This window comes from Centroberyx gerrardi, chromosome 11 (genome assembly GCF_048128805.1).
Source record: "Centroberyx gerrardi isolate f3 chromosome 11, fCenGer3.hap1.cur.20231027, whole genome shotgun sequence".
NCBI classification, from domain to species: Eukaryota; Metazoa; Chordata; class Actinopteri; order Beryciformes; family Berycidae; genus Centroberyx; species Centroberyx gerrardi.
The window spans coordinates 19,922,210-20,049,280 of record NC_136007.1 but is presented as its reverse complement, the minus strand read 5'-3'; the positions used below and the strand labels follow the sequence as shown (position 1 = coordinate 20,049,280).

The 127,071-nt window shown below is 41.2% G+C and overlaps 10 protein-coding genes across 15 annotated transcripts; 4 read left to right on the top strand and 6 right to left on the bottom strand.

Moving 5' to 3' along the window:
* Positions 1-11,774: 11,774 nt before the first annotated feature.
* rtn2b (reticulon 2b) lies at positions 11,775-16,702 on the bottom strand. The gene is made up of 7 exons (XM_071919132.2): positions 16,690-16,702; positions 13,993-14,200; positions 13,013-13,151; positions 12,758-12,827; positions 12,572-12,618; positions 12,061-12,119; positions 11,775-11,874 (listed from the first exon to the last, which is right to left on the bottom strand). Exons 1-7 carry the CDS (start codon positions 16,700-16,702, stop codon positions 11,775-11,777), a joined length of 636 nt encoding a protein of 211 aa, XP_071775233.2.
* A 3,569-nt stretch (positions 16,703-20,271) lies between these two features.
* Positions 20,272-25,096, top strand: ppm1nb (protein phosphatase, Mg2+/Mn2+ dependent, 1Nb (putative)). The gene is made up of 6 exons (XM_071919129.2): positions 20,272-20,747; positions 21,129-21,700; positions 24,015-24,132; positions 24,537-24,651; positions 24,776-24,839; positions 24,980-25,096. Exons 1-6 carry the CDS (start codon positions 20,342-20,344, stop codon positions 25,028-25,030), a joined length of 1,326 nt encoding a protein of 441 aa, XP_071775230.1. The 5' UTR covers positions 20,272-20,341; the 3' UTR covers positions 25,031-25,096.
* A 2,344-nt stretch (positions 25,097-27,440) lies between these two features.
* On the bottom strand, positions 27,441-29,119 carry kcnk12l (potassium channel, subfamily K, member 12 like). Its single transcript, XM_071919134.2, has 2 exons — positions 28,735-29,119; positions 27,441-28,444 (listed from the first exon to the last, which is right to left on the bottom strand). Exons 1-2 carry the CDS (start codon positions 29,117-29,119, stop codon positions 27,441-27,443), a joined length of 1,389 nt encoding a protein of 462 aa, XP_071775235.1.
* Positions 29,120-31,514: 2,395 nt separating this feature from the next.
* itpkca (inositol-trisphosphate 3-kinase Ca) lies at positions 31,515-36,361 on the bottom strand. The gene is made up of 7 exons (XM_071919130.2): positions 36,298-36,361; positions 34,613-34,712; positions 34,238-34,451; positions 33,453-33,657; positions 33,181-33,282; positions 33,022-33,093; positions 31,515-32,282 (listed from the first exon to the last, which is right to left on the bottom strand). The coding sequence occupies exons 1-7, from the start codon at positions 36,307-36,309 to the stop codon at positions 32,076-32,078; spliced, it is 912 nt and encodes a 303-aa protein (XP_071775231.1). The 5' UTR covers positions 36,310-36,361; the 3' UTR covers positions 31,515-32,075.
* On the top strand, positions 35,582-41,247 carry ccdc61 (coiled-coil domain containing 61). 3 transcript variants are annotated; one of them, XM_078286743.1, is made up of 13 exons: positions 35,582-35,836; positions 37,306-37,463; positions 37,545-37,627; positions 38,153-38,313; positions 38,515-38,667; positions 38,770-38,977; positions 39,078-39,160; positions 39,295-39,515; positions 39,966-40,044; positions 40,145-40,342; positions 40,448-40,481; positions 40,578-40,647; positions 40,748-41,247. In XM_078286743.1, the coding sequence occupies exons 2-13, from the start codon at positions 37,316-37,318 to the stop codon at positions 40,840-40,842; spliced, it is 1,533 nt and encodes a 510-aa protein (XP_078142869.1). In that variant the 5' UTR covers positions 35,582-35,836; positions 37,306-37,315; the 3' UTR covers positions 40,843-41,247. The 3 variants fall into 3 exon arrangements, with proteins under 3 accessions (XP_078142869.1, XP_071775229.2, XP_071775228.2); XM_071919128.2 differs by having other exon boundaries at positions 39,292-39,515; XM_071919127.2 differs by having other exon boundaries at positions 39,078-39,178; positions 39,292-39,515.
* Positions 41,248-44,047: 2,800 nt separating this feature from the next.
* On the bottom strand, positions 44,048-77,223 carry LOC139931805 (transcriptional regulator ATRX-like). 3 transcript variants are annotated; one of them, XM_078286550.1, is made up of 35 exons: positions 77,103-77,223; positions 74,064-74,170; positions 73,888-73,943; positions 71,612-71,655; positions 71,019-71,143; positions 70,802-70,918; positions 67,301-67,410; positions 66,224-66,291; positions 64,334-66,126; positions 62,602-62,662; positions 57,374-57,528; positions 56,920-57,102; positions 56,730-56,835; positions 56,421-56,523; positions 56,072-56,257; positions 55,192-55,336; positions 54,835-54,944; positions 51,396-51,539; positions 51,081-51,255; positions 50,820-50,957; positions 50,179-50,354; positions 49,711-49,828; positions 48,686-48,816; positions 48,489-48,562; positions 48,254-48,354; positions 48,004-48,160; positions 47,807-47,907; positions 47,593-47,701; positions 47,268-47,445; positions 46,414-46,605; positions 46,174-46,317; positions 45,961-46,035; positions 45,764-45,859; positions 45,266-45,394; positions 44,048-44,910 (listed from the first exon to the last, which is right to left on the bottom strand). In XM_078286550.1, the coding sequence occupies exons 1-35, from the start codon at positions 77,120-77,122 to the stop codon at positions 44,797-44,799; spliced, it is 5,841 nt and encodes a 1,946-aa protein (XP_078142676.1). In that variant the 5' UTR covers positions 77,123-77,223; the 3' UTR covers positions 44,048-44,796. The 3 variants fall into 3 exon arrangements, with proteins under 3 accessions (XP_078142676.1, XP_071781507.2, XP_071781509.2); XM_071925406.2 differs by having other exon boundaries at positions 56,929-57,102; XM_071925408.2 differs by having other exon boundaries at positions 45,961-46,032; positions 56,929-57,102.
* A 3,077-nt stretch (positions 77,224-80,300) lies between these two features.
* Positions 80,301-100,386, top strand: LOC139931802 (plastin-3). The gene is made up of 16 exons (XM_071925403.2): positions 80,301-80,368; positions 86,797-86,901; positions 87,577-87,728; positions 91,606-91,735; positions 91,961-92,093; positions 92,715-92,796; positions 92,887-93,052; positions 93,184-93,326; positions 95,850-95,945; positions 96,034-96,229; positions 96,933-97,011; positions 97,137-97,254; positions 97,346-97,479; positions 98,659-98,782; positions 98,982-99,106; positions 99,226-100,386. The coding sequence occupies exons 2-16, from the start codon at positions 86,841-86,843 to the stop codon at positions 99,356-99,358; spliced, it is 1,872 nt and encodes a 623-aa protein (XP_071781504.1). The 5' UTR covers positions 80,301-80,368; positions 86,797-86,840; the 3' UTR covers positions 99,359-100,386.
* Positions 100,387-103,805: 3,419 nt separating this feature from the next.
* Positions 103,806-107,719, top strand: cnga2b (cyclic nucleotide gated channel subunit alpha 2b). Its single transcript, XM_071925395.2, has 6 exons — positions 103,806-103,906; positions 104,125-104,235; positions 105,414-105,590; positions 105,783-105,890; positions 106,030-106,136; positions 106,245-107,719. The coding sequence occupies exons 1-6, from the start codon at positions 103,806-103,808 to the stop codon at positions 107,717-107,719; spliced, it is 2,079 nt and encodes a 692-aa protein (XP_071781496.1).
* A 2,825-nt stretch (positions 107,720-110,544) lies between these two features.
* On the bottom strand, positions 110,545-114,776 carry rraga (Ras-related GTP binding A). 2 transcript variants are annotated; one of them, XM_071925412.2, is made up of 10 exons: positions 114,663-114,776; positions 114,056-114,211; positions 113,854-113,953; positions 113,675-113,741; positions 113,336-113,558; positions 111,823-111,918; positions 111,615-111,737; positions 111,433-111,524; positions 111,216-111,331; positions 110,545-111,101 (listed from the first exon to the last, which is right to left on the bottom strand). In XM_071925412.2, exons 2-10 carry the CDS (start codon positions 114,080-114,082, stop codon positions 110,998-111,000), a joined length of 948 nt encoding a protein of 315 aa, XP_071781513.1. In that variant the 5' UTR covers positions 114,083-114,211; positions 114,663-114,776; the 3' UTR covers positions 110,545-110,997. The 2 variants fall into 2 exon arrangements, with proteins under 2 accessions (XP_071781513.1, XP_078142983.1); XM_078286857.1 differs by lacking the exon at positions 114,663-114,776 and having other exon boundaries at positions 113,854-113,956; positions 114,058-114,208.
* Positions 114,777-119,201: 4,425 nt separating this feature from the next.
* LOC139931795 (charged multivesicular body protein 1b) lies at positions 119,202-123,474 on the bottom strand. Its single transcript, XM_071925396.2, has 8 exons — positions 123,295-123,474; positions 121,951-122,048; positions 121,687-121,833; positions 121,121-121,189; positions 120,852-120,959; positions 120,714-120,757; positions 120,403-120,475; positions 119,202-119,957 (listed from the first exon to the last, which is right to left on the bottom strand). Exons 1-8 carry the CDS (start codon positions 123,308-123,310, stop codon positions 119,913-119,915), a joined length of 600 nt encoding a protein of 199 aa, XP_071781497.1. The 5' UTR covers positions 123,311-123,474; the 3' UTR covers positions 119,202-119,912.
* Between the last annotated feature and the right edge of the window lie 3,597 nt (positions 123,475-127,071).

The window sequence follows — 127,071 nt, the reverse complement described above, 5'->3', positions numbered from 1 at the left end:
GGTCAGTGAGGTGTGTGTTGTGTTTACTTCATGAAAAAGCCCCTTCTCTTCTCTGACCTAGTTGGGCATCGGCATGTACTTCTCGTGGCTTTGTGGTTTTGCTTTGTGTCTGTCAGTGCTGTTGTGAAAGTGCTGAACCAGGAGAGTGACGCTGGTGAAAAAGCCCTGCATTTGAACCAGATTCCAGCTTGGGGACAGCAGATCCACCGCTAACCGCTAATCCAAACCCCTCCAGAATGGATGTCATTTGAGCTAATGAAATGTTTGAAGGAAAGAAACGGGGTTGAGTCACAAAAGCACTTTATATTCAAAATGGAAAACATGCTTGCAAATGTATTGCAAATGGCCCCACATAGTCTTGTTTGTAGCTGAATGACTTCTAGTAACATATAAGCAAACACTGTGTAATGATATATTTTGCCCATGCTGCATACTTTAATTTTGCCCATTCAGGAGACTCTTCTGTTCGGATGTCTTAAGTTTATTAAATGAGATTCTATTGTGCATTTTTCAGATCAAGCTCTACTCCTGTATGCTTAAACTTTCTGAACGTCTGGTTGCTGCATGCTTAAATCGCAATATGAGTGTGAAAATCTTTCTCATCAGGCATTAAAGTGGGCAGCAAGATAAACAGCATTTTTTAAAGTCATTTTGGTTAAGTCGAGGCTGTCGTAGTTCAACGGCCAACAAAGGTTATCGAGGTTATTTGTAGGTCTTGAAGGACTGCATGAAGGGAGTAGAGTGGAGAAAAAAGGAGTAAGAAATGGTATTCAAGGCCGAGTCCAAAGTCCCCGGTTGTTTAATCTGCATCATAATTGAACTGTTATTTAGGATTCTCATCTCAGCACATTATTGATTTTTTTCCACCTCAACAGCTAAATCAACTGGAATTGACCATCACACACTGTTCCATTTTTTTTCTTCCTTCCCTCTCACCTTTTGTCCTCTAATTCTTCCAATACTCCCGCAATCACAGTTTTACACACTACCTGGCCCAAAAGGATTATACATGCGCCACTGAGTTGTGTAATGGCTGCTGATTGGCCAAAGCCCACTGTTCTGTGAGTTTAATGCATCTTAATCATGATTAACCCTAATCCCTTCTCTGGACAACATGGAGCGGAACAAGCATATGGTCTAACAAAGCCCGTTCGACAGAGATATTACAGCAGCATCTTGAGCTCCAGATACAGAGGGAAGGAGGGAGGAAAACTACATGGATGCAGGGAGATTGAGGTGTTAAGTGGGCGATGCTTAGAGAATAGCAGAGAGTTTAAAGCTGCAGGACCCCCCACCCCCCCCACCCCACCCCACCTCATTGCACTCAGTTAGAGCTGCCAGGAAAAGCAGTCGACCTGCCACGGCTAATATACATTAGTCACAGCTCAACACTATAAAACACACACTCTTTTGTTATGTCAGCTGCGTTGTGTTTCTGTGATAGTGAACACACTCCCCTCTCTGCTCTGTCCCAGACCAGTCTCAGGAGGAGAGGTCCAACTCCATCGCCGTGGCAGGAGCTGTGATGGGTGCAGCCCTCGCTCTCTTCCTCATCGCAGTCTTCACCATCGTCATCCTCACGGCCCGCAAGGCCCCGGCGCCGGCCTTCACCGACAAAGTGTGAGTCCTGACTAATAATTCATGCTGCAGAATGAAGCCCGACTGATGAATTAATGACATGCGACCTGGTGACGTCGAGTGAAGCCCGTCAGTATGGAGCGTGGAGTCTGTGCAGAGTGCTGCAGCGGGACACACACACTACAGTGCAGGGAGGTTATGGGATAGGGTGGAGGGGCGGTAGGTAATTGCTGTCTTGGCAGCAAGCCCTTGTCCTATTTTGCTGGGTGTGTTTCTGTGGTAGACCTGCAATCATCGTTAATGTTAATGTTGGAGCAAAGACAAATAACTTTTAGATTAACTTTAAGACTAAATTATTTATAAAAGGAGCTGGGTCATGCTCTGCCAAAGAGTCCTGTGGCTGACATTAGTGTGTGTGTGCGTGTGCGTGTGTGTGTGTGTGTGTGTGTGTGTGAGTGACTGTGTCTATTCTCTGTCCAAAGAAACTAATTATACTTCCTGTAATATTCTGACTCGCGCTAAATCCTCCCAAAATTCAAATTTAATATATTTTGCAAGCAAGAAGTCGATGTAAAGTTGTAATGAAAAAGGTGTAAAAATTTGATTGGCTGTACCAGTTGCAGCTTATAATTCACAAAAAAATTGGGGAGTGCAGACAGAACCAAACGATGTTGATACACAGATTAGGATTGCATTTCCATCGATGCGGTTTGTGTCACTGCACTCTGTCCCAACTACAGTATCAGTGTCTCGCTCACCTCCATGTCACAGCCTCTCCCTGCATCACCATTTTCCCTCCATCACTCTCATGAGAGCCGTCAGTCAACTCGTGAGGAAAAACAATACTCACCCTCCTTGACATTTGCCCGTTTTGTTGTGCATAAATTCGACCATATAGCGTCTTCTTCGGGGACATATTTGCATGAAATTTGCTTCAAGTTGAGTTGCTCGCTTGGCTGCCAAGTTTCAAAGTGAGTGTGTGAAACCAATTATGTGATAGCGGAAGTGGTGATAACTCAAGGTACACGCACCTCCTCAGACATAATTGTTCGAAAACGAGTAGAAAATAACAGCATGAAAGGAGAATACGGAACATGTGTTTTCGTGGGTGTGTGCACCGTATCGCTGCAGTGACACTCGTGCACGCAGGTCCAGAGGCGTGTTCCTAGTGGTCTGCTGGTCTGCGGTCAATGCCAAGACAAACTCAGCATCTTAAGTGTGACCGTGGCCGGACGTCCCTCTGGGATGACAGGATGGGCGCAGGCTTCATCCCTCTCTGTCAGCACACGCACATGAAAGCCCGTTTCCTGGTGGATGTGGGACAGCAGGTCACCGAGAATACATCAACTGTAAATAATCCCTCACCGCTTCTCGTCCCCGGCCCAGAGAGAAGCACACCATCAAGGAAAACACGATAGTAGAAAATCAATGCCTTTCATGACATCATTTTATGAATGGCCGAGGTCAACATCTAGGTTTCGGCTTAGTGGTGAACGGGGATTTCATTAAATTCGAAAATGACTCTGACTTCAGCGTCTTACTATGGCGAAAAGGAACTCCCACAGTGAGGGATTTTAGAGCAGCCGTCAATACTCTTCCAATTTACTATTATGTATGTAAGTTTATCACCCATAAAGCCCTGACACACCAAACCGACATCAAAGAACACACCCATCTTGTCAGACCATTTAAACCCTGACGTCATTAGTATCGCAGGATTAATACCAGGACTTGGCAGTTTAAAATGCTAATTATCTGCACAAAATCATTCAACCGAGCTCTAGAATACACCACAGGACATGCAGTGTGTTTGAGCATTTTACTTAAAAAGTGTTCCTTTAAATTTGATCCTGTAATTGATTTCGCTCACAGCAGAAACCATTACCACAACTGTAATTATTATATTCACCCTCTTTCCAATAACATGGCTTGCTCTTCCAGACGTCAGAAAACTAAAATCTCTCTTCTCGTCTCTCTGCAGGATTGATCTTCCTCCAACACACAAACCTCCTCCTCCCTACACTGAGAGACCCACAGCCATTCCTCTGGGTGTCCATGCCACACAGGTGGCCTGGCTGTGCCAGGTGAACAGCCCACACACACACTCAGTCACACACACACTCTGTCATGACCCTTACACAGATGTAAAGTGTACAGTACACTTTGGTATGGCCAGCAGGGACATGTAGTGGCCAACCCTTTGGAAAATAACGCCTCAAATAATTTTAATTAATCTGAATGATCATTAACTTTTTTCCAATATGTCTTATATATGACCACAAAGAGTTAAATCTCTTTAAAATCCTGTCTTTCCCCCATAAAAAAAACACAACTTTGCTTGGCTAAGGCTAGAGGATGGAGTCACATCACATAATAGCAATGAGAAATAACAACAATAATAATAATAATGCATATTTATAGCTCTCTCCCTAATGATGGCAAGAGGCATTTCTGTAGTCATTTAATATGTAGTATGGTTTAAATTTTAATTGGTGTTCTCAACAAGGTCTCATAAGCCCGTTCTTTTTTTAACCTTACCCAGAACTGGAGGTGAAGCAGAAAACAGGCCGACCCGTGACAAAGCTCTTCTTAATATTGCAGAATCTGTTCTTCATTGCTCTTAAGATGAGTTTCTGATCAAACATAACATGAGAACATCAAAGTAGTCACAGATCTAAGTTTTGTCTTTGTCTTTACTAGAGATGTAAAATTGTGTGTCATCTAAATAACAAAGAAATTGTACACCATCATTGCAAATGATATTTCCTTGAGGTATGATGTACACTGAAAAGATCAATGGGCCCAGAATAGAGCCTTGCAGAATACCATAAGGGACTTTGGAAAGTGTTGAGGGTTTATCACTGATTTACACAAATTGTAATCTGTCTGTAAATTATAATTTGAGCCACGCTGCCACTGCATGATGACCTACAGTTTCTCAGTTTCCTGTCTGCCAAGTAAAATAGAGTAAGCAACCATGTCAAAGGCAGCACTTCAACACAGAAGCAAGAGTAAAGAAACAGAGCCTAAATGTGGTTTCAGAGGCCATTTCACCCCTAAAATCCATCTCTCCTCCATGCATTATTATTCACACTCCTCTCCAATTGGCTGGGTATGAATGTCCTGACATGTCGTCTCTGCAGGCGCGCAGGGCGGAGCGCAGGTACGACCCGGCGGAGAGAGCACCCATGAGGCCCGGGCCGCCGGGGACCCAGAGCCCCACCCAGCACCCGTCCTATCAGGGGTGGGTGTGTCATCAGAGCGGGACGGAGCGCGTCTACATCAATCACCGTGAACACTATGTGTGACAGACGCATCCTGACCGCAGTCGACCAGGGACCAACGTCAAGTTTACTAAATCCACTTGGTTCACTGTGCAGAACGCAGACGAGGAAACAGTCTTTCTTCACCACAGTTGCAAGCAGTTCTCACCCGTTTTTATTGTCTTTTACTCCTCGTTATTTACAGTTTACGTCTCTTTTATTCTGTTTTACAAATACCCTGTTACTGCCAAGTATTTATTGCTGTATCTTATCACTAAAGATACAAAGACGATGCACAGAAATCAGATGATCAAGAGAGAAAAACTCACAATATTGTCAACTTGTGCATCATACATGAGTGGGTGTGGATAGAAAACAGCTGAGGTTCTGAGCTATCCACCAAAGACAAACCCCACTCTTCATCTATTCCCTGCCAGAGACGGTACCTAGATGAATAAATGTGACAAGTTGTGCTCTGGGTCACAGACCAGACCGCACCTAGCCTGAACCACCAAGGTCAACAGAGACCAAGAGTGCTAACTGGAAGACAGGCCATGAAGGGATTAATCAAGGCATTTCAAGATCTGTGTGTGGCTGTTTTATATTGTGACAATATGCTTTTGGCAATAGAATTTGTAGATTTGTAATTGTATAGCCAGTAGCCAAAATGCACGATTTCAGTATAATTATGTAGAGTCCTAACCTCCTAGGGATCAGAGATGGTAACATTGTCAAAAGCCTGAAGCGTTTGTGATTTCAATCATTTCTATAGATATGAGATAGGAATATACATGTGCTTGTTATGACATGTAAATTGACTGAAACATTCAGAAAAGTTGGCTGAACACTGAGTCAGAGAACAGGGTTACATTCACAATTTTATTTTGATGTGAATTACTCTCTTCCATGGTGTAAATATACTGTCTGGCCTTTTGTTGTGAATATCTGGAGAGTTTCTCCAACTATTTTCAAGTGCCATATTGACATCTTGGGGGAATTCTCTCTGAGTAAATAGTCTGCTTCTCCATTGTGAGTAGATGATTATGAGGTGTGTTCTTGCTTGATTTATGTATTAAAATTACTCATTAACATGCATATTGTTGCCACAATTTGCCCCAGTGACATGCTAATAATCCAACAACTACAACGACAGCTGAATTAGTCATCATGGAGCTGGTTAACAAAATTCGCATCGTATGAAAAGGTAAGATGTTGAACTTATCAAAATTAAACATAGAAACAATGACAAATCTCCAATTTAGGGTCCAGTATTGAGACTGTTCTGCCTATAAGAATCTTTCTTTTATTAGACAAACATTATGCAGCATGACATTCTTATCCTGGGACAGAGACATTGTACATTTAAAAAACAAAATCATAAACACTGAATAACTTGGTGACTTTAATCGAACTTTGATGTGAGTTTAAAACATATGTACTGTGTATAAGTGAAGGTAAGTTGTTGGGGGGGGGGGGCGGATCCTGGGCACACAAGTAGCTTCCATCATTTTCAGACACCGAAAGAAAGAAAAACAGGAAAACCAATCTGTTAAACTGCCGTGTGAAATCAGCTGGGTTTGCACAATGTTCAGCGTCTCTCCTGAAGGTAAACAATGCCTTCAAGAGACACAAGCTCTGAGTCATTAGACAGGGAAACAATCCTCAAGAGGACGAGTCCTTGAAGATGCGTTGCGGGAGCAGAGCGTCAGTAGTTTGATAACACCTTCTGCTATTGATCAGAGTTTTATCTGATGTGTTTGCAAAGACATTCATCTCAAGGTCACCGTCACATTGCCGTCCACTCTGCTTCTCAAAACAGAAGGGAAAGCAGTTTTTAATAGCTGTAACTTTTTGGCTTTTTGCACCAGACTGTGTTGATGATGTAATGTTTGTGGCTGAAAAGCAGACAGCCGCACTTCACAGCACCGTGACAAGGAAAATGCCTGTCTAGATTAATTTATTTATTTATTTACCAGTTAAAGGTGCACTGGGTCCCTCTGCTTCACAGCCACAGATTTCCTGAGTCCTCTTGTGTAGGCGAGCAGTTGACGCTTTCCAAGAGCAACACCTAGTGGTCAAACCTGTCAGCGCAGCCCCTGCTTGCTGTGTGGACCATCATCACTAAATGTAGTCAAACCAAATATACAGACAGAAGTCAAGGGGAACTTTAGTTTATTCAATAATAGCTTTGTAACATTAGACATTGCAGCTCTTTGATGTTTTTATATTCTCAGGTCAGTGGCACACAATGTATGGGTGCAGATTGTTCTGTGGGTGTCACAACAATAGACCTGGCATTATTATTGCCATGCTATCCATTAAGCCACATGCAATCTTTCTACCTATACTGAAACATACTTAAATATGTTTTGTATTGGGGGGAGTTTGTTTTATATTGGACACCAGGCTCTGGATGGCAGACAGCACCAGCTGTTTGGGAAGGGCTGCCAATCAAGACCGAACCCATAGGTGATGCATTAACTGGAGCTAATCTGCGAAAATGGATAGATTTTTGTGAAAATACAAAACTGTAAATTTATTTGATGCTTTCTTTGTTAAACATCTTTGATAACATTCCTCTATAAGTATGAGAGACAAATCACTTGTACCTGCAGCGTTTCCTCAGCAAGTTGTATAAAACTGTTCATCGTGTTGCACTCATTTGTCATTCATGTAGAGTCTAATATACTTACAGGAGCACACTGGCATTTTCCCCCCTCATGTTATCATATTTGTCTCCTTACATGAACCTCTGCTGTTTGCTGATTCAACCCATTTATATGTGAGTACTTTGGTGTCGGCTTTGCTCACCCTGGGGCTCCCAGTGACTTTGTCTTCAGCTGGTGTCTGTGTTGTTGTTCCATCACTGCACAACTTTACTGGTTGTCAGTAAAGCATGGTGGAGCTGGAGCAAGAAAACAACTTCCTCCAGGAGGGGACGGCATTACCAGCAGCTATAGCTGACTTAGGATCACCTGCTACTGGCATGCAAAGCCTAGGTAGAAATGGGAAAACTGATCTCATATCAGCATATCGGTGTTTTATGTCCAAATTTTAAATTATGGAACAATTTCCCAATGAGTATGCAACACAAGAGCAATAACATCATTGTTAGGATGATAGATAAGTGTTAGGTGATGCAGTTGGAGGCACTGGACACTGTGAGCAAGGTCAGTTTCTTTTTATTTTTAAATAACTTTTTATTGGGGAGCAACAGAGTACATAACAATAAAAAAATAATAAATACCTATAGAAAGAAAAAGTAAAACTAAAACAAAAGATAAAAGTGACAACCAAGACAAAAAAAATTGCTAATATGGATGAAAGTAAGAAAAGTTGTTTGATTGTCATGGAGGTGATACAAATACATGTGACCAGTGATATTTCAATTCACATAGTCTTCTCTGAATTTGATAATTTCACATAAGATTTGAATGAAACAGTACTGATTTGATATGAACAGAGCCACATTTACTGTAGTCATTACTAGGGATGGGACGATATGTATAATGTGACAATAAGTATCGTGGGGCAGAAAAATGAATCACGATATTAGCTACTTTTTTATTCTGCTGTAGGAATCACAAATGAGACGACTTGCTCATCGCAGTTTCAAAAGCTCTCCATCCAAATTATATTATTTTGTAATGACATTTTTAAATTGCTGTTTACATTCTAGCAAGCCAATGCCATTGCTAGAAAGATTTGTGGCTCAGAAATAAACATAATTCTGCATTCGAATCGTGAACTCCATATCGCAGACCGAATCGTATCTTGAGATAAGCATATCGTCCCATCGCTAGTTATTACTCACTGCTATCTACCATTCATCATTTCTCACATACCAACTGCCATTTGTCATTCAAGGTAAACAGCCTCTATAAGCAATCTATTGCTGAATGCCTGCAGGCAGCTCAATCAAAAGTCTGCTACTCTTTATTTGTGAGTCAATTTGTGATTTCATACAAATTTGATTTTGACACATGGTGGTTAGGCGCTCTGCAGAACAAATTCATTGACCTTGAGTCAACTTTACTGCCACCTCTGGAGGCTGAGTGTGACTTTATTTATTCAGGTAAGAGTTTTGTTATACATGCTATTTTTCAGAATTGGCCTGCTTCACATTCACACACATTCACACCTGAGAGCTGCCCAAAACAACCACAGTCTTGTGTTATTCAGCACTCAACAGCTGTGCTGGAGGAACTGGGGGTTACAGCCTTGCTCAAGGGCACTGTGGCAGCAGCTGTCTAGGTACTTGCACATTGTCTTCAGGTGAATTATGATTGGACTGCAGACAGAAAATCCCACAAATGAAGAGCAAAAGACTTTTATGCACATCAGTAAGTGGATTTTGAATAATATTCAGCTGCCTGCTCTCATCGACATATAAATAGCATGAACCCATTACTCTTAAATGATAAATGGTTGCTTGAGAGCATAAATGATTAACGATATTTTAACTTTGATTTTATTTCTCATACTCTTGACAATCTTACAGCTTCAAGTAAATGTTTATTTCACACTTTATTATTCATGTGGCGAAATGCCTGTCCTTGAGGACATTTTAGGTCGATTTATGCCTGGATTTTTACCTCTATTTGAATGCAATCTGAACACCCAGGATGCATGATAAAACTAGGTCATAAAGTGATCACAGTCAAGGTTTTCATTGAGTGCAAATCTAACTTTAGTTATGAGAAAGAGAGCCCAGAAATAGAGAGAAATAGGGCTAATCTGCAGCCTGCAAATTAGGTTAGCATAACTTTGTCGCTCCATGTCTGAGCTGTTTGACAGTATGCTACCACAGATCTTGTGTATACTGTGGCATCAGTAAACAGAGTGCGACAGTCTTGCGTATTCTCACACTATATGGTACATATTTACTTCTTTTGATAGTGAAACGTCAGAAAGTCTCATTTGCCGCCCCTATCTTCAGGGGTTGTAACGCTATTTAAAAATTACATAATGTAATGTAAGCCTGGGATCGTAATGTGAAATTAAATGTCTTCATCTGATTTCTAGGCTCATTAAGACTTGTTACTATGTGAAGAGCGATGTCTTAGTTCCCAAAACACGGACCACTAGAATGCCATAAGAGAGAGCGCCACATGGCCAAAAAACATCACACCTGGCATGCTAACATTAGCCTGTTGGCTAAGCAGCTAACTTGAAACGACTACTTGTTATGGCTCAGGTTTGGCAAATAAAACAGCCATTTAGTTAGGATCAGGTTAACTTTAGGCAAGGAACCAGAGTGGTTAAGGTTTGGGGTAATTTAGGTAATGGAAGGTTAAAGGAAAAATCTGTTCTTGGATACTCTTACCATGCGTTCAGACTGCAAACAACACGATCAACAAGTCACTGGAACTGAATATGAGACTAAATGCTATGATGGACATTTTTTTCAGTGTTTGCCACCCCTCCCCTAAAGGACTTTGCTCTTCACAAACCTTCACTAGCCCTCCGTGATGCTACTCCTCATGATGCTGGTGGGTGTGTTACTGAACCTGAGACACGGCTCCATAACATGTAGGCCCAGGACCCATTTTTGGATCTCAATCCATAGTTAAAAAAAAAAAAAACAGCTTTCAGCTTTTCATTGTTTGAAGATGACATATTACTTAAAAAAGGTATAAAATCTATAGATAGGAGTTTTATTTACTGAAATGCCTTCTAAAGGCAGTATATAACTGGTTCACACAATTATCCAATCAAAACAGGGCAGAGGTGGTATGCCCTGATTAAGTTGCCCTGAGAACAGTAAGGTGAAGCTAGCAATGAGACTCAAACCAGAAAGGTTCCCTGAGAACATATTTAGGCATAAATGGCAATAGCTTAAAGGTGCTACGTGTAGCATTTTGTGTTTCTCAAAATGAAGACTCCATTTCCCATAAACCCCGTCACTTCCTGTTGGAAAGAGGATTGCCACTTGTGTATGTTTTGAAGATCAAGAAGTACGGTAAGAGTCAACAGCAAATATCCACTCCAACAAGGTAAGCTAATGTAAAGTTGAAACTATGTATTTAGAATAGTGGAACAAGAATAAAGTTATGTATTGCTTGCAAAGTAAAAATGTTGACTATAATTTATACTTAAGTCACAAAATTAATGTGGTAACGATTAATTGATGTTGAAATGCTACATGTGGCACCTCTAACCAGCAAGCTGCCCTGAGATCAGATGAGGCAGCTGGCAACGTTGGCTTCAAAATAACAAGCTGGCCTGAGAGCAGAAGATGTCGCTGGCTGTGACAGGTTATCTGAAAGCAGCAACTTTAATTAAGGACAACTAATGAGTGCACTGAGAACAGTGCGCTCATTATTAAGAAAGTTAAAGATGGGTTTTGCATCGGGGTGTCACTTGTTAGAAAGCTTTTGCTAATGTTTAGCTCACGGGTTTAGCTCATTCTGTAGCATGGCAAGAACAAAACCTTAATGTTAGCTAATGGTTGGTGATGTGCATGAATTTTGATATTCTATCCATCTTACATTAAATAACATTAAATAATACATGCAGCAATAATGCTTAATTATGAATAATGTTACAACTAAACAGGGAACACATAACATTAGCTAGTTATGCTAAAATAGACCTTCTGCTAAAGAGCTTCTATAAGAAAACATGGTGTAAACTGTAAAAACAAGCTTCCGTCTCTGCCCTGTTTTGAACCAGTGTGAACCAGTTATATCAAACACTGCCCCCAGAAAACATCTCAATAAATAAAATTCCTCTCTGCATACAGTTCCCCTCCCTCTCCTTGACTGAATGGCAACATTGTATCAGCTGTCAGGATGGATTAAATCTTGCTCCCATTAACAAACATCGTGGTGGGAAAAAAGGAAAAGAGCTGCCCCTCCAGCATCATTCCAACCTTTTCCAAATCCTGTTCCTGGGGGCGTTTATATGCGAGTGAGTACACCATCACACTCATTACTTTGACTTCACTTTCGGTTTGGGTGCAGGTGCAGGAGGTGTCGGGGTGGGTGCAGAGGCAGGAGACGGTTTCACCTTATTATACATATTAACACACCTGCAAAACAAAAAAGACATTACATTACATCACACAATGTAAAAAACATCAAGATTTTCATTGTTTGGTTGGAGTAACATTGAATTATATTAACCTGAGTTTTAAACAATAGATTACTGGAGCATAGAGCTAAAAATAACTCTGAGGTCAATTTGAATTGTTTATTACTGTCTGTGCGTCACTTACATGTTTCTGATTTTCCTTACGAAAGCCTTCACCGCTCTAACCGTCCTCCTTATCCGTGCCTGTCAACAAAATGACGTATGGGTTTGTCATCTGCTTGCTGCGGTGCATTCAAAACATCTCCTTATCTAGCTTCTCCCCTTTTTCTGCCTTTTATAGAGGTTTTTAATAAAACATTTTTTTATTCTTATGAGAAAAAACGAATGTTATTGTCGATCGAATGTTATTCTGAATCGTCATGAACTTCTTTATGTTGTATGGTGTTTTTTTATTCATAAATGCAAATATTCTGAATCTCAACCAGAGATCGGCCGTTCTTGATAAACTCCTTGAGAACAAATGATAATAAGAAATACGCATTATTTTGAAATCACTTTGACAAATATTATTTTATTCCTTTTTTCACCATTACTATTTTATCTTTTCTCTGTCCTCTCCTTGCATAAATATATGAAGGTTTTGAGTCACTGACCAAATTTTGATTGTAAGAAAAAAAAACCTAATCTAATCTCACCTGCTGCTTTTTGTACAATAGAGGAAGGGAGAAAAGAGCGATCACAGCTGAAAAAAAAGGACAAAGGAGAAACAACTCAACATTATAATCACAATGGTATTCATCTTCTTAAAGGGAAGGAGAAAGTATAGGAATGAGAAACACAGAGGGAAGAAAACGTTTGAATAAGCATCGAGTGCAACTCACCTGCTATCACCAGGGTCAGTCCGTTGGTTAGCAGGCCCACATAGGTCAACAGATACAGGAGCACAACAAACTGAGAAAGAGCAGAGAAAAGAAACTTTACTTGACTTGAGCCCTGTAACAATTACAGACTGGCTTGGTCTTCTAAAATATGATTCATTTCAACATTTAGCTTTCAGGTTTTCTGGTTCAGTTGCTGTTGATACTTGAGCTTTGCTTGCCTCACATGGTGATTTCACGCTAACAGAGAGCTCAGACCTTAATAGAGTCGATCAGGCTGTCGATGAAAAGCAGCCGTTTGATCTCTGTGACAGCAAAGGCGATCAGCAGCACCACCTCTTCTACCAGCATCACTGTCTCCTTATCTGTCAGAGAGCTGTCTTCGTCCAGGTATGACCTGAGGAGACACACACACACACACACACACACTATTTAGTGTGTAGTCCAGAATCCCTATGGAACATATGAATGAGCTTTTTGATAAATGTCAAAAATAATGGCATTGTGTGTTGAACGGATACCCACAAGATATACTATGTTTTGTTCCAGGGGTTAAAATACATCCACTAATGATTTTTGCTAACGACATGCTAATCAAAAGCAGACTACAATAGCACAAAGGAAGTCATGAGCAACTTTCTTTACCTCTTGTCTCGTCCTGACTGTGTTGTAGGCTATATTCAAATTATTAATAGCAATGCATTGAATAGGTATTATAGTTGTTATTGTTCATATATAGTTGAACTTGTCTTGTTCTTGTTAGTTGTTTGTTAGTTTTGTTCCAGTTGTTCTGTTTTCCAGTTGTTGCTAGCTACAGGCTAACGACTGTTGTAGTCCCCTTTCCCAATCAATTAGCATTTCGCCAGCAACAATCGATACAACAAGTAATTAAAGGGTGAAAATTCCCAAAGGTGATGTTAATTGATCTATTTTATCTCATGGAACAAAGCATAGTTATAGCTAGTATTTTATTTATTTTATTTTTAGCGTTTCTTGCAAATCCCATTCATATTTTCCTAAGGGATTTCGGACTACACACCAAATGGCAGAAATGCTAACTTTACAGCCTACAAAATCCCATCAGACTTCACCTCTCTAAAGCACACACTTATTTTTTAAAGAGGTACATGTACCACAATGCACTGAAGTGATATGAAACAGCAGAGGCCTGACATATAAAGTATAAACTATACTAACTATAAACTATCTGGACCTGGACGGACATGGAGAAGACTCACTGGAAGGGATGGGTGCCGGCGTTCCAGCGCAGCAGCTCCAGCAGCTTGTAGTAGAGGCGGAGGGGGACGGTCACGCACATGACACCCAGGCAGAGGTGGGACAGCACAGTGATGGCACTGAGCTGGAACAGACTGGCCAGGCCCACCACCAGCCCAGTGAACACCACACCAGTTTTCCCCACATTACGCCAGTACACCAGATCCACAACTGCAAAGAAAGACGCGTTAGAAACAGGAGGCGGTCTGTCTGTGGTGGGTAATAAAATGAGTCTGAGAGAGAAAGAATGTGTCAGTGTAAATGTGTGCCAGAGATATTCAGTTTGTAGTCGTAGTTACTACAGGATGCATCCCTACTCATTTAGGCTGCCATCAGTCAGATAGACAGTATTTCATGTTTCGTAGATGTCAACATGATAATCAGTGAGATCCCTTCTTCTTTGTTGCTAAGCATAATTGCTGTGGTGTTTCTGCACTGCACTTCCCAGAAATCACCTGTCAATCAAACAGTGTGTCCAGTACTGTGAAATGTCTTTTTCCTTGGATTTTCTATTGATGAAGTTTGAGTCTCTGTAGGTAACCACCCAGTTCTTCTTCTATTTATTCCAAACAAACCGCTGTTGTTGCTGCCAGAACCATAAAACACATCACCTCCTGCACACCAGAGGGTTTCTCCTGGGAAAGACCTACCAGACACCGCATGTATAGCCGGTTTCATGAATTGACTTTAGGTTGAATCACTATTATGTTGTACCAATTAATGATAGAGAGAAGCAAAATGAACATTTATTTTTAAGAAATGATGTCATGGATTTTTGCGTAACAGTGTCAAATCAGTATCAACTTTGTGACCTTAGTGATACGAGTAAAATTAGGCAGCAACTAAATCACTAAATATGCTAACTACCCACATGACAAAATACGCATCATTGTTTTTGCAGTATGTTACAGTAAATATGAAACCAGCTTACAGAATTAATTTTTAAGTAAAAATATATGTGGGATGAAAAAAATAAAAAGGCTAATAGAGATTTATTGGAGAAGGAACGGAATAGAAAGAGAAGAAAGCTCTGTATGTTAAGGAGAGGAAAAGACCAAAAACAGTCAACAAGCTTTCTTTGTCTTGGCAAGGCTGGCAAGACTTTAAATGTACGATCAGTTCCTCAAACAGTGTCCAACCACACAGAGATCACACTGATCCTGCCTCAACTCCCAGCTCACCAGTAGCCCACGATGTGCAGCCTGCTGTGCACTCTGACAGCACAGACGTAAACACAGTTACTGGTGACCTGAATGGTTCCATTTGTAAAGTCATTGGAGTTTTACATTTCCACTATAGAGGCAGATACAGATTCACTCTCACAGAGGAAAACATGGACACATACCATATCATACTACATACCTATTCAAATGAATGGTGAAACCACACACTGTAGGGCTGCACATTTAATCCAAAGCAGAAAGACAAAACAACAAAATCACGCTACTGACTGCTGCAATTTCCCATTTGCAAGAAGCTGAGCTTTTGCTTTTTCTTAGTAGGGAGTAAAGTGTTCCAGCAGCCTCCTGAACAAGGTTGCACTTTAAAAGAAAATCTCCCATTATATTGAAACCAAGGAAATCTTGAATATGAGCATCTTTTCTTTGCTCATATCTTTTGTTGAAATTGGTCTGAAAAAGCTGCATGTATTGCAATTGATAATGCAGTTGCAACATTCAACAAATAAATTAATAAATAAATAAAGCAAACTATGACTTTTGTATATAGTGTAGTCTTGTCTCGTACACGTACACACACACACACACACGAGTAGTGCACAGCAAGTCTGCACTGTTGAAGTTACTAGTCCTGTCTGCAACAACAGAAGCCACAAATGAGAAACCTAACTCCAGTGTAAATCTAGAGGTAATTATCTGATTAAAACAAACATCCAGGAATCTTACACACACAAACACACACACACACACACACACACACACACACACACACACAAACACAAACCAGTTGTGTTCCAACAGACCACTTACAAGCAACAGATTCACAACAGTATGGTGAAGCATAAATCATAAATAAAACCCTTGAGCTGTTAGTCCTAAATCATTCTACTGATTTACTTTTATTCCTAACTCCTAACCTTAACCTAATCCTGACTCTAACAGCAATGCTTTTGTAAATGAAGTCTCAAAAATGGCCCTGACAAGTGATCAAGTGAATTGAAAATTTCCTTTCCTTGCAGGGGCATTTGGACCCTGAACAAACTGTTAAAACACAGATCACACACACACACACACTCACACACACACTTTTGAGTTCCTTCCTCTCTATTATAAGCCCTTCACCTGAAACACAATCCTACTGTACATTCATCCGTCAAGAGTAAGCCATATTAAATCTCAGTGGAGTCATCGGTCCAGTCAGCCAGAATGAAACAAGCAACAATATTCTATCAGCAGCAGCTTCTCATTTAGTTTGGTCTCATTCTGTCCCATCTGTCTCCCGGCTGAAAGACGAGTGTGAGTCAGGCTCAGTATTTGACCGGTCACCCTATCTCTAATCAAGGCACCTGCCCAGTAGAAAATGTACACTTCCTCTCCCACCTCTCACCGCCTTCCCAGCCAGCTTCACGCTCCCTACTTCACGCTCCCTCCATGTCTGTTTTGATTCACTTCACTTAAAGCTGTCACCATTTATTTTCTTACCTTTGGTGGCCATTTCAGCGGTGATCCTGCTGCTCTCCTGCCTTCGACTCCCCTGCACTTCCACTGTTGGCTGCCACGCCAGGCTTTTTTTGGCCACCCCAGCTCCGTCAGCAATATAAGGCCCGGCTGGCCTAATTTTATCCTGTATTGGATACCCCCTGTTTGAATTCACACACACACACACACACGCACACACACACAAATTGGGAACTTGAGACGTCAGCATGTACTTAAGTGAAGACGGTCCCTCAGCTTGCAGAGAGACCCATGGTTCCTCAGCCAGTTGGTGGCCTACATGCGCCCACAAGCCTTCCCTGCCAAGTGTGAGTGAGAAACAGGCTTTTAATGCAATATTCATTTGCAAGTAGGCATGATAACAAGCACATAACCAGCATTAGCAGGGTGAAATAAAGAGGATAAATTCTCCACTAGTTAAAGTACAGAACACTCAGCATTCATGACAAATCAATCAGTTTATGACAGGGCTTGAATGATCATTTGAAACAGAGTAGTAGACTAGTTTTAGTGAGGGAAAATGATCAAGGCGTTGCATGTATCACAGCTTGAATGCGTGCAAGAGATACATTTCCTGAGACACAAGGCAACTTCCCTCTGCAGAGTTAATTATCTCAAAGAAACAAAGGCATGCCATCAAAACAAGCATAATTTTAGTAAAATTGTGTATCATTTCAGCACATTTCAACTTTTTGCAAGCAATATCTTTTTCTCTGGTGACTCTTTACACAAGCCACACATCACATCTTGAAAATAATCTAGTGGAAACATTAATTCATTACTTAAACAAATGACTCACTCCTCATCATGACCCAGCAATTGTTTAGTCCTCTAGTTTTATTATAGCAATGAGCTCACAAGCTAAGATTCCAATACCAAGCCTTTCGGTTACTAATGTTGCTGCCAAGTGGCTATAAATGAATATAATCTGACTGAATGTTTCTTAATCAGCTCCCTGTGTAATCAAACATAATTATGTAATTCAAACTGTTGAATGAAAATTGTAGAATTCTCGCTTGGCATTTCATTGTCTCCAAAACAATGTCTAGGTGATATCCAGATTATCAACACCCATTCATACTGAATGAATGTCGGTATGAATGATTCATACTGAATGAATGAATGTTGATGTGCTGAAACTGAATCACAGCACAGCTTTTGTTTTGTTTGTTTTGTTTGATGAAGCTAAAAAGCTTTGCAACAACTTGCTAATTTAGCTTGTCTTGCTATCCATCGTTGAGAGATTATATGTTAGATGGTGACATTTGTAATACCCATTTTGGACTTTGTCTCACCACTTGGCCAATCAGTAGGTTAACTATAATGCTAGGGAAGATGATATTTGGAGATGTTGGGACAAAATTAATTCCAAAACCATGAAAACACTGGGGTCTGATAGCTGCATATTCACATGAATTGTCTTTTCAGTTATGTAGCTCACACCCACACCTAGTAATTTTTTACTCAGTTACACTTATTGTGCCAGGGGGCGCTCATTATCCAGCGGTAACACTGAAAATATACAGAGAGGCGAATCTCCTCTCCATTTTAGTATATTTCTGACCTAAGCTGCTCGCTGCCATGGCAACATTTTGGCAAGAAAGGGGATGAAGACTTTTAGTTTTCCCCAGATTCTGCAAATCTCAGATACAAAGAGTCTCGGGGGAATTTTTAGCTCCACTTCCTTGGAGTTACCATGTACTGACTGGAACGACACTGAATATATAAAGATTTTTTTCGTACCATGCTGTGGAACGTTTTGGGCATCTGGATCATACCCCAACTCATAAAGCTCCAGAGGTTTGGTCTCTGCTGGGTTTACCTCCTATGGCAAGCTGTTTCAACCTAATAGTGACAAGTGAGCTTTAGTGATTAAACGTTAAATCAGCTCACCATACACCTGGAGTCCAATCACATTACTATAGCATGATGGGCAGACAGTGTCAGGCCCTCATTCAAATGATGTAATGAATTACAGAGGGCAGTGATGCAATCCTGGCTGTCTGGACAGATTTAAGCAGTTGTTAAGGGAAGGGTGCCAAACAAGAGCAAGTCATGTTGTAATGCAGATCATCTGATAATGCTTGCAAAATGGAGGCTTTTAAAAAAAATAATAATAATTGAATAGCTATATATCAAACAAAAACAAAATTCAAATGTCCACTGATTTTGACCCTTTATTGCTTTAGAATTGATTGTATACCAAATTAATTAAATTAGTTAAAATGTAGGCTAACCCTAACACTAGTGTCTTTTATACATAGAACATATAAATATATAGTATTGTTCCTTTGTTTCTTTCTACAGATTTGATACAGAGTTTAGGGGTACAGTAGTATTTCATCCTCAAGACAAATTTCCAAATATTCATATCACTTTAAGCACGATAAAGAGAAGCCTAATGTATGTCAGGACATATAAAAGCACATATAAAAAAACCTGAAAAAAAGACTGATATTTAACCCCCTAATTAACAACCCTGACTTTGCTTTATTGCCACATAAATTACCAATACAAAGGATCAGATGAAGACTGGCTGAGACCACACACACACAGTAAATGTGTTGTTGAACTTTTTCACCCTTCAGCATTCACTCCTAACCTGAACCCTAAATATTCAGGTCAAACAGTCAAACTCCAACGTCATCTACCTACATTGTTTTGCTCATCATTGATAGTTGTAGACTGGAAAACATACTCCCTGAAAAGGTTGATCAAAGACACAGAATGAAAAAGTATTATGCAGGACTTTTTTGTTTGTTTTTTAAGTAGGGTTTTCATTCAGAGTACTAATGCAGCGCTGCAGGTCTCCAGGGCTGCCAGTGTTGGTGGGCAATCACTCATGAATTCCTATGGAGGAATGTGCACTAACCATTTTTAATGTACTAAAGTGAAATATCAGTTTACAGGGAGCATCTGAGTGCACAATGAGATTAACCTTTTTTCTTCCCCCCACTTCTTGCTGTCTGTTTCTCTCCTCTTCCCTCAGCCAGCCGCACATGTAGCACTGCATGCTAAATGGCTGACAGTCCTGTAATCCACAGCAGTGGAAGCCCAGTAATCCAGGCCGATCAAAGGTTGAGATTAGCAAAGATGTGGGAGGGGCGGAATGAAAAACACAGTCGCAGATAAGAGGAGAGCGAGGGAGAGTGGTGGAGCGGGGCAGCTCAGACATGACAGCGGTGATGTATGCTGCGCAGGGATTGGTGCACACAAATAGCCAGCCAATCACAGAGGAGGCAGGGAAAATAACAAGGCAAGGGGAGAGCTGGTAAAAGAGAGAAGAGCTATGAAAAAAAGGGAGGGAGAAGGTGAAATAAAACAGCAGCACGACAGAGGAGAGACAAAACAAAGAGGAGAGGGAAGGATGAGCAGAGGAGAGAGTGCAGATCAGTGAGAGCGAGAGGAGAGAGAGAGGAGAGAGGAAGGAGATGAGCAGGAAGAGGGGGGTGAGCAGCAGCCAGAACAGAGAACATCCATCAGCTTAGGCAGCCATGCTTTGAGCCCTGGAGCGGCAGGGCTACGCAGACACGGCACAGGCCCAGCATCAGGCCCAGCTCAGCCCTCCGTCCCCGGCCACACACATCCGGCAGGGACCAAAAAGAAGATTCCCACGCACCGGCTGTGCACACGAGCCATGAGAACAGCCAGGAAGGGGAGCGTGGAGATGCCCGCGTTCGTGCGGCAGCTGGTGAAAGAGACGGAGAAGAGGGTCAGCTCCTTCTTCAAGGGGGGCCGCGGAGGAGCAGGGGAAGGAGAGCAGCCGGGCGAGGGGGAGGGGGAGGAGGTCATGCCCAGCCCCTACCTGGACCGTCCCGTCCTGGACAAGCTGACGGAGGAGGGCTGCTCCCGCTGGGGCCTCACCTACGCCCTGGGCAGCATGCAGGGCTGGAGGGCCAACATGGAGGACTTCCACAACTGTGTGCCACAGCTGGGCGGCGAGCTGGCCGACTGGAGCTTCTTCGCCGTGTTCGATGGGCACGCCGGCAGCAGCGTGGCACAGTACTGCTCCCAGCAGCTTCTGAGTCAGATCCTGGCTACAGGTGAAACACATGGAATTGAAATGAATGAATGAAAGTGTTTTATACTGCAGTCATTCAGGCTCGCTAAGATATGATCAAATATGCTGGAATAGAGACATTTTGTAAGAGAACAGGAATCAATGATTCATTGCAGTGATGCTCAGCTGTGTTTGAGATATGTTATTCTTGCAGCTAGTAAGTTTTTCTGCTTACAATGTTAGACAGGGGAGAGAGAGAAGAGGGAGGAAAGCTTCCTTTTATTAGTCATCAACATCATGATTGATCATTTGTCGTTTTATTCTGTGAAGATGTGCTGTTATATATTGCTATGATTCAGTATATTCATGGGACTCTTGGCTTTAGACAACACTAAGTGTTTCAGCACTGTATTTGTGCCCCCAGGTGGCATGGGCCCAGAGGACGACCCTGAGAGGGTGAGGGGAGGCATTATAGAGGGCTTCCTGCAAACAGACAAGCACCTGCACACTGTGGCACGCCGGGAAGGCTGGGAGAGGGGCGGCACCACCGTGGTGGCCACTCTCATCTCGCCGTGTTACATCTACTTTGCCAACTGTGGCGACTCGAGGGCCATGCTGTGCCGGTCTGGGCAGGTCTGCTTCTCCACCGAGGACCACAAGCCCTACTGCCCTCTGGAGAGAGAGCGCATCGAGAGCGCCGGCGGCTCGGTGTCCCTCCAGCGGATCAACGGCTCCCTGGCTGTGTCCCGCGCCTTGGGGGACTTCAGCTACAAGGGAGCGGAGAACCGGTCGGCCGGCCAGCAGATGGTCTCCCCGGAGCCAGAGGTGTGCGTGGTGGAGCGCTCGCCAGCGGACGAGTTCCTGGTGCTGGCCTGCGATGGAGTGTGGGACACGATCACCAACGAGGAGCTGTGTGCCTTCATCCACAGCCGGCTGCGCGTCTGCACCGACCTGAGGGACGTCTGCGCTCAGGTCATTGACCTCTGTCTCTATAAGGTCAGAACCTCTTCCTGACGTTAGCTGAAGATAGGTGGACATTCACAAGAATCAATGTAAATATTATTTCAGCCCCTTTTAATTGGACAGTGGACTTAGACCCTGGTAAATTCTACATAGAGTTGAATAATCCTTTTAACTTTTGATGAAAACAGAAAAGCCTCTTAGTTTAAAAATGGATTATATCATTTTACTGGGCTGTGGATTCTACTATATAATAATGTAATCCATTAAACTATAACTGTGTTGAGTTGGTTGGCTTGATCTGAAGTCTGCCAGGGTCATTCCACTTTTTAAGAAAGGAAGTAAGCTTGATCAAAGTAAATACGGACTGTTTCTATTTAGTGCAGTATGTCTAAGGTCATTGAAAATATAGTTTTTTAACAAACTAATACCTGACTAATACCTGATCACCTGATCATCTGAATTTTCAGACGGGCTTTTGACAAACTTACTCCACTGACACCTGCCTTTTATATCTAATGGATTTTATTAGAAAGGAAGTAGATAAGGGAAAAATCTGTGAGATGGTGCTGTCAGTACAGCGAGTCATAGTATCTCACTGTCTAAATTCAAAGCTATTGGTCTTAACAATGCTGTGGTCAGTGATAGGACACAAGTTCTGAATATTGGGAGGATTGTCTCAGCCTGGACAGAATGGGGTCCCACAAGGGAGTGTATTGGGTCCACTGTTTTTTCTCTTGTATATAAGTGATCTGAAGGCTGCTTGTCCTTGTGATCTCTTTTTATATACAGATGACTCGGCATGACTGGTTTCTCATGAAGATAAAAGTAAAGTTGAAAGTATATGTAGTGCAGATCTACAGAATATCAGCAGATGGATGTCAGATAATTGGAAAAAACAGAATCAGTAGTGTTTGGCACCAGGATGAAATTGAGAATGTCAGCTGGTTTGGAAGTTAAAGTGAATCTGTGCAAAGATTCAGTCAAAGGACTCAGTCAAATACTCAGGATGTATGCTGGATAGCCATATGTCAGGAGCGGGTCAGGCCCAAACACTACTCACAAAAAAGAACCAAAGAACAACCCAAGTATTTTTTAGCCAGAATATCACATTTTTTAAGATAGAAAAGTGATGGTGACTCTAGCTGGAGTTTTGTTTCAGCCTCACTCTGACTTGCCTGCTGGTCATGGTACAATACTCTGACAAACTACCTTAAAAGTAAAATGCAGACCCGTCAGCACAGGTTAGTAAGGACTCTTCTGGGTGTTACTATGACGACTCATCTTGACCGCTCTCACTTTGAGAGTCTCGGACAGTTGAGAGTTGATGTTCGAGTCTCTCAGGTTGAACTAATGGTACACAGGCTATTGTTCACTGTGCTGTCCCTAAATACTTAATGAATTATTCCAGACCAGTGAGGGAGGTTCACAATTATTCCACTAGGAGCAGCTCCATTGATTTTATTCCTCCTAGATTAAAGAGCGGTTCGGGAAGGACACGTTTCAGTTTACAGCTGTGGAATAGCTTGCCAGGTAGCTTCAAGACTATCAACAGTTGAAATAGCTTTATATTTAAGCTCACAGATAGTAGTTGGGAAAAGAAAGTTAAACAAAATTCAAAATGAAATTCATGATCATAAGTCAGTTATTTTGTTACTGGTGTTTATTACTGATGTGAATTAACGCATTTTCGATCTATTGTTGTTTGTATTGATATGAGCCTATAATGTATGTTCATCTGTGTGCCATTCTAGCCATTGCAGATCTGCTGCCCCATTCCCTCCACCTTTCCATCTTATCCAAAAGGACCACAATGGAAATAAGCTCTTGAGCTTTATTGTGTTATCCTCACCCTTTTTGTTTTAACTTATGTATATCTTCTATGTGAAGAACTGTACATGTGTTATTAAGTGAAATTTGTCAAATAAATTCCATCAGTCAATCGACCATCTTCACAGAACATCTTGAGGTCCTCAAGGAAATGAATATTAGAAATTGGGTTTTATTGCCCATCTTATATTCTCTCTAGAGACGAAGCAAACGAGCACATCAGGATAAATATGGGCCCCATGTGTGCAGTCTGTCAAGCTGCACTCGATTTGTCCGTCATGTCTGTCGTGTCACACTGTTATGCAACAGGGCTTCAGCCAATGGCCTGAAAATGTCACTGTTTCTTCCACACTTCATTTACAGTCTCTAGGAAATGGGACACTGGCGTTCACATCCTTGAGGGGAAAATGATCTTATTATTTCTAGGACGGTTGGTTCACCCAGACTTAAATAGTGTTTCAAATGCTGACGTGTGTGAGGTCGGCCATCAGCTCTCACCTCCACTGTCTCTGCTCCACAGGGAAGTCTGGACAACATCAGCATCATCCTGCTGTGCTTCCCTGGCGCCCCCCAGCTGTCAGCAGAGGCTTTACACCAGGAGGCCGAGCTGGAGGACCTGCTGGAGTCCAAAGTAGCAGGTGCAGATTTATGTGGCGGTCACTCTTGGACACTCCCATACTGTCATGAGTGAATCATTTTAGCATCATCATTCACCGTGATGCCAATTACGCATTCAAGAAACTTGTTTTTGTCAGGGTTTAATATTGAAATACTGAAATCCTGTTGTTTTCTTGTGGTTTATTTTTTGTGGTTCAAGCACATAGAGCTGAAACCCTTTTGTACTTGTCCTGGTTTATTAGATCATGAAAACCTGTAACGATTATTCTCATACAAAGATGACTGTTTGTAGACCATCAAAACCTATTCTCCATCTTCATCATTTACAGTCTTGTAATCCTGGATCTTGAATCCTGGATTTGCTACTAACCGAATGGGCTCATATATTTGCTTCTGTGTTTTTGTTTTGTGTGACATTTGATAGAGATTTATGAAGAGCTGTGTGCCAGAGGGGAGGAGCCTGACCTGCTGTCTGTCCTCACAGTCCTGGCATCCACTGTCATCCCTGGATTACCTCCAGGTGGAGGCATACAGAGCAAGTAAGAGACTGAAAATATGCATGCGTGTGTGTGTGTGTGTGTGTGTGCACATGTGTGTGTGTGTGTGTGTGTGTGTGTGCATGCGTATAGGAAAATGACATCATGTTATGTCTGTGTGTTACAGGAGAAACTGCATCATTTCTGCTTACTATCAACAAAGAGAGATGCACAAGCCCACACTACCCAATGTAAGTAAACATATATATAAATACATTAATACCATTGTATACATTTGTACCATTATATACATTTGAAGGCATGTTATCTCAGTATTAGGCAGTATGCACACTGTTTTCACCATTATTTCCTCTGTTACCTGTATTTCCAGGATTTGGGAGCGTCCAGAGAAGCCCAGCTAGGATCCATGGACAGATTATAATTAATGTCAATACTAAAAGTTTTCTTCATGTGTCGAATTTGACAAAAAGGGAGACAATGAAGAGACTGTCTGGGAGTTTGTCTCCCATCATGCTAGTAAGCAACATCTTGACATAACAAATACAATGCAAAAATAAGTGTAATAAAGCCTGATATGTTTTATATTTATACAAGGATATTTTGTAAAACTTGCTCAGAAATATTGACCCAGCAACAACCCTCTGCCTCAAATTCAATGAACAAGATATAGATGATAATTTTAATTGATATACTGTAAAATTGACCATCGATCAACCTATTGTGAAATTGTACATTTTCATAGGTATTCTGTTGTATAAAGATCGGAGATAAAATAAGGAATGTTACTATGTGGGGTTGTATTTCAAGTTAATGTTTTAAGATTAGAATTTAACAGTAAAAGTTAGATTTTTAATCTGTTACCTTTCCTCACGAGGGAGGGAAAGTTTCCTTCTTCCTTACTGACTGAAAACAGCTTGTTAGCATTGTCTGTGTTCTGCGAGCCACAAGCTAGCTTGTTAGCTTGCAGCTAACAATATCCATTTGTTTCAACAGAGAATGCTAACAATGCTATTTGGGCCAGCGGATAGGAATGTAGAAACTTTTCTTTTATCCCATAAGGGAGTGCAACAGACTAAATTTTTAATTGTTAAGAAACTTGTTAAAGAGCAATCAAAATGCAATATATAGCCTACTATTCACACATACTTTAATATGTTTAGAGATATGTTTAAAAGTATTTAAAAAAAAAAAAAAATACCCCAAAAATATATGTGTACTTGTAGATGACATTCATTCAAAATATATTTTGGACAGTGAAAATACATACCTGAATGAAAACATATATATACATATATACAAGTATATCCAAAATTTGTTTTGACCAATCAAATGTGTTATCTACATACACATTTGTTGCCATTTTTTCTATATTTGAAACATATCTCTAAACATATTCTGAAGTCTATGTGAAATGTATTTTTTCCGTAGGAGTTGGATGGTATGTACAGTGCTGCCTTACTTATCTTTTTCAAAGTAGATTGGACATGTTGTGACCAGACTATAGGAAGAAAATGGAATGAAAGGGACAGAAAGTTTATCCACATCTTACTGCATTGTTGTATGATTTAAATTAGTAATTTCCTTACATTCTGTGTATAGACATTACATGTTAAGAGTCATGATTGTTTCCAGCCTAAATAAAGATTATTTGACTGACTAACTGCCGCCTTTTGAATACTCACATAACTCACTAAAGCATCACGTTATATTTTTGACATTGTTTTGATAGCAGCAACAACGAAGACATTTTTTCAAGCATGCCCACTAGAAGAAGTCTCCCTATTAAAACTGGTGATTTTGCCTAGACTCTCCAAACACTTTGATGTTATGTTCAATGCACACATGCGGCATAGAGGATACAGAATGACACTGAATGAATTAAAAAGGATTATCTTTGCATAGGAAAGGATCTCCTCCAGACAGCCGGGCCGGACCGACATGAGAGCCTGCACGGTGCTCTCCAGACTGCTGATGTGAGTGTATGACTATCTCTACAGCACTTATTAACATAAGGACCTCCTCCACGGGCCCCATGCTCTCTATTCAAACTCCCTTGTATCTCAATGATTTCATGATTACTATGAATTTCAATGACATACATTGATTAAACAAGAAGGGCGCCTTGCAAGCAATCAACAAATTAAGATGTCTCGTTCGCAGACCTCATGAGCCCCTACAGTGTGTTCGAGAAGCTCCATTCAATTATGAAACATGGTTCAAATGTTATACATATTCAGCGAGTTGTCTAAGAGGACTATGAGACGTTATGGCATGATGCTTATGTGTGTATGTTCGCTAACACTGACGACCACCTCACTCGCATACAGTCATATCGTCGAGGGGCTCGGGGGACATCTGCCGCACTCTTAAATCAGCCATTCTCTCTAAGTGGTCCTTCACTGCTTTCTCTATCTGATTGCCTACCGTATGCGCCAATCACTTCAGTATATAAAACCCCTCTTCACAATGATGTTCTTTAAATGATATGCGTCTCTCCACTCCCTCTCCCCACAGAACAAAATATGAGCAATTATTTGAATGTCCATGTTGAATCCATGTTGGAGGTCTGGTACTATCTGCATGGACTTCCTCTGTAATTGCTCTAGGAAAGAGGCGGTGAGCAAAGGGCACTCGCAAGGAAGTCGTTCTTTTCTCGTAATTTGATTTTGTCATACTGAGGAGACAAATGATTGACTGATTGACTGACCAATGATTGATAAAATCAGTCAATAAGAGCATAAGTTGTTTTGGAGCTCCAATATACAGAATCCAAAGTACTGTACAGAACAATATCAGTGTCTCGCCAATGTGCTGTATGAGTCTCTGTGGCGCTACCTGTCCACACTGGTTTCCTGCAGGCGATTATTCATGATGCCCAAGGCGCCCACACCCCCAGAGAATCCATTTTGGTGGCTGTAGCTCTGCTGCTGGTGAGCGGTTTCACTCAATTGCTTCTGCAACAGAGCCAGAGACACCTTATTGGACACCATGAATTCATTGACAGAGATCATCTCTCCTGACAGACGCCGGCCCACGTACACCCCATCAGCCACCGGCCCGGCGTCCGTCTCGCTGTCACACACCGTCTCCACCGACCCGTCCGTGTAGCGGTGTCTCCCGGCGGGGCAGTGGGACGAGAGCGGCTGCACCTTGTTGCATTTGAAGCGCTGCCGGCCGAGCTGCGCGGGCGGAAGCCTCCGGTTGGGGCGTTTGTTGTGGAGGCAGGGGCAGCACAGCCACCAGCAGCCTGTCGCGCAGCAGGAGCAGGGCTGGTGCCGCCCAGGGCAGGCCAGCTTACCCAGGATCCAGTTGAGAGTTTGCTTGATGATAATAGAGATGACGTTGAACAGCGAATAGATGCAGCATACTCCCATGAGGATGAAGAGGCAGTTCCCGAAGCGGTAGGCCCCCTGAGCCTCGTACTGCTGTCTCTGGCTGCTCACCAGGTCCCCGAAGCCGATAGTGCTGAAGGCCACGAAGCAGAAGTAGAGGGAGTCCACGTAGCTCCAGCCCTCCATGGAGCAGTAGAGGGTGGAGGCGCTGCATGCGATCACCACCGACGCCACTCCCAGGATCAGCATCACGTAGTAGACGGAGGGCTTCCACCCTTCCAGGCTATCGTCCTCGTCGCGGGGATCCTCCCGGCCCGACATCTCCCCCTCCCCGGCGCACCTCAGCCGGCGCTCGTGACACCAGCGCATGATGTAAGCCAGCATGGTGATGATCCTCTCCAGGAAGAGGTTGAAGAAGAGGATGGTGGCGGCGCAGCCAATGAGACCGTAGAAGATTAAGAAGATCTTTCCAGCTATGGTGGCTGGAGTAGTCATGCCGAAGCCTGGTGAAGAGAAGTACAAAATAGAAGGTCAAGTCTGGATCTTCAAAAATGAAGGGTCTGTATGAGTAATACACACCCGAGCTGAGAGAGGGGGATAATTTCTCTCTGAAATTAGGATGGAGTCACTGATTCAAGAGTAATGATTACACTACACACACTTGAGAAAGTTTCTCACTCAACCTCTGACTCACACACTCGTTATTCATCACTACCCCAGCTGACATCTATTTAAAACAATGCTCTGGAGTTTGTACCCATAAGTGACATTTGAGAACTTTTTTAAGGCTTACCAATAGTGGAGACCACTGTGCCCACAAAGTAGAAAGCTCCAGAGAAGTCCCAGCGGGGCCTCAGAGCGTCCACTCTGATCCCGGCTCCGTTCGCCTCCTCATACTGGCGCAGCAGGGTGTGCAGGGCACCCAGGTTGACCCTGTATCTCTGGGTGAAGTTGTCCAGCTGCTGTTTCCAGAGGCGACGGGCTCGGAGCTCAAACGGGTGCTCCAGGGCTGAGAAGATAGCCGCTCCGCACAGCAGGTAGAGCAGGATGAGCCCGGCCAGCAGGCAGAAGCGGGCGTTGTCTTCGTTCACGGGCAACCTGGAGCAGCAGCAGCAGCCGCCCCCCCCCTTCCTCTGAGCCATGACTGCAGCAGCACAGACACACCACCGCACCAACATGCATCAAATCACACGCCTGCTGTACATACATGCATCACCCACCGCATAAGATACACGCATACACTACTACTACATGAAAGGCGTTCTGTTTTACACATAAGCAAACAGTGGTTCCACATTTGTCTCCAATGTCACACAACCACAGGTTTGAAGACTTCTTGTCATGGAAGCAACAGAGAGCGGCTGTGCTGATGCAGAGGGGTGAAAAATCATGACTCTGAAGACAATGTAGCCTGTAAACAAAATAGAAGCAACAGGCTTCAATACATAGTAGAAGGATGTTTTGTTGTGACTCCTATTCAAGCAAAATGATCTTGAAGCATAATGTACAGACATTAAACACCACAAAAATGTGACTGAAATTATGCTTGGCTCATATTTTTATCAAAATACAATAAAGAAGTTCATGATTATTTCACCTTTAATACCTGATCTCTAGACTAATAAACATTGCAAATTTAATATAACATTTTAGTCAATAGCCTTATCTGAAATATAACATACAGATCAGATATAAGCAAAGTAAAGAGCAATAAAAGAAAACCTGGTCCAGTTGATAAGAGTGTCCGCTGCTGGTCCGGTGCGCTCGTACCATGGATCTGCTGAACAATGACCAGCGAGAGGCGGCGTCTTGTTTTTCTGTACAAAGTGAGAGGCTGTCTGATGTTTGCTCTTTCATCATGTTGACATCATCATCTGCCTACCCGCCCCTCTCCGTCTCTCAGCACACCTTGATTGGTGCAGTAATCTCTTCATTTCAAAAGCGCCATCCTTCCCATCCAGCCGCTAATCAAAGCTTAATATAAAATCTACAGGGAGAGTACCAGTGACATGAATTGTGCTTGAATTAAGATAATTGATCCTTCAGCCGCTCAATTACGTCTACCGAGTAGTAATTAAATCTCATTAACAGTCAGTGTTGATTTGACACTGAAGTCCTAATTGATGTACAGCATGGACTGTGACTTTTCTCTGCGTAATTGATCTTTCCCCAGTTCTTGTCTGTGTAAAGAACAGAACGTCTCTTTTTGTTGTTGCAGACAGCGTGGGAGGATTTGTTGAACATGGCTATCAGTTTCTCTGTCTGTCTGCTCGTTCCTTTAATCTTGGATGGTGCAGGAGGTATAAGGGCAGGGGTTTCCTCCGCCCGGCGTCTGATGACTGAGTGACAGGAGTGGACAGGTGTGGAAGACAGAGATCACATCTGCCTTTATCTCAGCAGTCCATCCTGTATCAGGTGTTGGATTTTACAGTTTCCCCACTAATGAATATTATGCTCTGTGTGTTTCATTCTGCTCTGCTCAGGTTCTCAGTATTACATATCAGTCACTTTAACATGATGTTTTCATTCCACTTCATGAATTTGACATGTTATAGGAAGTACTGATACCTGCATGAAATCCATCACAAAAACACTTTTTCTTTTTTTTCTCCAGATGATGAGCTTGAATTTGTGCTTGGTGACGCTCCCAAAGAAATCAAAATGTTTTATGTCGATGTTCATCACCAAAGATCACATGTTAAATTTAATTTAATTAGTTGTCAAGATGTAGGCTACAGAAAGCCAAGACATGGAAGGGGAGATAATTACCAAAATCCACTAACTCTCTGTAATATATGACAGCAAACTAAGCACATAATTCAGCTAATAGCATACAGTTGATCTGATGGATGAAATATAAACACAGTATAATCCACAGTCCTACAGTCTACTAGTTGGTCTCCAAATAGATGAAGCTGAAATACTGTATAGTAATGTTTCCTGTCATGGTGGTAAAATGCAGTGCGCCATTAGCAGCGTCAAACAACATGTATTTATTGCTTTCAGTGCATTTGGGCCTCAAGAATTTGACTTGTAGTTGGAACATAAAATAAACATTCTAGAACTTTTATAGCCCATCATACAAATATATTACAGGAATCAAAAGCCCAGAGAATAAATTTCAATGTGAAAACAAGATCCTCAGTCCAATAAAGCTATTAAAATATGTAGAGAACTTTGTGGACTCCACAGTTGTGCCACATTACTTGACAATGATGCCCTAGGCCAATTAGTGCAGAAAAATGTCATTAGAAAGTTTGCAGGCAGCCTGCTGAGGTCACTGCAAAGGACTGTTTTCTAAAAGGTGCAATTTAATTTCTAACTCTGATAGATAAATGGTAAAACTATTTTACAACCTTATTACCAAGTCATTATGGTAGAGATTGTTCTCATAACAGCACTTCAAAACACCATTTAAATATACTTATCCAAAGCATAATGAATGTAAATGCAAAGGATTACTAGACCTTACTGAATGGTGAAGAAAATGTGAATTTGATTAAAGAAAAAGGCAGAAAACAACAGGCCACCAGTGTTTATTTTTGCATCATAGTCTTAGCACCATTTCGCTGATACAATGTCATCTCCAAACTACTGATCATTTCAAGCCAGCAGGGACGGGCGTCTACTTGGCTTATAATTGCTGGTACGTTGTGTGTTCTGAGTCGGCCATTTCAAGCCAGCAGGGTCAGAATTCACTTTAGCCTGTTGCTGTAGAGACTGATGGTGAGGCTGGGAGCTGGGCTTGTGCTGGGATGTGGAAGGGTAAGTGTAGCTGCAGTGTCAGTGTAGTGTAGGGGAGTGTGGGTCAGGGATGACAGAATTTATTGATGAGCCATCAGGGAGTGTTGTGACATCAGTGCTTATATATTGCTAAAAGTAATCATCAGTTAAACATGTCCTTATTGTTCTTTCTTAATCAAACAGGCCTTCCATTTTTTCCACCGACACCCACATACTGATGTCCATTATTTTCTAAATCCCTATACAGAGTTCACCTCCAAGATTTCAACATCATAACTGTTTCAGGAGCCAATCCACCTGCAGTCACAGCCATTCACTCATGTACAGTGAAGGAAGGATTGAGGGTTTTGAAGTCAGAGAGTGAATTTCCACACAGTGTCAGAGTGGCGGTCAGGTGAGAGGCAGGAGGCTGGTCAGGATGTCGATGAGGTTGTCCAGACCCCACAGGTAGCCGTCTTCCCGGTTCCCCTCCACCCAGGGAGTGCGATGGTCCACGGAGAGGTGTGGCGGCAGAGCCACTGTCTTCCCAAAATCAATCATCCAGACCCCCGTTTTGCCTGATCCGTCATGCACAAACAGTAAGGAGCTGCCCACTACCTGCAGAGAGACGAGTGTTAGTGCTGTACTATCGAAAACCTTAACCTGCCCTGTCTACTTCTACATTAGTGATTTAGTTTCCTACATTTCCCAGAATGCCTTTCAACAACCCCCAGTGAACGTGCCTGAACTTGTTCCATTCAGCTGTGGGTTATACGTATGTGTAGGTGGAGAAAGCAACAATGATGCAGATAGGGATAGTAAGAGCAAGAGAGCGAGTGTTTTTCAAGTCGAGAAAAAGTGACAGTTGCCCCCCTTAATCAAAACGCAACATGTCTTGCGGCTGCATTGCATTCTGGTCTATTGAGGCTACTGTCAGTGGAGAAATTGATCTCTGCCTCTTCTACGATGGATTTCTCCCTGTGTGACTGTTGAACATCGGTGCAAAATGGCGTCTCTACAAAGAAGCCCTTGCTCTTTGATTCTGAGGGACTGACACCAAAACTTGACTTTACTGTTGATGTTTTAGATAGTTGAACATTTTTCTGCTATTAAACTCCTTTGTAGCTGCACTGGAAATATCTCAACGTGACGTCATCTCATCTAAGTTTGGCTAGTTATCCACAGAAATAAGAAAAATCCAACACCAAACAACAAAAAGAGCCCAGAAATGCAAGGTAAATCGCCAGATAGCTGTTTAACTGTTTTAGGTTGGATTTTTCCTTTAACTTTCTAACATCACATTCAAAACATCTGATACACGGTGGTTCTGGTTCAAGAAAAATGTAACGCATCTGACCTCATGCGTTCTGAAGAAGTCTGACGTCTCCAACACCTGCCGCAGCTGTTTGAGCCGTCTCAGATAGCCTCTCTGAAGGGAAACACAGAGGATTTACAAGATAGAGGACAGGAATCACAACTCTGGAGGTGAATTAAAGACAATGAAGGTCGGACTCACCACAATTTGTGTGTTGGAATCAACAAAGTCTTGAAGTGCTTCCATCACTTGCTCTCTGCTTTTGGTCCTTTTGAAGTTTGTTTGACATACTCCATTTGCCTTCTGCAGAGGAAATTAGAGAATACAGAACTAGAATACACAATTTGATGGCATTCATTTTTCCAGAGCACAACGGCTCTTAGCAACTGTATCCTATTTTGTTCATATCAAGATGAATCAATGACTGGACAAGACCGTCTTTGCCTGATCTCGACCAGAGCCTTGGAGCTCACCCTGACTCCCTCGATGCGGAAACCCATTGTTGTTGTGGAGCTCAGGGTCTCCCTCCACTGCATGTATCTGGTTTTGAGAACCGCCTGCTGGGCTCGCTCCTGCGCCGTTGGGGCCTCCGGGTCCACAGCCACCATCTTCTCGTACATGTCCTTCCGGGGCTGGGGCCGTTCCTGTGCGATCAGCAGCTCCTCCTCGAGGTACGTACTGCAAGGGACAGCGCCTCATGAGCCTCTGTCACTCACATATAGATTGTATTTGGAGCTTTTTATACGGGTCACAGATGGACACTCTCCTTTCACATGGGACAGTAAATGTGAGTCTAAATGATGTTCACTTGATTAAATATTCAGAAATAAAGCTTACATTCTCCAGGAACATCTATTTTTTTCTATCTCCACCTACTGCAACTCTGTTTTTGCAATGTTATGTCTCTAAATTGCAATTACAAATCTATATGTGTTTTATATCGTTGTATAGAACAAACACTTCACTATCAAAATACAAAATTTGAGCCCAATCTGAGTTTCCATCATTAACTTACATGGCTTTATGCACCCCATTGTCCCTTAGGCGAGAATTGGTTTTGTACATTTATCCACAGATTTTTCCCTCTTGCAGTAAAATATCTTTTATTGTCAACATCCCATTTTGTAAAGGAGAGACTTTAGAGAGTTTCAAAAAGCATGATTTGTATGTCAAAAACTAAGACCTTTTGGAGGATTTGCTGCTGCACTATATGTCTACTCTTTCAAACTTGCATGCAAAAAAATGCAAGAAAACTCACCGGCTGCCCATCTTGCAGTCCATAATGGCAGGTGTGTTGAAATGGGTCAGCAGGTTGTCCATCATATTGTAATCGTGCTCATCCCGCTGCACCACACCATGGTAAGTTGGCACAAAGGGCTTCAAAGTGTCGTCCATCAGCTTCTGGAAGCACTGCTGCTCCCCCTCACAAAATCTCTTCAGCAGCATACCGTATTCCCCAACATGGAAGCTCCCTGCAAAACCCCTCAGGGCAAGAGTTCAGAGTAAAGACCAGGCATTTTTTGTTGGATAAATGCAGCCATACTTCCATTAGTTACTAGTGAGGAAGTTTTTGATACAGAAAGGAACCCGCTGATGAGCAAAACACAAGGTGAGAAAGGCTAGATGAACAAACCTGCATGTCCGACCACTTGCAGCCACTGCTGTGGTTTCTTGGGGGGCATGGAGAGGGGAGATGAAGTCCCAAGGCTTCTGTGTTTCTTCCATGTGGAGCTCTGCATGGGAAGAGCAGTGGCGCATGTTAGACCTCAAACAGTCATTCTTCAGCATACATGCCTCCGAGTTACATTCCTCTGCTGGCCGTGTTTTTCTGCGTCTCCATACACAGACAGGACCTCAGACTTCAGACTCAGTCACTCAACAACTTTTGCCTTATGGGTGAACGTCTCCATGGAAACAGCCATTCACCACGGGACTGAGTGAATAGCCTACATGTAGAGGAGGGGTTCGACTCTGATCTTATGCAACAGGTGCACACACTCATCAAACATTTACAGGCAGGGCTTGTTTTGTACGGAGCTATACACACATAAAGACATACATACAATGAACACACAATCACAAGTTGAGCACACCGAGATGTTGAGATGTTTACTGAAGTGTCAAGACAGAATTGTGCATAAATTATGATATGAAATATAGAAAGATGTCAAAAAAAGGTCAGTGGCATTGTGTTACAGATTGCATTAATTTGTGACATTTGCAAAATACAAATGACAAAATATACAAAAGTAATTAAATTAATCATCATATATCATATCATATATCATATCAAGTAAATTAAATACATACATTGGTATATCCTGGGATTTCTCAGGCCCAAGGATCTGGACTATAATGCAACATGTGTGGTTTATATGTGCTTGAAGGGGAGAGTAGTATATATGACAGAAATGCAGGGTTAGATTGGATTTAAGATGGATAGCTACTAGTAATATTATTTTTTATGTTGTGACGTCATCGTGTACGGTGAAGAATGTGTGTGCCTTTTCAAAACCTGTGGAGGGCAGCGATATGCCATATTATAGAAGAAGAAGGAGAAGAAGAAGAAGAAGAAGAAGAAGAAGAAGAAGAACAACAACAACAACAACCAGAAGAAGAAGAAGAAGAGGAAGAAGCAGAGGAAGAAGCAGAAACAGACGAAGAAGAATTAAACGTTCCCGGTTGTCGTACCGCTCTGCTCGCCAGTGGCGGTGGCTTACAAACTGTTTTGAACCGAGTGAAGGCGTACCAGAAATCAAGCGGTTATCTCATTGTATTCAACTTTAAACAATGTTTTTCAAGCCTTAGCTATTCGCTGACACGTTACAACAATTCAAGCTCATCACTGCAACGAAGGGTAACGTTAACGTATATTTGCTTTTGCTTACGCATTTATTCACATGGAATAACGTTATGTGGTTCGCACAGAGCTAGCTGCTATCAAGTCAATGTGTGTGACGCTAACTAGTAACGATAGTGTGCATGCTAACGTTAGCTAACAGACAGATAACGCCAGCTAACTCAGATGTTAACTCTAGCTAGATGACTTTATTAATAATAGAGCCATAGAGGATGCATCTCTGCAACCCGCCTTGGTCCATTTCCTAAAGCGAACCGTTTATTGTAGCAAACTAGCTAAACAAGGCAAGACTCCCACCGTCACTAATGTTATCTATGCATGCACAGTTAACGCTGAAGTAACACAGATTTGTGTCGTTGTCTCTCTGGTTTTGCATGGGAGAGAGTGACGTTAAAGTCAAAAGCCAAATCTAGCAGTTTAATGGTGCCTCGCTTAGCGACAGAACTTAAGGTACATACCTCGTAAAACATGACTTAAGACCTTTTCTGAATCGTTAGGGTCTACTGGTAAATTCGGCATACATATGATCCACCAACCACAACTTATTTCAATAAAATGACACCTTTTGAAATTGACTCGATCTGCTCGCTACCGCCCCCTACGGTGTATTTTGGTGGGAGCAGATTGTAGGAATACCCAAAATGTTTAAATTGTACTGATAGATTTTTTATTAGAGTTTGACTTTACCTCTTATGCAAGGAGAGAAAGCGAGAATGACATGTATCGCGGCTGATTTTAACATAACTGTTAAAAATGGCAATTGCAAGCCCTTTTTCCTGGTGACTTGACACTGGCCACTGGAGGCTCCATGATATAGAGAGAAAGAATAGTTGTTGTGCCACAGCAATGGGTGTGAAATTATGTATATATTATATAAGACATCCTTCCAGGTTGTAAGTTGGTAACCCTATATCCTCCTGAGCTGTGGAGTACTTGAATGTTCCATACTGGATCCCATTTTATTATATATTTGTAGACACAAGTCTATATTACTTATGTCAATCAGATGAGCCGTATATTGTCAGAGTGCTACGTACCTCTAAAATGTAATCATGCATCAGGAAGACGTGTCAAAATGCTAAGGGAATCCGATGATATAGTGAAAATGATTTTCTATAGCTTTTTGACAAAAATGCTGTGGGTTTTATTAACTACTACCTACTAAAATAGAGATAGAGAGAGGGTTGCCACATAGCATGTCCTCTACCCAATTGTGATTATTGTCAAAGAAAAGACATGAGGGGGGAATTTTCAGACATTATTGGTCTGACTTAGAAGGCCCCACTAAAAAGTACTTTTTATCTCAAGGTAATGTGGCTTTTAGCTTGTTCCTCTCAATACATAGCCATACAAAAAGGTTGTAAAATTGTTCACTAGCACTACTTGGCTGTTTTACTTTAACAATTTAGGGGGTTACTGACTTGAATTGCTTGTAATTTATAGAAATCTTTTATACCCCAACATAGGCCCAGAGCGATGGAGGTGGGCTCAGCGGTGCTGGAGGATATTGTATTTCGAGGTGTGGAATTCACTGTAAAGATAGAAGTGGAGAAGGGTTTGCTGATTGTCGAGATCTCCGACGCAATGACAGCTGATCAGTGGAGGGGAGAATTCGATCCTGCATGTAAGTGGCATATGATTAACATAGACTGAATGTCATCACAGGCACAAATAGACCCACTCAAACTGTTCCATTCTTTTATAGACATTGAAGACCTCACCCGCAAAACTGGCAACTTCAAGCAATTTCCCATTTTTTGTAGCATGTTGGAATCTGCTGCCAGAAAGGTAAGTCTAATGCTGAAAAGTGATAGTGAATGGACTAAAAGGTGGTTAAAGATGATGGCCTCCAGAATTAAGGCCACTTGGATCATCCTAAAGTTCAATGCACACTCCACATTTGCTCAGTCTTTCTTTCTCTGTCATAGTGGAGGCTCAACACTGTTACAATACTATATTAAATATGCATAAACTGCTAAAGTCAAATGTTGATTTTGAATGCTTTGTGTGTTGGGCTGGGAATGAAAAAATAATATAAATTCAGGAGGCCAAAATCTTACAGGATTTTCAAGGGTCATGGAAAACTTGGAAATTTAACCACAGTGTGTCAGGCATAAAGAAAGCATGTAAAATAAAACTTGGACGGTTCTGAGAAATAATAAGGCTTTGGGCATAACTATATCTTAGTTTTTGTTTTTTTTCCTGAAATTGATTTGCTGCATGAAAATTATAGTTAGACTTTAGAGAGCAGGTATATGCTGATTGAATTTTGCTAAAAAGAGTGGGAAACCTGTTGATGTACTTTTTCTGCAGATGAGTGATTCTGTTACCCTTGACCTCCTGACCTACGCTGACCTGGAGCTCCTACGTAACAGAAAAGCAGGGGTTGTCAGTCGTCCTCGTGGACAGCAGCAGTCGCCTGCTCTCAGTGCCAAAAGATATCTCATCCTCATCTACACTGTGGAGTTTGACAGGTTTGTGTCTCTTCTCAGTCCGCCACACAGCTGACATAAGATCACATGTTAAACATAATTGGGACAGACTTAGGTGACGCCCTTTTTTAGCCACAGAAATTGCTTTTCTGTATATTTTAATGCATGTGGTTTGTGTCTCTGTATTTTGTCTGCGTGGGTGAGTAACTGGGTTGAATTACTGACAATATTTTGTATCTGTAGGATACACTACCCCTTGCCCCTGCCCTACCAGGGGAAGCCTGATCCAGCTGCTCTGCAGAGGGAAATCAGAGCCCTGAGGACTGAGCTCAACGCTGTCACCTCTCATGGAGGTCACAAACCAGCAGAAGTAGAAATACAGCGTCTACGAGCAGAGTTGGTTGCGTTTATCTTTATCACCATGGGCTGTGTTGTTCATTTAGCTTTGCAATTATGAGGAAATATGGGGCTTTGCTGATATCCGTTACTGTTTTCAAGGCTGGTTCTGGTGAAAGAGGAGAAGGAGGCCATGGCCAAGGCTCTGGCGCGACTGCAGATCGGTGGAAGTGGTTCCACAGTGGGAAGAGAGGAGTGGAGGGTGAGAGACGTGGTGAGGACCCTGGAGGAGCAGCTTGTCAAGGAGAGGGCCAAAAGCCAACGGTCTGCAAGCAAGAGAGGCCAGGAGCAGCGCCTCCTAATGGAGCAGGTGGAGCCTTCCTGCTTCATAGTCCAGTTAGTCAAAATGAACTCAAATTGAAATGGATTTCTGATGTGTCTTTCTGTTGTTATCCATCTTTTGTTCCTAGTTGGAGGAGCTCAGGGCATCAGAGTGTGCTCTCCGAATTCGTGTCAAGAGTCTCACCAGTGAACTGGCGTTACTACGGAGAGGGTTAGACAATCTAAGCATGTATATCTTTAACTTCTTTCTCTCTCTTTCATTCATTCACTTACAAAATGTTCTCTACACTTTCTGACCTCCCATTTACCTACTTAGCACACGCCCTGTTTGTGTGTCCGCAGCAGACTGACTCCTGTTATGTCCGGACACATCGGCTCTCGGTGCGACGGGGAGGTCTATCGCTCGCTGTCCCGTGAGAGGAGGTCTGGGCACGGGACGGTCAGGGCTCGCTCGGGCTCGAGAGAGAGGATAGAAGATAGAGTGCAAAGGTCCGAGGAAAGAGGAAGAAGAGCAGACTCCTCAGGGCCTCGTGCTCGCGTCCCTCGGCCGTCACCCTCTCCCACAGGTACTGGCTTTGATACTGCGTATTCCTGATGTTGCTAAGCACAGCCCCTGTGCTTAGCAACATCATCGTGACTCTCATTAGTTTGGCATAATTAAAGTAGAGGCAGATCGATAACATTACAGCATTCGGTTCAGTTCTAGTCAGCATTATTGGCACCCTTTACACTTTTGTTGAGTCTGTATTTCTTCTAACATAAGGCAAAATGTAAAAAAATGAACTTTTGATTTTCAGTTTTCCTGAGTCCTGCCAATTTGTCCTATTTACTTCCATTAAATAATAATGTTGCTTTTTTTCAGTAATGTCAAATCTTAAATGATGCTTTGCAGATCAAAATCTTTTTGGGAGAAATTGTCACTTATCAACCACATTGCAAGGGGTATCGGTAAAGTTGAGTCATGCACTTAAGTAATGTATATTTTGACCTCAATATTCTCACCCACACTTTTTCAGGATCACGGGTGCCACGCTTTGACCCAACCGCCTACATCCAGGACAGACAGCGCAGACAGAAAGATGCAGATCTCAAAAAGTTTGTTCCCTTTTTTTTACCCTTTTCCAAACAGCACACCAGTATTTGATGTTCTGGCTGCTTGGGATCAATAGTTTTAACACCGTGTCTCCCCTGTCAGACAGAGGAAGGTCCGGAGGGACATGCTGACATCACCCGTTGTCCCTGAGAGGGGCCGGTCCCGCTCAAGAGAGGCGTATCCTCAGATGGTCAGGTCTGGCAGCAGAGGCAGGAGTTTATCCGTGGAGCGGAGGAGGAGCCGGCACTCCTCCGAAAGCTCACTGGTGGACATGGATGAAATGGCCAAAACTCTGTTCAGGTGAAGTACTGCACTGCAATGAAGTTACTGTGATGGAGGAAGCAGATGCTTTTTGTTGTACCTCAGCTGGTTATTTTAATCTTTTATGCTCATTTGTGTTTTCAGAGGAAGAAAACAGACGTATAACGGCCCTAGTGCGGTGAGTGGCATGGTATTAACATTACTCAGGTTTACTGTAGATCTTCACTTGGTCTCTCATATGTATGTTTAATGAGTGTTGTATCTCTATTTGTAGTCTAGAGGAAGCCTTTTGACCAGGAAACCACTATGCAGTACTCCCACACGCAGGATGAAGTCAGACAAAGGTAACCCATCGCAAGTCTGCTAAACTCCAAAAAGAGCCTTCAAAATATCTAGCCGCTATATAATAATTAATTGCTCACCATTTTATTTTCCCAACCGCAGAAAGCTCCATAGACACAGGTGCCGAGCTGTCGGAAATTGATGCCAGGCTGCAGGCGCTTCAGGAATACATGAGGGACTTGGACACAGGACACTAACGACACGCTACTCAAGACAGAGACTTGGATATTTTCTCTGACAACCGCGCAACTCGGTGCTCAGGCCAGAGCCATGGATTTCTTTTTACTATCACAGACTAACAAAGGCCCACATCATGATACAAACATGAGTGACGGGTTCATAAAAACATCAGTGTGTTCATGTCAGTGACTCTATCTGCCTCTGGAAGGTTGGGCTTCCCGTGTCTTTGGCAAACTGTGTTCAAACACTGTGAAGAGCTACTTTTGTGGACTGAACTTACACTTATTTTTTTTTTATATACGAACGTTTTATTAACTTAAAAGATGATTGTGTCTGTTAAGTGTAGCATACCTTGCTCTTTTACACCACACCAACCCCAACAAACTACAGTGGATATATGGATGTAAAAACTTGGCAGTACCTGAGTGTTACATCAGTCTGTAAATTATATTTTATTTGAATCCTTTGCCAACTTGTTGATGTTTTTTTTTTCTTGGCTTTTTTTATATATATATATATATATATATATATATATATATATATATATATATATATATATATATATATATATATATATATATATATATATATATATATATATATATATATATATATATATATATATGTATGTATATATGTATGTATATATGTATGTATATATATATATATTATATGACAACATGAGTCCTTTCGTGTTCCAAATCCTTTATTTAGGAAAACACTACATATTTCACCACAGTGGGACTGGGGGTTGGGGGGCATGGTGGCTCAACGGCTGGTCAGCGCACAGCAAGAAGGTCCTGGGTTTGAGTCCAGGACCTTCTTTCCTCCCACAGTCAAGTCAAGTCAAGTGGATTGGAGACTAAAATAGCCATAGGTGTGAATGTGTGTGTGTGTCTGTCTGTGTTCGCCTTGTATTGGACAGGCATCAGCAACCTGTCCAGGATGTTCCCCTGCCTTGTGCCCAGTGCATGCTGGGATCCCGTGTCCCTGAAAAGGAATAAACAGGTAAAGGAAATAAGTGAATAAATGAATTTCACCACAGGATTTGGAGCTTGTGTGTCCATGTGTTTCATGGTTCAGATCAGGGATTCCTTTCCCATACAGGAACTTTGGACTGACTTTAGATATTTTATTCATGTATGTACAAATCCACAGCTGTTTGTAACTGACAAGAAACTTGTGTATGCAACACTATATATTTATCTGTGAATGTGTATGTAGTTTTTCACCTTTTTTCATACACATGATTGTGGTGAAACTATACCAAGTTTTATGCATGAAGATGTGCACAAAGGTTGGGCATGGTAATCCTGTTAAAACCTCTATTTTAAATGGGAAAAATGTGTCACAATAAGAAAAAATACATTATAATACATTATTACCCTTAAAAATTGTGTTTATAAGAAATGCATACTCTGAATTAGGACATTTCCAGACACGCACATGATCCTTGCCAGGCCTGTATATTCCACATTGCTCTCCCCTTTGCATTAGCATAAGTTGAAGTGGAGCCCAAGGGGAACCTTGAAGGGTTTCTGCCACTACAGCTGGCTCGGTTTCATTAATTAGCAAATAAACTTCCAAGCATGGACCCTTCTCTCCGGGGAATACCTCGGTGTCTGGAACAGCTGCTCTCTCTTTCCACTGGGATGCTGAGGAGGGAGACGTGAATGCATTGTGCTGGTTCATGTCATTCTGAGGAAAATTAGTACAGCACATGACAACCAACTTTGAAACTGTAAAGGTATCGATACAGCCTGAAATTTTAGTCATATCAGATTTTGTTTTTACCAGTTTTTATGCAGTTGTATTCATGTAACCTATGTTTCCCATCCAAATTGTGAGAAATACAAATACTGAGTAGTGATGTTTACAAGATTATCATCCAAGATGAGGACAGCCTACGGGAAGACATTCATGTCTAGAAGCAATCCCAATTGATCATCTGTGATAGTATTTGTGCACCTAGACAGAGGACATCATGTATAAAACTGCATTGAGTCACAGCTGGCAGGCTGCATGAGCACAAAAGGTGGGAAAACATCTCTGGGACCCAAGTGAACAGGCTTCATGTCTGCACCACATCAGCTTCCATAATAAGCCATAAATGGTTAGTGAAATGCACTATACTTGCCTTTTTCCAATTTCATTTCTTTATTGCTTAATTGAATCATCCATTCCTGCCAAAAAAAAAAAAAAGTCCTTTGCATCATCAAACGCTGAACTGTGAAGTTGATCACTGTGGATGAGGTTGATTCTCAGTCTAGAAAAAAATAGGATAGACTATCATTTGGAGGTGTCGGTATCAGTATTACAAATAATATCAAATGTATCACGTATCAATGTATGATCAATGTATAACGGTAAGAAGTAAGAAAATCACACTTTCTTGCTAAAGTCTATCACTGTCTTCCAACAAAACCAAGGAAGTCTGCATATCAAAGACGGACAGAACACACTAGTTACAGACGTCAGTACTCAAGTATCATGGATTAATTCACCGGTTCTGTTATGAATTCCCCATTGTAAACAGTTTAACTCTTTGTATTAATGGCCTCCATGTCACCCTTTAACAACCCTAAACAACTTTTATAGATTTCTTTGTAAAATAAAGGGAATAAAACAAAGTCAATAAATAATCAGCTATGACTGACAGAAGACAATATGCCTGCTCCATTAATGCTGATTGCTCTTTGAGGCTGACTTGGCAAAATAAAGGACCTCTCACATCATCATACATGAAACAAGCTCTTTGACAAGGTAACTGTCTCAAGTTTCCAGTCAAGGCAAACTATCCCCAAAGGTTTATTGAGAAGATGTTTTTGATTATTTACTGTGTTTGAAAAATTGAGATGCAGGACAACCTCTCAACAGATTTGAGTCCAGACACAATGTTATTGACAGTTCTGCTCCCTCTTCTTTTGCTTTTGCCCCAGCTCTCTTCACATATGTTACTCTGTGGCTTAGAAGAGCTTCAGTAGGTCACTTCTCAGGAACATGGACACACAGTGTAATAGATGCTAAGCGGCTACACAGTTTAGCAGTATTACACTTTAATCTCAGAACTCTGAGATCATCTATTCTATCAGATAAATGTTCCTTTGCACCACAAAAACTGCTCAGCCTGAACAGCATTTCTTTCCCAGCAGCGACCAGACTGTCATGGCCTGGATCCGGTTGATGGTAAAGACACAAACTGAACCACAAGAGACGACCTCACGCATTTTGCAAATCTTTATTACAGAAGCGTAAAGACTAATAACAAATATATATGAAATCTTTAACAACATAATTCAACAGCAAAACATTTTAAGGTAAAACACTACTAAGGCATCTACAGTGATCTCCATGTATCTGGACAGCATCACATTGATGTTTTGGCTCCATAATCACTGAGTTCTCATTTGAACAGCTGAAGAACGACCTCCCTTTTTGTTATTAGTGTTAATTCACTGTGCTGAAATTATTTGGACAGATTAATATTATATTCAATGAAAAAAAAAATGCCTCAAACCATTATACTGCTGCTACAGAGTTGAAAGAGAAACCTGAATAACTTCAATGGTCATTTAACACTTTTAATTGTCCCAAATTAGTCATTTAAGAGTCATTTAAAGCCACATACAGTAACAGCTGAATCCTCATAAAGGTACAATGAAATGTCAAAAGTCTCATTAAGAGCACTGGAAAATAAAATAAAAGTGCCTGGTGAAATGAAAGTGTCCCAAAGTAAAGGTGACAGGCGGTAAAGCATCTAAAACAAAAAGCATCTGATGAGGTGTTGCTGTCCTCTCTGCTTGTTCTGCTTGCCATACTGGTAAAAAAACACACGTTCGATTCACCAGCAGAAATAGGCAATTTCTGTGGAAGTGCTTCATTTCACCTCCTGTGCTGAAATAAGGTCCTCTTTTGTGTCTATTCAGTGCAGAGCAGCAGATCCAGACCAGAGGCATCCCCTTCTCTTCCCGCTACAACATGGTGTTGGTAGTCAAGTCTGTCAGGACCGGCTTCACACCGGCCGCAGCCATCTGCATCTCCTGGGTTTTTCGACCGTTCAGTATGGCCTGAATGCACAGTGTGAGCTATAGAGGGATATGTGGGATATGTTAGAAACATAAGAATGGCACATTTATACACACACACACACACACACACACACACATATCGCTGTTGTCCAATTTTGGTGATTTTCCTGTTTTCACTTTAATTGAAGGGTTACATGCTCCTCTGGGGGTTGAGAAACTTCTCTGACCTCTTGGGCTTATGAAACTCTTTCAAATCCCACTGGATAATGCCAAAAATACATTGTCACCAAGCTAAAAACAAGGCTGTTTTTCTTAGTTTGACGCGATTTGGAGATACAAGCTTTTCACCCGACAGCAACAAGATATATAGTCTGGTTTATATATATGAACCAGACCAAATGTTGGGACTTACTGATTGTTGTTGTGCAAGAACGTCTTGATATATGGCTTGTCTACGTTCCTGCTCCTTTTCATCTAACCGTTTCCACGTCTCAGCACTGCTCTTCACCTCGGCCTCAGGCAGATGTGGGTTCTGTTGCCACTGTGAGAAAGGAGGTACAAGCAATTAAAATGTATGAGGGATGTTCTGAACAACTGACCACCGGTTGGTATTGGCAGATACTGACTATAAATATGAGATGGCTGACCGGCCTATTCTGACAGCTCAACCTCATTCTGTGTAACAGGTAATGAGACGTTGGCATCATATGTTGACCACATAAGTAATATGCTGCGATACATCCCATCTTATGTGAGAAAAGCTTCAAATTCTCATTTATTTACTCTTACAATTCATTCAAAGTAAGATTCTGAAACATACTCTTTATCTAAAAACACTGGTGTCAGGCCACTGTCTTACTCCAAAAAAAAAACAGTAATTAGATTAGCATGAGAAGTTAGGGTCGCTCACCAGTCGTAACATGTAGTCCTGTATGTTGTGGGACTTCATGGACTGCAGTGACAGAAAGGCCTCGGATACATTTGCTCGGCTCTTGTTCAGCAAATTCTGTAAAGACGTTTTTCAAGTAATATTATATAATATCAAATACAAACAGCATATTAGAGAGGCAATTCCAAGAAAAGTTCAAAGGAGTTATAGATTTATACCAGTAGCTGTTCATTGGTCTTCTCGTTCAAGGCGCTCTGGCTGAACTGACCTGGAAGGCTGGCTGTGTTTGACTGCTTGTTGGAGAAAAAAAATGCACGGTTGTAAAGAGATATACACGTTTAAAAAAGTACATCAGAATTAAAAAAGGTATAAAATAGCGTGTATCAAGGCTACAACATCAAGATTCACTCGAGAGCTTTGCAGTTCTGTACCTCGGCCTCGTACTCGGCCCAGGCAGCTTTGCGTTCGGCCTCGCTCAGCTCCTCCTCTTGTTTATGGTCCAGCAGAGACTCATGCTCATGGTAGCACACTATCTGTTCTTTGCAGTTTTTCAGTAGCTCCACCAGGACCATATCCTGAGAAACAAGGACACAAAAGGTCAAGCCATGCTGCAAATTCATCATCTACACATTTGTCTAACAGTTCTGAACCATGAAGCCAGAGAGAGTCACCTTTGGCAGCACAGAGGCGGTCCTCTTGCTCTTCTTAGAGTTCGGGTCGTCCAGCAGGTCTGGCTCAAACATGTAAAGTTCAGTCAGTTCGAAAAGGGTGAAGTGCCTCTCGATCTGCTGCTGGTCCACCACTCGGAACGACAGAGACTGCTTCGCCACCTGCCGGTCGTAGATCTTCTCCTCCATGGTGCCCTGGAGAAAAAAACAAGAGATTGAAAGGTTATAAGCTGAGTGAAAGGTTTCACCATGTTAGAATATACAGCAGCTCTAAGTGCAATGCTTTCAAGTTATTTTTCCTGCAAAAATCAGTGTTTATCAATTTCAATTTTCAATCAATTTTCAATCAATTCATCAATAACGAGAAAGAACAAGTAGATTATTCATCCGTCATAGTGGAGCCTGCCATTTCAGTCTTTTTGACCACTATATTCAGAATAATAAGATCTAACATATCATACAGAAATTAAGGTATCCTGCCATCCTTATGTTTTATTCCCAGAAACACACAACACTGCCATAATTCTCTTTCAATCAGTTACTTTTGGGAAATAGAATATGGCGATTGTATTCATAATTGCAAATTACCTAATTACATAACTGTATTACATAATTGTTATGAAAATATGAGAGAAATGAGCAACACATTTCACTTAAATGCAGCGTACACATTGCATTGGAGGGCAGTGCCAGAAGGTTTGCATGAGACCATGCTTTTCACATTGCCATTTGCACTCATATTGACGAACAGGAAAGCTATACATCAGACTAAACCGGCGTCATCTAACTTTCATCTCAACACTTACATTCCAAGTTATTTCAGTCATGGCATGCTGACTAAGTGCCAGTGAGCTTACCTGAGCCAAGAGGCGGTACACAAACACATTTTTCTCCTGACCGAAGCGGTAAACCCTGAAGATGCTCTGTATGTCGTAAGAGGGATTCCAGGAGGCGTCAAAGATGATGACCCGGTTGGCGGCCACGAGGTTGATGCCAAGTGACCCGGCTCTTGTTGAGATGATAAACAATCGACCGCTAAGATCAAGAAAATGCAGAGGAGAAACTTTGTGTTATGACACTGTCATCCAACACTCTGCCTTACACCTTGTTTCAAGAATACTACTGGATACTGTACTCCAATGATATCTATGTAGGAAGGTGCAACACTCAGATAATATGTACCGGACATTGGTGGCATTATTGAACTCTTCTGCCCATTTTTTCCTTGAGATAGCACTGGTGGACCCATCAAGACGATAGTAATCGACGTTTTTAATCCAGCTGCCGCGGCCTGCAGTGTCAGAACAATGAAGCAGAGGGATCAGCGATACAACACCATGAAGGAAGACATTTTGTAAGTGCATTAATGTTTTCTTTGCAAAAAAAAGAATAATACCTTTGAATAGGGATGATTTGCTGCTCATTCTGGCACGGTGGGACGACTCCAAGAAATCCTCAATTAAGTCTAAGGAGATCAAGGACTGACTGAACACCAGCCTGAGAATGCAAAAAATGGAGGGTTCAGACATGAATAACGACGGACCTGTCAGCACGCGGTATTTCTGTGTTTATCGTCGCATGGGGAAAACGTACACTTTGTCCTCCAGGTCCTCGGCCATTCTGAGGATCTCCAGCAAGAGCACCATCTTCCCCGAGTGCTCCAAGATTTTGGCGTCGGTTTCAGACAGCAGGTTCCTGTACCAGTCTTCGGCTGGGGTGTCCGGGCTCGAGCTGCTGGTCGCTTTCTCTGCTGCACAGAATATAGCAGAGGATAAACCACATTAGTGCCCACTTTGCAAGCCACAGACTGGAGACACATCGCTGACACATGGAGTCTCAATACCTCCTACTGCTGGACCGCCTTGTTGGCCCTTTGACTGGTTGTCCCCGACTTTACTGCTGTCCTCGGTACTCACTTCTCTTCTTCTGCTCCCTCTCTTTCCACTATACCAGGCATAAAAAAGACAAAGGAGAAAAATAGGTGGAGAAATCTATGGCTTAAGATGGACATATGTAAATGCAGCATCTTTTTGGATAGGCACACTGTGATTATAAAAGCAGTTGTCACGCCAGCTCACCTCTCAGCCACAGTGGGTTCTTCACTTCCCAAGAGAGCAGCAGCTTTAATCTGATGCTTCCCATCAAAATGTCCCTGTAATTAGACAGCAAAACCCCCAGTTAAGTGTGAAGATGTAATATATATTAATATATTTTACATAAAGTCAAGCTAATAGGGAAACGTTGTTGCATTCAAGATGATCAATGATGATTTCACCTTGTTTTCTTTGCTGATGTAGTTGAGCTGAAGGCACCAGGGATGAGTCCAAATCCGGCTGAGTATCTGAAAGTCCTTGAAGAGGTTTGTCCCGGCCTTCACCCGTCCTCTGTCGCCCATGGAGCCCACGCCTGGAAAAGCAAACACTTATCTTCTTCAGAAGGCCAGTGGCTGGCAATCTCTACCTTTGATAAATTTAGTTTCAAGTCTCACACTCTACCAGACTTAGATTTAGTATAAATAATCTGTAATTGTGACAATGATTTTATTTCAGTGTTTGACGAGGATGACGAAAATTAATTATCTGTTATTTGTTTAGTGTAACTGCAGTATGCATCCATATATCTTGTTATAAAGTGTTAACATTTGAAATTGCTACAGATTGGAACAATTCAATTACATGGCGACCAACTCATGATCTCAGGTTCAAGAAAAAAAAATCCTGCTCCCACTGCTGAAACAAATTTGAATTGTTCTACTGACAAATAAACTTAGATTCAAGACATTGGAAAAAATGTCACTAAACACAGACATAGGATCCGTTTTACTTCTAACGATACAATGTATGTAAATATAAACTGACCAAAACATTTTAATATGTTATGTTATTCATAATAAATGTTGAATTTATCATTATTTAACATTGTTTAATTACTATTTTACTGTTATCAAATAATAAATTATTTTATTAATACAGCATTTACTAGTTACTAAGTTTACTTGCAGTAAGATTTTATTGGAAGAAAATGTATTAAGGATGGTTATGATAAAGTCAGCTCATTTAGCCATAAAGGACTGAGTTGCTGATAAATTTGCAAGTCATAAAACAAGTTTGAATTTTTGTTTCCAAATGTTAATTTTCACTCTGATAATGGGAAAGCATTTTTACTTGCATGTCATGTCTCCCTTTAATTTATCCAAAACCAAACTTTGGTTTTCCCTTCAAAATATAGTTTCTTTCTACATAGTGTATTGTTTTATGTGCAGTTATTCTTTGAGGAAATGAACTGAAGGCAGATCCTTACCAGTGAAGTGGTCCAGGTAGTAGCGATACAGCTTGTACTGAAGCGGGGTCACCCTCACTGCCAGCACATACTCATGTTTGGGAGGCAGGAACTGAGTCAACGCTGAGTAATCTCTTCTCTAGGAGAAACACACAACAGACTTATCACAACTAGTCTAGGCTGGACTAACAGGTCAAACATATCTTCTTATTCAAATTGAATTGATGGTTATTATTCAGGGTGATTTGGTTTTCCAATGCTGTTGTCATGTCTATAAATAAAACACTTATCATGTTCCACTGGTTAGTTTAAGGGTCATTTTTAATTTTTCAATTCCCAATCAATTCAATTCTCCTCACATACTTCATTAGTAAATAGATCAGCGTAGAAAGAGACAGGAAAGTGGGAGGAGAAATGCGTGGTCTGGGCTATGAAACCGTATAAGCAGACTGAATAATCGGGAGGCCTGCAGGTGGAAGTCTTTCTGACCTGTACACATCCAGCCAACATGGCATGAAGGATGTGGGCGCGGTTCTTCATGATTCGGACGTCTCTGGGGGTGGAATCGGCACACTGGCCGTTCTGAATGGGGTTGATGAAGCGGTTTCGGAACTCCTTCAGCGAGCCCAGAAGGTTCTCCTTGATGAAATTGACCATGCAGTGGTCTATGAGAACAAAGTATGTTATATTAATATTAAATAATAATAAAAAATACTCTGTGCATATGACAATAAAAGAACTTGAACTTGAACTTGAACAGAAGCTGAAGTAAATTGCATAGAGCGTGTTGTTTAATTAATGTGTGTAGGGGAAGAAGATAAAAAACATTGAACTCCCAAAACCTCTTCAGGCATTTGTGGATGCATGTACACAAGGAGTATGGAGAAGTGACTATATGGTCTAAAATGGAATAAAAAAAACACCAAAAAATGTATTACAAGCTGATATGCTGCCTTTAAACTCTTCCATTGCTGTAGAATTTTTTTGACTCGCATCGTAAAAAAAACATCTCCCTGTCTCACTACTTACACTTTTGACTCTACATTATATTCCACATCACTTCAAGACAAAATGTAACCCAGTTACAATATTTAAAATAGGTTTAATATGGTAGAGGGGTGCAGACTTACACTCAACCAGGTTGTTTTGCAGCGGTGTTCCAGTTAGCACCACTCTCCGTCGGGTCTTGATGACACCCATGGCTTTGGAGATATTGGACGCTTCATTCCTCAGGATGTGCCCCTCATCACAAATCACAAAGTCTGGACCTGAAGAATAAACAATATTGAGAAACGGCCACGGATTGCAACTGTTTCAATGTGCAATGCAATGACACATGAGATGGAAAACAGACATTTAATTAGCATCATACCAATTCACAGTTACTGTACCTGGATTCACCAGTGCGTTCTGATACTCTTTCTTCAACTGCCCATTGGTGATTTTGTGGCCTAGCGAGAGATTGCGGTACATCTCGTATCCCATAATCATAACACCGCCGTCCCTCTGCCACTTCTGGAGAGCGCTGAGGCGTTCAGGTCGCTTCATTGTGGCCAATTCTGTAACCTGTAACAAGTTTGTGTGTTTAAAGAATAACCGTGTGTGTGTGCATGTTGGGGGAAGGGTATGACATATCTGAAACATGCAATTGTCTAATATTTCCCATTATGCTACAGCGCATATTAATGTCTTAAGGGTTTGTCTACCTTGACTTTATCCTTTCCCATGTTATCTTGCCATATCTTGAACTCATTGATCCAGTTGAGGATGGTATTGAGCGGACACACCACCAGGGCCGTCCTGAATTTCAGGTTCTGTGACTGCAGCATTGTATGGAGGAACGCCACCACCTGTAAAATAACAAAGCTATCGATTTACTATTAGATACATCTAGATGCTAACACCTTCAGTCACTTTCTTATGACTGTAGCTTTCGGCCAGGAGAAGATGTCGTCAGGTGGCGTCCAACTTTCCTCGGACGTTGCGACCCTGAACCACAACGTCCTCCAGTTGGCGGGTCGGCAGTGATGGCCAGTCACTGCCCATCTTTTCCTGGCTTCCAGCTCAACTCCTCCCGCCTGTTCCAGAGCCAACACAAGGCTCTTTCTGCTGCTTCCCCCAACCTGCAAGCAGCTGTCTTCCTCTCCCTTCCTGCTATTCCCAGAGCTGTGAGCGTCTTCCACACAGACTGCGCCGGGAAACCCCTGCAGCCAACCTCAACTGGAAATAGCCAGGCCTGCCACCCTTTGTCCCTAAATTGTTGGACCTGGTCCTGGTACTTGGTGGCTTTACTCTCCGAGGCCTCTTCGCATCCGTCTTCCCATGGGACCGTCAGTTCGACCAGGATGATCCTCTTCGCCTCCTCAGACCATATGACCATGTCAGGCCTCAGGGATGTTTGGACGACCTCGGGAAAGTGTAGTTTTCTTCCCAGGTCCACCTTCATCTCCCATGATTGTGCCGCCTGCAGGAGGTTCTTCTTGGTCTTCTTGGAGGAGGGTGGCTTCTCCCCCTCCCTGATGAACTGGATGGATGGGGCTGGTCTCACGTGGGTCTGACGCTTTTTCCGTCTCTCCTGCTCCAAGATGTCAGCCAGTGCTCTGAGGACCTTGACATGACGCCATCTGTATCTCCCCTGGCTAAGTGCAGTCTTGCACCCCGCCAGTATGTGCGCCAACGTGCCTCTCCCTCCACATAACTTGCACAGTGGGTCCTCCCTCATTCCCCACCTGTGCAGGTTTGTCGGTGTTGGAAGAGTGTCGTACACTGATCGGAGCAGGAAAGAGATGCGAAAGGGCTCCAGTCTCCAAAGTTCAGGCCACGTGATCTTCCGCTTTGGCGGGTCCCACTTTGTCCAGGCTCCTTGTGATCCAAGTTCCACGGCCCTTGACCTTCGTCCTTCCTCCTCCAGGTGTCGGACCTCGGCTTGGATCACGTCTCTCCTCTGCCTTGGGTCTGCTTTCCCCCATTGCTGGAAGTGGGTGGATCCGAGTCCTTGTCTCCCCATGCACGGGTTCCCGATGATGTCCTTCAACTTCAGCATGCTTTCTGCCTGTGCCACTGATGTGTCAGCTGTCCACTTGCGTTCTGATCTTGTGGTGGCGCCTGCACCTCTGACCTTTTCATCGCTGGAGTCTCTGTACATCATCACAGCCCTGCACTTTGCCACCTTGAACTCTTCGACCACTGATGATAGGGGTAGCTGCAACTGACCAGACCTGATGTATAGCCCTATTGACGTGAAGCTTGGTGGAATTCCGAGCCACCTGCGGAGGTGTTTGTTCACTCGCCTCTCGACTCCTTCCACTGATGTCATAGACACTTCATAGATTGTCAGTAGCCACATGAGTCTTGGTAGCAGACCATGCTGGAAGAGCCAGGCCTTGAACTTTCCTGGTAAGCCTGATCCCTCTATCTTTCTCAGCCACTCATCTGCCTGTTTCTCTGTCCTGGATACGTTGCTTCTGTCAGAGAGAGAGGCATCATACCACTTCCCTAGGCATTTTATTGGGTTTTCCTCAATTGATGGTATAACCTCCCCCTGGACTTGGAGCTGGAACTTGCTGGTCACTTTCCCATTTCTGATCACCATGCTTCTTGACTTCCTTGGTTTGAACTTCATTCTTGCCCATGTTGCCACGTCATCAAGTGCCTTCAGGATCCACCTTGCTTGTACATGGGATGAAGTTGTTATGGTTAGGTCATCCATAAAGCCCCTTATTGGAGGTTGGCGGGTGCCGGACTCCATTACCGGCCCTCTGGATTCCTTCCCTGCCGCTGTTATGAGCAGATTCATTCCCATGATAAACAAGATGGGGGGAGATAGTGCAGCCCGTTACAATTCCCTTTTCCAGGTCCTGCCACTGGGTTGTGAAAGGGGCAGTCTTGAACCGTAACTTGAATCCTCCAAAGTAGCTGGTGATCATTCCCCTGATGTGGTGGGGGATATGGTAGTGTTCCATAGCTGCGTTGATGAGGTCGTGAGGGATTGATCCATACGCGTTGGCCAAGTCGAGCCAGACAACTGTTAGATTGCCTTTGCTCTCCTTGGCCTCCCGGATCAGCTGGTTGAGGACACCCGTGTGTTCCAAACACCCAGAGAAGCCTGGGAGACCACCCTTCTGGATTGTTGTATCAATGTACTTGTTCTTCACCATGTAGGTAGTCATCCTTTTGGCCAGGACAGAGAAGAAGATCTTGCCTTCGACGCTCAGGAGAGAAATGGTTCGGAACTGGCTAATCTCAGAGAAGTCCATTTCCTTTGGTACGAAACAGCCCTCTGCTCTTTTCCAGGATGATGGGATGATGCCTTTTGTCCATACCCTCCGCAAAAGTTTCCATAGCCGGCGGAGTAGCATCGGGCATCTCTTGTATACTTTATAAGGTATACCACTTGGTCCTGGGGCAGATGCTGATCGGGCTTTCAATATCAATCAATATTAAAGCACAGACAATGAAGCACAGTTCAAGGCAAAGTGGCAAAAATAATTAAAGGAATACACCAAGTTTTTGGGAGATTGACCCCAATGGTCAACTTACCTGTTAAGTGATGAGTACATAGGTGCAAAAATCAGTGTTGGTAGGACGCTTTAGGGCGCACTATGTTAAATGATTTTATGCGACTGGCATTATTCAAAGTAAGACGACTGACCTTTTAGTAATAAAATGTTGCCAGTGTTTTTTATTATATGACGTGTTGATTCTTAAATTAAAAAAATTTAATATCATTAACTCAGTATAGCTAATGTAGCCACAGTTTATTTTTGGAACTATTTCAGGTGGGCAACCATATAGTCTGCTGCGCAGTGATTTTTAGCTGTACGTGGTTTCCCATTGTCCACCACCTTCACTTTAATTTGTATTTTTATCCATCTCCTACATAAAGCTATCAGACTTGCTGCCTTAAGTTCTAATTTTTCCACTTTTGAGATACTGCTAGTCACCTCTGATCACTCAAGATAGTGTATGCTTAAGTGGGACAATCTACCAGGGACACATGGATGATTTTGGTGTCTATGTTCTGATCACTTAATGGGTAAGTTAAGAAACAGGTCAATCTCCCAAACACTTGGTGTATTCCTTTAAACTAAGCAAAATCTCAGCAAACCAGTGGTTATCTGTGGATATCTGTTTCTTCAGTCTCACCTGAAGAGTCTTCCCCAGGCCCATGCAGTGTGCCAGTATACAGCCTGATCCAGGAGAAGAATTGGCCTTCTTCACAGACTCACAACAACAGTTCCACATAAACTGGACACCTGTTGGGAAATAAACAGTCAACCAAATACATATGAAAGTACAGATTCTGTGTGATATAGAGGTCACTTGATGAGCACGGCACCAAAGCGAAAGTGTCATTGGACAAAGCCTTATCCTGATATATAACAAATGTAACAAGAGACTGTATTTGCTGATGTTGCCGGTGCAGTCAACATGCCTGTGCTAGGCTAACTAGTCATTCCAGAATCACAGTATTGTGTATGTGAAAGGAGAGCAGAGACTAACCATCCACCTGGTGAAGCTTCAGTCTGGTCACCAGGTTCCTGTGCACCTGAACAAGAGGCTCCTTGGTGTCCTCATCCTGATCCAGGACCAGCTTGGTAGTGATGGCGTGTGCCACCTGAGACAACTCATCCTCTATGACAATCACCTGGAAAACAAGGTCACTCTTGAAAATGACAATATGAGTAAGGACTATAGGTGAAATGCCAAATGTGTTACTATCGGCTAATGCGTAGGGTCAGATATACAGAGAATCCACACCTCAGTCAAGAGTAAGTGGCGTAGAGATACAGCTATGATGTACCACAATACTGTTAAATAAAGCTGTACATTATAGCCATATGGTCTGTAATTTAGCTACTACACATACACATATTTGAAGAGTTAATTTACAAAACATTGCCTTTTCATTTTGGAAAACAAATATCTCCAAAATATAGAGAATCTAGTCTGCAGAACTGTTACTTTGTCACAGGACTTAAGTTACCTGCTAACCTTCAAAAAGTGCCACAATTTGTTCTAATTTTGTGCTATCACTCATTTTGTAAGAACAGATCACTAATGGAAAATATGCAATTTGGGAACACTTGGCCTTCGAGGAGGATTCAAGTACATTATCTGTTGCTCTCTCTTGCAGAATAATGCTGTGTGCACATTGAATTAGTCCCAAGTGAAGACATTTTGTTGAGACATTTCACTGTCAACGACAAAAAAAAGTATTGTTTATTTTTGTTTCTCAATAGGACTCTAGCCTATTATGAGCATGCTACTTGATTCAAGCCATGTTGCACAAATCTGACTGCCAGTGTTGAACTGAAGCTCCGTTCTAGTCAGTTCTACAGTGAAAGCTCATGGCATGTTTGGCCGGTTGTGTACACAGTACCTCTCTCAGGTCCTCCATCTGCTGCTCTCTATTTGCCAGGCGTTTGCACCTCTCCTCCTCCTCCTTCAGGGCTTCCTGGGTCTCAGCACGGAGATGCCCGTCGTCAAGGATTTTGCGGATCTTTTTGCGCCCCTTGGGGGTGCCTTTACAGTCTGAGTTCTCGTCATCCCCATCCTCTTGATCGCTCTGCATTAATACAGAAAAGCTAGCTCGTTCAGAAAGCAATGTAACCACTTGACAACCAAACCAATACATTTTCTTTCCTGGTAAGTAAAGGAGTTACAGTATTAGAGATAAGCAGATACAGAGTAACAGTGATAAACAACTTAATGATAACAGCTACTGCTACCTGTTCATTGCTGGAGTCAGACAGCAAAATTAATGGGGGCTGTTGTTTCTTCTGCAGATAACTACGGCCCGCTTCCTTCTCCGCTCTGGTGGATGATCTGGAGCTAAAAGGAGAAAAGGCAACAAAACAAGTACAGTGAATAATCCAGAAAGGATGCATTCCTGGCAATTCAATAAAGCTTGGTCAGATGAGCACTGAATCCATTTTAAGGACACATCATGAGCTGAAATTAAACTCAGAATATAGAATTGCTATTTTAAATTGATCTGATTTGTTGGATGTCACCCTTGGCGGTTAAAACGGACGTACCTTTTGGATCTCTCCTCATTGGTCTCATCTTCTGACTGACTCAGCTCCTCGCTCATACCACCCTCTTCCAGCTCTGACTGGCTATTGTCACCACCACTCTCACTGTCTATTTATAAGAAATTAAAATAAGAAGTTAGAACAAAGTAGATAGTTATTGGTCAAGAGTTTCTCATGTTAAAGGCGTCCTTACCGTCATTACCGTTCAAGCACTTGCTGCTGGCCCTTCTCTTGCTTTCCTCCTGCTCTCCTCCATCCCCTTCTGCTGCAGCCTTTTCACTTGGTGTTCCCTCGTCTAGGGTGAGTTTGTGGCGGAGCAGATGGTGCCTGGAATTGGGCCCATCAGACGATTCTGAGGCCAAGGTTGAGTCTTCCCCTGAAGTAGAAATATATTCTACTACTACTAGGCAATAGAGATCATTCTACTTCTCTGGTATAACCCAGAGTGACAAGATAGGCGCCTGGCAAGTGAGGCAGGTCAGAACGTGGGAAACATATATTCCCCTGCAACCACTTTTGTCATAAAGTGCAGATATCAAAGTCACGGTAATGATTAATGAGGCTATAACTGGAAAAGAGCACTTGTGCTTATGACTGGCTGCACAAGCGGAAACTTAAAATGATGCTAGTTTAAAAGAATCACTTACCATTTTCATCTGTTCCATTATCCGGCCTCGCTTCTTTAACCTCCATGTCACCCTCCGACTCAGACTCATCTTCCTGTGTTTCCTCATCTGAAGAGATATCCTCGCCCGAGGAGTAGTTGGCTTTGATTTGGGCCAAAAGCATTTTCTTAGCGATTCTTTCAAAAGCAGGGGAAGAGAAGGAAAAGGTACCTGAGCTTCATTTCATGATCAGTAACATTGTCTTCAGCTGGGTATTCTTATACTTATATTTTAAGGAAGTTAGTGTAAGGTGTAATCATATATTTGGACTCAAATAGTAATCAAATAAAAGACCAATTTCTTGAAGTGCTGGTTAAAAACAACCTAAATTGCACTTCTTCTCAATTTTTGCTCCCAAAGTCCTTGAGCCGTTTTGCCGTAAAAAGGGAATAATTGTAAACCTGGTCAAATAATCTCTTTAGTGAGATACTTGGTCAATCCATATTATGCAGTCAATATCAATCACTTGTAGAAGTCAACTGCTACATCACTGAAAGACTTACATCTTCAAAAACAAAAAAACAAAAAAAAAAAGTAGAAAAGAATCTGCATTAAAGGAGACAGAGACATTGTAAAGTGTATTAATTTATTACAGACAACTCTTTACAGAATTCAACAAAAACAAAAGGACATATCCTTAATTTAGCTTATGCCCCTTCAAGGGGCATTTTTCACTTTTCCTAAAAATTTATATCATTAGCTCACACAGCTGTGAGGTTTTTTCAAGTGAAAATAATAAATAATTTTCTTAATTTATTCTCTAGTTCCCCTCTCCCAATTAAAGAGCTACAGGCTGTTTTGGACACGAGGGTGAGTGTCGACTGGAAGGAAACCACCTCCTCCAGTACTACCAGCCCAGAACTTGTATGTATTAGTACTGGGCTGACTCCAACTAGCAGCTAACTTGGCCACATGTTTATATGTGTTTTAGACAACAGTCAGCTTCAGCTTGATTTAACAAATTGATATGATGTTCCCAACACAATTTATTCACGTAAAACTTAAAACAAATCAAAAGACTTGCGGGTATCTATCAACAAGAAAAAAGTTAGCTACCATTCAAATACCCAACTCTCATCAGGTGGGGAGTATAAGGCTCGATCTTTGGCAAGGCACAGTGCGCACATCGCTTGTGGCTGACTAAGTGAAGAGTGGGCGGGTCCACTGTTGGCCGCCTAGAGGAGACAGCTGCCTTCCAGTCGTCACTCAGGGAATAACAGTCCCTTGTGCCCATTTCTAGCAGCCAGAGAGAACCACTGCTCTGATTGGCTGGCTGTACTAAGGGTCCACCCCCTCCGCCTGCCCCAAACAGGAGATGATTGGTCAGATTGCTACTAAACAGTAAAGTCAGCTTGCTACGTTCTGACTGGCCTGTTTCAGAGGTGCCATTTTTTTTTTTAAGTACAACTTTGGCAAAAAAACAAAGTACAATTTTCACTTTTTTACTGTGAACAAGGAACATCAAAGAGTGTAAACCCATGACAACAATTACATTATCAATTTGTAACCTCCCCCCCCACACACACTCCATTTAAGTGGGGGAAAAGAAAAAAAAACTACTACAGCAAATCAAAGTCTGTACATAAATATTTAGAATGAAAACATCGTTTCAACTTTTTTTTCACCTGCTTACACTCCAGTGGAGTATAATTTTCCCTTTACTATTTTCAAAGGTGAGAAAAAAAAACACTTAACCTGTATGTCAGCGTCATGCACATATTCTTTATCTACACTTCATGTTATCGACATGATGTAAGGTCAAAAGGTTCAAAAGTTTGTTTTTTACATAGTGTACCAAGTTGTGTTCTGAGAGGTAAATCCACACATAACAGTTTAGAAGGGAAAAAAATTGTCAATTCTAATAATTAACAAAAACTAGAAGTACTCAGTAAGTACACAACGAGGTGCCTCCTTATATACAGACAGTGGCAGACGGCAGCAACAACAGGCCAAAGCCTAGGATCTCAACTTGCATGTTTCAATAGGGAAGAAAGACAAAACCATATAGAAGAGGAAAGGGAGAGAGACATTAAAAACATTAACACTGAAAAAAATTTACATAACACCACCACACAGCAGTTTGGTAATGCTGACCTCAGTGGTCACATGCTGTGTGGAATATTTTTTGCCTATTTTAAGAGCTGCTGCACCGGTCCACCATGATCAAAATCGCCGACTCTCTGAACAAAAGCCCTGTCAAGCTTGACATAACTTTTCAGTCCAAATTAGGAATTCTGGATCCCCGCCCCCTTTCAGTCCAACGTGAAAATGTATGTCTCAAATGATTGCCTTTAACTATGTTCAAGGCTAATATTGGCTTTCCAATATTAACTTTGTAACACTGAATTTCTAATACTGAATTTTTGCTTTCAAAGGTTCCTCTATTATGTATTTCTTTGTTGATGTGGATTTTTGAAGCTGCAATGAAAAAAAAAAAAAATCATTAGCCATACTTAGCTTAGCATTCCAGCATTTCATGGCTTTGTGAACAAGGACAACAACATCCGCACCATGGCTCTTAGCAAAGTAATTTTTTTAAATTCAGTAACGCGTTACAATATGTAATAACTTCGTCATATGTCATACATACATTATTTCACCCATTTTAAGAACAGAACGACTGGCAAACGGGATTCAAAAATCCCATTCATTTTCACCATAGGCGAAAAAAAACAAAACAAGATTCAGATACAATCCAAAAGCCCCGACGTGACAATAACACTTGAGGACAATGACACCAAGAGCCATCCTGTAGTTCCCAAAAGATGCACAGAAAATAAAGGGATGCAATCTGCAATGTTTTGCATGCATATCAACAAGAAAATGCCTACAGTTATGGATGGTATAAATTTTGCACTTTCAGGTTCATTGCCTCATCTCAAAGAAAACTAAGCAAGTCCAGTCTCTTTGGTAGAGTGTTGCTTTGCACCATTCTTTATTGTCCATTAGAGCCATTAACCATAAGCATCACTTGAGCAGATTCACATGGACTTCTGGGGGTTGCGGAGATGGTTGGATCGGTGCTTCTCCAGGACCAGGTGGGTATGACCTACTGACATGTTTCTTGGATTAAAAGATGAGTCAGTGAAGGTCTTGGCAAGTGCCTTTCACCTTTTATTCCGCTCATTTTTGTCTAATTTAGCTTAAAACACAGTCCCTTGTCAGCTTGTCGTGATCTGTCAGAATTTCAGTCTAAAAAGTTCAACTGTGGGACACTTATTATTTGTCATGTATCAGTACTGTTAGATGGCCCTTTTAGGCCCTTTATGTCCATGATGAGTGTTATCTGAATATTTCCCAAGGTGTCTTGAAGGTCTAGATGAAAAATTAACATTTGATCAGTACCCTGATACACTATGGTACACTATTTAATTCCTCTAAGGACGCCATATTCTTATCCACTAATAAGGTAGCCTACATAATATTACTTAAGAGAATATCTCTATGAAAGCAACACTGTAGGAAAGAAGACTGGCGTTGTCTCTCAGATCTTGTGAATCCATAGTTATTTTTCATATGGGGCATGTACAGGTTCCCTAAGGAGCGTTAATCTAGACCTCAGAAAAATACATTTTATAACAGTCCTCTAATCACAGCCATATTGCACATGCACAGGAAGATTTGTTCCCATACTCCATCAGCACTTAGACCAGGTGTAGTTGTATTTCAGATATCACAAAGTTAAAACATATAAACAAAAGCAGAGTCCAATGCTGTATAAGTGTGTGAAGGGAATAACAGCAGCAGCAACATGATGATACATATCATGTAATTAGGTTACATGGTATGGTTTCATCCTAATGACCAGGGTTACTACACAATTTTACTAATCAAATTCCATGACTCTTCCATGACTATTCAAGTATGACTTGAGACTTTTGATACTTAATCAGTAAAGTCAGAAACACACTGAATGCTTCAATTTACATAATTTCATTATACCATCATGACAGTCATTGTCTACAGAGAGTAACGAATACTTTAACACAAATGTCAAATACAAGCCCATTCACATCAAAGCAGTCCTAACTGAAGATCATGTCACGCATGGTATAAGAACTAATAATGTTTTATTGTGGCCAGTTGGGTTGTCAATCGGAAAAAAATGCACTCTTGGGTCTTAGAGGACTGAATAACAGAAGTCTAACGTGCATTTACAGAGCTATAGAGTCATAGAATCTATTTTATAGTGTAGCTCTAAAGGTGCCAAATATTTTATTCACAATCCGTTTCTGTCTGAATACTACTCTAGATACATTTTTCAATGAAGTCGCGCTGCCATACCTTAATAAGGGCAAAATAACCTCTTATCATGCCATAACTGTGACCCGTTTAGGGTACATTTTATGGCAGAATATCAATAAGATGTCTTTGAAGGTGAAGCATCAAAGTTTTACAAATGCTTACAACCTTCCCCACGTCAAGTGGAAACAAAAATATTGTTCATGATTAGTTATAATTTCTGTAGGCTGAAACCAATTACTTAACTTTTTTGTTTTCTTTGAGGTAACAATGAAAGCTAATGCAAATATCTGCAGATAATCTGGCAGCCAAGAACTTCTAAACTTGAATACTACACCTGTAAATAACAATACTTCATTCCCTTGGGTGTTAGAGTACTGCTTAATGGTGGTGCTGCTTAACAGTTCTGTAATCAGTAGACTAAAGTTTAAACTTTCTCAATACTGACACTGGAAACAAACATATAATACATTAACATGTTGAGCGGTGAGGCACAATAAGTTTCATTTATTGTTCAAATTTGGGCTCTAAGTGGTTCAGTTGCAAGATTTTCCCTTTTGAATCAGCTCAGTATGCCCAGGGAATACAATGATGATAATTTAGGTACAGCATATGAGAAAAATAAATAAACTCTAAGGAATATGATGCAAATGCAAACCAGGTTGAAAAGTAAATAAATCCTAATGACAAGTTGACTAAGTGGCCTATTATTCATAAATATAACCGAGGTTTGGTCTTAATATATCATGAAGTGGGCCCCATGTTTCACACTGTACCTCTAGAAAGTGTATTTGACTTCTGTTGATCTACTACAGCTACGTTTTGGACGTGTTTGAATAGATTGCCACTGAGTCTTGATGACAAGATGGTTGCCAGATTTAGCACAGGGCTTGGAGTTCGAAGTTGTAGCCGTTCTCCTGCAACTAGGGTGTGTTATAAAGTCTAAGTCCGGGCTTTTTGAACCATACCTATTTTCTGGGTCATCATCTTCCTCTGCTGCCCAAGAGGGCCCAGACTGCTCCTCATCCCCTACAAAAACAAAGAACAAACAAAAGGAAAAAGTCAGCAAGTTGTTTAGAGTTTCAGCACAGTGATAACATTCTTTCCTCAAAAAAGGCTTAACACTGACCACTAGTTGCATGTTTCTGTCCTATATTCATTAAGCAATGACACAACATACACATGGAAGCCAGATGACAGCATAGCCTCTGTGCAGCTCATTGGGTAGAGCATGGCACCAACACAAATCCCACTGGGGCAACCCATGCCTAAGATTTATGCATTCCTGGTACTGTAAGGCACATAGGAAAACACCTAATAGAATATGTTTAAATTACATATATGGCAGCATTACATGTGCCTGCCAAGATCTAAGTTCAACACCTCAATTGGCCAAGGGCTACTTTTTCATGCTTTGCAGCAGTGCTGGCAAGCATCTAGATCTTAGTTTATCCGCAAGTGACTACCATTTTGTTGAAGTCAATGTTGAACTGCACATGTCTGAAGTGAGCATTGTAGTAAGCTTTAGGAGCCAGCTAATGGCCCTGTTGATTATTTTGTGCTTGAACCAGTGGTGGTAACCCCTACTGGCCTGCAGATGGCACTGCCTGACATATCATCAGTGAAATGGTGCCCCTGTGGTGTATAGCAAAGGATGGGTTTTATGCCTTTCTTTCTGAAGAGTTATTACTTTCATGGCGTGGTAAGATGGTAATGTTTAACTATAACAATCGATTGTGCAATGTCTTTTGATAAAGGTTTGCCGTTTCATGATAAAAAATGAAGAGGAGTTATCTGGATTCCATGCACAAAAAATAAATCGTGGTAGTGTTATATAGAGAAACTCCTTGGGATTGAGTATTTGCATTCCTGTTCCAAAGCTGCATCATATGGAGGATTTTGTGCCACCCTAATAATCATAGACTAATTAAGTAATTATTGATTAAGAAATAGATGAATACAAAAACAATATCTAACATTATTAATTAATTGCACATTCAAAAGGTGCAATAAAGCAGTTTATAAAACAAAAAAGAATGGCAATTAAATTAGTATTATTTTGTAATTATATCTTTGATTAATGAATTTCTGATTTATAAAAGGATTTGCAAAACAATTTTTAAAAAGGGATTTAAAATTTTACTTTTTATCATTCCATTTACTAATGCTTTTTCCTATTCCTACTATTTCAGTATCCTTTTCCATATCACAATTCATTTGTCTACTGCTCTACCATTTACACTGCTTGGGCCACACTTAATTATTAGACTATTCTTTTTATTAGACAACATGCAGCTGGTGTGCCAGGTTAATAATAAATAGAATGCCATCACAATCCTCCTCCAACCATCAAACAGTGGTGGAGTAACTCCAGTGGACGGTAAGAGCTAGCATTAGCCATTAGCCAGGGGGGTTTAACTTTAGCTTATCACCAGTGATGAGCTAGCAAGCTAGCTAGCTACTACTAGCACACTACCGCAGCTTCTCAAAAGAACCATCAATAAGATCATCTCACCCTACTGACTTGAAATGCCCTAACTTGATGATATTGCTAATGATGATATTACTGGACGTTACTCAGTGTGCTAAACTGGTGGTTTCTACGAAAGCTGGGATACAAAAAAAGCAAAAAGTACAAGGGTTAATTGCTTGGTTAATATGCTTAATTATATTCATGTAGACAGTTGAAGAGAGGCTCACCAGATGACTGATGGAACGCTGCTGCCCCCAGTAGAGACACATCTTCAATGATCGGCTTCATCTTCTGATCATCCCCGTCACTCCCAGAGTCATCATCATGTTCTTCTTCACTTGATGAGGATGACGAGTCCATTGCTTGCTGCTGCAATTTGGGTACATTCTTAGACTTCCCAGCCTGTATTCTACCCTGCTTCCTAGCTGCACCTTCATCCTCTCTGTCGACAATGTGAGGCTTCCCGATTGACCTCAGCTTATTCAAGTGCTGCATTTCCTTCTGCAAGCCTTGGTCATCACTAGAGGAATCTGTGCCACTTGCTCTTCGAGCCTTGACTCTTCTGTCACCTAGGTCAGATTCAGAGGAACAGTCCAGCACCTTGCGTTTGCGGAGGATCCTTTCCGGTGAGAGAGGAGTGTTCTTAGTGAGCCAAAAGAGACATTTTTTGGTCACGTGAGTTGACGCCTTATCTTCCTCATCACTCTGGGGCTCATCAGAGCTTTGTGTCATAGCTGCTCGCTGGAGTAGAGCTGCAGGGACTTCATCTGAGTCAGAGTCCTCTCTTGTTCTGCTAAGCCCTCGATCTTCAGCCCCATTGGCTGGTACTGTGTTGGAGGTGTCCTCGGGATCTGAGTCACTGTCACTGTCTGCTGTTGAAAGGGAAGGCTTGGCCTTGACATCACTTGGTCGTCGCAAAGGTGTGGTCTTCACTCGAGGAGACCGTCTATTGTCATGTTCCTCTTCTTGGTGAATAGATTCCTTCAATGCACCACCGACTTCATTCTTTATCTCTCCATCTTCATCCTCCAATTCTTTTCCCTCCAACTTCTCCTCCCTCATGTGCATGCTTGCCTCCGTCTCTGGGGCATTAGAGAGTCGTCCCTGTTCCACAGGCACAGGCGTAAGTTTCACCACTAGTTCTTTAGTCATGTTGACCAAACATTCAGAAGACTTCAGGGTAATTTTTTGGGCCCTCCCTCTGGATTTACGTGAAGATGACCCCATGTCCTCTCCAGGGCAGTCATGGACATCTTTCCCATGGGAGAAAGAAGACTTTACATCATCTGTAAAGCCCTTTGAGTCAGAATCATCCTCTTCCAAATGTTCAGCAGCTAACTTTTGCAAGTCACTCAAGCATCTTTCATCAGAGATATCCAGCTCTGTGTCTGCTTCTTGTACATGATGTTCAGTATCAAAGTCAAGTAAATTTTCCCAACAGTTAAACAAGTCCAAATCACTGAACTCCTCCTTAAGGCTATCCTCGAGGTCCGAATGAGATTTCTGCAAGCCTTTCAGTACTGACAGAAAAGACTTCAGATACAGAAGTCGAACACCAGTTGTTTGTTTGTCCTTCGTTACACTTTGAATGAAATTGACAAATGTTCTGTTTAAGGTGTTTGTCGAGTCTATTAAATGCTTGGCCTTTTTGGTTAGAGCCTTTGGAATCTGCAGTGTGTTATAGTTGAACACTACACTACCATCCATACCACTGTGATCCCACTTATCTAAAGGAATGTTTTGGGGTAGCCTTGGCAAGATGCCAAAAAGTTCAGATTTTTCTGGTTCTACTCGGCTCTTCTTGCGATGCTGATACCACAGACGTTCCATGTTGTCAAGGACACTGTCACAGGCCACCACTAGGTCCAAAAGGGGCTCTGGGCTACAGACATAGCAGTACCATTTGCTCTCCAAGATACCAGACAGCTCCTTCCTCCCCAAATTCCTTAAAATACACTTCTTACAGAAGGCATTACTACAGAAGTCACAACAGATCAGGTTGCCTCCTTCAGCACACCATCTGTATGAGGAACACACAACAATAAAAACTTAACAAAAACAACAAGCTGAAGCCAATTCTTAGATTTCAGTTAAGATATCAAATGCAACCATCATACCTGCACTGTTCATCCATTCCATCTCCATCCTTACTTATGTCATCACTTGAGTAATACTTGAAGCAAGACTGATAAAACAATACATATGCAATTAGAGAATTCCTGAGTATGGCCAAATAGTTAAGCTACACAGCTGAAATTACCATGACATACATACACACTAATAATGTGATCTTAAGGCAATACTCCAACCATAATAATTGTCATGTAAATGCTTCAGACTTATTTTAATTGTATTAAGGTCATAATCACTGTAAGCACAACCTGATTTAAACACTTAAGATTTCTGCTGCATCTTTTAAATTATTTACCCGTTACTCAGATTTAAACCAGGTTTATGGCGAAACTGCATGTAAACATTTTAATCAATTAAATCTGATTGATCATAGGGGTCAAAGGATGGGGTGCATGTAAATATCATTGAATGCATGTTCGTATTCAATGGTTGTACATGGTTGTAAAATGATAACCACATCTCAAGGCATTGCATAAGTTAGTTATTACATCAAGAAACACTGCCCAATTTAAGAATTAATGCACGACTACCTTAAATATTTGAGTAGAAAATTATTCCACCCATTCTCCACTATAATCTCATAGTTCAAATCAATACGTTTGAAAATGAATGATACTCTCCTAAAGCAAAAAAACAGAGAACTAAGATTGAAACCTGTGATGTCATCAATTAAAGTCAAAGTCAAATTATGTAAAAATTATTTTACTGCCCAAATGAGTTTTATGCCACAGTAGTACTAGCATCCTTGAACCACAAAATGTAGCGAGAAGCCCTAAAATTTCCCCTGGGTGTTCCCCATCGCTTTTACCATCTTCACCAAGTCATCTTGACTCCAGACTTTACATCTTGATGACATCATACATTCAGGTCCGATTTCTGGGGCTTCTGACTTTGACGGTTCTACATGTTTACAAATATTGATAAGTCACAGATAAAAAAATAGCATGAATTCTTAAATTGAGTGGTAGTCCAATTTAATAGCAATGCAGTGATACAGGTCAACCTAGATTATAACTAATAGAATGGAAGATCTGTCTCTGACATGCCATGAACAGGCTCACCTTGCAAATAAGTACTTTGAGAACTGGATGCCGATAGAAGGAATCTCTCTGGAAGTGGTTAACTTGTCGGCCACATGCTGTGCAACTGACAATTTCCAGGTGCTCAACTCCTATAAAAAAAAAACACACCAAAATTATTAGCCAAAATGGTTACAAATAGGTCTTGATGGGTGACATAGTGGTTAGAGACTGTCTCATTCAATTTCTACATGGAGCCACCACATATCCATAATTACCCTGTGGTCAGACTGCTATGCTATTCATGCATGTATCAAGGTGATACGAAAAGTGAAAATGAGTGGAACCGCCAACAAAAGTTGCAGCTGGGTACTTCAGCATTGGGGTCATGGTGCAGCTTTTGGCAGAATATGTAAAAAAAAACTCTGGATTTGCCCCTGTTCAATAGATAGGTATGGCAGTGGACTTTCATGTGGTGATTAGATTAGATTAGATTAGATGTTCTTTATTGTCCACAAGGGAAATTCATTTTGTTCAGGTCAGTATCATACTAACAGACAAGACAGTAAATATATAAAATAGGTAAATAACATCACAGTAAAAAAGACACCACAGTAAAAGACACAAGGTATGACTCTAAAATCTACTAATTCTGGGAATGTGTGTATGTGGTCGCAGGTTCTAATCTTGAGGTTGACAAAATGATTCAAACAGAGTTAGACTCTTGAACCCAACGAGCACAGAATGTTTACATTATGCTATCTGACATTGTCAATTTAAAAGATGGCATTTTTCCGGCAAGATACTAAGGCAAAAGTTACACCCCACACCAAAATTAAGCTTGGTAACATTGATGTCGCACACAGTCCATCAATAGGCCTACTTTAGGCTATGACTTGCCAACGGCCCCAAAAAGGTAACCTGTGCCAATCTGGTCGCAGCTTATCACAAATTACGTGCCGGCTACTTTTCATATAGGGAGTTGTTATAAAATAATATACTCAATTGTGTTGGGAAAAAGTGACTCGATGACACTAAAAATTTTGGGGAATAATAGCATACTTATATTGAAAATGTTATCATCCCACTAACACAAAACAGGTGATCCTGCAGATGTTACATTTGATACTACTACTCTGATGACAAAGTAAGTCAATGCCAGTATTTTACGCAGATATCATCACTTCCTGTTTACCCCTGTAGTTAACAAGTGTAGCATTACCAGATTATTGTTTGAAGGTGCACAGAAATAAACAACTTTGCAAATGTTTGTTAACTTACCTACCAAGCTAGATATATTCAGCTAATACAATTATCATTAGCTTGCACAATTGTCATTTCCAGTAGTGTATGACAGTAAACTTTTTGTTTTAAAAAAGCAGACAGTATTGAGACACAAAACAGAAAGCTCTGGCAACACATGGTTCCAGTGGCAGATGTCCTAACCACTCAACTATTTCTGGGCACCACATGATATTTTGCCCACTCCTTATGGCAACTTTTCCAGTTGTGAAACCTGTTTAAGCTACTAGCCTAGAGCTTTTTGTAAAATCATGACAAATGATTGACCAAACATTTTTTGCTTCACACGTGCGTCCAAAATACTTGCAAACAAATTCAGTTTTTTGTTGTTTTTTTCACGTGAAACATTCCACCCTAAAAACAAAAAACAATTATTCTTGCATGCTCCAGAATGCACTTAAGATATTTTTAATCAGTTTTCTTCTTATGCATGTCTTTATGCGTGAATTATTTTCTTTTTAACAAAGGGTTATCTGATTAGTGTTAAGAAAAAAATAGCAATTGTAGTCAAAGTTTAGGGAAGTTACATTATAGCCATGCTAATGCCTTAGTTACCAATCTTGCTAGCTAGCTAGCAAGGCTAGGTAACGCTAGGGTAAGCCAACAGCTTTGTAAACAAATGTGTGACACTTCTTTTGCACTGCTAATCAGCAAAAGCAGTAGATGGTGTTGTGTATGCAAGCAATCATTCAGACATTTCTCTCTAAAGTTGAGTAAGATGTCTTGTTGACTCTTACCTGGATAGCATGTCTATTTGGAAAACTATACCTAGTTAAAATTACTCACCAGATATGAAATCATCTGAGCAGACCCTGTACTGAATGCTGTCTGTCTTGATGTCTTTGTGATTGATTGAGGCTATCCATAGTCGCCTTCTTTTTTCTGATAATTGCTTTGCTATAAAATGATTTCGTCTCAACTGTTTTTCCTGCCTTACTGGAACAGCCAACCACACAACAAAAGTTGCCCATGGTGTTTGCAGTGCTGACAGCAGCAAGTCAGAATACGCAGTTGCACTGTATTTACGTAGTGGTTTCCTAAGTCTGTGTTCACACATAGCTTTTTTTTTCCAAAACTGCCACCACCTATTTTTACATTAAAACATATGCGAAGCAGCCGCAAGGTGCACAAAGGGCGGCCACTCTCGAAAAAGCACTGCACCCTGCAGCTTTTTTGGCAGAGCGGAGCACTTTCAAAAGTTGAGTTTGGTTCAACTTTTCAGAAAAGCACTGGGTGACGTGACCCGCTTTTTTCTCAGCCAACCAATCATGATGAAGGAGGGGCTGGGTTTCATGCTACGTAGGACGCTGGCTGTTTCCCACAACAACAATAAAGATGGAGAAAGTGCCGGTGGAGAAATTAGTCATTGCAGTAAATGAATAAACAGCACCACAACACCGATCATAAAGAGGCAGTGTGGGATCATACTGGACATGCATTGGGAATATCTGACAAGCCTTTGCTTGTTGCACAACACTGTATTATCTGCTAGAAGTGCCAAGTTAGTTAACGAGCTAGCCAGCTACTCCCCAGCTAATGTCAGATAATGTTATAGTGATCTGCTTTTTATTTCTCCTCACAAAAAGTGCTCCAGGGAGCACTTCTTCCACAAAAAAAAATGCAATGTGTGAACGCAGCCTAATATGGATACTAAGGGTTCTAGAATGCTGCTATGTAAATTTTCTGCCCAAATGGGATTCCAGTTCCATTGCCTTGTCACACTAATGGGAAAATGAATAGGGGTGTACCAACACTGACTATTTTGCTGAAGATCTTTGGATTTAATCTGGATTTCTTTATTTGTTAAGGCTGGTCTGGACCACTTTTGGAGCCACCATGAAAAAAAGTGTTAAAAAATGCCTAGCATTAACTAGGTTCGCATTTCAGCATTTGACGCTGACATCACCTTCTCTGCGCGTTCTGCCAGAGATGACACCCGTGACACAACATCCACACCGAGTTTGTTAGCAATTTATTTTTAAATAGATGATAAGTTGATAACACCTGTAATAGATTATCCCTGTGACAATTCCAGTATCATGGTTTCATATATTTAAAAGGATGAAACAAATGATGAACGGGAACCAGATATCCTATTCATTTTTAACATAACCTAAAAATAAAAAGGAGCCCCGAAATTATAACAACACTTCTGTGGTCTATTGGTAGCTAATACAATGGCTTCCCTGAGCAATCATGAAGTGTGCAAATGTATGTGAATATCCTGCAACAGTGACTGACCTCCACGTCTCCTTGGAAAGTCTTTCCGCAGTACACCAGGTTTCCGGCTACGAAACTCTGGGCCCCTGAAGTCATCTCTTACGTTATCCACTGGTTCAGGCCTCACCAATACAGTGCCTATGTGAATAAAATATATCACAATAAAATCAAGGATAGATTCAATAGCAACATTCAATATATATTCATAACCTAAGTACTAGGAAATTCAAAGACCTACCTTTTGGTAATCTGGTTAAATCAAGGTGACCATTTGAACTGACTGGTAAATCCAAGTCATCATCACTTCCATTCGAGTCCCCAGATTCATCCAGTCCAGAGTGCTTTATAACAATGGAAGGTTTCCTGTAATATCAGTTAAATAGGAAAGAATGAAAAGTCCCAATGATCATCCAATATTTCCCACAGATTGTCAAGTTACTTCGGCAGGGGCGGGGGGTGGGGTTAACAATATTATTGTATTACTATAATATTATTATTATTATTGAAGTTTAATTTAGTGAGCCCAGTAACAAGTACTTTCAAGCTCTGAAGTCTCTCAATCTAGTATAAGCTAATGGCATTGCAACATTAGCTATTATCCTTCCATCTGATTATTGAGGCTACGTTTCAAACCATGTCTCCATTCAGTTTGTGTCGGCACAGTCACACTGCAACTCGAAGGAGCACAGATGCACTGTGTCATATACACATCTACATATACCTAGGCAGGCCGCCAAAATATTAGCATTGCATGGGAAACACTGTCACACTTTTGTCTTACTGTGGTGCTTTATCTATGCTGGCATGGTCTAAACTGAAATGTTAACTCACCTCCTTGAGCCAGAATATTTTGAGATATCCGTGGAGATTCCTCCCTGGAAAGCAAAGCAAGACAGTTTGTTAGTTGGTCACTTACTGGTAATATTTAGTTTTACATAAAATCAGTGACAATCACAGCAATGTTACAAAGATGGATGGCCACTCAGTGGCCACTTTGTTAACTACACACTTTTGCATTTATCTAAACTCCTCCAGACAGTGAGTCACATATGAGTAAAGCATAAAGCATGCAGATGTGGTTGAGAGGCTCAGTTACTGTTTGACGAAACGTCAGAATGGGCAAGATGTGTGATTGAATTGGCTTTGAACATGGTATAATCGTTTGTGCCAGAAACAGCTGACCTGTGATTTTTGCACACTATAGTGTCTAGAATTTCCCAAGAATGGTGCAAAACACAACACATCTAGTGAGCTGCATTCCTGAGGGCAAAAATGCCTCATTGATGAGAGATCGGGGGACAATGGCAAGACTTGCTCAAGCTAACAGGCAGGCCACAAGTATGCTTGATACAACGGTGATGTGCAGAAGGGCATCTGGGAACACACAACTCGTCGAACCTTGAAGCAGATGGGCTACCGCATCAAAAGACCATGCCACGTTTCACTGCTGTCAGTTAAGAACATTAAGATGAAGCTAAAGTGGGCACATGGTCACCAAACCTCAATGACTTAAGAGCGGAAGAATGCTACTTAGTCTGACGAATCCTGGTTTTTGTTGTGACGTGCTGCTGGCAATGTCAGAAGCATCGAAGCATCATTTGAACAACACAGCGAACCTAGACATCATTGCTGACCAGGAACATCCCTTCAAAACTCGTCTACCCTTTGTCAAATGGATACTTCCAGGAGGAAAATGTGTCACGTCATGAAGCATGCAACATGTCAAGATGGTTCCAGAAACATGACAGCCACTTTAATTTACTCCAATGGTCTGTACAGCTGGTACATCTCAAACCAATACACAGGATTTGATGATGCAATTCTTTGTGCCCTAATCTTGGGTGAGCATTCATACAGAAGGCCGATTCAGATGTCAAAAACAATGATGTACTAACCCACAGATTGTGACTATAGAGGACATCAGGCTACATACATGTATTCCACAAAATTTAAATATAAATTACCAATATATTAAAAAAAAAAGAAAGTCTACTCTGTAAGTCTTGGTTTTAAAGAAACATGTTTTGAAAAACCCAAGTACAAGGCAAGTGTCAGCTATAAAATAATTTAGACATGCTTGGGCTGTAGTGTAACTGGAAAAAAAAATTGTGTAATCTAAATATATATGTTTATATAACTAAAAATAGAGTGGTATCGGTGCAAGTTAGAATCAATACTAAGAACCACAAATCTGAATTTCTAGAGATCACTGAAGGTGTTCCTCAAGGCGTAATTTTAGCACCCGTTTTATTCTCCATTTTTATATTTTATTTTGGGAAAGCATATTCAGCCAGCAAAGATTCACTTACACATAGATGACACAGTCATCTATATAGTTGATTCCTCCCTTAATCAAGCTACTAGAGACCTCCAAAAATTGCTTTTCAGACACTTCAATCTACACTTCTCCAATTTAAGTTAGTCTTAAATGCACATAAAACTAAATTTATGACATTCACCAGAGGTCATTTACAGCTTGCCAAATTAGAAAAGGTCTCATCCTATAAGTATCTTGGCATGTGGCTGAATGAAAAGCTATCCTTATCCATATTCCTTTAACATACATACTGAAGACCTTGTGAAGAAGCATAAGCTGAAACTGGGTTTTTACTTTAGTTTTAAGAAATGTTTTTCCTTTGAGGCAAGAAAGAATGTAGTTCAATGCACAGACTACATGACATCCTGTATATGCATGCATCCTGCTCATTGCTACACAAGCCTGATTTATCATGCATCTCTGCTCTTCATTCTGAATGCTAAATTGAGCACTTATCACTGTAGTCTTTGATTTGATTGGTTGGACTTCACGTCAATCTTTCCAGGAAGATTGTAACAGCTTTACCAAGCTGCTCTTTCCCTATGTGACTTGTTGTATTGTATATCATATGCACTTTATGTGTGATATGTGTAATATGTATATATTTGCTTTTAACTTATTCATGCAGCTGTCTTGGCCAGGTGTCTCTTGTAAAAGAGATATTATATCTCAAGAGACTTGCTGGTTAAAGAAAGGTTAAAGAAAAAAAAGAAAAAAATCTACTTAAATCCATAAAGACGAATAAAAATGCATATGACAAAATGCCAGAAACGCTGAGTTAAACAATTACCTCTGTTGTAATTTGGCCTGTTGAATTTGGTACAGTACGGCTCCTGCTCGTCAGACCTGTGGATAGAGGATCAAGTAAGTGAGATTCCCATGTTCAGTAAAAGTGCTAGCAAAGTATGCAAACAATAATGAGAATGTTTCCCCATCACTCATGATTAGATTAATCAGAGGCTGTACCATGAGCATCCTCAGAGGCTGGTGTGCGATTGCTGTCCTCAACTGAAGAATGAGCCAGGTACTCGTGCAGTTTGGTCACTAATACATTCAGCTTGCTGGCAGTGGTGCTGCAGTCAATGAGAGAGAGCACAGTTAGGTAAAATTGACAGTTAACGAACTCATTGTTTAGCTACCATTTACTGGACCTCTTTAAGTACAAATTAAAACAAACAGGGGCAACTTAACATTAGTGATTATGAAGTGTATGACTGTTGTCCAGGTCAGTTTCTTCAAGCACGGTCTTTTGTTTGAGTGTTTGAGAGTCCACAATTGTTTGTCTTCTGAGATACTATTAAAATATTTGGTGTCTTAAACAAAACCCTCAATCAACTGTTGCAACTTGCTCCTGCATGTCAATATAATAATTGTAGATGATAACCAGAGCAGGGGCCTGAAATGTCCCTACAGTGTTTTTACAGTAACATCAACTCTAACGCTTTTCTTGGTTCCCTGACAGCAGGGGAGCACAACTGGGTAACTAGATAAAAAATAAATGAGAAACAACTGTTTGTTTTGGAATAAACAGTATGTAGATCATAAAAGCAAAATTAGGCCTATTTGTCCACTAAATTTAATAGAAATCCATTCATACATTTTTGAGCTATCCTGCTGTCTAAGTCTAACTGAGACAGTCTAATTAACAGGGTCAAAAACATAACCTCTTTGGCAGAGGTAATAACATGTAAATATACACACTGGAAATGCACAACTCTTTGTGAGATGAACTAAATACACATAATGTATGATCTCTGATATTCATCCCAAGTAAGAACACATCAAGAAATAGCCGAATATGAGCATCAGTCAAGACTGTGGTTTGCCCTCAGTTCATTTTATTATGCTAGGCTTTCCATTTGAGTAACTGCTGGCTATCAGATGTCATCATCCATCTCCTTTTACCCATAAAAAAGTATGGAACAACAGTCAAACAATGAACAATATACTCTAGAGCATACAGGGTTGTTTGCTGTAGTTGGTACAATTACGTTCTCCACACTACAGTTTGCTTGGAAGAGGAGCGAGATCCGCATTTTCAGGCAGTCTCGATGTGGTTATTTGGTGCGCATACAAGTTCTAATGGCCTTGTTCTCACCTGCCCAAACAAATCAAACAGACATGCTTGGTGTGAATTGTTACGCATTGGTGCCATTCTGTTTCAGAGAATGTATACACAATTACTTCAGTTTGTCTTCCAGATTGAATGCAACAAAGCACGACCATCTAGGTCTATGCGCAGAACCACCAATGCAGATCTATAAATGCTTGCACTGCTATAGACACCGCAAGCAAACTATGGTGACACTTGAATGCAAAACTATAGCCTAGCCTTAACCCATACATTAGCAACTGAACCGCTGAACTAACAAGAAGAATGAACGAATCACTCACATCTGCACTGTTTCTTTCACTCTTTCCGATACACCTGTACGGTTCATTCAGTCCAAAAAAGATATTGATTCAACAACTGAGCTACTAAACCATACACTAGCAACTGAACTGTTGAACGAAGTAGTAGTTGTTTGGGTGTCATGAAAAGACAACAATTAGGCAAGGCAACGAGACTATTAGGTGCACAACCAGCAATTCCTACATTTGTTTTTCACATTGTGAGGGCACATGAAGGATTAAGGCTAGCTTAATTTATGGTTCAACGTCAAAGTGTCACCGTAGCGGTGTAGACTGGAGTTTGACACCCTTGACGAAGGGCAACACAAGACCGGGAGAATTGTGATTGGTCCGCTTCATATTTCCTCCTACGTGTTTCTGGTTGATTTCTGCGGATAATGAAGACAACATGGAGCGGGTCAAAGAGAGACCATCTTCTCCTTTTCAAACACAAATTAGCTCTTCTTCCTGATCTAAAGCCATTTCCACTTCCAAATCACTATCTGCCACCATTGTACCGTTCTGTTTCAGAGAATGTAAACACCATTACTTCCATTTCACAGAATGCAACAAAGCACAATACTGCCATCTAGCGTCTCGGCGGTCTACGCGCAGAACCAACGACGCAGAACTATAAATGCTCGCACCACCATGGACATCGCAAGCAGCTGATCAAAAATTTGTTCTGTTGGCTTCCTCCTTGAATACACACAAAACAGAACATTCAAATGGTTGTTAAAATCAACTTAAAATCTCAGCAACAAACCACTCCACGCCCAAGTTCAACATCTGACAAACAATGAAACCAAACTTCTGAAGGAAACCACCCCACCAGAGTCCCTCACTTCAGAACACGTTTTCTGAGCAGCCGCATTGGTCAGGATCGGACTCAAAATGCAAGTGAATGGCTAATGGACTACAGCGACATACTGAGGCCGTTCGGCGTTAAAGTCGAGGCTGAACAGTATCCGGATCCAAGCCCTTCGCATCGCAAAAATACGTGCGCCATCATCCATTTGCGGACATTGAAGAAAATAACGTGGGCCCACATGTCTCAGTAAACTGACAGTCAACTTCAGAAGATAGTTAACGTTAGAGCATAATTAATTTATGAGGAACTTCACTGAAAATAACACAGGATAAATTGTATTCATCATTGACTGCAAATGTTTGGTAGAATAGTAGTACAGTCAGAATTTAGCCACCACAATATTAATATTTGATCATTTGGGGCCATCATTACGATAGCTGATATATGATTGAAGAGAGCTCTCTCGCCAATAAGAAGCTGCACATCCAAAACCAACTTCAGCTTTGTATAATGAACTTAGCTAGCTATGTTTTATTATTTCAACCTGACTTTGTTATCTTGGTCGCAGCACAAGCTAAGGAGCACTGCCGCTGAGACATCGTCAAAATAGCATTAAAACCCACATTCTGTTACATACATACATGCTTTGTCTGCTTTGAAAAATGCTAAAGTTACAAACACCGGAGTTAGCTGGCGTTAGCTAGACGCTAGCAACCTAGCTGATGCAGCTAGCTAGTAGGTTCATGCTCGTTAGTGAATTAGTGAATAGCAACCAAACGCAATTCATTTCTCAATTACTTTACCTCAGCATTCCCGTAGACATCTCGAGAAGCCAGAGAATACAGCAGTTGAACAACCGACGTCGTTCAAAAGCGTATCATCTCATCGTACCTATCTCATCTGGTAAAAATATGGCGGTCAATCTGCGGCCAGCATCAAAGAGTAAACACACGTAAGAGAGTCAACTGGAATTGATACCCAGGCAGGGGACGTTTGTAGTTCTGTTCATTACAGAGTACACAACTGCTGCTGCTGTTTCTGCTTCTTCTTCTGCTTCTTCTTCTTGTCTTTTAAACGTGGTTCGCAACCAGCGTGCATTATCGCCACCCTCTGCTTCGGAGTGTGAACCAGAGACTAGATTCTACCTTTTAATCCTGTTTGATAAATAAAATAAAATAAAATTCTGCAACATGTGCCACTTGATACGTTCATTATTATTGTCTTCATGTTAAATTCCCTGATTCCCGCCTTTTTAAATCCTTCTTTCATTTGTTCTCTTTCCTCCTCATATTCTCCACACTGCATAATCACATGTTCGACTGACTCTCAACCTGACAGTGAGCACATAGGCCAGTTGGAGCATGTCAGCTTCCATAACACCTAACTTCTTAATGAATATTGATTATTTGGGATATCCCAATTTGTGCATATTCATAAAAAAACACGAATGGACCACAGAGTCTGATTATAATATTGTCCAGACCTGTCAAATCCGGCTCTGTCCCCTAAGCATACCAATGTTGGATATCTTGTCCCATGACATGACTTTTTCGGCTATGTTGATTAAATAAAATTGTTTTAATTAAATACACTTGCCAGTAATTTGTAGTTTATTTTGATACATTTGTTGAAAGTGAAGTAGGTTTGTTGAGTTGTTGAGAATTTTTTTTTCTCATCTCTGAATCCAGAACAGGTAAAACGCCTGTTACAGCAGGGTGAACTGATTGTCCAGCAGGTGGAGCCAGACGCGTTTCCTTTCATCTGTGCCACAACAGAAATGAATGAATAGACTCCAGATCTGTCCCCTTAGTTAACTTTGTCGTTTATAATTTACACAATGATTTCGAGAAATCCATGGTATAACCTGTGATCAGTTGTTTCTAGGTGCCAGTTTCTTGAAACCAGGTGTTGGAAGGCCTATTACAACTGAAACTTAATTCGTCCTATTGATGACATCCACATGATACAATGAGGAAAGGTCTTCCAAGGTAGCCCAAAGATAAATAAAAAAATAAACAGACAGTAAGACCTTGAATGCAAAACAGTTAAAGCTTATTAATGCTATAATGACAGCAAGGTTTTGGTATCTGGACACAGATAACGTACAGTGGAGGGTAAAGTCACCGAAACATGATTTACTCACTTTTTTAATTTGTGAAATAGAGTTTATCCACATTTCTCAGCTAATATAATTGTTAAAACAGTAGCCTATAGGGGAGGCCAGGGTTAGCCGTCACATTTTTTTACTCATCGGTTTATTCCTCAGCACTGACAATTTCATTCATTAACTTTCTTAACCTGCTTATTCCTTTTCAGGGTCAGGAGGACTGGAGTCTATCCCAGCATGCACTGGGCCGCAGACAGCAAAACACCTTGGACAGACCACCAGTCCATCACAGGGCCAACACACAGACAAATACACTCAGGAAGGAAGCCCACACAAACACAGGGAGAACATGCTACCTCCACACAGAAAGAGCCGGGGATCAAACCCCTGTGATCAAGGTTCTTTTCGTTGTGAGCCGACAGTGATAACTATTTAACATTTACACTTTTTATAATGTCTGTCAAGCAAAAATAACTGCTGATTTTCACACCTTGACAACTTGTGACAGTTTCTTTCCTTGCAGGATTTTTAGACTGTAGCTATATGGCATGTTGTCACCGTGCTGTTGAGAGAAAGTCTAATTATTGTGTCTATGACCAAAAATAATTATTTACAGAGGGGTTGCATGGTGTCATGCTGTCTTGTCAAACAGCAGCCTATGAAAATCAGCAACTAAGTCAACGGTAACGTACAGAGGTGAACCTGATGAAGCAGCAATGTGAAGCACATCATTCACTCCAAATAGTTTTAATAGGATCAAAATCATTCTTTGGAAACATTGACTGTTTAAATTACATGGCAGTAATTACTTATGTACACTCATCAAAGTTATTGGATTTTCACAATGTAGCCTACAACATGGTGTAAGATTAGCTTATTACATGTTGGCCAGTCTGTGATAAAGTTCTGCATTATGTCCACTGAACGGTGGAAACAATCAAGCCTCTTATCAAGAAAGCAAACATGTGTAATTGGCCTTGCTATCTTTTTAATTACTGTCCCTGTGACAACTTACCCTTGTGACATCGAACCCTGGTCTCCCCTAATGGTGTCAGCATCATGTAAGTTAACCTTTGAAAAAAGAATGATAGTAAGCCGATGAAACATTTTAAGAGGGCACTATAGAAATATCCCAGAACAACTATGAACTATATATAACACACCAATAGGAAATATCCTTGTGACAGCATAAGAGATAAAAAGAAAATACCATTAAGTATTAAGGTCACTGGAAACTGACCACAACACACACACACACACACACACACACACACACACACACACACACACACACACACACACACAGTCTCTTAACAGCCATACCATCTCCATACCATCTAAAGTAAAACTTTTGCAGGTAAGAGAGTGTTTCTTTTTACTATTTTTTATTTTACCAATACACAGGATTTGATGTTGGGAGCCATTGTGCCATAATTCAAGATGAGTATTCACACAGAAGCCCAATTCAGAAGTCAAAAGAATGATCTATTAACCCACAAATGGCGACTATAGAGGACAACAGGCTACACCATCATAAATCTACAGGACCATCAGACCAGGCAGCACCATTCACCAGCCTAAATGTTACAGGTTGAGTATAGAAGTGCGGGTGTGTCACTGGGGTTATCAAGTGGGCACCTGGTTTCTTGCGGCCCAGAAACCCCCTTTGATACCAAATACAGCTGAATTCACCTACACTGTCCTGTGCTTATGTTTAGGCCCATCCCCAGCTCCCACCGCTATTCGATAATTTCTAAACTCGCTGTTTCAACAACAATACGCTTATATGGGACGGTTGATTCTGCGGGCTTGGCTTGGAACGGCCCGCTCGTAACGTCCCTGTCTGGCGGTGACGTCACCGGAGGGGCGGGGAAAACATTCCATCCGCTGTCTACTTTGTCTCTACGTGGAGGAGGCAGGACCCCAGACTGGACGCTGTCTGGAATTTCAGGAGCACCGAAAGTGAGTAGCAATTTCCTGGCAACTTCGAGTCTAAGAACCAGCGACATACAGTTAGAGTTTGTTTCCTCGCTTTGTGTTAAAATAACCTCCGTGTTCTAATTTGTCCTCTCCGTGACAGTCGTTATGTTATGTCTAGACAGGTAGCTTTGCGAGGGTAAACAGGGATTGTTTCCTGCCTATAAAACTTGCATGTCTGTTGCTAGCCGGCTAGCTTTAGCTACACCTTCACTGTAGCCTATTCATCCCGTCTGCTCACGATGCTAGGCAGCCCGTAGAAATACTGAAAAAACCTAGAGTCCTGGATGGTGTCCGGATAACTTTTGGCAGAAGTTCCAGGCAAACACCTAAGGTAGCTGATTCATTAACCCAAGAAGGACTAGTTGTTACATTTAATATGTCTTGGGAATTTTTTTAAGAGAAGGTACATGTTATCTCTGTGATCTTGGAAATATCAGTCCATGTTTGTGAACATGATTAAGTCCCTGTGAAGGCAACGAACGGGGGAGACATAACTTAAGTCTGCTCCTTTAGTACATCGGCGCACACCGGAGGCAGCTGGATAGGCGGACCCTGCACTGCATTTAAAACTGTCCCGGTACATAAGGAGACACACACACACACACACGCGCACACACACACACACACACACACACACACACACACACACACACACACACACAGCAGGGTAAGGACTCTTGATGCCAGTCCACAATGCAAACATATGGATTGGTTAAATCAAGTGGACCCACTCCTCTCCCATGCTGGGTGTGTGTGTGTGTGTGTGTGTGTGTGTGTGTGTGTGTGTGTGTGTGTGTGTGTGTGTGTGTGTGTAACCTCAGTGTTGTTGCCTTTTTACTATCAGTTTTTAAGGTCACAATTCACTCCCCTGATCTTAATGACAGATCTGCCACGTTTGTCTTGTTGACACTTTGTATGATGACAGCGCCTTCCTGGTAAATGTTTTACCTTCCATTTAATAGACAAGCTCCTCCCTCGCCTGTCACGGTTGAATGAAGAAAGAGCTATACCAACTGGTATAGTTGATTCTCCAACAGAGATTTCTTTGGTTTTTATTTAATTTTATTTTTATGAAGCCTATGTAAACCAGCTTACTACTTGGTGGTTTACCAGATTTCCCCTACAGACTCATGTGGGCAGTTACATCTAGGATCACAGTGGAATATTTGCCATCACTGTTGTTCAATCAGGCAGTATGATATTGTCAAAAAACAAACTACCTTGTAATTTGATGAATATTGTGATTTAGGATGTAAAGTGTGATACATGGGTGAACTTCCCTCATTGCTGGTCCTGTTCCTTCCCTCAGTATCGTTGGTTCCTCATAGCATTGTTCAGTAGGCCTTTGTTTTACTTGTATTATAGGTACTTTATTTGGGGGGGCGTGGAGAGACAGTGCTTCCATACAAATGTTTTAACAGCTGTTTAGTTGTTAAAGACATGAGTGAGTCTCTTTTTAGATTCATTCTCAGTACCAGGAGACACTCGAAGTTGTGCTCTTGGTATCAGCAGTGAAAAGTGTTATTAGCACATTCCTAATGGGAAAGGGAAATGCTCAAATTCATTGTAACTGTGCTCGTCATTAAAGTGAGCGCAAATTGCTTATGCATGTGTGGTATGTGTACAGTTGTTAACAGCAGATGAGGTAAGATCCGTGAGTTTGGACATTTGCCTCGCTCATGCTCCAAACCCATGTGAGAGCACCTGGGTGTTTTTAAATGCAGACATTAAATTTGTGATATTATCTCTATGAAGAGGAACCAGACAGTCAAGAAGGAAGAGGGAGTGTGCATAACATTCGTTTCCACCCTTGCACACACTCACACCTGTGCAAATGAACAGGTTGCCCCACTTTATGTTCTGTCAGGATGTCAAACAGGTGCCTTCAGCTGTTACTCAGTGCAGAGAAAGTGTTCAAAGCCATTTACAGGCAGGCTGTCATGTAATTTGTTCTTGTTATATTTGCCGGTTTTATTCTTACATAACCCTGTTTTTAATTCATGGTGGCTGTAGCCTCTTTATCTCAATAGCTCCTACCTATGTTTGTTTCATTTTCAATAAAGTACTTTGTAACTTTGTTTTGAAAAGTGCTATACAAATAGGCTACTATGTATTACTCTGAGGAGGATAGGCTCGGGTGGAAAGTACAGGGGCTTTGTTTTGTGCTGCATTTTACTGTACTACTACTAATAATGTGATAGTTCATTGATCCCCATGAGGAAATTGACATTTGACCCCCTCCACAGGGAGGTCAGAGGTCAGGTTCAGCTACAGAACAGCAGCACTGGAGGTAGGGATTCAGTGTCTTGTCAGCAGAGTGGATGCTTGCTGACATGTGGGTTTTGTTTGAAGGATGGTCTACCTACGCACTTCGTCACCCGACGAAGTGCGTAGGTAGTACCGTACAGCTGTGACCCTCAGAGTTTGCAGCAGTTATAGGATAGGCTAATGCTTTAAAGCGCTTGTGTTGTCAAAGTATTTAGTAATGGCAAACCCTTGTAGGTGTGGCCGCTTACTTGAAGTAGAAACAACTTCAGCAACCTGTCTAATGACATTCCCTTGTGATGGGCATTAAGGATTCCTGTGTTAACACCTTTTCTTGCTTGTGACTCTGCAACACACTGCTTCCCTTACACAGTCGGTGAAAAATTGTTCTCTTTATAGAACAAGTGGTTTGACTGAGCTACAAAGGTTAGCTATTGACTGCCAGGGATCCCTCTCATGTGGCTGTTTAATTTGAATATTTCCAAGATGAGCCACCATATAGCCAAAGCTTCGGATGCTTTTATAACAACCCTAAACACAACCCAGGGTGTTATGCTCACAGCAGTGTATTTTGAGTTGTGTAAACTGAACTTGTTTGTTTTCGTCACCTCTTCCCTACCTGTCAGCATGGCTGTGCTTATCTTACCCACACAGCCTGAAAAAGGAAATGAGGGGCTAGTGTTATGGAGCGCGCCGTCTTTTTAAGCCGGTTTGCTTCACATCTGCATGTGATTGTGACAGGGCTGAAAATGTCCATGTTCTCCAGACTATGTTGGGTGTGTGCACATGAACTTGACCACACTTGGGAAGGGTGCCCAGTCTATTTGTGTGCCTCACATTTCCCATGTAGGCCTAACTGTGTGGATGAAACACTGGCAGGGCGGGGTCTGTTGGCTCGACACATTTCACTCTGCCATCTGGGAGCAGCCCTCCTCTTTAAATTGACTGAAAGATCCATCAAAGGCAATTGTAAATGGTGTTGATGTGCTGTTTTTGGCTAAGCAATTAAAGCTGGTACTTGGAAGGAAATACTTGTGTGTGTGTGGGACTTGCATGTGTTGTTTTCGCTTTATCACAAGATCCCTATGGAGCCGTTTGGTTATGTTGAGTCCCACCTAACAAGAATGTAGTTTAGCTGAATTCAGTTAGAAATGCTGAACTTTGTTTTAATTTTGGAAAGAAGTTTTTTTTCCTACACAGTTTAGTCTAACCGTAAGTCAAGAGCCGATAGCATCATTCTGCTCTGTTGTACTCTTGTATTGCAGCCAAGCATTGCCTTTGTATTGACATTTCAATAATGTATTTGAACTCTATCAGAGGTATTGTCATGCTTCCAGGCAAACGTGGGCTGCTGCATTCGAGAGGCTGCTATTACATTTAGTTGAACAGTGCAGGAATGTTTCTGTGCTCTCCAAGCAAGCAGTCCAGCTGTCAAGGACAGCAACTGTCTTTGGAGCCTGACACTCAGGACTCATTTTCTAACGTTACAAAGGATTTATTGCCTTGGTTTATGGTGGTGATAACAAACCCTCTTTTCTTCTGTACACCAGTGACACCCCTCACATTTGTCTGTTGCCATCTGTGCCCTGCGCTCCATGTACTTAACCCCTCTTCTCCTCCCTGTCGAGGGTGTGACAAGGGTTGGCAAATGAGGTAATGTTTGTAGGCCTTTATTGTAGCTGGGCCGACTTCAGCAGCCTCATTTCACATCCTTCTGGAGAAAAGTTAAATATAGCAACTCTCGCATCGTCATTTTCCTAATCGTTTAGTCAGGGCTTCGTACTTGCCCTGATTTGTACAAGAAAAACACTCCGTTCTCCCTCTTTCAGTGAGTGAAATATAAAAAAAGTATGTCTGTTTTAGAGTTGTTGCTGGTTAAATTGACAAATTTGGCCTTGTTGTTGCTATTACCTAGAATCTATTCTCTAGTGCGTTTGTCTTTTTGTATTGTTAATACAAACAACATAAACGTGATGTCATTTGATTGGCCTTGTTGGGGCAACTTGCTCTAGAATAGTTTTCATTACTTGATAATATCACAGGCTTTTGTAGGCTCATAAAATAGCATTGTAGGAACTGAGTCACATCTTGGTCCCCGCATGGCTGCTGTTGAATCATCTTTCCTGAATACAATCAATAGTTTCATTCATGGAGGAGGTTGCACAGTTTCACGACTTTTGTCCATTGTTTGTCTTCTTGAATGTGTGCCTGTGATGCTAGTAGCTACTGCGGATAGAGAGAGACTAGATCCCCAGGATATAGGCTTATATTCAATGATATTTTTAGAATGATAAAACAGATGGATTATGACTCCTGATCCATTTCTGTAACTGCGTATCACCTCATCAATATTTTAATACTGTTTTGCACATGTAGCAATATGGAAGTCAGACTTGGCCTTGCCCAGCTTCTCTGGGACGAATTCATTCTGTGAAAACGAAGGATCTGTACTCCAGATGAGGAGATCAGGACACTTTCTGTCCTGAAAAGCTGTGTTCCTTAATTAATTTCAGTCTAAACCTTTTTTTGTCCGCCTGTGCTTTGTTGTGTGAAAACCTCGGTCAGAAAGGAATGCTATCATTCCAGTTCAGCCTTGGACCGGAGTGAGAGTGAGGCGGCACAGCACTCCCCGCTCACCTCTGTTATAAGTGAAGCACACTCTGCTCAGGCCTATTGCATTCCTCTACCACTAGAGCATGAGAAGGAGGCGCTTGGAGGAATGCCTTATTTTTTAAGTGATATTCAGATGGTTCTTTTGCCTGACAGTTGTTTATGAACGAGTAGATTCCCTTGTCAAGAAAAATAGCTGACAGATCGAGTCCCACAGGCTGTTGCCTTGCTTCGTAGCTCAAGTATTTATACATCTAGATGAGTCTCTCTGGGTGGTGGCAGTGCTTTTCACTGCTCAAATATAAAAACATTACCCACACCGTCTCAGATATGGTCATCATGCTCGTTGAATATTGGAGATCTAACAGAGGTCACACAAATATTCTAGCTGTTATGTAGTCACATAATATTAGACTCCATCACCGTCTCTTCCCATTATCAGTAGCTTAGTTTTCAGGAATAATCTTAGATCACCAAAATTACAAGAAACCAGTAGTAAGGAGTGCAAGGTCAGGGCCATATAGTGCACTGGGAATATTCCTCTGACCATAATGATAATAATAGCATTTCTATATAAAGTGCTTTACAAAGACAAAAAGACATTACATAAAAACTAGTCAATAATAAATGAGGCCAAAGAATTAAGAATCTAAAGCCCTGGACAGATAGAAAGCGTCAGATGCTAGCACCAACAAATGCACCTATTATTCTCAATGGCTGCAGGCAAACTAGTGGCGTTAAGTGGCAGTCAAACTGTTTTGAGGCGGCTCCCAGCTTCAGCTCAGAACTCGGTTCAGTTTCAGAGCGTCGACGCGGGGAACAGACCTCCAAAGTACAATGTTTTCTGACATCCATGAACTGCAGGAGTGACCAGCTGATCTTCTATTTGTCCACTGACGCTTCCTATCTGTCCAGGGCTTTAAAGAATTGTTGCGGAAAGCAATTTTAATAAAATTGGCTTTAAGAAATGATTTAAAATGCTTAACTGGCTCCTCTGGCAGGTTGTTCCACGGTACAGAGGCTCTGTACTGGACTGTGAAACAGACAGGACCATACAGTGATCATGTAAGGGAGAAGTACTGGGAAAAGAAATAAAATAAGAGCTAAGGAGGGAGGTCGAAGGGATTTTTAGAGCATTTGGAGTGAGTAGAGAACAGGGGATGTGATTCAGTGGGGAGATGTGAGGTACTAAAATGAGTTTTCAGCCTCTGCCAGAAGTTGGGGAGTGACTCTGCTCTTCTGACAGAAGAGGGAAAGTCATGCCACTATTAGAGAGGAGGGAGAAGAGCTGAGTGACTCTGTTGAGCGATGACCAGGGAAGAGAGAGCCAGGCTGCCTTTAGTGGCCGGCTGGTGTGAAGGACTGGAGGTATGAGGGTGCAGGATCCCTTCGCAGTCTTCTGAATTGGCCAGCAGTTGTAGGGGTTGAAAGGAGTGTTAAGGGAAGCCGGTGAGGATGCGGTTCCTCTACATCCTCCCTTCTGCCCCTTTTAAGACCCCATTGATGACTGGGTGCTTTTTTCTCTCTCTCTACAGTCCCACCTTTCTCTGACTGACCACCTCAGGTCAATCACAGGAAAATGGCAGGAAAGATTGCGAAAGAAGAGCTGGAAGAACTGAGAGAGGCCTTCGGGAAAGTTGGTGAGTAAAAGTCAATATCACTCTTACGCCAGTCCGTAGCTGTTACAGCCCCTGCATTGATGGTGAAACATCTGGGCAGTCTGAGCCCCAGATGCCATCTCCTCCACACTTCCTCATTTTTATGATTAGAATGTATAAAGAACATGAATTAGGATTACATACTTTTCTCATTGTTCATACTTCAAAAAGCCGGCACAAAAATGCCTGACCCTTCTGTTATCTCTTTCACGGGTTTGGCTTGATTGTGTGAAAAGAGATGGAGAGTTGAGGGCTTGTTCACTGGCTTTATTAGACAGATAGAGGTTAAAAAAAGAAAATATAATTCTTGTTGATTGTGTATTTCCATTCTAGGACCGTCCTACAGTAGCATACCAGGAAGTAGTTTGGTGATTTTCTAACTGTAATGGCATGAATTAAATATTTTGTTCAGCGATTTTCTTTGTTACAGCAACACTGTGCTACCACAGCACTTTGGTGTTAACAGGTGGAGTTTTAAATGTCAATGTAGTTTCACTCACTCCAGTCATGCATACCCCCCACCCCCGCCCCTACCCCTCCACCCGAGCACCTAGAAAGCGCCAGTGCACTTGTCTAATTGCATGAGCATCTAATACCTCTTTGACTCAACTGTACCATATCTCCTGGTGTCTGATCCTCCTTATTGTGTTTCTATAGATCTTGACAGCAACGGCTTTATCTGTGACTATGAACTCCATGAGCTCTTCAAAGTGGCCAACCTTCCCCAGCCCGGATACAGGGTCCGAGAGATCATCCAGAAACTTGATCGCAACAAGGATAATAAGATCAGCTTCGATGAGTTTGTGGCGGTACGTTGACTAGGAGCTCGGAACTGCTTGTGTACTCTTCTCAAGAAGTCGGTACCAGCAGAGCAAGTTTGGCCAGTTTTCCCTATTGGTCAGAGATTTTCTTGCTGTGAGTTGGTCTCTGTTTTCTTTTCTGACTAAAGCACCACTGGCTCCTGAGCGGGACCGCTATGCAAAGCCGCTTTTAGCAGCCGAGCGTTCGCTACGTGCACAATAGAGCTGAACACTCAGGGAATGAGGAAATGAGGTCAGCAAAGTGGTGTGAGTTCCAGTATTTTGTTTCGCCAGTGATGAGAGAGCAGTCATTCACAGGGGCAGCCTCTGGTGCAGGGCCGCAGCAGGATTCAAAATGTTAAGATCCCCCTACAGCAGGGCTGAACAAAACCTCGCTGTGTGTTTTCTTTCTTTGAGAATTCAAAAGCACTGTATCATGGTATGAGGCTCGGCCTGCTCAGCCACCAGAGACGACCACAACCACTTTTTTTTTTCATACCTTACATGTCTCACAGTAATGGAATGGATGATTGTAAAAATGTGTTTCTGCAAAAGTAGTTCATTTTTTCATTGTTCAAGCCTAACCCCGACTATGAAAACAGCTAAAAGTGAAAAGAGATTGATTTATCAAGACTTTATTGTGTTCGAAAAGCTCTAACTGCGCATTTGGAGGTGGTTGAATTTAACCCTTAAAAGTTGTATGAATCCTGCTGTTTACTTTATTTTTTTAAGATTAAGAGGAGAACTTGTCTTGGTAAACTTGCTGCAAGTGAATATATCTACAAATTGATCCTCAGGTAAAGCACTGATGGGCACAGCGTTGCTACACAGAGGCAGACGTTAACTTCACCCAACAGATGTTTCAGTCCTGATATGAATTTGGGGTGGAGTGTAATGGGCTCATTCGTAATCTTACTATTTTAGGCAGTTCTCATAGTTTTATGCTGACAGGATTTTAGGATTCAGCTGTTTTCTTATGTGGGTTTAGCCACAATTATGTATGATATCACAACTAGTAGGAAAAAACAAGGGTATGCTTGGTTTTTTCTTTAGTCAGTTGCTGAGATATCTCAAAAATTAACAAACACATTTGGATGAAATGTTGTGGACAGATTGCCCTTGGCCCAAGGATCGGTTAATTAGATTTTGGTAATGATCCGGGATTTCATCCATTAGATGATTATTGTTTTTTTTGAGCCATAACTATTATGCTGCGTTCGTGTACTGGTGGGAAAGTCTGACAATCTAGAATTCCAAGTCGGCTGCTAAACAACACCGCATTCATGACATATGCTGTTTTCTCGGAAAATCAAACCCGGAAGATAGAGCTGCAGCTTTGCTGGTTGGAGAAATGTTCAGCATTGGCAGAGGTTTGCACTCTACCAAGTACATTCGTTTATTGGTGTTTTTATTTTCATTATCAAAATAAGTTCATATTAAGCTGATTTACATACAAATGCGGATTGAATGTGTTAGAACAAATCTCTTCCTCAGTATGAAACTGAATACAAAAGTCTGCATCTTGCTAGACTTGCAGAATTGAGGGGAAATCCTTATCCTCTGTGCAAGGTCATGATTATATGTTGTGGTTACCTCTTCTACCTAGAGTGCACAAAAAGTGTGAGCTGGCACCCTGCGACCTTGTGTTTGTTTGTGGTGGTGTGCGGTGTGCTATTTAAACAAGTCATGGCTGAATAGCTCATTGTGGTCGCACACTATGCCAAGGTCTGCAGGGCTGAGGTCACTGATGAAGCAAAGATAATCCCAGGCTCAGGAAGTATCAGACTCATTAACATAGAATATGTATTGTCAAAGCAGCTTTGTATGAAACAACTCGCACTTTGTGTCCTAATGTTAAAACACATTCGAACTCACACCACATAGCCGTCTACACTCCCATTAGCCTATTGTTGTTGTCAGGAGTTTAGAAATTATTAGGTGCAGTTGTGGACTGGGGATCAGCCTAAGTGTAGTGTGGGTGACTGTAGGTGTGTGTGGTGCGATGGTGGCTGTGTGTCTTACTGCTGAGCCCTCTGGAGCTGTCCTGGGCCTAATGTCATGAAACATCTGTGATGGGAGGCACCCACTTGATAACCGCAATGACACACTGGCACTCACACACGCAGTGCTGTAATAGTTAGATTAGGTGTCTAGTGAATGCCCAGTCTCAGTAGAAATCACTAAAGTAAACTGCACAACGCAGCAATTATGAATGCTTGAAGGCCAATAGGGGAAGACATGTTTGTTGTTTTTAATACAATTCAATCATAGGCTGACAACACTGAATGAAGTGTGAAGGTAAAATACTAATTTATTTGTTTAATCTATTACAATAAGATCAAGACACCTTCATCCTGGACCCCTCTTATTTATGAACACATTGAATTTTTGAACAAATTCAATAAATTAAATGGGGGAAAAAAAAAAATAATAATAATTCAACAAATTAAATGGAATAAAAAAAATAATTATTAGTCTTTCAGCATTTTTATAATAATATGATGTAAATGACTGATAAATTTGGGGAAAAGTCATATAATTATCAATATTTTGGAATAGTGTTTTAGTAGATTTTCAAAATGTTTTGTCGGCGCTCCTAATGATGGTCAGCTTTGTGTTTCCATCCTGATGGAAAGGAGACGTTCCAGCAGCGCTGCTGTGTCTGCCTAGTGACCTCGGTTGTCATGGCGGTTGACGAGAGCTCGTTAAGACGACAAGACATGCAAACAGCGCTAAAAGGAGAGGAGATGATTGAGGCTTTTACACAAAAGGTCAAAGGACTCTATACATGCCTGATGACTAAAATAAAGTTGTAGCTATAGGAGAAGACGGGCTGTGTGTGGAACAGAGAGTGAGAGAGGAGCAACACCAGAGGGAAACACTAATATGAAGAATTAATTAAATAAATATGTCCAAAATAACAGTAATTATCACCTGAATGGCAAAAACTACTAATTGATTTACCAGTATCAGAATAACTATAATTTTGTGTGATTTTTGTAATAGAGTTGCAGAAATGCACATCAGCGAAATCTATACATAGAAAGAAGGATTCTATTAGTGCTTTCAGGGTAAAATTTTTCTGGTTTGAATTTTCTAGTCAAGACTTCTATGCGATGCTGACAATGCAAAAGCACTATAAGCAAATACTGAGAGGCAGCTGCCGTGAACAGCGCCAGGCGACGCTATTATTTATTTTCAACAACATAAAATGTAATTAGCGCTCACATCTACCAATTACCAATTAATTATAAAATGTATAAAAGTCCCTAATTGATTTGCCAAACCTATGAATTTGTCAGCCTATACAACACAGTGATATTCTCTCTCAAAAAAATCTTAAAATATGTCTTAAATTGCTATTGTATTGATTTCCATTTAATGTTTTTTTAAGTCCGTCTTCACTGGTCAATGAATAAAAAACAATTGCAGAGATTTAAGTGTCATTACAGTATTACTTTATTACATTACAGACATTCAACACACAAGAATGTAATTGCCAGTCATTAGTTTATTATATTATGGGCTTGGATCCATTAATTTTATTACAGTCTTGGCAGTTGATATGACATTATGAGCAGCTACACTATGCTTTTGAAGATTTACATTTTGGAAGACTTAAATGTTTAAGATAGGAAGTTTATTTGTCAATTCAGTGCTACAGGTTTACAAGGCTCTCACCTTGAATAGAGGTGTGGTTGCATTTTATCACCTCTCTCTCATCTGTCACTCTTTACTGCCCGAAACATGAATGCCTTGATTAAAATTACCTAAAAAAAATAAAAATTAATTGACTTTACCCCAAACCAATGAGCATCTGTCAAGTAGGGCTTTAGCAGCATAATGCTAATTGGTCCGTCAATACTGTTTGACATTATTTTTACAGATCTTCCAAGAGCTGAAGAGCAGTGAAATTGCTAAAAGTTTCCGCAAGGCCATCAACAGAAAAGAAGGTATCCTGGCCATTGGGGGAACGTCTGAGCTGTCCAGCGAAGGGACGCAACACTCCTTCTCTGGTAAGATGCACAAAGAGTCCCGAGGCGGTGGACATCATCTCTTTCCACTCTGCAGCCACTGCTAATGTCTGTCGTAAACGGTAGACTTTGTACCTTGCACAGTTGAGACAGAGATGCTGTATTTACCATGACAGTTCCACCGTAGAGAAACCATAATGGACAATATGACCTATTGAAATTTCCCTATATTGTTTCTTTTTTGTCTAAATATGTTCATCTTTACAGAGGAGGAGCGATTTGCTTTTGTGAACTGGATCAACTCTGCTCTGGAAAAAGACCCTGACTGCACACATGTCCTGCCCATGAACCCCGAAACAGACTCTCTCTTCAAGGCTGTGGGAGACGGTGTAGTACTCTGGTGAGACTTCTGTTTGCTCTTCAAGCCGACAACGCGACTACCTTCCTCTCCTAGCTATCCATCTGACGGGAGCTGTATAAATGTCAAATACCTGCATCTCGCAACACATTGTGGCCTAAAAAATAAAAGCCATACCGGTCAGCATCACAGGATGTCAGTCAACCACGTCGGCAAACTGCCTTCTCTTGCCAAGCACATATTGATAAACAAAACATAAATTAATAGGAAGCCAAGTAGAAAGTTGGAATGGCTCAGCCACACCAAAATTTGGCAGTACATGTAATTCTCACAGAAAAGTTTTTCTGGACCTCAAAATGGTCAGTTAGAAGAAGAAAGATTTGCTTAATCACTATTTTCATTGGGACAAAAAGAGCAGGCGCACCAGATTTTTGGTTTGTCTTCACCGCCACAGTAGGAGGCAAAAATTAGGATAATTACATTTTGTTGTCAAGTTCCATCTGCAGGTGCGGTAGGTGGCACTTGCTGCCAGACTTGGTGGAGTTTGCAGTCATTTTTCTACTGAAAACCATGAACATCCAGGTTGCCATCTATCCCATCTAATGTGATGCAGCATCAGATGCCTCATGAACCTTTTGTGTTTGTTTTTCTGCGATTACACAGCAAAATGATCAACCTGTCAGTGCCAGACACTATTGATGAGAGGACAATAAATAAGAAAAAGCTGACACCGTTCACAATACAGGTCAGTGACAATGAACATATGGGAGGACCGCTTGTCTTTCTTACTTTTATGCGAGTCTTCCACCAGCTGATGATGCTTTGTATCTTACAGGAGAATCTGAACCTGGCCCTGAACTCTGCCTCTGCCATTGGCTGCCATGTCGTGAACATCGGGGCTCTAGACCTGAAGGAGGGGAAGCCCCATCTGGTGCTGGGCCTGCTGTGGCAGATCATCAAGATCGGCCTGTTTGCTGACATAGAGCTCAGCAGGAACGAAGGTGTGAGGCACAGTTACGATGACCGCTAGATAACATTGCATTTGAGTAGGTTTTCTTATCTCTAGGATTTCCTGGTCTGTTGTCAAGTAACTTTTGATGGTGTAGCTGATCATCAACACTCCCCTCCCCAGCACTGGCAGCCTTGCTGAGAGACGGGGAAACCCTGGAGGACCTGATGAAGCTGTCTCCAGAAGAACTGCTTTTGCGCTGGGCCAACTTCCACCTGGAGAACGCCGGCTGGCAGAAGATCAACAACTTCAGTTCGGACATCAAGGTGGGCCTGCTTGCTATTAATTGTCATGGACATGTTTTCATGTTTCCTTGTGAAGGAATAAGAAATAAAGTCTATATCTTGGTAAATACTCAAAGCAATCAGTGCACCGTGTGCATGTATACACCAGCTGTTGGTGTGAAAACTACTCCAGATTTTAAGAAAAAAACAATTCTGATAAATCCAAATCAACTTTGTTTCCCTGCTGGAGGTTTTAGCCAGTAGTAAATGCTTGTAGCTCTGCTCTAGCTTGTGGCTAGATGTTTTATAATTTTTGGTTCAAAGATCCTTGCTATCATGGCAAGGACCTGCCATCTTTTTTCCATTGTTGTAAAACCCATTAAATGCTCTCACTTACTAACTGGTTCTGTGGCTGCTCGACACAACTGTCACCGCAGGGTTGTGTAGGGTGACGGCAGTTTGTGTTGGCACAAAAAAAGCTCCAAAAGTAAGACTGAAAGCATAGCGTCCCTCTCTTGCTACCAGTGGCAAACCCAATACCCCCTTATGTCAAATGTTTCATAATAATTATATGAACTTGCAGTTGTCATAAGTTAAGAAACAGTGTTTTTGATGAACTAATGTTTTGTCGGCTAGCAAGTAAAGCAACATTATTCACTTTTGCAGCAAAAAGTCTTTGTTACTCAAAAAATTCTGCTAAAGTTATAAACACTCAAATCTGAAACAAATGTGTTTAAATGCTTCATTGTTTTACTTGTTACTCAGCCTCAGTTTAAAGAATATCCAAAGGTTCCTTGAAGTACCTTTTCTTTCATACTATATAAAAACAAGGCAGAACTGAGTTTGCACTGGAGACAACATTGGAGTGAAGTTCCTGCAGCTGAGCACAACGGCTGTTCATGCATACCAAAGTAAAAATGCAAAGCACTCTTAATAGCAGAAGATCTTGAAAACCCTGTCAGCCGTGCTTTACCCTCCTCTGATCTGGCAGCAACCACAGGTCTCTGATCTGCAACAATGCTACTCTGGACAATACCAAACGTTATTGCAATCGATTGTTCCCTGCCATGCTACGGTTTGGGCTGCCTTCTTTTTTCTCTGGATTGTATCATCATACTTTGCTTTGTTTGCTTTGCTTTTACTTTGCTCTGTTTTCTATAGTGTTTTTGACAGGCTGTCAAAACAAATTTCCTCAGTGAGGACAATAAAGATTTATCTATCTATCTATCAAACCAGGATTTCTCCTGGTCCTTATTGGCTGGTAGGCAGTTTGATTGCTTTGATTGTTTTCTGCTGCTTTTATCAAATACTTTGATATTTCTAAAACTGAATTTTTAAAAACTGAAATGAAGTAATTTGCCAACCTTTTGATGGTTTGAGTAAAGCTTCCTCCATGTTTCAAATTCATATTCAACAAGTACATTTTCAAATAATGAATTGAAAGTCAAGAACCTCAACAAAATCTTGCCATTTGACACTTTTGAAATGTCATTTTTAAATTAAATATTTGTTTCTGAATATAGTTTCATAGTTAGTTTATAGTTATTAAATACAAATTGAATTCACTTTCTAGTAGCACAATCTTCATACACCATAAAGACAAACGTAGTGTTCATGAAGAAAATCTATATATCAGTAGAGTACTAGATACATTTGGTGACACATGTATAAAGCTATTGTCAATACACAAACACACAAATACCAATCTGATGCAGATACAAGACAGACTCCGCACACTGAAAGTTGCTCCCAAGTTGTATAAAATGTATCAACTCCTAGACAGGTGACATTTTCCAAACGTCATCGCTCCGGAGGCAAAAACAATAATCAAAGTAGGGAAGGGAGCCTCTAGTAATGCAAAAAGATAGCTGAATTGGATTAGTTAAATTGAATTAATTTGAAGACAAGTCCTCACAAGCAGAGCAGTCAAATGCTTGCTGACATCATCAGCTCCTTTAATTCAAATGAGGCAAACCTGCTGAGTAGAGGCTTTCCAGTTCAAATGCTGCAAACTGACCTGATTGGACGGATTTCAGTGATTCTTTATCACAAGTCCAGTTGTGATGCGTTGACTGGAGTTTAGTCTGAAACTGCCTGTAAAAAAAAAAAAAAAAAAAAAGGGTGGATTATTGAAATTGCAATAACTTTAAATTCAACCACTCAGACAAAATCAAAGTCTTTATTAAACATCTTTGATCATATATGTATAGAAATTGAGAAAAAAAAATGAATTCCTATAATATGGGACCTTTTAAAACAAATGTGGAGTCCCAATTATACAAAAGCATGAAATAATAATGAGATGGCTGTATCCTTGTAGCCTGTATACTGTATCCTGTAGCGTTTCACAGCCATCACATTATCATTTTTGCTTTTGTTTAATTGGAACTACACATGCGTATGTTTTCAGGAACCCAATAAATATTGATATAATGGCGGCCCCCTTCCCTATTTTGATACAAATTCTGCATGTCCTTCTTTTCCCGGTGAAATTTCTTGTTCCTTCAACGGCAGAAATCTAATTATTTGTCTATGTTTTTTTGTTTTTTTTCTTCTGTTCTCCAGGACTCCAGGGCATATTTCCACCTCCTGAACCAAATCTCCCCAAAAGGCACAGAGGAAGACCAGCCACGCATAGACATTAACATGGCAGGCTTCAGCGTAAGTGCTTTTCAGACATGCACAACTGCCATGAACATTGAGAGTCCGTGTCTTAATAGGAGCTGAAGATGTGGTCTGTGTTCTCCAGGAGAAAGACGACGTGAAGAGAGCAGAAGCCATGCTGCAGCAGGCGGACAGGCTGGGCTGCCGTCAGTTCGTCACCCCAGCTGACGTCGTCAGCGGAAACCCCAAACTCAACCTTGCCTTTGTGGCCAATCTCTTTAACAAATATCCATCTCTAACCAAACCTGAGAATGAGGACATTGACTGGGGACTGCTGGAAGGTTGGTACAGAGGAGGAGGAGGCAGAGTTCAGACTGTGCTCACATTTCAGACTGGGCCGTTAACTTCTACTATAGAGGCTTTGCAGTTGTGTCACAAATCTCCCAGTCTGGCATCATCTTGGAGGTCCACTGGAGAATTAGCTGTGTGCAAATAACTATTTAACAACCTGGCTAGAAAAAGAGAGATACCTAAAAAGTTTGTTGTGATGTGTGTAGATACCTTCAGACACATTTTAAGTTAAGTGAATAGCCTTATAAGGTAGATTTGTTTCCAAATTTAGGTTTTAGCTTTGTTACCAAGCCAACTAGCCAGCGGGCTAATTTAGCAAATAAACTGATGTTATAATAAACTGAAGTTGCGACTACTAACCACTAATAATGCTAACCTCTACTGGATATGTTAGCTAGCGCGCAAATAAAATGTGATGGTTAGCTGACCAGATACTACAGTTGGCTAGCTAATGAGCTGACATTATCTAAACACAAAATCAATCTGATGTATCGTTATCAAAAACAACACAGAAATTAACAATGTCTATTCAGTTCTGTTGAGGCAGCCAAGTTGTACATTTAGAAACACAATCATCTGTTCACAGCCACTATTGCCCAAGAGCTGAGGACCTCCAACATGGCTGCCAGAGGCTGCATTACATGGTTACAATGTTACAAAGCCCTCTAAACCACTTGATGCTTTGCTGTCTAGGTGAGACACGGGAAGAGAGAACGTTCCGAAACTGGATGAATTCCCTGGGAGTAAACCCACATGTCAATCATCTGTACGGGTACGTCCCACACAGGAAGCACTAACATGCTTCATACTGAAATATACTTTTCACAATAGGTGCGATCTTATATTTATTTGATGTTAATGATTGTCAAATACATTATTTTTGGTGTTATCTTCTAGAGACCTACAGGATGCCATGGTCATCCTGCAACTTTATGAGAAAATTAAAGTACCTGTTGACTGGACCAACAAGGTCAACAAGCCTCCTTACCCCAAGATTGGAACCAACATGAAAAAGGTGAACCATTGTCACAGAAGAGATTCCTCTTAATCCTCCCTACTGTAGCACAAGAAAAAAAAAACTCACTTATTTTGTTTTGTGTCCTTAGTTGGAGAATTGTAACTATGCAGTAGAATTGGGCAAAACAGCAGCCAAGTTCTCCCTTGTTGGCATCGGCGGGCAGGACCTGAACGATGGCAACGCCACCCTGACTCTCGCCCTGGTGTGGCAGCTGATGAGAAGGTGAAACAACACTACTTCAGTGTAGCTTCAAAGTGGAATAAAACAGAAAGACTGAAATATAAAATATCCCCTTTTATTTGTTAAAAGAAAAGTGAAAACAATAAATGTCCATTTTATCTGTAACAAGGAAACACAAGACACTGCTACAGTTTGCCTCAATATCCCAACATATATTTGCACTGTCACTGGTCCTGCTTGGCATGGTGAAGGTTTGAAATGTGTCCTGGATGTTCACACACCCGAATTCTTTGTTTCTTGTACCTCAGGGGCATTGCTGCAGAAGTATTTATGATGTGAAGTTTTTTTCCATCTAATTCCCACAGCTAGATTCCTCATTCATTGGAGTGCTGTTTCATAGTTTTCGTGCTTTTTGATGCAAGTACTTCAATCTTTCAGCCAATCAATCAGTTTAATATAGCACGTCATACAAGGAACTGACTGAAAACAAAGAAATGAATGAGGCTCCTCCAAAAGTCTTTATCTAGGACTTGGAGACTTAAAGGAGATTATTATTATGGAATCTGTGGGCTCTGCTGGGAATATACAGCTCAGACAAATATTTTGGTGCAAGACCATGAATTGATTTACAAATGAATAGAGCTGCAACTAACGGATATTTTGTTTTTGATTGAATTTGCATTTTTAAACATCAATATATCGATGTCAAAATATTTGTGATACCTTGGTGTAATTACTGTAAACAAATGAGACAGAAATGAGATGGTTGAGACAGTTAGTAGCCTCTGTCTCATGCCAGTGGTATTGTTACTGCGGTGTTTCTCAAAATTAAGACCACATTTCCCATAAACCATGTCGCCTCCTGTCGCAAAGAGACGGTCTATTTACAGTATTTGCATACTTTGGATGCTCTGGGTCGGAGTTTTAAATTTTTGGTTGGCCCAGAAAGCACAGTAATACAGAAGTCCAGTCTACTAGTAATGGTGGCGTGCATTTGGTGTTCGATGTTGGTTTCTGAAAGGAACGGCCACACTGGAGTGATGTTCTTAAGATGCAAAAAAAAGAAACAGATTTTGTGACATTTTAAAGTGTGCTTCAAAGTTAATATCAGAGTCAAAGATTAAGTTCCCTCCCTGATGTTTTGTGTTAGGTTTTTTCTTAATTTAACTGGATTGTTCACTGCATATGCATAATAAACATGCTTCTTCCTAACTCTTTCAGGTATACCCTGAATGTACTGGAGGATTTGGGAGATGGACAGAAAGCAAATGACGACATTATTGTAAAATGGGTCAATAACACGCTGTCCGAGGCTGGGAAAGGAACCAAGATTTCAAGCTTCAAGGTTAGCCGGGCTTCCTACCCTACGACTACTGCTTTTTGATTACGTGGCACCAATTATCTATTGGTGGCAATTTAATGATATAATTAGTTAGTACAGTCAGTCTCAAAGTGTCATATGGATTGTATCTTTATCAGTCCAATAAACCCAATTAGGCAAGCATGTGTGTTGGATTGTCAGTCTTTGTGTTCTGCGTCATCAGGACAAGGAGATCAGCAGCAGTTTGGCGGTGGTGGACCTGATAGATGCCATCCAGCCCGGCAGCATCACCTACGACCTCGTCAAGACAGGCAGCCTCTCTGAAGACGACAAGCTGGAGAATGCCAAGTAAGAGATTCACTGACAAAAACCACCAGTGCAAAAGAAAGAGAACTTGTGTCTTGCCATTACTTTGGGAAATGCGCTTGAACAATACTGATATGAGTCAACTTTATTGTCCTTCCTAGATACGCCGTCTCTATGGCGAGGAAGATCGGAGCGCGCGTCTACGCTCTCCCAGAAGACCTCGTGGAGGTCAAGCCCAAAATGGTGATGACGGTCTTTGCCTGCTTGATGGGTCGGGGGATGAAGCGAGCCTAAGAGACTGGCCGTGTTGTTAGTGTGGCACTTATTAAAATCCCAACCACAAGCCATTAGCGTTTCGAAAGGGCTCCCCCAGCTGAAGGAATGAAGACCGGTTTCTGAATGAGAATAACGTGACGGTTTGCAATCAAAATCAAAAAAATGTGCATGTATCCCCACCTCTTTGGATTAATAGAGGTGTTTACTGAAGAAAAATGTGCTGTCCTCTTATTTAAAGTAAGCCCACAACACTAAATTGCTAAAGACACGGGCCTTGTGTTACAGAGGACAACTTGGTATGTTACTTCTCAATATGCAAAACTCTTTATTAATGTATAAGAATGCTGTTTTTTAAAGTACGTATGCGTATTTCCAGCTGCAAGGTTGTTTACATATTTTTACTCAGACAGACTGATAAGTTAATTATATCCTTGATGTTAACAAAGCAACACACATTCCTGGATACCATACTGATGAATTATTGCTAGACCTGGCAAAATGGAAGAAGTTTGAGAGGTTGGATGTTTTCGGCGTGGCACACGTCACAAAACACCCGAACATCCCCTCTCCCTTATTGAAGTACATATATGTCTTAATAACTGGCATCATAAACTCCTACATATCTCTATGCAGAAGCCATAAGGTCAAACTATAGTAATGACCAAGCCTGATGTGCTCTCTGTATTCTTGTACACGTCATTTGTTTGTTTCTTGGGATTATGAAGTGAGGTAAATGCTGTTTTGGGGTGTCTGGCCTTTGTTGTATTGGGCTTTATTTTTTTGTCTGTTACGTTGGATGAGCAACAGACCGACTTTACTCTCCTGGCTTCTGCTGTGCCTTCCTGTCTCAAAGACGACTTGTATTTGCGCTTTTGAGGTTTTCCCTTTTCTTTTGTATTCAACATTACCAAATATAAACAATATCTCCATTCCAGGTAGCTTCATGATATTCTATGACAACGGCCAAATAATTATGTTTGGTCTTGTGCACATGTCTACTCTTAAGTGCTTTATATGTAACAATAAATATGACATTGAAAACTGCGTATGTGTGTTATCTGTAGTTTTTGGAATAGACCTCTTTCATAGCGATGGAGTCGACTGCAAAACCTTGTGTAGTCTGTAATCTGACATTTGTATCATACCCAAGGTATGATGTAAAATATCCTAAAATATCTTGATCCATGTTGGCTGGTCTGTTTAAAATGACGCACTATATTATCTCTCCCATTTCTCTGAATTAGAACAGTTTTTAATGAAAAAATACTGTTCAAAATCCATAACTACAACTGAAATATAGTCTGAGTAACATGTTATGAAATGTCACATATTTGCCAGTGACACCTTTTCTTCCTTAGTAATACAAGTAATGTTTAGACTTTTACCACCTAGTTTTTGTCTCAACAAATGTTCTTTGGAAAGAACCTTTTGACTTTTTACAGACTTGCTTCTATGTAATGTTTTATAGAATTTGCCTGCCTTAAGTTTGATATTTTCACTACTATGCCTTGTGTTTTATGATTTCTGGTAAAGCACCTTGCACACTATTACATACAAGTAAGTTACTAGCATTAGTATTATTATATCTCCTTTCACTTATTATGCCAGTGCCAGTTTTTTTAAGCTATGGCAATCTAGAGGAAGACGTCCTCCTTCTTCAGTCCACATCAGAACTCCTTCTCATCTCATTTTCAATCTTCTGGTCATCTAAACGTCTTCTCCATCATGGCCTCTAGACACTGGAACGACCTGCCAGAGGAGATCAGGACAGCAGGCAGTAACTTTTAAAATCACTTTTATGAGCGAGCTTTTACCTCATTATCTTCCTTCTCTGTTATTGCTTCTGCCACTTTTTTCTCTTCTCTTATCTCAGTTTTTTACTGCTGTTATTGCCCTCATGCTTTTATGCTCATTTCCTCTCTTCTCTGTAAAACACTGTATGTGCTCTGAAAAGCACTTCATAAAAACTTTTATTATTGTTGTATCCTCTCCCTGCTGCTTTTTGATGCATAACTTTAAATTCTACTCTTAAATAGTTTGCATGGAGAATTGAGCTCATTAATTCACAGATTGGAGCAAATGAAAGCATAAAGCTAATCATTATGCTTATTGTTTTTAATGGTGACAGTTGACAGCAATTAACTGCATAGTTTTTTATTACTGAGAAGCGGTTTCAGGCTCAGTTTTAACTTCTTAACATATTTTTGTTTTCCACAATTATTAGAGATTTATTTTGCATGTGTCCCAGGACATTTGAGCTGCTGTCTGTAGGCTGTGTACTGTTGGCCCCACTCACCTCACAATAGATGGGATTTTCTCTCCAGTCCATTAACTGGCAAAGTTCTGGTGAAGTGCAGGTGATGCAGCAGGGAATACTGGTGGCAGCTTGTACTTTACTGTTCACTGGCCTGAATCTCAACCAGATGTAAAAGCTCCTCGGTGCTACACTCCCTCAAGGGTTTCTCAGCAAGTCTCCATTCCCTTACCAGGCATTTGACTAAAGTTGAGCGTGCCATGCTCCGTCAGAGAGCGGGAGGACGAGCAGGAGATGGGAGGCGAGCGCCCGTCTCTTGTGGCCTCCATCATCTGGGCTTTTCAAGCTTCATTTGCATCCAGCTCTCTTCCTGTGTGGTGTCTGAAAGAGGATTTACATTTACATAGATGAGTTGATTTGCCTCACACAGGATGGAAGAGGGCTGGATAGTCACACAGTAAAGATGACTTGTTGACTAGTCGACTTGCTTTGTCACTACTCTCCAGTGTAGGAGACATGCGGAAGAAAGGTGCTACCAAGAGTTTTTCCCAGAGGACTCCACAGCATCTAACCTGATATCTGGTCTCTTACCACTCAAACGTTTCCCCGCCCTTTATGTGCTGTTGCACCTTTCCTCCCATCCTACCCAACCTCCTGCGCTCAGTCCATCGGAGGATCTATTGACACAGGTGGGCAAGCTGCGCTCACGCTCTTGAGGGGAAGATAGAACATTTCAAGAGGCGGCTCACAGACAAATGTTGCACATTAACCAAGAACAGGACAAGTGATTGTTTTAGGAGCGCTGAATGCAGCCTGATTTTTGCTCTGTAATATCTGCAATGGACACTGACAATGGATTGGCTGGGAAAGAGCTCTGGGTCTATCTATGTGAAATCACCATAAGGATTTTATTGGAGTAACTGGAGGAAAATCAAGGTAGGAACAAGGCTGTGCATGAATCCCTCTGAACCTGTTCAGTGATAAACTTACTGACGTTTTCCATAATTGAATATTTCAAAGGCAGAGCTGATAGCAGTGGTATACATAGTTATATAGGTCATAACTTGCTCCCTATTTTCTTGCATTATTAAGCTGCAATTAAGATGAAAAATATGTTTAATATAAATTATAGTCACAATTACCTTTTTGTTGTAAAGTTGTATGTAATACAATTATATTAATTAAAGAATGTTCATAACACCATTTTTATTTACATTTCACTTGTCATTCACAGCAGTAATTGTTAGGGTAACATCTAGTAAAAACAAAGAGCAGCTCATCCTTTTAATGTATTCAATAAGTCAATTCATTATCATTGATATGCTAGTATAGGGAAAAATTGTCACTTTGGTACTGAGGTGTAATAATGCAAAAAAAACATTCACATTTTTGAACTGCCTTTAATCCATACTTATTGTAATAAATCCTTTGGTCTGTCTCCTTGCAGTTTGATGACTTGGGGGTGAATCAACAGTGTAAAAGCGTGTTTAACTCAGCAGCCAACTCACAGTCATGAGACATACTGCACATGACACGCTTTGCTTTAGTCGGTGCCCTGGTTTCCTAAGTGATGAGGCTCCTGGGGGAGCGGCGCTGATTGGCTCACTGAGCGTAGTGCTGCAGGCTGACTGTGTGTGTTTTCCTTAATGATCTACCAATTAGTCACACATTGGTAACAGTCGTCTAAACACCTCATCATTTGTCTGCGCTTCTGAGAGTCAGATTCCCCTCTCACTGGTGTCACTCCCCTCATTTCCAGCAAATGGGATGTAAAGCTGCATGTTGTGGTTGGAACAGATTGGACACATTATGTTTTTCTCCCTCCTACACTCACCATACACTCATCGCTTTTTATCAAAACATCAAACTTCCATGTCAGACAACGCGACATCTGTATCTGACAGTGTTACATCGAATTCCTCTTCTAGCACACACTGACTTGTTTCAGTCGCCACAGCAACCGCTTGCGGTGTGGTAGGCCGGATGAGGGACTGTGGCAGACAGTCCCAGTCGTCCCCCGTCCCCTGACTATAATCTGTCATACACACTCCATAAACACTGAGACGCCGCACTTTCTAGTCACCCTCTCTCCTCTCCTGCGACAATGTCACTGCAAGAAAAGACAGTTGAAAATGTATGCAATCACATGATGTAGATGGCTGTAAAGGAGTGCTGTAACATAAGTGTCTTGTCCACACCTCAGATTTGAAGATGACGGGCCAGGCGGCCGAGAGAGACCTGTCCCCCCACAGGCTCTCAGTGAAGACCACGTTAGAGGAGGAGATAGAGAGAGCCGAGAGTATTCTTAGCAGGTGGGCCATGAAGAAACGACAAGAAATCTTACCAGTTATATCACATGTTTAGTTTCTACTCCTCTTTGCACGTATGAAGCTCTCAAAGGTCTGTTTGATACACACAACTCATGTGGCTCTGCTGTAATGTAACATGGTGTCATGGTAAAGCGGATTTAGTCACTAACCATAAAAATGAAAGCTCACACGTGTTTCAGATGGTTTTTCTCTCCCCTCAGGGTGCCATCAGTATGTGATGACACATCCTCAGAGCTACAGAGAGTAGCTGCTCTTGATCCTCAAGGAGGCAATTCCAGAAATTCTTTTCGAAGAAGAGGAGCTCTCTCAAGGTAAAAACATTGACAATCCAACTGTGGGAAGCTAATATTGTTCCCAAAGCTCACAGTTCATAAAACTGTCCTAACTGACATCAATCTCTAGCCCATTTCACACATGGAACATGTAACACTGCTGGGTTATTTCTTTTGCCAAAGATGGTCTGGTTTGTTCAAACAGCCAATGACTGTTCCCACAGACAGACAGGTAGAACTTAAAATAGATATGAAAAGTGCTCCAGTCCAGTGTTTGTAAGGTTACATGCTGGATAGAAGTAGACCTACTGCACAAACAGAAAAACATATTCTCACATTGGATTAAAGCTCACAATAGTTATTGGCAACATTTCACTTGTTTTAAGGAGGATTTTAAGATTTTAAGACTCAGTGCTAGATTAAATGACTCTTTAAGATGTATATTTTTGCAGAGAAGGCAGTCTTTTTGTTGACAAATGTCTTCTAATTCCTGGAAGCTGAGAAGCTCACTTATTTTGGCATTGGTCCGCTTTGAGGACATTTTGCCAAATAACTCAATACATTAACTGCTTAATGTGCTACATGTAACATTTTTAAACATCAATATATCATTGTCAAATTAATTGTGATGTCTTGGTATAATTACCATAAACATTAGCCCATGGTCAAGACAACTGGTAGCCTCTATCTCACGCCAATGGTATTGTTATTGCTAGTGTTTCTCATGGACCCCACTGCTCACTGTCTCAAATACACTGTTGCTTTTTCAGTCAAACGTTTTCTATTTCACTTTCACACCATCTGCCATTGGTGTAAGCATCTCCTTTTGTGCCACAAAGCAATATAGCAGAATTCCTGTGAAATCTGGCCTGGTGGCACACAATGTAAAATGCAGTGTAGAGGCTGGTAGAGCCTGCCAGTCTGCTCAGCAATAGTCTCAGTTGTTTACAGTTATTATATGAATGTCTCAAAATTAATGTGGCAATGAGTTATTGAGTTAAAATGCTATATGCAGCACTGTTAAGACGCATGTTTTTTCTGTTAATGTTATGGCCTTGTTCTCAAATATGTTGATACAGAAATGTTACGAGGTCGCTGCCAGAGTTTTGACTCCAGCTCTCGTTCACACATGATGCTTACATTTAAAAGATGTGTAACAGGTACGGAAAAGATTGCTTGTGTGAAAGGGACATGCTCTTTGTTTCTGTGTGTCTCAGACTGGTGAGCCTGGTGGTGACACTGAGGGAGTGGGCACACAGGAGCCTATTAGAGGAGGAGGAGCGGCCCGACTCTTTCCTGGAGCGTTTTCGTGGGCCTGAGCTAAGAATTGCCCCCAGTCGCATCAGCAACACACAAACAGATGCCAATGGCAACAATGCCAAAGGGATCTTGAAGTATGCCTGCCTGCCACCCTGCACCATTACTATACACTTTGAGTGATACTGCACCATTAAGCCATATATCTTAGCAGAAATGTTTAATAATACTAACAACACAAAGCACAAGGAACGTTGTTTTGAAGTTCACACAAACATAAGCCACAGTTATGTGTCGGTGTATCATTTGTAATCGCTTCATGGTTTTAGGAAAAAGTGGGAAGTGTTTGTGGTGTCCCCATCTGATGACGCATACTACCGCTGGCTGTTTGTTATCGCCACAGCTGTCCTCTACAACTGGATCCTTGTTGTTGCTAGGTAATAATACCACAGTCATCACCTGTTTGGGCCTTGCAGAGTTGGGTTATGAGTGTACTGAATGGATATGCTGTCTACTAGTTAGATGGGAGTTGGATGCCCTTACTCAGTGTGAAATATTTTTCTATTTTATCCATAGGGCATGCTTTGACAAGTTACAGGTGGGGAATTATATCTGCTGGCTGGTGCTGGACTATCTCTCTGACCTCGTCTACATAATGGACACTTGTGTCCGACTTCGCACAGGTAGCCTATTTCAACATTTAGCCTCAAGACACAACGGAGTCGTATTGCACAACAGTGAGTAGAGATGAGACATAACCTGTTCAATTGATTGTGCTTTATTTATCGTAGGGTTCCTGGAACAAGGTTTGCTGGTGAAGGACCATGCCAAGCTGAGAGACAGCTACATCCGTACATTCCAGTTCAAGCTGGACGTCCTGTCCATCCTCCCCACGGATCTGGCTTACATCACCACAGGCATCCACACGCCACAGCTCCGGTTCAACCGTCTGCTGCGCTTCCCGCGCATGTTTGAGTTCTTTGACCGCACCGAGACGCGCACCAACTACCCCAACATCTTCCGCATCTGCAACTTGGTGCTCTACATTCTGGTCATCATTCACTGGAACGCCTGCATCTACTTTGCTATATCTAAGTCTTTGGGATTTGGCTCTGACACGTGGGTGTACCCTAACATCTCCAACCCCGAGTACGGCTCCTTGACTCGGGGTTATGTCTACTGTCTGTACTGGTCCACCCTTACTCTCACCACTATTGGAGAGATGCCTGCACCGGTGCGGGATGAGGAGTACCTCTTTGTAGTCTTTGACTTTCTTGTTGGGGTGCTGATCTTTGCCACAATTGTGGGAAACGTGGGCTCTATGATTGCCAACATGAATGCTACACGCGCAGAGTTTCAAGCGCGCATTGATGCCATCAAACACTACATGCACTTCCGCAGAGTCAGCAAAGAGCTGGAGTCCCGTGTCATTAAATGGTTTGACTACCTCTGGACTAACAAGAAAGCAGTGGATGAGCAGGAGGTGCTGAAGAACTTGCCTAACAAATTGCGGGCTGAGATTGCTATCAACGTGCACCTGGAGACCCTGAAAAAAGTTCGCATCTTTCAAGACTGTGAGGCAGGACTATTGGTGGAGCTAGTGCTAAAGCTCCGCCCGCAGGTCTACAGTCCGGGGGACTACATCTGCCGGAAAGGAGATATAGGAAAGGAAATGTACATCATTAAAGAGGGGAGGCTGGGTGTGGTGGCTGACGATGGCGTTACACAATACGCCCTCCTCACTGCGGGCAGCTGCTTCGGGGAAATCAGCATTCTAAATATAAAGGGCAGTAAAATGGGAAACCGTCGGACAGCCAACATCCGCAGCATCGGTTACTCCGATCTCTTCTGCCTGTCTAAGGATGACCTGATGGAGGCAGTAACCGAGTACCCAGATGCTAAGAAGGTGCTGGAGGAGAGGGGCCGGGAGATCCTGATGAAGGAGGGTCTCCTGGACGAGAACGCAGAGAGCGGGGGGCTGGGTAAAGAGGACACAGAGGAGAAGGTGGAGAGGCTAGAGTCCTCTCTGGACACCCTGCAGACTCGCTTTGCCCGTCTACTCAGCGAATACACGGCCACTCAGCAGCGGTTGAAGCAGCGCGTCACTCTGCTGGAGCGGCAGCTGAATCGCACATGCTGTGGCGCCTTGGCAGATGATGACATGGACACAGATGCAGAGGCGGTCGTTGAGACAGACTCCGTGCCTGTTGCCAATACAGAGGGGTCTCCATGTGGAAATAATGTGCACACTAAGCCCAAAGTTTAAACAATAACTGTATCAATGAGGAGAATTTAGATCCATATCTCTTCGAATACCTGTACTCAACTCAAACTCAGTGAGAGTAGACATGCCTGCACGATGAGAGCCTTTTTCACTTCCATCATGAGAATGCTGCACACATTTAAGCTTTAAGAGTAAAGACATGTCTTCATGTCACTGAACGTGAAAACAATACTGGACAAACTACAAGCTGTTAGGCTCAGTCTTTGAGTTCTGATGTATGCCAAATCCAGTGTAAGGTGAATGTGTGTTGAGAGTTTTGAAGTTACTGGGTGTAAACTAAAACTTAAGCTTGGCACAGAAAACACATTTACTGAGCTGAGAAAAATGAAAGTGCATTAAAAATCTGGAAGTGAAACTATAATGTCTGCCTAAACTGCCTATACTAAAGACCATTAAAAATTGCTTTTAGTTTTAGTCTTTTGGTCAGTACCTTACCTTGCGTTCTCATACCTGTTAACATCTTGTGCTTAGGTTGCATCAGTTGAAGGAATCAGTTCTCTTGATGGCATATTGTGTTTTAGCGCAAAACACCTCGTCTCTTGCGGCTCCTCATGGGAAAGAAGTCCTGGGAGAGGTGGTATAGAAGGTGATTTGCTGGAGTTCACACACACACACACACACACACACACACACACACACACACACGTTATTTTCCAGTGTCCTTATCTTCCAGGTTAGAACTGAATTAGGCAAATTAAAGAAGCTATGATCTCTTACGGTCACATAAACTATGATTGTCATGACCAACCTTTCATAGTTCCTCTCCTACTTAATTCAAAGAGGGTTCTTGCATTGAAAATTATTTTGCGATTTTGTCACCCAGAAGGAAGGCACTAATACTGTATTCCAGTTTTTGACGAACTAAGCCCTGATACAGCAATTTCAGGTCTATTTTGCAGTTAAAGTCAGTTCCCATGGTGAACTTTGAAAGCCTCAGTGGGGCTTCAATTGCGAGACACTTTCACTTGCTGTAAATTTTACTTCATCAGCCTTATATTAAAATGAGCAAAGGGCGTTGTCTCAATTTGCATTTAGTTAATCCCATTTACGAATAATTAATCACTGAACCGAGGGACTGGGGATTTTCCAGTCATTCAGCCTCTGCATTCCTGGATGCAACTCAACCGCATGAGCAGTGTCTATAAGCGCTACTGGAACAATGCTTCTGCAGCAGCGCTGGCTCTAATAAAGAAGCAGGTGGTAATGAGTACATAACCCCTGCAGCATGGAGGGGCTTCAATAGGTGTAATGAAGTACCATACAATGATATGGACAAAGCTCCAACCACCTGCACTAGGCTGGTGTTTCTCTTGTTGTGTCACAGGTGGTAAATGGTTTAAATATCAAATGTTGTCAACAAACACACAAACAACTCACTCATAACCTAAATATGAGATTAATTTTGAAATCAATTTTCAGTTTTGTCATTTATAACCTCCACCATTAATTTTGAAGAAATGCTTTCATATGAGTCTATAGCCAACGCATTATGACATCCACCATCCAAGGATGACACAAAAATGTAGTCTGGTTAGTTGGGCTCAATACCTTTTAGAAGTAAATCTGCTAGAATGAAGAGAAGCCTATTCAAGGACACGGATTAAGAATGAAATCCTATCACTTTCATGTAGGCTACAAATGTTAAATCAATATTGTTAAATAAAAAAATCAAATAACCTCTGTAAAATTGAAAGAGGAAAACAAAAACATTCCAACCAATAGCAGCAGTGGGTGTAGCCTATATACTTTGGAGCTGAAGCAAAGCCTGCAGAAATTCACCCCTTGGTGATCTCACACACATACAATTCCCAGCAAGTAGCATAGCACTGGCCCAGTGTGGGTGTAACACGGTTAATCCCACGTGATATGGCCCACAGTTGGAAATTAAGAGTTGAGTTATGCCCGCTTCGCCAATTAAATTGCATAATTTTCAAGTGTTGGATCAGATAAGACAAGTGAGAGATGTGGTTTATGATGTGGAGGCCGTATGCTGAGTGCAAAGCGCCTGCCAGCAGCCACTGACCATCAGTTAAATGGGATTTAGTGGGCAGTGCTGGCCAGGGCTTCTCAGCCAGCATTACTGTCCCAGTGAGGGTTAGTGATAGTCCCATCATGAGGCAGCATCGGCCCACTGAGCTCTAGATGGGTCACTCAAATCTAGTTTGAATTTGCTCTGCAAGCACTCTCCAGAATTCAAAATTGGTTGAAAATACAGGCTGGACAGAGCTGAGTCAGAGCTAAGCAGCACATCAGAATGATATACTGTCAAGTGGTGATTCAGATACTAACATAACTAAGTTTATTGAAACTTTTAGCTTTCTGTCCACCACGTGCATTAAAGTTAATGCTAGTTAGGCTGAATTCCCTCAGATGAATTGACTGTGCTGCGGTTGTAACACGCTGCTCCATCTGTCCAGACACTGCTGTCGACCCCGCGCAATCTGCTTGACAACAGGTGCTCTGTGCAGTCCTGCCTCCCCTGCAGCTCCAACCCCCTCTAGCATCAGACTTTAACCACCAGATGCCATCTGTACAGGGCAACTGCTGCAAGAGCGTCAACGTCTTCGCTCATAGCCTCATGGGAAACACCATGTCAAACAGGCATGAGAAATCTAATATAAACTTTCTCTGAGAAGGCTGTATACAGATTTTAGAGTAAGTTACAAATATGCACTATGTTGTCAGTTCATATATGCAGCCTTGGTATGATAAATATATATAAATGTGACAGCTTGTAAAAGTTGATTAGTGAGCGAATGTATTGCAATTGTCAAAAAATAAAAACATAAAAAGACAGTTCACACATATTTCCAAATATAACTATATTTTGCATACTTTCAAAGCAACATAGCATACAATCTGCATTTGTAGATCAAATTATATACGCTGCCTTTTTCATTTATCGGGGATAAGATCGCCATATCTCTGGGATTCACTGTATGGAGTGAACGGATCTACGACAAAGTGTGACAGCAACGGTAGCCCCCTTAATAGTAAACACAAGTATTCATTTTTCTTTAATATGTAAAGTTAGGACAAGTATTTCAAGAGAATAGCATCACTGTTCAAGGTACATATGATCACTGTAGAAATTAGACTGAAGAAAATATGATTTTCCAGTAATAATAACTGTGATTGAATGTGAACATAAAGGGGAAACAGTGCAGGGCTGCTCATATGCATCAGAGCTGGACCACAGCATGTCGTCTGCGGTCTGTGGACTGATTGGCTGAGTGTATCCACTGGGGCAAATGCACTGGCTAACGCATTCGCATGTGCAGACTGTGCTTGGGTCCATCCACCCGCTCCAACTTCTCAAAGTGTTTCCTAGCATTACGGATATTGATGAGAGTGGCTGCAGATGCTAGAAAATAGAGAAATGTATTATTATGTTGTTGTTTTTTCAGTTGTCACTATTCCTCTTGCAAACAAACAAATGTACATTCCATGCAATGAAACCGTTCTCTTCACAACTTACGAATGGAGGGGTCCGACATGATCACCATGACGTATGTGTTGGAGGTGAAGACGTCAATGAAGGCCGCAAAGTTGGAGTTCCTCACTTCCATACTCTGGAAGGACGCTGCAAGTTTACTGCAGTAAAACAAGTGAAAGTCAGAAAACGCCCTGGAAATGCAGCAAGCGACGAGGGGGAAAAGCTTCAGTGAAGGGAATGATTTAGAGGGCAACCTCACCTACAACTGAGCTTGAACTGTTTGATAATGTTGCTGATCTTCTCAAATCGGTGAGCGTCACGCTGCTCTTTGCACTGATAGTGGGAGATCACCTACGACAAACACACACACACATGTAAAAAATGACATTCATTTCCAGATTTTCAGCCCGGACGCAAGCCGGAGAAAGTGTCTGCTCTTACCAGGAAAGTGGCTCTCTCGAACAGAAGAACTTCATCTGCCTCTATGATTTGTGCAAAATTTCTCAGGTTTGTCTCCAGCTGCTGTACGTTTGGGATTAGCTGGTATACAATGCTGGACCATGCCTAAGAAGACAGAAAACAATGTATTTTTTAACACCATCAACTTTATTAGCATACATTTGGACATGCGGCCAGTCAGATTCACAACCTTGTACAGGGTCTCGTCCCAGATTGATGTCCTGAAGCATGTGCAAGCCAACGGTCGAGACAGTCTCCTCAAGTCTTCTTCACGCTCCTTAAAGATCTGTGAAGACAGAAGCCAATAAGTCACATGGATACAGGTATTACAACAATATTCATTTTTGGTCTTTTCCCGCACTCTCACATCAACAGGACTCTATCAATAAGCTATTGATAGAGTCCTGCTGATGTGTGTTCAATATTCACCACCAACATCACACATCCTGTCCAGTGCAATCCCATTCCTTTCAGTAGACACTTTACATAAAGACTTCTCTAAGTATAGTGGTCAACCTACAATTTAGGAAATTGTCAGACTTGTTATTGACTGTTTCAAATTACTGTTTTATATACATCTCAAAATAATTCTGAAAGCTGCAAGCCACTTAGCAGTTTTGACAGTTTGGTAGCTAGTAAATTAACTGCCAGTAGTCTAGCTTGCTATTTTTAATGCTGAATTTTTGCCAAAAGAGACATGATACATTTCCATGGAGTAACTATCATGTATAAACTGTAATCTGGAAAATATTAATTTATCAAAACAAAAAATATATATATGTTTTTACAAATTTATGTAGGCATTTATTTACAAAGAGCAAGTATTTCTGTGTTTAAGCACAAGGAAATTGTGTTAAAGGCATTTCATTTCCTGATTAGTTGGCTGTTTTCTCATCAACATTTAGACACAGAGTGATTATTTCTGGTTCTGACCTGCCATCTTTTTTCTTTTTAGCAGAAGATAGCAGCAAGTAACATTCACCAGTCTCTGCCCCTCTCTGCTCCCTGCCTGCCACGGGTAATGAATGGGTGTCGTCTTTCTTGGAAAACTGCTATGTGAATTTTGATATGGCCTTCTTCACCAGAATAGTTAAACTAACTGGAATTCAACTTGCATGCTCAAGAGGGCACCTTGATAAATATAGACAATATCCCTTTTTTTTTTTTTTTATTGCTCAGATTATACAACCGTTACCTAGGTTCTAATAAGTTTAAAGTTCTAAGTGTTGTATCAATAACTTTTCGAAAAATGTTCGATGACCCCCCCTCTACTTGAAATAGCAGTTGCAAAAAAGTTTACTTAATATGACTATATGAAAGAAAACAAATAAACAAAAAGGCAAATTTAGATTTAACAGTGGTATTTTTTCCGCTGCTTTACCAAAAAAAACTGTTGTGACCCTAAAACCAAGGTATGTACTGCTGAAGGGTGAATTTTGTAAGTCTTCAAAAACAAAAGTTACACTAAGGTATGATGAAGAAAACATCACTTTATTCTAATGCTGGTGGCAATCTAGCACATGATCAGTTTCCGGCTCAAATGACTTCAATTACACATGTTGCTTTTACCACTAAGAGCTGCATGTGCACTGAAGAACAGCGGTAGCAGCGCTGTTCTGTCAAATTGTGTGTAGATGTGCATGTGTGTGCGAATTAGTGAGAGAACTTTACTGTTTATTTACAAAACATCAACTAAGGCTTACCAGGTCTCTCTGGTCTTCCTGTACCAGATCCATTTTGTGCACGAGGCAGAAGACTTTTGCATCGGGGGAGTTCTGCAGGATGGCCTCCAGACAGGACTGGTAGTAATGCATGTCTTTCTCCAGCTCACGGCTCTCAACATCAAACACATAAATAAGCACCTCTACGTTTCTGAAAATGTTGTCCCTCTGACTGGTGAAGTAGTTCTCCATGAACGTGTCCTGTCTGATGGGTAAAGAACACACAGAGCAGTGTTTCACAGAGTTAATCAGATTCTGATCAAGCGATCAATTTGTTGAAGTTGGTCAGAAGGTGGCAAATAATAAAAAAATATAGTTTACCCTCCACAGTCCCACAGGTTCAGAACCAGATTGCCAAGAAATCGCACATGGGAGTGTTCCACATCAACTACATTTCACAGAGGATGAGAGTTGTTATTGTAGATGAGAAAAATAAATACCCCTGAGATCATGGATTCAACCTTGATGTGGCATCTTTTATTAAGGCCTAGCATACTTACTTGTGGCTCCAAGGCGACGTGTGTCTCGAGCTATGTAATTGGCAAAGATGATTGATCTCATACTGGTCTTTCCAGACCCGCTTTTGCCCATCAATAACACCTTGGAGACAAAATGCAGCATATTAGACTACTTCAACTACTGAGAAACCAATCTTCTAGCCTCGCAATACAGCACAATGCCTACTATTAGCCTCGGCTTCACCTTTTTTTTCATGGCTGTGCTTGACATCCCCTTCAGTGGACACAGTGCTGAGTCTTCCTGTGAATTGCAGGTCAAATGATCGGGTCAAATGACTTCTCTGTGTGTCTCCAGCAGGTCTCCAGCTCCCCTCCTTCAGATACTCTCTGGCTGTGGCAGCTGCGGAGCAAATGAAACAATTTTCACTTAGGTGTCAGTTGGACACAGGGGAGCTAACGTTGTTATTGCTTTCTTTAAACCACCGTACAAGAGGCGGATAATAAATGTAACGCCACACGACGAGTTAAAATACTTGAATAACGCGAAAATTAAACATGTTTACCCAATGTGGGGTTCATTAAACAAAGCAGACGATATAAGAGCTTACTAACTTTTCTAACCTTCTATTCTAACCTTTTTTTTAGTTCCGGATAAAGAGCTAAGCTAATGCTAGCTAGCATGACAGGCAGCCCAGATGAGTGTCAGGTAGCTCAGCCAAGCTAGACGGCGAGTCAGGATAAATTTGACGAGTTCAGACTCTACTTTCCCTGGCAGGGAAGAACGGTTACTTAGATTTACGTACTTTGAGACGATAGTTTTGATATTTTTGAAGAAATATGTTATACATTACTTGGTCTTGGTGAGAAGCAGGCAGTCAAGTCCAGATCAGCTGCTTCCTGTTTACGCTTTCAGTCACATGACTAAACTCAGACGGAGCCAGAGATCATCTTCTTTTTCTTCTTCTGTTATTGTTGTTGTTGTATTATCATTATTAACATTTAAAACAGCATTACAGGAACATACAAAAATACAAGTATACATGCATACAAAGCAGTACATTACTTAATTACCAGAAATTACCAGAAAAGCACAGACATCAGTTTCTCAGCTTTCTTGGAAGAGTACAGTTAGTTTTGTTCAACATCCTAATAAAATATTAGGAATGTGTTTTTTTAATCCATAAACTAAGAATATTTAAGAATATTAATTTTAGCCGTTCAAGTAATAAAACTGATTTAAAATAAATAAACCCAAAGCAGTCGTTTCTGCTTGTTTCTGCTCTCACAGACACCAAAAACAATTTTCCCAAAATACGATAAACTTATTAAAGTTAAGGTAAAGTAAGGTAAGGTAAATAACAGAATGTCTTAACGTGAGCGATTCCAACATAAATGCAATACTGTCTCTGGGTGGACATCACAAAAGGTAGGCTGCTACAGTTGTGGTTAGCACGATAATATTTATGAATGAGTTGTAAGGCAGGAGTTTGACCTCCTAAATATTTGTTAGACATCAACACTCTTCTTCCAGCTTGTGTCACTAATAAACTAATTCCAGTAAGTCATAACATACTGTATGGAATAGAAACAATATCCTTGTGGAATAAAGCAAGCATAGCCCTGTTGTTGTTACAGGGATGAGATGAAAAACACACTTTCCCTCTGTGTTGGGTAAATATAAAGACTCAGGTCGAGCACACAGACATCTGCATCAGAGATAATCAAATCCTTATGGAAGTTTGTCAAGTGGCAGAAACTGTGAAAGCCACAGCTCCTACCGCAGGGCGCTAGGTGGGGACTGCAGCCTCATAGCTTTCATCTTCTTTTGCCTTTTCTTCTTGTTCTTCTTCTTGAATATCTACCATATCTACCCGAGCTAGACGCAACTAAGGCCACTGCTGCCCTCTGCAGGTAGTTTGGTATAAGCACAGTCATCACGTTGCTCTTTGGTGTTAGCCTGCAACGCTCAGGGAGAGTGATATATTGTTTAATCACTTTAGTCTTGGTGGTGTCAGTGCAGTGTATGATCAGTACACATAATGCTGTACATATTTATATTTAAAGGTATATACACTGTATATCTGTATGTCTGAGTAGTGTGGCATACGTGCATCTGAAGAGGTAAGTGTACTGTTTGACCAATAGGCCATTATTGTAAATTACAGTCAATAGAAATAGACCCATGAAATAAAACCATGGGCATTGGTGGGCCTACATTGTTATATTTTGCATGTAGGTATTTTGTATGTTTCCACCTATTTTATGCTGCATAATTCATATTTCGAAGTATATCTTCATACATTCTGCATTCATTCTTTCTTTGTCTCAGTAAGTTATGTTTGCACAGCCTAATAATGCTGTAATGTCATACTTTTCCACATACAGTTGTTTCCATAACCCCCATTTGATATAGCCTATTCTTGTTTGTATTCTATTTTTCTGTTTATTATTTTCTTGGTTGTATCCTATTACGATTTGCAGCTGCAACGACCCAATTTCCCACTAAAGTTTCATCTTTTCTTACATCTCTGTGGCTGAAAGTGTTGTGAGACAGGTTTGTTCAGACATTGGGTAGAAAAAAATGGAATGGTAATAAGTAGTGACAGTAGTAAGGGAGTTGGGGAGCGTCTGTCACCTGGGCTTGAGGCAGCAAGACACGATGTCTGGCAGAGCCTCGTCTGTCCGCCATGTGCCTCTGTACCCTGCAGTGGATAGTACATAATGGTCTGTGTGTGTGTGTGTGTGTGTGTGTGTGTGTGTGCGTGCCTCCTCACAGTACATGAGGAATATGTGACTGGGTGGAGAACAGAAGCTTTCCAGTGTCATCATCATTGTTTTCTGAGTGAAGAGACGATTTCTCCAGGCCGCTCTGAGACACGTTCCAATCAAATTAGTCATCGATTCCGCGTCAGCCTGACCCAGCTAGTGTGTCTGAACATATTATCCTCCTCACACAGTCAAGGCCCCATTCATGTGGAATATGTGACAGGGTGGAAAGTTTGGTGTCTGACTGAAGAGACTGCAGCTGCATGGTATCTTCCAGTCCGTTTTACCTCAGAATGACTTAGATCTGATAAATGTGTTTCTTTCCTTTGCACTAACACAGGCCTAACATATTGTACTTGCATATATGTATTGGTAAATGTACACACTCTTAAAGTCTACTTACTACTAGCTACAGTATGCTGAATACCAACAGATAGTAGATAGCAGAAGGAAACCCATTATACAGTCTAGACTAAGTAGATATAGATGATTCTATCAATAGGCCCTCATTTATCAATGTTGCATATAAAAGATTCAAAATTCTCTCTTACAGATATGATGAGACGAGTCTGAACTCAGATCTAAAAACCTAAGAACTGCCAGGAATGGTATGAAACAAAGTCAAACAAAGGGAGAATCCTCTGGTTTTAACTCTAATAAACAGCTGGCTGGCAAATTAAATGTTTTGTGTTTTTCTTGAGATTTGATAATCATGATTTTACAATCCAAATAAATGAGATCAGGGAGAAGACTATGTCATGCCATGCATTTAACATGGAAGTTAACACGGTTGCAAAGCTATTTTGGCACACCAGTTGTGGAAAGAGAGCTTAAAGGCCTAAAGATATCTTTCACTTTCACAGAAAATATCAATCTTCTGAAAACACTCCACTGTTGTTGCCCAATGCAAAAATCCTTACGTTTTAAATGATTCTCGGCCAGTTGCACTAACCTCTTTGATCATGAGGGCATTTGAATAATAAAATTGGATGATAAAACAGGAACAGATACAGCAGGTTGACAGCTGTATCCCTTGCAGTGGCAGAGGAGTGGAGGATGCCACCCTTACTTTATTGAATTATCTGTATCGGCACCTTGAAGGTCCTATGAATCATGCCAGGCTTCTATTTATAGATTTTTCTTTCTGCATTTAATACAACACAGACGTACTTTCTTGCAGAGAAACTTCTCTCTGATTTGAACCTTGAATTTAACATCACTGGATGGATAATTGCCATTTTGGCAGATAGGTGACAGTGTGTAAGGCTGAATGGGTGTTTTCAAACAAGCTTTACTCATTAACTGGTTTTCTCCTTTCCCCACTTCTTTATATCTTTTGCACCAACAACTGCTGAACCAATATGCCAACAGACATAATAAAATTTGCAGACGTCTCAGTCATAAGCCTCCTAGAGGAGCTGTAGTGGATGGCTTTGTGTCTTGGTGCGGTGAGTCTTTCCCTGCATTTAAATGTGACAAAAACCAAGGAAATGATCATTGATTTTAGAAAATCTGTGTCTACTCCCATCTGGACAGTCATTAAGGGGGAGGAGGTCGAGGTTCTAGATCATTATAAGCTCTTGGGTACTGTACTTGACAGGAAGTTGTGCTTTGTACCAAATGCAGAGGCAATTTCAAGTAAGAGACAACAACAACTCGAACCCTCAGGCCGCCGTTAAAGAGCCCGGTCTCACAAGACGAAGACATTCAGTCTCGTTTGTTTGCACAGCCATTGATCTGCTGAACAGGCACATGAAGTAACCTTCCACCCAGATCACATTGTTTGCTTCTGCCATGTTTTTGCTCCATTTCCATCGCTTTCATCCATCTCATATTTATGCGTTATTTGTTCTGTGACCTGTGTATTATATGGTTCCTTATGTCTTATATGTCCAATGTTTTATTGTGTTTATGTTTTAAAACTGGCTGCAATCTAACTTCCCCTAGAGGGGTAATAGATTGACTATAGAAAATTTGCAAAATTTGCATACACACATATCTGTAAGTAATCTGCCTTGATAGATATCGCACCTTCTAAACCACCATCATGCTCGTGCACAGCTGCTCATTAACATGCAGATAGGCCCCAAATTGACCATATATGGTAATAATCAGGCAAAACGTCACTGATGTCTCCCTAACACTGAACATTGTTTAGACAAAAAGAAAAAATCCTGTCAAAGCAAGATGAACCATTTTACACACACAAATACTGTCTTATTGTTGCCATTTCTATGATTGAGCTGTAGTCCTAAATTCCCCACACTGAATTTCCTCACCCATACTAATATTCTAAATTATTGTCATGAGCCATTTTAAGGCTGTATGCTTAAATGATGCATAATATAGTTACTATTTGCACTGTCTAAATTGTTTATGAATGATATATATGTACTTATAGTCTCAATTAGGCTATACTTTTATTCATTTGGTTGTCTGCTCCTGTCTTTCTTGATGGTGTTTCATCATGCATTTATAAGTATGCAATGTTGATAACACATCAGAATAAAAACACACCGCAATTTCCGGGATGTTATATAGCAAAGATTTTTTTTTTGTAGCTTGGTTTCAAAAATTATAATTGACTGCAGATGGAATTTATTGAAAATCAAAAGGCAAAGGGATAAAAGTGTTATAAAATTTTATTGTTTACTTATGTAATTTCCAAACTGTGATCCCTTCCCAAAGAATCAATGAAAATGATGAAGAGGATGACGAAGGCCAGCCAAAGACAAAGGCTAATCATCCCATATCTTCTTCAAATAAATGTCACAAATCAACACAGGAGGTCAATTCACCAATGAGGGAAAAGGTCTTTCACACCATGATACCAAGAAGAAAACAAATGTATATGTATATGAAATAAAATTCTAAATATATTCCAAGATATTTTTGACCAAAGTTTATACATCATTAGTATATGAAATTGGCCTATAAATATAGGGAAATAACTTCCACACTCCCCTTTTTTTTTTTTTTTTTTTTTTAAATGTATGGCGTTCTTAACTACACATATTCACCAGTTACATTAGCTCCTCTTCATTGGTAAATACACGTTTAAGAAATGCATACATGTCCCCCAACCAGCATGTCTGTTAGTATATAGGCAGGCAGGTATCCTAAGGCTTAAATAATCATGGTGAGATCATAACAAACACGAAACCAACGAGGGCCACGGCCTCTGAAAGACCATGATACAGTAGATCCTTGACAGACAGGTATGACATGTAAAGAGGAGGAAAGGCATTATGAAAGTAAGAGGTGTTTGGGAGTAATATTCATTTCAGGTAGTGCGGAGGCTCTGCAGGATGGTCCCAGTCCGCTGCAGTCTTCCTTTACATTTGGTCTCTGAGTTTGGCGAGCCTTTGAGACAGTTCGTCCTTTGGACAAGAGCAACAGCAGGGATTGAGATGAAGATGAAGAGAGAAGAATGAGGGATATTTTGAGTTGTGTGATTATTTTGAGATTGCATTTAATTAAATACTAATCATTTACATTTTTAAAAAATCGTGTTTACAAAATGTATGATGCATTTTTAAACTCCTCGCTTGACAAATGCAAACTTTTTTGTTGGCAGAGACTTGGACACTGATGAGACGCTGCCTCCAGCTCCAAACTGCTGTAATCCCACCTTGTCTATCTCCCTGTCTAATAAAGCCTCACTTTACACTGCCACCAAAAAACTGATTTATGGAATAGTAACAATACTAATGTTTTTATGGAGTCTTTTATGGTTTTGTCTGTGCCACGTTTGGTGAATGGTTTCTGAATCCAGGCGGCAGTGTAAATCAAGTCCATGTCTTAAAAGGTCAATTCCTTGCATACCTGTTCTGCAGAGGCGACACTGGTGCCCACTGATCCCGTCTGTCCCTGGGGGAGCTCCATGTTCAGGTCCAACCTACAAATGATGCACACACAAACACTCAAAACTTACAAGTTCATATTACAGATACTACTAAATACTGAATAATGAACTTTATCTTTAAATAAATGACAGTCAAATTATTTGTGATAACCACCACTGGTGCTACAATTAGAGGCTGTACTATATATATATATGCACACTGTATAATCTGTCTGATCTTAGACTTATCATTTTTGAATACATAACACAGGGAAGGAAAATAAAGAATTACCCTGCTTCATCAGCCATTTCATGCATCAGTGACTCCACTTGATTCTGAAACACACATTAGACCGACAGACAGTGAAAACAGACTTTGTCTCAGCAGAAAACAATAAAGAAAATAAGCGGAAAGCAGCGACGCATGTACCTGTGGTGTTGTAAGTGTTGTTGTGCTGCTCATGGTGTCCTCCATCTGGGCCGTCTGCACATCCAGAGTTTCAAACTGATGCTCAAATTTGTCCATTAGAGCTGAAATCTGAGGAAAATAGGGACATTGCATTTTGCGGTTTAGATCTCCAAGGAATTTGTGATAAACTCTAACAGTGGCAGACAATTTTCATTTTTGCTAAACATGAAATATATGTGTGACGAGATCATGGTAGTGAGCCTATTCAGTGTGAGCAACACAAACACTACCTTTTCCAGATTCATACTCTTCAGTGTGGAATCCATGCCTTTCACCACTCCAGCCATAGATTTTGTGACCTGAGGATATAAAATGGTTAACATGGTAAAGCTCCTCCACAACAAACAAACTTCCTCAGTTCTGAATTGCATATCCTAAGGCTGTAACTGGTTATCTAGGCCAGTGATTCTCAACCTTTTTCATATCAAGGACCCCTAATTTAGTCCATATTAGAGCCACAGACCCCCATTTGATGAGATTTTGTCTCTCAGACCCAAATCTGAGAATATTTTTATTGTTAGATATGATTTTGTCCAGAATTCCAGGACTATGTGTTGTAGGTAGAGAAATAACAGTGAAAACATGATCAAAATAGTCATTCTTCTACATTCTCAATTGTGTTAACTTCTTGTAAATTAAATAATGCTGAAGTTTAACACTTCATCAATTTGCTGGAGACCCCGTGGAACCCCTTCAAAAAACCCCTGGTGGTCCCCGGACCCCACGTTGAGAACCACTGATCTAGGCTAAACATCATACTGTTAAAGTGCATGTGTTGTGTGGGTGTTCAAAGCACCTTGTTCATTGTAACTGCAGTCTGGACCCTTGCTGCCACGGCGTCGACACGAGCGCTCATCCTCAGGAAGTTGACCGACTGGTTCTTCTGTCGGATGGCATTTTCTGCGTGGATCCTCGCCACTTCCATATTCCCCTTCTGGATAGCCTGGGGAGGCAACATCAAAGCAGCGGTTCAATAAACCGTTCTGGACCAACACCTGCCAGCACCAGTCAATGGGCTTTGATGAAGTGCTACATTGATGAGTACTGAAGTACAACTTACTTTCTTCACTTTAGCCTTCTCTACTTTTTCCTCTTTGTCGCATTTTTTGGAGTTTCTTTGAAGTTCTTTGGCAGCAAACTTTAAATTGAAGAGATTCTCTGTGATGGGAGGTTAAAGACTAACAAAGTTCAGACGTAAGCAACAAGCAGCTTTGACCACTTTGACTTTCCTAGCAAGAAGAAAGATAGAAAAAACAGCCTCTAAATCCCTGGTTCCCATTTGATCCATTTGTGGCTCCGCAAACCACATTAATTTCAAGCAGTCTGTATCAATAGTAAGAGCTGATGCTTTAATGCTTCAGAAAGTTACCCAGATTAACACATAAGATGCATAAATAACTTATTTGATGATGTGCACAAATTGTTCTGGCACTGTAGAAAGATGTTCTGAGTTAATTTGTAGGTCCTGTCCTGTGCTTGTACATACTTCAGAAATTACCTTTATTAATGTCACTTCTTACCATTTTAAAAAACGTTTTTAGTTGGAATGCCAATAATTGACCTTAAACAATATGCTCTTCCTTTGGGATTTCTTATCTACAATGATAAAGTTCACACTCAGCTAGGTTTCAGCTGTTAGTTGAATTTCCTTTTTTTGCCAAAACTGAATGAGGTGAGTAAGAAAATGAATGCTAAACAGGTGTATTACGTTCCCACTTTCTTACATAAACAGGGTTTTAGTGATTAAATATGTGGTACTTGGTGTCATATTTACAATTTAAAAACAAATACTAGCAATCTGAGACTCACATAATAGGGAATATATTGGGTAACCTACTGTCAATCGATTACAGACAGTTGCGCTTGTTTAATGGCTATTTTTGGATTCTATTATCTATCTATGTTGAATGTTGTTAGTCTGAAACTTTCATGTTGCCGTCTGAAAAGAGACAGTCATAGCAAGACTACCTGGTAAAACAGGTTAAATGAAATAATACAGGCTTATAACATACACTGGCTACATACTCTTATTATCTCTACTATGAAATGACACTTTGACTAGTATGTGTAAACAGTACACCGTCAGCTTCCATTTTTAGGGAATTTCCAGCCATATCAAATACAAATCTCAACAACTACAGCGCCTGTTGTATCTCATTTCACGACGCCCAGAAGTAATTTGATAGATTAAGACGTTCAACAAAGTAGCCATTTTAGTTTGTAGGCAAACATGTTACTTCGCAATGAGTTTTATAAGTCTGCAACACATAGAAATCACCAGTCTCGCCATATCTTATCATTAAGTTTGCTGTTCGGCCTTTTTACATTCCAGTGACTGTTTGGCTCACATTATGCTACACCACAGCGTTATGTCCCGTTTTCTCACGTCATTTCAAAAGGATACTCTCCATACTTGGCATACTACGGCGACTCTTCAAGAATCCAAGAATTAGATGATCAAATCCGCACAGGAAGCGCGGTGAAGAAGGTGTTTAATAAAGTAAAACTTGACAGCAAAACTTAGCCTTTCGTCTTCGCCTTCCCCTTCTTCCGTACTTCCTGGTACCTTTACCAAAATATGAACGACGTCATTGTCACGTGGTAGCGGTATTCCAATTCGACGTCACGAGGGAGCTCGACCCCTCCCTCCCTCCCTCCTCCTTGCATAATGTGAATCAAACAGAGAAAAAACTAAACGTTAACACTATAAATGCTACTTCTGTCGTATTTTAGTAGTTTCACCGAGTTGTTATTTTTTTGGTGGGGCGTTCATAGTCAAATAACGGTGAATGGGGTGTTGTATCGGCGGGGAGTGGGCGGTGGGAGCGCTTGATTGATGATTAGATTTACGCTGTGGATCACGGCAGGGAGAGAGGATGACTCACTCCGTCTGATATGATATTCACCCCGCAACAGCTCGGCAGTGCAGCGGAATACCCTGATAGGCCACTACAGGCATGCCGGTAATCCAGACAGTTATATCAGCCTGATATATCGGTGTGCTCTGCCAATAAAAGTCAAACTTTTGGAAACTATTAAGATACATCTAGATGGTCCTGCGCAACCTCGTTGGTTTCAAAGTTGGCTAGTTGTCACTTCGTAGTTGGAGTGATCGAGCGTCGTGATTTACCGTAAATTCGTGACGCCTGATTGCCATGGAAACAATGCTCCTGAGCTGAGAGGAACTTCAGCATCATTGTGTTGGAGCCAACCTCTCCAACGGGGTCGGAGATAAACCTGTTGGATATCTCACTGTTTTTATTCTTGTGTGCTACTCTGGCTTACTTTCCATTTTAATTTGGCCCCAAACCAGGTGAGTTATCAAAACTGTGCGGCTGTTGTGTGGTGGTTTATTCTGGCAAATTGCCTAGGCTATCCCCGGTTACAGAGTTGGTGTTTTTTTCTGTAAAATGCCTAATCTCAGCCGAAAATATTAGCCTATTCATTCCTTAAAACAGACTGTAAACTTGTAGGCTGCATTCATGTCTTGCAACGGGTGAAAAATCCATCAAAAACACACCTATTTCAACTAATTAACGATAGATGATTTAGTTAGTCGGTAGTTGATACATGGGCAACATTTTTGAGGCAACATTTTGAGGCAACATATTGAGTTCAGCAATGTTATGGATTGACAAAACAGTGGCTGCAATGTAACATATTGGAATCAAAGATCAAAAGTATCTTGTTGGTCGCAGCTGTGTTTAAATTTGCCCATCAATATGCATGCCTTCAGATCACGACTACATGTAGGATTGATGTAGGCTGTAATGTTTTTACCAAATTCATTGCCCAGGCCTGCTGCATAAACATTTTCTGAATTTCACGACCCAAAGACTACCTGAAGTGATGCATTTTGTGTCGTTTTTGCGCACAGAGAAAAAAATCCAGGAGACTCAACGGGTGATGCTTCATTCAGTGACTGTATGAGTCATATAGTCTTATCTATAAAGAAGCCAAGTGGCAGCAGAGCGGTCCTGCTGCAGGACCGAGCTGATGTAACCCATGTGATTCACTAGAGGCTGCTGTGGGCCAAGCCGACCCGGGCCATCAACTTGTTTCCACAGCAGCCACACTGCTGGCTGCCAAATCCAATGCTTACATACTACATAGGTCATGAGGATGTACTGCTTACTGCACTCAAGTGGTGATTAAGTATGCAGTCTAGATGGAAGTATACTAACATGGACAGCATGGCCAGACCAAGCTTAAAAACAACACAAATTAGAATCAACATTAGGCTACTTTTTTCCAATAACAAAATATATTATTATTTACAATTCTATAAGCCTTAGTTACTTAGTTTTTATTATCCTACATTATATTTATTAGCACTTAATACATTTGGCATGAAATTGCTATTAATTCTTGATTAAATAATGGCATTAGCAGGAATAGCTATACAACTTTGGTCAAGTGCATGATAAGGCTGTTAATTAGCAATCATCATTACTCAAAAAAAGCAACATTTTACTTATTACTTATTCATCCATTAAGCCTGATATCTCAGGTTATATCTACTGGTCTGATTTTGATGAAACTTGGATGGATGATGCATCTAAGAAATTACACTGATTCGCCTATGGGGACACTATAATTAAAGACCAAAACATTTTCATAATTTTTTTTGGCCATTTCTGCTTTATTTGGACAGTTGCAGTAGAGAGAGACAGGAGGACGGGGCAGGGAGAGGGGATGACATGCAGCAAAGGGCACCGGCCGGATTTGAACCCTTGCCACTATAAGGACTTAGCCTTACTGCTACCACTCTGCCGGTTGAGCCACACAGGACCAAAATGTTTAACTCAAACCTGATATCTCAGACACCACTGGTCCGATTTTGATGAAACTTGGAGGGATGATGCGTTTGTGGGGGGAGAAGTTTACTATTGTGATGAATTCTGTTCAAGCAGGTGCTTGCGGAGATTTAATTTTGTGTTATTTGCACTGACTACAATGTTCCTGTCATCCTTTCGCTCGATAAATTCAAAGTAGTGGGAATACTTCCACTTTTGTGTCATTTTGCATCTAGGCTAGTTCAGAACTGCTCACATCAACTTAGGGGACGATGACTAATTCGCCCAGTGGTTTTCCATCCTGGTCGTCAGTACTCAGACTACTGCTGGTTTTCTATCATACCAGGTAGTTAATTGCAGTTATTTGCATTCACCTGCTGTGCCAGGTGTAAATCAATACCTGGTTAGATGGCTACAATGAAAACCAACAGGACTACTGAATTTAGTTAGTCTATATGGCAAAATGAATCAAGGTTGGATTGGATATATAGAGTTTTTAGATAATTCAGCATATTTAGTGGGTTGATAACGCTGTGACGTCACATTTAAAGCAGGAATTTTGACCTAACTGTGATCAGACACCTCACCAATTTGTGGCCAAATAGCCCACTTTGGGAGTCAACACATTAACATTGTTCGCGGTGGTCCAAAAAGTGGCTACATTTGTCACTAGTTGCTTTTGAGAAATACATTTTTCACAGAGTCTAAAAAAAGTCACTAAATCTGGCAACAACGTCACCAAGTTGGCTGCAGTGTGTAGAGCTGGACTCTGCAGATGTTTTTGTTAAGAGCTGGGCTGTGAAATCCACCCCACCCTGTTTCTCCATGACATACGAGTGACATGTAAGAGTTTCTCTCCTCATAACACTGTGTCCCTTTACCATTAACTGTTGCATGTTGGAAAGTTTACTAATCATTTTTAAAATGTTTTTTAACTCATCAGGGGAAGTATCAAGTGTTCTTTGGGGATGTATAGTGTGGAAGTTTGACATCAAATCCTTTTTTGGTGAAGTGGTGCACGACTATCCAGAAGTCAGTGTCACCAGCTAAACATTTAGTGATGACGCTGTTGAATGCTCTGCTGCTATTTGTGTATGATCATGCTGTGCTGGTCTGACAGTTATGCAGCATCCATTCATTTGACAGGTGACTCATACCATCAGGCTGACAGGCTGACAGGCTGTCAGGCGCAGGTACACCCTGTATGTATGTATGTATGTATGTATACACCTGGGTGCTGCTGGCTCTGTGTGGGGCAGGCTGGGCTTATTGCACCTATACATACAGTATCTCTCTTCCTCTGGAGTAGGAGCATTGAATCTGAGCTTGGTCTGAATTGGGTAAGCGAGGCATATAATGCTGTGACCGACGATGCGGTGATTCCT

Excerpts from the sequence above, each read along its gene's own strand:
- ppm1nb (XM_071919129.2), top strand. The coding sequence starts at position 20,342 with ATGAGAACAGCCAGGAAGGGGAGCGTGGAGATGCCCGCGTTCGTGCGG. Across the intron at positions 20,748-21,128 it reads GAGTCAGATCCTGGCTACAG|GTGGCATGGGCCCAGAGGAC; the intron begins GTGAAACACATG and ends TTGTGCCCCCAG. Across the intron at positions 21,701-24,014 it reads TTGACCTCTGTCTCTATAAG|GGAAGTCTGGACAACATCAG; the intron begins GTCAGAACCTCT and ends TCTGCTCCACAG.
- LOC139931805 (XM_078286550.1), bottom strand. The coding sequence starts at position 77,122 with ATGTCTACGGGAATGCTGAG. Across the intron at positions 67,411-70,801 it reads CTTTCCAAGGAGACGTGGAG|GAGTTGAGCACCTGGAAATT; the intron begins GTCAGTCACTGT and ends TTTTTTTTATAG. Across the intron at positions 56,258-56,420 it reads CTGACTCCAGCAATGAACAG|AGCGATCAAGAGGATGGGGA; the intron begins GTAGCAGTAGCT and ends GTATTAATGCAG.
- rtn2b (XM_071919132.2), bottom strand. Across the intron at positions 12,120-12,571 it reads TATTGTACAAAAAGCAGCAG|GCACGGATAAGGAGGACGGT; the intron begins GTGAGATTAGAT and ends TTTTGTTGACAG. Across the intron at positions 11,875-12,060 it reads GTAAGGAAAATCAGAAACAT|GTGTGTTAATATGTATAATA; the intron begins GTAAGTGACGCA and ends TTTGTTTTGCAG.
- itpkca (XM_071919130.2), bottom strand. Across the intron at positions 33,658-34,237 it reads GACTGCAAGATGGGCAGCCG|TACGTACCTCGAGGAGGAGC; the intron begins GTGAGTTTTCTT and ends TGTCCCTTGCAG. Across the intron at positions 33,283-33,452 it reads TCCGCATCGAGGGAGTCAGG|AAGGCAAATGGAGTATGTCA; the intron begins GTGAGCTCCAAG and ends TTTCCTCTGCAG.
- kcnk12l (XM_071919134.2), bottom strand. The coding sequence starts at position 29,119 with ATGTTGGTGCGGTGGTGTGTCTGTGCTGCTGCAGTCATGGCTCAGAGG. Across the intron at positions 28,445-28,734 it reads CACAGTGGTCTCCACTATTG|GCTTCGGCATGACTACTCCA; the intron begins GTAAGCCTTAAA and ends TCTCTTCACCAG.
- ccdc61 (XM_071919127.2), top strand. The coding sequence starts at position 37,316 with ATGGAGGTGGGCTCAGCGGTGCTGGAGGATATTGTATTTCGAGGTGTG. Across the intron at positions 37,464-37,544 it reads GGGAGAATTCGATCCTGCAT|ACATTGAAGACCTCACCCGC; the intron begins GTAAGTGGCATA and ends ATTCTTTTATAG. Across the intron at positions 39,516-39,965 it reads GCCGTCACCCTCTCCCACAG|GATCACGGGTGCCACGCTTT; the intron begins GTACTGGCTTTG and ends ACACTTTTTCAG.
- LOC139931795 (XM_071925396.2), bottom strand. Across the intron at positions 120,758-120,851 it reads CAACACTTACAACACCACAG|AATCAAGTGGAGTCACTGAT; the intron begins GTACATGCGTCG and ends TGTGTGTTTCAG. Across the intron at positions 119,958-120,402 it reads GTGTCGCCTCTGCAGAACAG|GACGAACTGTCTCAAAGGCT; the intron begins GTATGCAAGGAA and ends TCTTGTCCAAAG.
- cnga2b (XM_071925395.2), top strand. The coding sequence starts at position 103,806 with ATGACGGGCCAGGCGGCCGAGAGAGACCTGTCCCCCCACAGGCTCTCA. Across the intron at positions 105,891-106,029 it reads TGGATCCTTGTTGTTGCTAG|GGCATGCTTTGACAAGTTAC; the intron begins GTAATAATACCA and ends TTTTATCCATAG. Across the intron at positions 106,137-106,244 it reads TTGTGTCCGACTTCGCACAG|GGTTCCTGGAACAAGGTTTG; the intron begins GTAGCCTATTTC and ends TATTTATCGTAG.
- LOC139931802 (XM_071925403.2), top strand. The coding sequence starts at position 86,841 with ATGGCAGGAAAGATTGCGAAAGAAGAGCTGGAAGAACTGAGAGAGGCC. Across the intron at positions 92,797-92,886 it reads TGACACCGTTCACAATACAG|GAGAATCTGAACCTGGCCCT; the intron begins GTCAGTGACAAT and ends TGTATCTTACAG. Across the intron at positions 93,327-95,849 it reads ACTTCAGTTCGGACATCAAG|GACTCCAGGGCATATTTCCA; the intron begins GTGGGCCTGCTT and ends TCTGTTCTCCAG.
- rraga (XM_071925412.2), bottom strand. The coding sequence starts at position 114,082 with ATGTCAAGCACAGCCATGAAAAAAAAG. Across the intron at positions 113,559-113,674 it reads AACCTGTGGGACTGTGGAGG|ACAGGACACGTTCATGGAGA; the intron begins GTAAACTATATT and ends TTTACCCATCAG. Across the intron at positions 111,525-111,614 it reads TCGAGAGAGCCACTTTCCTG|GTGATCTCCCACTATCAGTG; the intron begins GTAAGAGCAGAC and ends TGTTTGTCGTAG.